Consider the following 144179-nt stretch of genomic DNA (forward strand, 5'->3'; position numbering starts at 1 on the left):
GGCAATCGATTTAATCCTTTTTTTTTCTTTTTTTCTTTTTTCCTTTTCTTTTTTTGGTTTTTTTGAGACAGGGTTTCTCTGTGTAGCCCTGGCTGCCCTGGAACTTGCTCTGTAGACCAGGCTGGCCTTGAACTCAAGAGATTCACCTGCCTCTGCCTCCCGAGTGCTGGGATTAAAGACGGCATCACCACTGCCTGGCTTCTCTCTAATCTTTTTAAGCTTCTGTGTTCTTGTCAGTGAAATGGTTCAGTAATCATGACTGCAGGGCTATTAGGAGGATTCAGATAATGAACACTAGCAATGGTTGTTAGCACAGTAAAGGCTGGGTGTATCTGGAAAGGGGGTAGCAAGTGATTTTTCTTTTAGTTTTTCGAGACAGGGTTTCTCTGTGTAGCTTTGCGCCTTTCCTGGAACTCACTTTGTGGACCAGGCTGGCCTCAAACTAACAAATGATTATTATGATACATTTTTAACTAGTAAGTTTGATGATCACTTAGTAGGTTCTAGGGCACATAAGCACTGAACTAAAGGTTTCAGCTGACACATTTCCTCCTCACACTCTGGTGGCCTCCAAGGCCGTGACTCTGTCCACCTTCAGATTTAGTTCTTAGGCAAGAGAAGCAAGTCCAGCTCCCTGATATCCTTATTGAGAACAACCAGGAGCAAGACGGAGGTGATGTGGGGACATTCCAGCTGAGAGTCAGCCTCGAGGCTTCTGGCGCTCAGTGGCTCCTGTTCAGATGAGGACATGGTTGTCAGGTCAGAGGTCGCAGGTCTGTCCCCAGGCTCTCCTTCCACCGTCCCTCCCGGTAGCTCTCAGACAGCTGGAAATTGCAGAATGGTGCGTCTTGCCTGTGGGACGGACTTGGTGAGAGGTGAAGGGCTGCAGTGTCAACGTGACCGGCAGTGGAGGAAGGAGCAGAGAGGAATGAAGGTGACCCTGGCAATGTTCCTTGGGGCGTCTGTGTTTGTTGGCCTATTTGGCAGTCTGGGATGAGCCAGGTGGCCTTTGCAGCCTGGAACCTGTCTGTGAACAAATACTGTGGGACCTTGTGGGACTGGTTAATGATACAGAGAGACTGTGACTCCCCCTACCTTACTGAGTATGGAGGCACAGTGCTTCCTAGCAGCTAGCCTCTTGTGAGGACTCCTCCTAATAGATCAGGATCACCTAGGCTGAGCTCAGCAGTCTGCAGCGGAGGGCCCTACCACCAGCACCCACTACCTTACCTGCAAGGTCCGAGTCGGAAAGAAGGCAAGCTGTGCCCCAGCGTTCATCTTCTCCGCTTTCAGACTGTTGATGCAGTGTGAGCCAGTGTCTCACGCTCCACCACGCTTACACACCATAACAGATGCTATCCCTCCAAACCACCAACACAAACAAACTTTCCCATCTTAAGTCACCTCTTCAGGTGCTTTGTCACAGAAATATAAAAAGGTGAAAAACAAAACCAAACAAAACCTTCCTGCCCACTTTCTCCCCTTTATAAAAACTATTTGCTTGCCTGATAGAATTGGGCAAATCTTCTTCTACTCTCTTCTTTAACCAACAGGAACAATAAACGCTTGTCTCGTAGGGCTGTTAGAAGAATTAGGGAGAATATATAATATGCAATGCTCTGGACATCCAGCATCCTCAGAGCGAATGGAAGCTATTAGTTTTGATATAGGTCATGTGAGGACTGTGTGAAGCAACTTACCTCACTAGAACTGTGGGTGGAAAACAAGGGCTAAGAGGTAGGAGGAACCAAGACAGAAAAGAACACACAGTGGCCAGAGAAGAACAATAGTAGGTTATTTGAGGACCAACATCTGGGAGGACTCAGGTGCTAAGGGGACTTAGGGGACAATGGCCCCTCGACTGTGCCTGTGTGTTCTCCTGGACTTCTAGGCAGTGATCTGGCTATTTCCTAGTCCATTTGATCTCACCAGGTCAGAGCTCTTGCACTGGGACTGTCTGACCTTCATGAGTGCTGACTTTCCAAGCCTGTCCATCTCTTCCAGCAGCTTCTGAGTCTGCAGGGAGAGCGGGACAAGGGAAGGCCATGATAGCCAGGCTCCAAATGGTGTGGTAACTGTGGCTAAGTTTACAAATCCTTTGGGGATTTCTTCTCTAACTTGCTAAATAAGCAACTACCAATGTTGACCTTGAAGAAAGGGTCAAAAATCTTTGTTTCCATACAGATTGACCTGCACCATTTATTGGGAACGTCTTTCCCCTGTGTTCTTCATCGTGACCTCCATTGTAATCCAGTGTTTATGTTTGGTTCTGTTTGGGAGCTGTCTGCTTCTACTCCAGCAAGCTGAGGTTTTGCCCAAGCCTCCACATATCTGAACTATTGTAGCTGATATTCAGTAGTGCTATTGACTCTGTCCTTTAAGACTCATTGGCTTTTGAAGGCCCTTGGAATTTCTCACTCATTTTAGAACTAGTTACATTCCCATTAAAACAAAGCAAAATAAAACTCTAATTTAAGTTAGGTTAATTTAATCAGAATTTCATCTAATTAAATCAAATTGGAAAGAAAATAAGCATATCTTTCATAGTGAATCTTACAGTTTATGAATTTAATATGTCCCTCATTTTCTTAAGTTTTCCTTACTTGTCATTAATAATATTTTAAAATTATTAGTGTAGAAATTTGAGCTCATATTTTGCTGGGCTTATTCTGAGGTACTTGTCATTAATAGTATTTTAAAATTACCAATGTAGACATTTGAGCTCATATTTTGCTGGGCTTATTCTGAGGTTTATGATGTTTTTGATAGTATAAAAACTAGTATGATAATTTTATGTATGTGTGTGTAGGTGCACATGTGTGTGAAGGGAGTGAGTGCATGCTCAAATGTGTGTGCAAGGATATAGAGGGCAAAGGACAAAGATGGGTGCCATTTTTCTGGCTCTATCCACCTGCTTTTTGGAGAAAGCGTCTCTCACTGCTCTGGAACTTGAGTAGCTAGCTAGTTGACATTATTGTATAATTGTTCTCAAGAACCAATATTTATGTAGGTTGGCAGACCTTTCTGCACTTTCAGAAAAATTTGAGGGTGGTGTGCATGCATGTGTGTGTGTGCGCGTGCGTGCGTGCGTGCGTGCGTGTGTGTGTGTGTGTGTGTGTGTGTGTGTGTGTAGATGTGTGAATTCGTGCATGTGCACAGGGCTAGAGGAGCACATCAGGTGTCCTGTTGTGTAGATCTCCACCCTACTCCCCTGAGACAGGCTCTCTTACTGAATCTAGACTAGCCTAGCAGCTGTGAGACTCAGTGATCCTCCTGTCTCTGCCTTGTACCCGTCGGTGGCACTAGGGCTACAGGAGTGTGTGGTCAAGTCTGGCTTTTTTTTTCTGGTCTCTATGCTTGCACAGCAAGAGCTCTTTCTCACCGAGGACCCCTCCAACTCTTTCCTGCATTTTTATGTCTCTCTTTAGGTTGGGCAGTGGTGGCACACGCATTTAATCCCAGCACTCAGGAGGCAAAAATCTCTAAATTTGAGACCAGACTGGTTTACAGAGCAAGTTCCAGGATGGCCAGGCTACACAGAGAAACCCTCAAACAAACACACAGCAAAACCGGCCAATCAAAAAAGAATTCCCTTTAGTATTTCTAAATTATTATGCACATCCATTATTACAGAGCTGCAATAATTAAACTCCCCCTTCCATTTTAACGTGAATGGTTTTGGCTTGGAGCTCTGATGAGTACTGGAAGTTCATAAGCACATCAAAGCATTTGGAGAGGCAGGCACTTTCTATGCATATTCCCTGGGTGCTTTTGCATCTGTGGGACAGTCCTAATCAGAATCTCTTACCAAAACAAATGGCTGCACTTTGCAAACATGAGCTTATATTTGGTGCCATTTAAGCAAATTGGACTACTTTCCCTGCCAAGTAAGAAGAAAAAGGATTTTTCCCCCCTGTAAATAGTGCAAAGTGACAGAGAGTTGGTATTTCCATTCTCAAATGAATCCCAATGCTTTTGGGGGAAGTGGCAGCCTGTAATACAGACAGGATTCCCTCTTCCACTCACTGTCTCAAGTGCTGGGAAAGCACTCAGGACACACATCTCCTGAGAGGAAGGACTGCCTGTGTTCATGTCAGGGCTGTGTGGAAAGTGCTGTGAAATACTGCACACTGAATAGAGTTGAAAGGACAAATAAACTCCCAGATCCAGTTTTATTATATAAAACTGAGTGAGCTTAAATATTTAGAGTCTCAAGCTACCTGAAAATAAAATTACTGAGTTTGGATTGAATAATCCCTGATACGTTTTGAAATATAAAGATATAATTCTGTGAATACACACAGTTGGGGCCACCATGACTGTGTGACAACTATTCAGAGCTCAGCCTCCTGATAATAGGATCTTGCACTCTAACTATTTGGGTCAAAGTAGGGTGGTCTAGGACTGGGGAACCTGAGTTGCCTGTCAGCACTTCCGGCGAGGCCCGCCAGTAGAAAGCCATCATTAGGACTGGTAAGTATTGGATCCCTGGTTATTGGGTGTCGGCCGCCGCCGATGCAATAGGCCAATCAAGCCAAATTAATGAGTCCAGGTTTAATAAACAGAAAAGCAACTCCTGGGTGACTCTCGGGAAGGTAGGAGAGGAATCACGTGACAGGTCTGGCGACCAAGTCCCAAATACCCTGTAGGTGTGGTCTTGAGCAGCCCCGGGGGAGGGGCTGAGCCTTGGCGGGCTTTCTGAGGGGCGGGGTCTGGAGAGGGCAGGTCGAGGGAGCTGGAGATCCCCAACAAGGATGAGGGCAGGGAAAGGCTGAGACAGAAGACACATACATGATCAAGAAGTGTCCTCAAACTGGTGTGCAGGTAAAACTTGACTGTGGCCTCGACAGGATTAAGAATTACCATGGAAACACAGCTCTGTGAGTCATGAGGCTGCTTCTACAAAGGTTTCGCTAATCATTGAAGCGCCCCCTGAATGAGGGCGGCGCCATTCCATGGGATGGGGGCTGGGCTGAGAATAAACAGAGCTGAGGCCAGTGTTCACCTCTCTCTGTGACCGGCTTCCTCACAGCTGCGCCGTGTCTTCTCTGTCATGATGGACTGTACCCTTGAACTGTGAACCAAAAGAATGCCTTCCTTCCTTCAGTGGCCCTTGTTGGGTGTTCTATCACAGCAAAAAGAAAAGCAGTGAGCTCACCAGGCTTCACAGAAGGGAGGCAAAGCTGGTCTTCCACACAGGACTGCAGTCTTGAATACGCTCACCTGCTCTCTTCAGGCTGTCCCCAGTCTAGAAGGGGAGATGTTTCTTCTTCTGAGCAGGCTACAGTCCGAGCACCTGTGCCAGCTCCCGTACTTGGTGCGAGCCACAGGCCTGACTGACCCATCAGAGCACCTGCATGAATCCCAAGACTCTCTCAGGCCTTTTGGGTGGAATACGGAAGCCTGGACTTTGGAGATAGAGTCCTGTGTCTGGGGCTCTTGACTTCAGCTGAATAGTGATGCCATTCAGGGTATGACCGCCAGAGTTAGAACCACTGATCACACCTGTCATGATCCAAAGCCCCTCTTCCCAGCTAGATCCTGATGCGTTGTGCTGGGGGAAGCGTTGCCGTATGAAGTGACTTTATACTAAGAAGTCGGTCACTTTCCTTGCTTTCGTTCGTTTTTGGTGCTGTGGAACAGGACCGAATGTATTCCAAACTGGCCTGGAACTTGCTAGGTAGCCAAGGATGACCTTGATTCCAGGCTTGCGCCATGAGGCCCAGCTTTAGTAATTGCTGTCTCTTGACAGATTAACTCAAGCAGACCTAACATAAACGTTTTGGGGAGTGAGGTCAGTACATGGGGAGGCCTGAGCTTTTATCTGAACTCTGCTATCATTCTGTATCCACGGACACTGGCCATGAGACATCAGTTTAAGCACTGTGGCTCCGTGAGCGATGCTGACCCCTGTGAACTCTTCTGTCGCAGTGAGTATGTCACTATTCATGGCTCTGCTCTCAGGGGGATGAGAGGTAGACTGGATGTCCCCAAAGGGACTCGGAGCTGTGTGGGAGGGAGTGGCCCTGGGTACCAGAGTGCAGTTCTCTCTCACCGTTCCCTTGATCGCCCCTTTCTCCTTCCTTGGGAGCATGTATGTGCACAGGGGCAATCAGAGGGCACATAATGCAGCCTCAGTGAAGCCGGGCACCCCTGGGCTGAACGTGACCACATCTCTGAGTCAAACTAGCCCTCTGGCTGCTGGAGTTTGGGGTTGTTATGTAAACGAATATTTGGAGAAATAAGCAGAATGAAAAACAGGTGCCTGTGGCTTGATTTCACTACGGGGTTCTCTGAACTTCCTGCCCGTGGCTTGATTTCACTACGGGGTTCTCTGAACTTCCTGCCCGTGGCTTGATTTCACTACGGGGTTCTCTGAACTTCCTGCCCGTGGCTTGATTTCACTACGGGGTTCTCTGAACTTCCTGCCCGTGGCTTGATTTCACTACGGGGTTCTCTGAACTTCCTGCCCGTGGCTTGATTTCACTACGGGGTTCTCTGAATTTCCTCCTGGCCTGCGGGACCCCAGCGCTCACTCACACCTTGGACTTGCTTTCCCACACACAACCATCCCAATGGCAGCTGCCACCAGTGAAGAAGGAAGGCAGGAAGACAGAAAGGAGTTGATCAGGCAGGGCAGAGTGTCTGTGGAAGAAGGCGTTTCGCCCATTAGAGGAGTTTCAAAAAGCTGCACCCTGATGACTTCCTTGGTGCACCTCCCTTTTCCTCTCCTCCCACGGCCATAGAATCTCTTCCCGATTCCGAGTGCATGCTTTCTCTGTAGACGGGGAAGGAGGACCACTGGGCACATGGCTGTGTCAGCAAAGTTTCCTACTGCACCCTGGCTCGGCGGATGCTGCCTCTCGCCCCCTCAGTGCCTTGGGATGTCACCATTCACCGTGTCATTCGGGAAGCTGGGGAGACAGCCCAGTTGGTAAAATGCTGGCTGGGCAAACCCAAGGCCCTGGTGTCTCTCCCCAGCAGCCATATGATGGAGGGCATGGTGGTGGCATGTACTTGTAATCCCAGTGAGGGAGAGGCAGAGACAAGGTGACTCTTAGGCTTCATTGGCTGGGCAGCCCAGCTACTCAGTGAGCTCTAGGCCAATGAAAGACCCCGTCTCCAAACAAACAAACAAACAAACAAGGCCGATGGCTTCTAGGGACTAACACTTAAGGTGGACCAATGGCCTGTAGTATGCATGTGTACACAAATGCACGTACATCCACGTGTTCACACACACACACACACACACACACACACATACACACACACACACACAGTGGGAGGGCACTGGCAGCCTTCCCTCCCAGTGATTCTGATGTTTAGCATCACTATTCTGCGCTAGCTCATCCTTGTTTCCTCTCATCTACACTCTCTCTGTATTTTGGGACGACAATGATGCCATTTTGTCTGCTGGTGGCATCGCCCATGAGCTTTCTTAGTGGAAGGCCACCCTCCATCCCGTCTTTGAGAAGATTCAGGCTGTATTATGTTCAGAGTCCTGCCCTTGACTCATTCTATGCCTTTCGTTCATTTAGTTAGAATCCGCTGGGCATTTGCTTCAGTTTCATGTAGTCCTTGAATGTTTTTGTATGTACACACACATGTGTGTGAACTTGTGCATGTTCATGTATGTGCAGGTGCACAGGTGTAGGGTACACTTGTACATGTGTGCTAGGGTGTGAGGGACAAAGGACAACCTTGGTGTCTTTTTTCAGAAGTCGTTCACCCATTTTTTTTTTTTTTTAAAGACAGGGTTGCTCTTTGGCCTGTAACTGGCCAAATAGGCTAGACTGGCTGGCCGATGGGCCTCAGGGATCTGTCTGTTTCTCCCTCCCCAGCACTGGGATTACAAGCCTGCACCCCATTTTTGTTTTGTTTTTTAAGTGTGGGAACTGGGGATCCGAACTCAGGTCCTCACACCTGTCTGCCCACTTAGTTTTTGAAAGGGCAGCTGTTACCCTCCTTTGCAGAGAAAGTAAGCGGGTCCTCAACTCTCAGTGCTCTGAGGGAGGTGCAAGATCCTTCAAAGGTCAAAGGGTGGCCTTCCCAGGATGTGCTTCTGCGCATACTTGCAGAATGCGTAGAGGAAACTCAGCCAGAGCCTCCGACTGTGCTTCTCAGTGAGCCAGTGGTTGTCAGGGGCCCCCGGGGAGTTGTCCGAGTCCTGGCCAGCACACTGATGGGAGTGGGTCAGATGTGCTAGCTGCAGAGGAGGGCTCTGTGACTAACATGGCTTGTTCTGGCAGAGATGTGGCTTTGGCAGAGTCCTGGGAGGAGGGTTGCCACGAGACTCATGAACCTAAGAGGAAATTACACAGGAAGCGGAAATCAAATCTGTCGGAAACACTTGGTAGCAGGCAGTCTGTGTTGTTAGAGACATTCTCTGTCTTCCAACGACTCTTTTATTCTTGGCTTCCTGAATTGTAAGAAGGAGGAAGAGGAGGAGGGAGAAGAAGGAGAAGGAGAGGAAAATGAAGAAGAAAAGAAAACAAGAAGAGGAGGAAGAGGAGAAAAAGAAGGAGAAGGGGAAGAAAGAAAGAGAGGAAGAAAAACTGCCTGTGGTACCTGCAGAGTCCAGCCTGGAACCACCTTCCTGGTAATATTTCCATCACTCTTGATTCACAGCTCTGTCTCTGCTTCTCCCCAGCTGTCTGCAGCATGAAGGGGTGGGACACTCATCTGTCAATTTTGACCAGAGAAGTAAAACTTCAGCTGGAATGTAGTAAATGTGGGCTTCAAATCCAGTCCCACGGAAGCACCTTTAACTCAACACCACCCCCTGCTGGGAGAGAGTAGAATAGATGCTATGATAGACCGTGGAAGGCCGTACAAAGGACAGAGTGGAGGCCCCTGGTCGGGTCTTCCCTGGGGAAACACCAAGGGCATGTAGCTCAGTTGACGGGGAGCTTGCCTGGCACATGTATGAGACACTGGGGAGGTGGGGGCAGGGGTATCAAAGGTTCAAAGTCATTCTTGGTTGCACACTGCGTAGTCCAAAGCTGAGTTCCCTTTTGAAGAGGGGGTGTGTGTCACACATTGGCACATAAAAGTTGAGTCTCAAAATTGTGTGAAGCTACCAAGAAGGGGCGCCATGGTGAGAACCTGCTGGATCTGCAATTCAAGGAGACATTCTGTTTTTTAAAATAAAAAAGGGGACTTTTCTGGTTGTGCAACCCAAGGCTGGGGCCACTAACTTTGTGCAAGGAAACGGAGTTGGTGGAGATGCTCATCAACCGGAAAACGGATAATCAAGAATTTGTTATGTATACACAACACAATTTTATTCAGGTGTAATGAAAAATGAAATCATGTAATTTTCAGGAAAATGGGTGGAACTGAAAAAGATTAGATTAGGTAGTCCAAACTCAGAAACGTCACATTTGGAGCTTAGCTTCTAGTTCTATGTATGTGTGTTGATGTGACAATAATTATGAACAGAGGCTGGAAACCAGCCAGGGACTTTAAGAGCGGAGGGTGAGGTACACAGTACGACACACAGGATGTAAAAATGGAGGGGACATGCTGGGGTGGAAGGGTGTGAGCCGGGGACAGGGAGGCATGGGCATCCGGAAGAGAAGAGAGCCGCAGGGTGGGGGAAAATCAATGAAACTATTCATGAAAATGACATAAGAAAACCTGTTTCTGTATATTCTGACTAAAAAATAAATACTGTTTTGAAGTGCATTGGCAGACAGCTTACTGGGTAAAGACACTTGCTGCACACACCCTGCAGCCTGAGCAGAGAGAGTTCACTTCTGAAAGTTTTCCCTCAGCCTTCATGGAGATGGCATGTGTGTGCACCCACACTCAAACATACACATCGTATGTACACATACACACATATGAATGTATGCACACACATGCACACATACATATCTAATAAAAACAGAATAAGATTGGAAGTGTGACTTGTAAATATGCACAAATGGGAATAAAGGGTAGATGCTAAATATTTATGAGTGTACTGATATCTGCTTGGATCAATCAGTAGCTACCAGGCTGGATTCAGTTGTGGAGTTGATACCAGAAGAACCGTGGTTTGGGGGAAGATGGGAAGAAATGGTGACGGAGCTCAGTGACTAGAGGCGGGCGGGCTTCATGTCTGATGCTGTCATAAAATATCCTGACAAAAATCAGCTCAGGGGACAAGTGTTTGTTTCAGCTTTATGGGGCAGTCAAGACAGGAGTGTGACATGGCTAGTCACATAACACCCACAGACAAGAGCAGAGAGAGATGAACACACATGTTTGCTTACTTGCCAGTTCAGGTTCTCCATTCTGCACTCCAGAACCCAACCCAGGGGATGGTGCTGCCCACAGTGGGCAGGGTCTTGCCATGTTAATTAAGATAATCCCCCTAGGGTGACCTAGATAGTTACTCATTGAGATTCTCTTCCTGGGTGATTCTGGAGTGTGCCGAGCTGACAAAACCACCACAGTGGACCATAAGCAACCAAGAGGTATTAAGAACAATGCCAGCCAGGTGGTGGTGGCCCACGCCTTTAATCCCAGCACTTGGGAGGCAGAGCCAGGCGGATCTTTGTGAGTTTGAGGCCAGCCTGGGAGTTCCAGGAAAGGTGCAAAGCTACACAGAAAAACCCTGTCTCGAAAAACCAAAAAAAAAAAAAAAAAAAAAAAAAAAAAAAGAACAATGCCTGGCTTCAGATACTAAATGGATATTGATGTTATTAATTAAGCTAAGAAGTAACTGGGAGAAGTATGCTACAGAGGGAAAAAATTTCATGCAGAACAGAGACTTTGTCTCTTTTGTGACATCACAGCTTTTAACAGCTACTGGAACACCAATATCTCTTTTGCACATCTAGAAAAGAGGCAGTTTAGGAGGGAGGCCTGGGCTGAGAGACATTGGAAGTCAGTGATAGACAGATGGAGTTGTAAACATCAGAGAGGGTGAGCTCAGGAGGGCAAGTCCAGAGAAGGGAGACTGAGCAGGTCACATGACACCATCATAGAAAGAGGGACTTACACTGTGGAGGAACACAGCTCGTAGGAGGCACAGGTCTGTGCTCATGGGTGAACACTAGGGGAACCAGGCATGTTAGGCACACAGGGTTGTTCCTTCAGGAGAAAGAATGCAATACCTGTAATCCACCCAGAAGGCTGAAGTGACCTAGTGACCTTTGTGCTGTCTGTGTGGCACCGGATCCTCTCCAGACCGTCACTGGAAGCCTGTTTTCCTCAGTCTACAGAACCCATCTTTATGAACTTTCCAAGAGTTTCAAGGCAGTCACGTCTGATCTGCATTTAGCTTTCTTTGTTCCTCAGGCAGATTTAGGTATGCTTTGCTGTGCACATGGGACTGAGTTCATCATTGCCGGAGTACTTTTCATCAGACTGTGCTGTGCTTAAATATGCCTAAGATAAACTACTTGGGGTCAGACTTCTGAAGCTCGAACCAACTCCAGTTGTTGAGTCGTGTTGAGCCCTGGACTGCCTGCCTTCTTGCTTCCCATGAACGTCACAGAGACCCGGGCAACAGCTGTCTGGGATGAGCACATCTGGAGAGGCCAGCAGGGCAAGGGGTTTCTCAGGTGGTTCTGATGCAGTGAACGTGCTGATAATTCAGCCCTTGGTGTCCAGCCACCGGACCCTCGTCACCCTGCTCACCCTGCCCACCGTACCCTCGTCACCCCACCCACCGGACCCTCGTCACCCTGCCCACCGGACCCTCGTCACCCCGCCCACCGGACCCTCGTCACCCTGCTCACCGGACCCTCGTCACCCTGCTCATTCAGCTGGAGAGCCTCTGGAACACACTTGGAATGCACACTGCATTTCTTTTTGAAATGTCCCTTCCCGAGTCCCTCTGCTGTGATGGACATGTGGGGGTCAGATCTGGATTCTCTCTTGAGGTGTATTTAAACGATCTTTAAAGGTGGGAACACTTCGGGTAATGGGACAATAACCTAAGTCAAACACTGACTCAAAATGATGCATATTGAGCAGCACCGTGATGACGGAATAAGGACCAGACACAGGTCTTTCTGTTCTGACATGTGGAACAAGTATTTTTAATTTTTTATTGTTTTTTAATTGTGTGTATGACATGAGTGCAGGTGTCTACAGAGGCCAGATGAATCAGATCCCCTGGAGCTAGAGTTACAGGCCAGTTAAAAAAATTATTTCTCTTAGACATTATAATCACATCTTTAACCCCTTCCCTTTTCTTACTCCAAATGCTCCCATATAAAACTCTTCATTTTCCCCTTAAATTCAGGGCGCCCCGCATATTGTTTTTACATATATAGACACACACAAACATACATACCCAAGTATGTTCAGTCTGTATGTTACTAGTATGTGTATGGTTTTAGAGTTGACCGTTTGGTATTTGTGGTGGTCTGAATGAAATGGCCCCCATAGACTCATAGGGAGTGGCATATGAGGAGGTGTGGCCTCGTTGGAGGAGGTGTGGCCTCGTTGGAGGAGGTGTGGCCTCGTTGGAGGAAGTGTGGCCTCGTTGGAGGAGGTGTGGCCTCGTTGGAGGGGTGTGGCGTTGGAGGAGGTGTGGCCTCGTTGGAGGAAGTGTGGCACTGGGAGGGGCTTGGGGTTTCAGAAGCTCAAGCCAGGCCTAGCGTCACTCTCTTCCTGCTGCCTGAGGATCCAGATGGAGAACTCGGGGCTTCTCAGCACCATGTCTGCCTGCATGTCACCATGCTTCCTGCCATGATGACAATGGACTGAACCTCTGAACCACAAACCAGCCCAAATTCAATGTTTCCTTTATAACAGTTGTCATGGTGTCTCTTCACAGCAATAGAAACCTTAACTAAAAAAGTATTGTGTAACCAATTCATGTGCTCTTCCCTGGGGAGATTATTTCTCCCACTCTCAGTGTTCCTTAGGTGTCTTGCAGGCTGTGCTGAGCTGCCTGACATGGTGCTGGGAACAGAATTCCGGTCCTCTGGAAGTGCATCAAACACTCTTAACTGCTGAGCCATCTCTCCAGCCCCAAGCATTTTAAATTAGATAACTGGTAACAATGACCTTTCTTTGTTTCAAATATTCTTGAAATCTTGCATTGTATTTCTTTATTGTATTTCTTTTTAAGTCTCTCTCTCTCCCTCTCTCTCTGTGTATGCATATTATGTTTGTATGCGGATGTTTGGGGTGTGTGGTGTTCCTGTGTATGAGCCTACATTTACCACAACTTGCATATGGAAGCCAGAGATAGGATCTCTTTAGTTGTTTTCGCTCGTGGCTGGATGACCCATGCATGTCTGGTGACTCTCCCATCTTCATGTCCCATCTCACCACAGAGCACTAGGATTACAGACGCCCGCCACTACAGCGTGCACTACAGTGTGCTTTAGATGGGTCCTGGGATCCAAGCACAGGTCCGTACCCAAGCACACCAAGCATTTAACCACTGGACCATCTTCTCAGCTCTACACATTTTCTTACCTCAAAATATTCGCCCATAAAATTTTACTGACTTAGTCCAAATAATTGTCTTCTGATAGTTTCCGTACAAAACTGTCAAAGAAACAGCACAGGGTCGCAGGCAGCAACTCGAGCACAAAGACACAATGCCGCATCCGAAGTGTTTTATTTGTTCACATTTATCCTAGCTGAGGCTCATACTACTTCATTTGACAATTTAAAATCATTCTGTAAACAAGATAAAAAAAATCACAGCTGCAACAGCTAAATGAAGGACGTGGTGCGAAATTAAAGAAGGGAGTGTGTGGAAAAGGAAGTCAGAATGAGCAAAGGACATGTGACCACGACTATGAGGCCAGGAGGGGAGGGTCCCAGGGTCTGTAGGGAACAAAGGCATTACGGTAACTCAACAGGAGCAGGAATTCAAAGTGCAGGTGTGCCGGCCTGGATTTCCACATCCCTTCAGGAGACAGGACATTCTCTTCTGTTACATAAAGTGACAAGTTCTGTTTTAAACATCTAGTTACGTTACCTTGCAGACTCTCTTTGCTGCTTACATAACATCTACACCGACATAATGGGAAGCTGGTCATGTGTGATACATGATACAGTCTCTTGACTCTACAGAAAGTATGGAAATGGTAAAGATCATTGGTTTATTTTTTTATTACATTTTTTTTTTGCTGTATTTTCAATGAGTAACAAGAATCTAGAAACCCAGGATGAGAAGCATTAAGACTTCTAGTCCTTCAAAACCAAAATGGAAACAAGAAGCTGATCCTGCATCCTGGGTCCTCGTTGCTTTCACATTCTCAGATGGGTGGGTTTTTCTGGCCAGCTGATATAAATAATCAGAGCAAGTTGTTGCTGTCCAAACTGGTCAAATAGATCATTCTAGCATCATGTAAAAATCGCTTATATTTTCATAACTGCTTGGAACCCAAATGTGTCCCCTTTGAAGGGGGACCAGTGTAGAATATGATTTTTAGATAGAGGGTTTTTATGAAATATATTTCAAATCTTAAAAAATATTTTTAAGACTTACTAAAGTAGTTCAAGATTTACCCCAGCTGACAACGCCCTTTCCTTGTGTTTACAACACTCCATTTTCCTCCCAGATCGAATTTTATTTTGGGGCCTGAATGCACAGAGCACGGCTGTCTTATTAGCATCACACAGCACTGTTTTTACACCATGGATACAGCTGGACAGCAAGAGCACTAAGTTATAATACACATATCACTGACAGTTTGGTTTTTTTGAGGGGGTCACTGAATAAAGTAGATTCTGGTTGCCACACCCACAGGCAGACTGCTAGTGCCTTACTTTGGGGTGTCTATTTCTCACCAGTTTTCATTGTATTACATTATGAAAACACCAGGCTTCAAGCCAGGTACTAATAAATATTTAATTTAAAAGAAAAGAAACCCCCCGACACAGAAGAACATAAAAAACTCCTTTGTCCTTGGTCTCATGTCAGCCGGACAGGGCAGAGATTTCATAGTCACTGGCTGAGGTGAGGGGCTTGCCCAGCATCCGGATGTTCTTCGCACTGGTGACCCTGGCCATCATGCACACTGGCTTGTCAAAGTACTTCACCAGAGCAGGCTCCGTCAGGAGTGAGGCTAGGAACTGCTCAAAGGTAATGGCCCAGTCCCGGTCCAGGCTGCTGCTCCGGGGCAGGGTGGCTGTACCCTGGCTGCTCCGCACCAGGACTGTGTCCTCCCCAATGTCCTCACAGTGCAATTTGTCCTCCTCGTGGGAGCCGGCACTCAGCACCGAGTAGGATGACATGGAGCTGTCATCCTTGGTATCATCATCGGAGATTAGCATGGAGGAGCAGGCCCCATTGTCCCTGGGTGAGGAGTCCTCCAGTTTAATATCCTCCATCTGCCCTCCCAGTGAGTGCTCCTCACTGTCAACTGCCAGGCTGGCTGGGAGTGGTTCTGCGGATTCCATGGTGTAGGGCTGGCTGGGCCCCTTCTTGGGGAAGAGCATGCCTGGGATGGCCTGGCTGCAGGGTGGCCCGGAAACACCATCCTCCTTGGCAGGCTGAGTAATGAAGAACTTGCCCACCTCTCCAATCTCCAACAGGAGGCTGGTCACCGCAGCTGTGGCATGGTACAGCTCCTGCTCATTGGGGTCTTCGCTGAACATGTTGTACATGGTCTTACAGAGCTCGATAAACTGCCCCTGGAGAATGAATGGGGAAGGTGAGGAGCTAAGAGCAAGGACTGAGCAACTATTAAACCACATCCTTAAAGATCCTAGGAAAATGCTCTTGGAGGAGAAATGGACCCACCATTACAATGTCTTTATCAGTCTATTTCTTTTTTAATTAGAAAATTTGAAACATCTACAAAACTAGCAAGAATAAAATGATAAAAGCCTTCATAGACTCATCACCAAGAGTGACTATAGCAGAGGCTGGGGGATGGCTCAGTAGCTAAAGTACTTGCTTGAAGTCTCCTAAGAACCCATATTTTAAGAGGGAGGGGAGGTATGATGACGTGCATTTGCTATCTCAGAACTGGGGGAGACAGAGACAGATGGGTCCTTGGGGCTCACTAGTCAGCTTTGCCTCCTTGGTAAGCTACGGGCCAATAAGAGACTGTCCAAAACACAAGGTGGGTTGCTCCTGAGGGATGGTAGCTGAGGCTGTCCTCTGGCTGCATGTGTGTGCACCTGTGCACATGAAAACACACCCTTCACACACAATGACTGAGCTACACTTTGCTTAATTCCTTCTTCTGCTGCCACTTGGTTGTTCGAGATAGGGCTTCACTATGCACCCCAGGCTGGTTCCAAATTCATTATCCTCTTTCCTCTGGCTCCTCAGTGCCAGGACTACCGGCATGGACCGCCATGTCTGCTCCTCAGTGCCGGGACAACAGACTACTACCATGCTATGCACTATATCCCGTTTTCTTTTTCTTTTCTTTATTATCTTTTTCTCTTTGCTGAAGAATCTTAAGGAGGCAGCAGACTCATCTCATCTTACATCTCTGAAGTTTTAGGTCAGCTATAATAGCCTTTACCGTGACACAGCTCCTCACTTCCCTGTATGGAATGAGAACTTCACTTCTGACCTGCGCCCTGTCTGTTCCGTAGCAGTTAACTCACCATTTCATGATCTTAACCACTATATCCCTCCTCCAACTACGTTTTCACTCTTAGGGAAAATGTGTTAGATGTTTCTACTCTGAACACAGTGACATGGAAGACTATGAACTATCTGAAGGTAATTCTACTGAGAGCAATGGATGTATGTCTCTCGAAACTTAGTACTTCATGTTCAAATTTTCTTCGAGGAGGACATTTTCTCACAGCTGAGCATAATTTTGATGCAAAATTAAATTTTGATGCAAAAATAAATCCAAACAGGACTGGAGATGTAGCTCAGCTGGTAGAGCACTTGCCTGGCATGTATGAAGTCCTGGGTTCAACTCCCAGCACTACATAAACTGGATGTGGTGGGCACAGGCCTGTAATCTTAGCACTTGGGAGGTAGAGGCAGGAGGATTGGAAATTCAAGGTCATCCTCAGCCACACAGTGAGTTGGAGGCCAGCCTGGACCACATGACATCTTGTCTTACAATAACAGCAAAAGCAAAAATCCCCAAGCCCAAGCAGATAATAGTTAAGTACCCCCAAGTCCCCAGTCTTTGGGGTACTCTTTCTACATTACAGAGTCTCTTACCTGATTCAACTTGGGCAAATCCTTTGCATTTTTTGATTTAGACTTATTTTCTGCAGTCCATAGTTTCAGATAATTACGGTTTTCTTGGGAATTTGCCCTCTTCCCTACAATCCAAATGCCAAGAGATGAATGTTCGTAGGTCAAGAAACAAGAAGTCAGGCAGCAAGCAGGCAAAGAGAGAGGAAGATGTCTGTACCTTTGTCCTGCTTCAGACTCACTGTGACGAAACCGTCCTCTGCGCTCGGCTTGCTTCTGCTGTCCAGCCCAACGACTACCAGCGGAGATTCGGAAGAAAGAAGGGTGTTACAGAGGACTACAGGCTTGGCAGTAGAACAGGAAGATTCTACAGGCAGAGTGGCCTGGTTCAGCAAACAGAGATTTCAACGCTGGTGTGGAGACAGCTCAGCTGTTTGGGCTATGATGCTCTCGCAGGGGCCCAGAGTTTCGTCTCAGCACTCACATCAGGTGGCTTAAAACGGCCTGTCACCCCAGCTCCTTCTTCTGGTCCACACACTCACATGGCACACGTATACACACACACACACACACACACACACACACACACACACACATACACACACACACACCAATAAAAATAAATCTTTAGGGTTGAGGATTTAGCTCAGTGGTAGAGTGCTTGCCTAGCAAGTGCAAGGCCCTGGGTTCGATCCTCAGCTCAAAAATTAACAAATAAATAAATAAATAAATAAATCTTTAAACATAAATACATACATAAAATACAAGTATCCCATGTCAGATAATCTGTTGGTCAAAGTGTATTCATGATGTATACTTACACTAAACAAATTATTTTTTAGAAATCTGAATTTCATTGCATGCCACATATTTTATCTGGCAACCCTACCTCTAGGTGAAGGATGGCCCCCCGATTTATTTCTCATAGCTGGGGTTTATTGTACAATGAAAAATGAAAAGGATGATGCCATGCGGTCTGTAGAGTTGTAGAAAATGGCGGTGTTTCCCAGCATTCCACCCTGCCTGTGATCTAGCACTTCTCAAGTGTTCGCCGTGACTTGAAACAGAACCAAGGAGTGTATGTATTCTCTCAGGGACATGGAAAGCCAGTAGAAGCAGGACGACCATTTTCCTCCATAATCCGGCATCTCTAAAATATGGTTTTCAAGGACCCAGTTATAACTGCATTTTCTTCAGAAAATTGGACATTACAGGACACACAGACACACGAAGGACAAGAGGTACAACACCCTCAGATTCTGATGGAGCTGGCTAACTGAGAGTGTGGCTGGTTTCCCAACTCTCCTTGGCAGCTTTTTAGCCAGAGGGGCAGACTCTGTGTGACTGAGAAACTCTGCCCTGCTTCATGAAAAAGCTTCAGGAGACCCATAATATTTAATTCATGGTAAACCCCTGCTGTGGTTGTTATGCAACCATCTAAAAACTATGTTTTCTATGAGACTTTCCCCCCAGACTGCACATGTGTAAGATTTATTACTGAGCATGATTTGGTGGATATAGGATTCAGCACAATAGAAGCCCTTATGGCTTATTCTTATAACACTGTAACACAGGTGTGTGTGTGTGTGTGTGTGTGTGTGTGTGTCCCATAGTGACAAGAGGGCTTTTGGTGGGCATCAGAGGAAAGGAAGACTGTTTTCAGAAATAACCCTATGACATCAACACACTCCCACTGGGCTTTAAGGAAAACGATAATTAACTAAGCACATACATATACACAAACATTTCAGAGACTTCCTCTAAAGAACCGATGAAAACGGGGCCTGGCTAGTCGAGCTCAGCAGGTGACCGTGTCTGCTGTCAAAGCTAATGCCCTGACTTCCATCCCTGGGGCCCACATGGTACAGGGAGAACTGACTCCAGCGAGTTGTCTTCCGACCTCCAAACATGGTCTGTGACACACACATGTGCACACGAATGCGCGTGGACACACACACACACACACACACTAAAGAAATGTAATAATGCCAAAGAACAAAACAAAAACAAAAGCAAGGTCTGGGAACATGGCCCAGTGGGAGCTTTGGTGCCCATGTGCAGGGCCCTGGTTTCCATCCCCAGCATTTCAGCAAAAACAAACCCAAAATTGTCTACGTAGTGTGACCCCAGTTTTAGATGTGTATATTGTGTGTGTGCACAATCACACACAGCATAAGAAAATATGGAAAAGCAGTATTTCAAGATATGAGTAGTTAGTAATTGTATGAGTAAGATTTTCAGCTTATCATGTGTGTGTGTGTGTGTGTGTGTGTGTGTATTTTGTTTGTTTGTTTTTGTTTTTTGAGACAGGGTTTCTCTGTGTAGCCCTGGCTGCCCTAGAACTAGTTCTGTAGACCAAGCTAGCCTCGAACTCAGAATCGTACCTGCTTTCTACCTCCTGAGTGCTAGGATTAAAGGCATGCGCCACTACCACCCGGCCTGTCTTGTATATTTTAATTTATATTTCAAAACATCCGTCACAAAGCAACCACACTGCTGGAATTAGAAAGATACTCTGAAAAAAGCATTGTAAGGACATCCCACAGTGTGCCATAGTACTGTCTCAGAAGCATTTGTGTAAGAGGAGAATCCTCTCTGAAATGAGCATCCCTAAGAAGGTAAGGCCAACATGTTGCAGATGCATGGCGGCTGCCCACATGAAGACCAGTAGTGTGCTCAGGACCACCTGAGAGACGGTAACTACAGACTATGTGATCTCATTAGGTCTCCAACACACACTTTTTGGCAGCTGCCATCTCCATTATCCATAAAGAAACTGAGGCTCAGAGGCAGGATTCTGCCTGTAGTCACCAGGTCACAATATGCAGGGTTAGCGCCTGCGCCCCCCCCCCCCCCCCCACCCCCGGTCTAAGCTCCTATCCTCAACAGTACTGCAAATTCCAAGACAGCAGAGTCTGGTTCCCTGCTCTGGAGCCAGCTCCTTGGCACCCATCTGAGGTTTAGAAGCAGGCCTACACTAGATTTATTCAGATACAGCAAGCGCTAAGAGGCCCAAACCAGCAACCAACCCCAAGAGGCAGCCCATGTTTACTACTGGACCTGGGTGAGGTGCTGCTTAAACTCCCAAGGCAAAAGCCACAATACGGAACGTGTTTGGAGATAGATGCAGTGAGCCACACTGCGTATTTAGGCCAAATGGCATCCATGTAGACCAAACAATCACACAGAAGAGGCTTTTGTAAACTTCTAAAATGGGCCAGATGGTGAACAGTCATCCCGGGAACTCCATGGAGGGTTGGTTCCAGGATCCCCTTGTGGATACCCAAATCCACAGGCACTCAGATCTGCTGTGCACTTGTGTATGTACAATCTATTTACACCGTCCTACATATTTTAAACTGTCTCTAGATTGCAACTAATGTGATGCAAATGCTATGTGAACAGTTGGAATGCCCCAGTGTTTAGGAAAATACGAGAAAAAAAGGGGTGGTGGTGCATATGTTCAATCTAGATGCGCTGTTTTGTCTGAATATTTTTCAGTAAACATTGGCTGAATCCGTGACTGTGCATAGAGTCCGGTGTGTATTTCGGCCTTTGAAGACTATGTAGTTTCTGCCTTAACTGCGTGGTACTGTTACTGCTGCACAAATTAAACCAGTAAGCACGGGGTGTGCTCCTTCAACTTCATCTATCAGTACTAGAGGTCACATTTTACATACTTTTTACAGGGCAAGAAATATGTTCCATTTGATTTAAAAAAATTTTGAATTTAAAACATGAACAGCTTTCTAAGTTCACAGGTTTAAAATAGTCAGTGGGTTGGGTCTAGCCCCTGAGCTGTCCTTTGCTTTGCAGATGTTATATAGGGCATACACAAATTATGACAATGTCTTCTTCAGTTTTTTAAACTACCCCCTTAAGTGCATGCACGCGTGGTGCGTGTCTGTGTGTGTGTGAATGTGTGTGTGTGTGTGTGTGTGTGTGTGTGTGTGTGCACTAAAAAATGTCAGAGGATAAACTTGGGTGTGTTCCTCAGGAATGCTATTACCTTGGTTTTGGCCTGGAGCTTGTCCATTAGGTCAGGCTAGCTAGCCAGGGTGCTTCGCCTCCTCAGAGCTGATTCCAAGTGCATACTGTGCACACCTCACTTGTTTCAAAATGTTCGTTTGGGGTTGAACTCTAGTCCTTTGTGCTTGACGGCAGGCACTTTAAAGCCCAAGCCATCCTCCCAGCCTGAGAATGTCTTCTTAAACCAATACCAGTGGTAATTCTGCACAGCAGCGTGGCAATGCACAATGTTGTGAGGAATCACCCTCATTGGGGAAGGTGAGAAAAGTGTGTGGCATTACAAGCCATAGTCTTACTGAGCCAGCAGGGTGCAGTGGGTGTGGTTTCTGCTGCCCACGGTGCTTACCCTCAAAAATGTGAAGGTCCATGTTAGGCAACCTAACTTACACACTTCTGTCCTCAATTACAGCAGGCTCTACAGGAGAAGAACACAGTCCCCGCGGGGAGAAACGTCACCTACCGTGTGTGCATTCTGGGGTGATATCTTCAAAGAAGTACTGGGTGGCTTCAAAGGCAGAGTCGGGCTCATCTTGATCGGAGGACGGCTCTGTGGGAGAGTGTTGGGACTGTGACTGAACAGTAAGTTCCCTTACTCAGGAAAATGACAGCTGAGGACGAAAATCTGAACTCATTAAAGAGGGATGGAGGGGGGGGCACCTCGAAGGTCTCTGTGGGGTCACTCTGTTTTTAACTCCATCTTAACCCCACACCAGTGTCCCTCTATATTTTCCCTGTTGGGGCAATTTCCCCAAGACTTTGAAATAATACTTCATGGGTCAGTTGTAGGACACTGTCTGCTCTACACACCCACATTTACTCCCGTCTGGGGTGTGAGTGCTTAATCTGCCCTCACTTTTACTTTAATGTTTTAGTATTTGATAGACTGGAGCCCCAGGCCTCAGCAGCATGGCCATTTGTTCCCACCAATGTTAAAACTGCTCCTCAAGACACAACCCTCAGTTCCTCATTTTCCACCTTGGAATGCTTGTACCCTTTCTCTTCAAGAGAGGTGTGGTGCTTTCTACGAGTTCAACTCTCTATGCCACAGGCAAATGACAATCAAATCAAGGACACCCTCATCCAGGAACTCATGTGAAGACCTGGGCCTGGCCTTTGAGGAAGAGTGACAGGCAGACGGGGCCACCAAAGGAAGAGATGTGGTCAGGTCCAGGGCACCTGATGCATGCTGCTCTGTGTGGCCCACTTACCTGGCAAGACATGCATTTTGTACAGGAGTTTGAGTTTCTCTGTGAGGTCCCCATGGCATGCCGCACCTAGAAATCATGGAAGAACTGGTGTGAAATGTGTCTTGTGAGTCAGCGATGCCCCCAGGCGTAGAGAGTGCTCGAACAAGTTGACTTCTATATAGTCCAACCAAGGCATTGTGTGGCGAAAGTTTTGCCTAGGACCTACCTGGGTTAAGACTCTCAAACTAGGAGGCTTGGTTCCAAATGCTCTGTACTTAACTGTGCACTACAGAAGAGCAGCCTTTCTTTGTCCTCAGTTTCCCCTTCCTGATACTAGACAATAACAACAACAAAAATCTACCAGTGATCTTGACACTGGGGCCCCATGACACACATAAAACTTCATATATTAGTACACACAACTATTTTAAACGCATCAGCTAGATGAATGGTTATAGGTATCGTAAGTGACTTATTAATGGGAAATATCATAAACAGGGCCTTAACAGCCTAAACAACAACAAGTTCAGAAATAAATGAAGAACATATTCAAGGTTAACTCCCAATTACTTTGAGAAACCCTTTTTCAGTGTTTTTCTGTTTCCTGAAATATGTTTTAAGTTCGCTCTAACCTTCATTTTAATTTATTCTGACTTTATAAGCTTCAATCAAGAGGATCCTCTACTTTCCCCTTTGAGTTACTCCTGCAACCAGAAGATCTGGAATATTTGCATACGTCTCTGAGGATGAGCCAGTTTGGGAAGAGGGGAGAGACACTCAGATCCGGGTGGGAAGGGATGTTATGTTACCCTGTCCAGCCTCTCATTCCCCTTGGTTCTGATCCACAGGCGGCTTCTGTGTTAACTCAGAACCAATGTCTCTGGGGCATGTTCTAGAGGAAATGTCCTCTGTGTGGGAAGTGAAGGACAGGACTTTTGGGCTGGATGACCCTCATTTACAGCCTGGCTCGGACCTGTGTGAACTACATACTCCTTCCTCTCACTTGGGTTTGCAGCAGGTACTTACAGTGGCCTAAAAAGCCAAGTCAGCAAGTCACCCGACTTCACCGAGTCGTCAACAGCAATATTAACAGTAGGCAGGCAGATAATGCTGTGACTCAACATGTTGGTGTCATCCCACAAGTCCTGTGTTGAACCTTGACCTCCAATGGGATGGAGCCATTGGCTTTGAGGGGTGAGTAGGTCGTGGAGGCGGTGACAGTGGGATTGGTGTCCTTACCCAAGGGACTCACACATAGATGGAACTGTCTACTGTGTAAACTGAACGTGATCAATGCTGTAGTGCTTGAGATTCACGCTACAGGATGCTCCCTTGATCTTGGAGTTCTCACCCTCTCCAACTGTGAGCAATCCATTTCTTTTGTGCAAAAAGTGCTCGGTCTAAAAAGCACTTTGCCAGAGCAGCTGGAGCTGACTGAGACAGGTGACAGTTCTTCTTGCTCAGTGTGGCAGTCACAGCACAAACTTTGCCTATGGGCTGCTGGGACTCAAACCTGCAGTTTCTAACCCGTGCCTTAGGGCGAAGCAAATACGTACGCACAAACCACTGGGTCAGTGCCTGGTGTGAAAATACTGTAAGCATGTCAGCCGCCATCATAGTTCAAAGGGCTGCTTGCCTTATGTATATACTTAAAGCTCCTTCACGTAAGCCTGCTAAGTGTGTGCACAAGGCTTTATATAATTATGATGACAGACTTAACCCAAGAGGACTTCCCCATGTAATACACTTCCAGCTTCCTCTGATCTTTCACCTCCTTGGCATTATCCCTGCAGAGGGCAAGTCGGGAGTGATTTCTGCAGCATCACTGGGAATTTGTCTGGTCTTTCATCTTGGCCTGGATATACCATTTAAAGCATATGGTGCAAGGCACAATTGGTTACTACTGATTGTCAGTTTAATGGGACCCAGCGTCACCTAGGCATCTATGAGGGAGTTTCTAGACTGAGTTCATTGAGGTTGGAAGACACATCCTAGACATGAGTGTCACCATGACATGCGTTGTGTGGGCTCCCAGGCCAGATGAGGGACAATAGAGTGTTGCCCGTACCCCGGACATATCTCACAGAGCACAGCAGGAGTGGGTCTGCTCCCTACTCAAATCAGGCCTGGACCCACTCAACTCCATGGAGACGAAGGCCGCACATCATGTTAGAGTCAGTTAAGCTTCTGTTTCCCCACCAGAGAACTGGCTCATCAAAACCCACGTGACTGGCAGTCTGCTAACCTAACTGCTAGGCTTGGAAAGCCCCTGCCTCGATGCAGTACTTCCTCCCCACACTTCCTCCTGCAAGCTTTGGTATTGAATTGGTGTGTTAAGGTTTGTCTGTCTTCAACCAGGTCCACATGTGCAAATTAGGGGTACTTCCTTGTTTGTCTGTCCTCTCCTCCCCGGCTTGAGCTAGCCCTGATGCTTAATAAACAGCTGACCCCCGCCCGACACAGTCTCCAGAGACCATCCTCATTGCTGCTTGAGACTGCTCCCCAGGCCCCCTCATCCTGGGACTGCTGGTGCACAATGGCTGATTGGGGTCAGGGGACCCTTAGGGTTGGGGTCCCAGACTGAACAGAGCTGAGACCAGGGGCTGAGCTCCTGACTGCAGGTGCAGTGTGACCCGTAGATGTTTCATTAGCCTGCTGCCAGTGCTTTCTTTCCCCACCATGATGAACTCAAGCTGTGAGCCCAAACAAGTCTGCTCTCCCTCCCTAAGTGGCTTAAGTTGCTAGACATCTTGTCCCAGGGGTGAGAAAAGGAATTGATGCAAAGGTAACAGTTGGCACAATTCTCTCAGAAAAACTCACTCTGACAGCCAGACACAAATCTTGCTGCACCCCCATCTCACATTAAGGGGGCCAAGCTCTCTTACCACAAGACATGTTCTTCATCCAATTCTAAGTGGAGTAAGAATCCAACAAGAATACAGGGAAGTGAGCAAGGTGGATAGGTAGCAACTCATGTCCTGCTGGTCAGGTGTACAGTGTGTGTGCATGTGTGTGAATGCTTGTGTGCATGTGTGAGTGCACACACATGTCCTAGCTATGGGTAGTCCTTCAACCAGGAAATGGACAGGGAAGACTTCCATTTAGACAATGAGATGTTTTCCAGTCCTTTATTAAAATAGATTTAGTGTTACTTAGAAATAGTAGGAAATTATATATTAGAAAGGTTTACCTATATGCAATTATTATTATTATTATTTTTTTTTTGGTTTTTCGAGACAGGGTTTCTTTGTGTAGCTTTGTGCCTTTCCTGGAACTCACTTGGTAGCTCAGGCTGGTCTCGAACTCACAGAGATCCGCCTGGCTCTGCCTCCCGAGTGCTGGGATTAAAGGCGTGCGCCACCACCGCCCGGCTGCAATTATTTTTATATAGGATATATTTTTAATTATTATATTTGTTTTGTAAGACAGAAGCAATCCAATTTACTATCTAGAGCAATGGTTCTCAACATTCCTGATGCTGTGACCCTTTAATACCGTTCCTCATATTATACTGACCTCCAACTATAAAAGTATTTTTGTTGCTACTTAACTGCAACTTTGATACTGTTATTAATTGTAATATAAAGATCTGTGTTTTTCAATGCTCTTAGGTGACCCCTGTGAAAGGGCTGTTTGACCTCCAAAGGGGTCACAACCCATAGGTTGAGAACCACTGGTCTAGATATTCCTTTTTCTCTGGGAAACCCATCAAGGTTGTATGATTATGTTAGCATTTTACTGCCATATGCACTCTATTAATGTATTTGTTTAAGCCTACATCAAGTTAGTTACCTATGCCTATGGTGCATGTGTGTGTGCGTGTGTGTGTGTGTGTGTGTGTGTGTGTGTGTGTGTGTACACGCGCACCACAGTTCTTGTGTGAAGATCAGAAGACACTCTTCGGGAGTTGGCCCTTTCTCTCCACCAAGAGGGTCCTGGGGATTGAACTGAGATCGTCAGGATTGGGAGCAGATGCCCTTACCTGCTGAGCCACCTCATAAGCCCTCGGATAATATATTTTGAACTCATGTTGACATCTGTCTCATGTAGATTGTCCCTATAACAGGGCTATTAACTAAATGCAATCTTATAACCAGCATGCAATCCTCGTATGTGTTCCTTCTTCCTCTAGACCCAGTGTGGGGGCCTTGAGGGAAGTAGAGGGGAACCCAGGTTACAGCCCCATTGACCCCAACCAACTCATGCAAGAATACCATGTTCTTACTCAGTCCAGAGACGAACTCTCGGAAGTTAATTAGGGAGTCCCCATTCTCATCTAACAGCTGGAACAAGCGGGAGGCCAGCACATCAGAGTGAGTGCCACACGCCCAGGGAAAGAGAAGCACAAACATGCCCTTGAACTGCTCAAAGTCAATGCGATACTGCTCCAGGTAAGGCAGGCTGGGGTCGTGCCGGTCCAGGGCATTGCTGCTCCCGCCCCAGTAGCAGCTGGTTAGATGCTCAGCCTGAAAAACGATACAGAGTGGTTACTCCAACTTACATAGCCCCAGCTCACACACTATTATCCTAGGCACAGTATTCAATCTGCAAGTGTGTGCTCTTCCTACCACACACAGGCACATCTAACTTGCAGACCCTTAAGTCTAGGAGATATCATGGTGAGAGTGAAGAGCTAGGCTCAGCAATAGCTTCCTGTTGCTGTGCATAGAAATCGGCATCTCATTCCAAGAACGCAGGACCATACTACACTGATCCATTACGTATCAAGTCAACACACATTTGGCCTACCCACCAGGGAGAGAGCACCAAGAAAGAGATAGCGGTGCCCTCTAGTGGCTAAGAGGTAAGTGGGCGCTTTAGGGAGATCCCTCAGTCCCAAACTCTGTTCCCCTAGGAGCTGTCCACAGGATGTGGGTGGTGTCCTTTATGTTTGTTCCTGGACTATTTTTGATCTGCTCCAAAGATCTATTGGTAGCTTTTGCTTTTGAGACATTTCATGCAAGCTAGGCTGGCCTCACATTTGCTATGTAGTCAAGGATGACCTTGAACTCCTGATGTTCCTGCCTCCAGGTACTGGGATGAGAGGCAAGAGCCACCACATCTAGCTGCAGATTTAGTCCAGAGAGTAAATTAGAGATTGTGGCATCATTGTTTCTTGCGTGATGGGAATCTTTTGAACCTTTTCCCCATCAACAGCCACATTCTAATCTGTGACAGATGATAAAACTTTTCTGTAGAAGAAAAGAATTACATTTAAAAAATTATTAGAGTGTTATTTTTCTTATTAAAAATGAGTAGTGGCTTAATGAAAAAGAATGGAAAACACAGAGATTGAACCCATGATGCTCTTCCCTGGGCCTGTAGACAGTTTTTGTTAGGGTTTGGGTATGCTTGGTCCCCAGAAGATGGATCCAATCATTGAGAGGTGACTGGACATGAAAGCCTGACCTTCATCAATTGATCAATCATTTGTTGGCCTTATTGGGACATGATAGAAACTTCTGGAAGTGGAGCCTGGTTGAAGGAAGTGTGTGGTGGTAATCTAATTGTACTGAAATATTATTTTGATTGTATGTTAATAAATAAAGTTGTCTGGGGGTCAGAGCTATTAGAGCCATAGCAAGAGTGTGGCGGTGGTGGCACACGCCTTTAATCCCATAGATATCTGTGTGTTCAGGGATATAGCCAGCATTGGAGACATATGCCTTTAAGACCTAGGGGGCTGTACATTCAGACAGTGACGAGGCAGTCATGTGTTTGGGTTTACAACCAATGAGAAGGCAGAACAACATACTATAAAAAAAAAAAAGAACAGACAGGAAGTAGGTCTCTTTCTTGAAGCTGGGACAGCAGGAGGAAGGGTGAGATTTTAGCTCTGAGCTCTGACCTCTCGGCTTTCTCTTTTACATTGTTTCTGTGTTTCTTATTTAATAAGACGGTTGGTTACATCGACAGAAGTGTGTCATGTCTTGCCTTGGACCCTCTCTTGGTGTAGTTCTGTTCCCTGGCTGCCATGATGTGACGATATTGCTCCTTCATGCCCTTTACCATGATGCTGTGCGCCAGGACAGCCCAGGATGGACGCAGCAGGCCAAGCACGGGTCAGGAGACTTCGGAAACAGTAAATCCAAACTAAGCAGGCCTCTTAACATAGTACGCTTCTTCTTCTAGCTATATATTATTTTTCCTTAGGGCAACTTGGGGCTCAGTAGGGGAGATTAGGAGTTATAAGAACTTCAGGCAGAATTTGAACTTGACCACAACTATTCTGTGGAGTTTTAGAAATCCAGGTTCCATGTTCTAAGGTCCAAGAAAACAACTCCTCTGGTGAGGAAGTGAGCTAAAACATCAACTTAAATTAGTGCTAATCATTGATTTACTTTCCCCACTAAGTACGGCAGCTTTGTCTCCCGACTCTGTCTTTCACCTTGTGCATGTTGGGGACCTGTGGAACCCCTAAACCACCTAATAGAAAGATCAAGAAGTCCCAGAACAATTAAGGAAAGTTCTTTCATCCCTTTGAACGGGCATGAATTTACTTTGAAACTCACCTTGAAGAGAGCATACAGTTCTTCCAGCTCGTCGATGGTAAAGGAGGTCTCTGTCACAATGGTCCGTACCTATAAAGGGGTGAGCACAGTGACTCCCACAGACTCAAAACATTTCACGCTAAGAGAACCTCTAAGTTCTTCTTTCAAGACCTGCCAAGCTGGAGCCGAGGAGCCAGCAGGAGTGTGCGCAATTTGGGGAACGTGAGGTACCCCCCACCCCCCGCTGCCCTTCATTGGACTTACCACATTGCGTTTGGTGGTGTCCTCCAGGGTCTGGATCACTTTCAGCCTCTGTTTGAATCTCATCTGCTCAATCAAATCCGCCCGGATAGTTCCAAATTTCTGGAAAGGAGCAATATTGATGTTTCTGAAAAAATGTGCTAAGGTCGCAGGGACACCTGCAGACTGGTGGAAATGTTCACAACTCAGAATAAACAGCTCTCTCCACAACAGTGACCTGGACTAGATTTTATGTTGGGAAGCCACTCTGGAACTATGAATTACTGATCCAGAGTCTCCCATTTCCAGCGGCAGAACTAAATTTCAGTCACATGTGCTCCCCTTGAGTCGACAGTCTATGCAGAAGAAAGCTTGGATGTGAGGCTGTGTGTGATGGGATGCGTGTGTGGTGGGATGCGTGTGTGATGGGATGCGTGTGTGGTGGGATGCGTGTGTGGTGGGATGTGTGTGTGATGGGAAGGGGAGCACCTGCTCCCAGGTGGAGAGCTGAAGAGGCTGGGAGGCGTGTTTGTTGATCTCCACGCTCCATTAACAGCTTCTGCTGGGATCAGAAGTCCACACGGGCATTCTGTGGGCTGGCCATCTCTCTAAATGCTAACCTGCCCATGGCCTGCATGTTTTCCCAACTCAGACAAGAAAGGAAAACATACAATTTGTTTCCATTAAACAGGCCAGTTCAGGACTTGGTAAGAATAGTCATTGAAACGATTCACTCGGGGGTTCACTGAGAGAGAGAAGCTCCCAGGGGAGGGACGTCTTTGGATCCCAACAGCAGCTCAGTGAGCCTCTTCTCTACCATGACTGTGGGGCTGGGCGATGGCTCAGCCAGTAAAGGGCTTGCCCTCAGGGTTGAGGATCTGAGTTCTAATCCCCAAAGCCTCACAAAAGGGCCTGTGATACCAGTACTGGGAAGACTGAGACAGGAGGACTTATGGGGCTTTCTGGAAAGGTAGCCAAACATAGGGGCTCCGTGTTCAGCAAGAAGATCCTGTCTCAAAAATGTAAGGCAGAAAGCAGTGGAGGAAAACTGATGCCAATCTCTGACCTCCATATGCATGTGTGCGTGAACACACACACACACACACACACACACACCATCGAGGGCCAAATTTAGTGGCACAGGTCTTGCTAATATTTTCTAGGATTCAAGAGGCTGAGCTGGGAGGGCTGACTTCACTTCCGGGACAGGGCAAGGCGGTGCAGAGGTTCCTCCATCTTGGATTCTTGCTGAGGCCATTGCAGGTTTGACTAGAATTTGGGGTCCTTGATGGAGAATCCCGTGGAGAATTACCAGCTCTGTTCCAGAAAGCCAAAGTCAGGATGCCCTGACTAACTCATCTAACTTACTTTAGTCTGCTTGGGCGGAACCCCCGACAGCTAACTGATTATTTCAGCATCTGTTAAACTGTTTGCTTCTGCAAAACTGTCAGGTGAGATACCAGGGCATGGCTTCTGCCTTTAAAAACCCAGTGGTCTGGACACTTGAGCCACACCTAACTCCCTGGATACTGGGTGTGGTCCCAGTCTGCTGGAATAAAGATTTCCAATTGGCTATAAACTGTGTCTGAGTGGTCATCTCTAGTGGGACACTGGTAACACTTGACGGATAGCCCAAGATACATAACAAGACGTTTTCTCAGTAAAAAGAATAAGGAATAAAAATAAATAAATAAAATTGTCATATCTGAAAGTATATACTTCAGGGGAGTTCTAACTACTTAGTGTGGGAATGAGGAATGAGTCATCGATGAAGGTTTCCCACGATGGCTCCTCAACCCACTGAGCGTTGAATCTGACACATTTCTAGATCACGTGTCAGAGGGCCAGAGTTTGCCATACCATTTACAACAAGTTAAGGCCCAAGAGAAATCCCGGGGTCCACTCAGCGTCCATCTCTGAGACCAAAACTTACAGGCAGTCGCCTGCCTCCTACAACTAATTCTCACAATGTAAAAGGGTGGGATTTCTGTCTGTCCCCAAACTCATGTTTAATTCCCACTTGCTGCAGCATGGACTGGAAAGGCCTTATCTTCAGCTGTTTAGGTTAGAAAGAATGCTATAGAAAGGGCTTGCAGAAGCAGTTTATTTCTCCTGAACTTCTGCCCCACGGGGATATGGTTCCTCCCACCTACAGGACACAGATGGTGTCCAAGGAAACAGAAAGACGGGGCTGTATCCCATAAGCACCTGGTCGTAGGCTTCCAAGGCTCTTGAACAGTGAGAAGTCCATCCTTAATCTTTATGAAGCCACGGGACTGCTGTATTCTATGGCGACAGGACTAACTGGATTGAGACAGGTCAGGAGAGGCGGTGTGGGACCCAAGCCCAGCTGAGCTGGGTGGGAACACGGGGGTACTCTTATCACATGGCTGGGATGCAGACCCACCTCGTAGGATGTTCCTATGAGTCTGAAGATGTCCACTGCAGGGTAGGGCCCCACGTCGTCACTGAGCAGGGAGTGGAGATGAGGGATGGGAGGCAACGTGCTGTCTTTGTTGGTCACACTGTCTAAGTACCTTAGGTGAGACATGAACCAGCTGTCATTGGAGGAACTGTGACGCCTCAGTTACAGATCTCTAATTGTACATATTAAGACAAAAACCCAAGCTTTCCTTGTCTCTTTCTGTTTGTGCTTCTCTTTCTTTGGGAAGTTCTGGGGATTGAACCTAGCACCTTATGCATGCTGAGCAACTTGACGGCCCCAGCCCCCCTTTTTACCTTTTATTTCAAGATGGGTTCTCACTAAGTTGGCCAGGTTGGCTTTAATGTGTGATTCCCCTGCCTCAGCCTTCTGAACAGCTGGGATTACAGTGTGCAACATCAGGCCTTACTAAGATCTTCTTAAAAACAGAGAGAAACTCCCTTTATCTTTGAAGAAAAAGACTGTTGTGCTGGGGGGATGGCTAAGGGGTTAAGAGCACTTTCTGTACAACCCTGAGGGCTGGAGTTTGGATCTCAGCACTCACAGAAGCCACGTATCCAAGCACACTGTAACTCCAGCTCTAACGGAGGCAAAGAGGGAGGAGGGGGAGACCTCTGTTCACTGGCTTCCCAGTTAGCCGAGGAAACATGAGTCCTAGGCTTAGGGAGTGACCCCGCCTCAAGAGGATGGTGGAGAGTGATGGACGAAGATACCCAGTGTCCTCTGCATATGAGCACAGGTGCATCTACCCGCATATATATGCACATAAATATCATACACATCCAGAAAATAAATAAACCTTAAAAATGAAAAGAATATGAAAATGTGTCCTGGCCACAGAGAATAATAGGTCTTTTGGTCAATGAAGTCAAACTCATGAGGTGGCCCCAAAGCCAGACACAGCACAGTACCTTCCCAAAACAGTCATGGCCTCTCCATCGTCCTTGCAGTTTAACAGTTTATCCACGTTGGCATCCAGAACAGCGAGGGCCAACTGGAATATCACTTTGATTCCTTCATAGAAGAAACAGTCCACGACCACCACTGCGCTCTCAAACGGCATCACGCTGAGGAAGAGTGTGAGGAACCACGACAGGGAGATGGTAGAAATCACACCCAGGTCCTGCATGCAGTCGTACAGCTGTGGGACGTAGTCTCGTGCCAGCTCCTCGAAGACTCCCTGGTCCACCAGGGCACCTGAGTGGGTGACACAACATGATCGGTTAGCCCTGCACCTCCCTGGAGGACCGAATCAAATGGATGGGCTGCGTTCTGCCTCCATTTCTATTGCTATGACAAAATGCCCTGATGGAAGCAACTCAGGGCAGAAAGGGTTTAATTTATCTCACAGTTCCAGCGTAAAGTCCATGAGCGCAGGGAACTCGAGGCAGCAGGAACCTGGGCAGCTGTTCACACCCACGGGCAAGAGCAGAGAGAAATGGGCACACATTCATACTTCATGCTCAGCTAGCTTTCTCTATGCTTACACAATCCAGGGCCCCAAAACAGGGAATGGTGCTGGGTCTTCTCACGTCAGTTAAGGCAGCCAGGACAGTCCTCCACAGACATTCCCACAGGCTCCCCTGATCTAGACAGTGCCTCACTGAGACTCTCATCCCTGGGGATTCTGGTTATGACAACTGACACTAAGACTGACCATCACACCTGCTTTATGCCCTTATTTACGTAACCGCTCTTTAGCTGTGGGGTCCCAAGGCATGGATTGCTTTTCAAAGCTTTTTTTTTTTTTGAGATTATAGCTGTACACATTTACCACCAGCTTGCTGACATTTTAAGCTGGTACCACACATGTGATGGTCATTTTTGCTGGATTTAGAATCACCCAGCATTCCCAGGAAGGTGTTACTGGAGAAATTTAACTAGGGCTCAAGGGGCCATCCTGAATGTGGGCATCACTGTCCCAAGGGCTGGGGTCCTGGACTAAATAAAAAGGGAGAAAGCAGACTGAGTGCCGACATTTGCTTCTCCGTTTCCTGACTGGGACCCAGTGTGACCAGTTAGTTGCCTTGTGTTCCCTCTGCCGTGACTTCCCTCTACTGCGGACCGTATGGGCAGATTCAGAGCCACAACAAGTGGGCATTTGTCACAGCTGAGGAGAACTAACGATTCCAAGATCCTTCTCCCACTGAGACAGGCTAAGGTGTTTAGCCACAACCACACGTACCTACGACTCTGGTGTTGTAGTAATCGGGAAGCATCCGCTCACACAAGGCTACGAGCAACCAGAACGCCTCCTCCTCTTTGGCATAGAGAAGCAGTACGGAGGTGACAATGTTCATGGCCTGACGGAAGGAGAGAGGACGCCATCAGACAGTCTGCATACAGCAAATGTACGACAGAGCAGCAATCTTGGTAAGTGGTGAGGGGCGATGCCCACTCTAAGTCACTCCCAGCTGGAAGCCAGCAGTGGTTCAGGGCATGCCATTTGACAAGCAGCTTCTGACTCCATTTTGAGGATCAGTCCACAAACACCACCATCTGTCTGGTGCCACCCACACAGACTAAAAATACAACAAAAAAAACAAAAAAAAAAAAACACAAAACAAAAAAAAAAAAAAAAAAAAAAAACAAAAAAGAACTAATAAAAAAAACAATAACACAAAACAAACCCAAAAGATCTATTCCTGCAAGTCTACAAGTGACACAGTCAGGCCGGGTCCCTTGTCAGCACAGGCTCCGTTGACCTTTATGTCAGCCTGTGTCTGAAACCCAAGACTCTCCCACAGCCTCTCTAACCCTCTGGATCCATTCCATAACACAGACAGACAGACAGACAGACAGACAGACAGTATGATGTTTGACATGGGAGTTATAGTAGTAATCAAGACTGGCATTAAAAACTTGTATTAAGCTGGGCCAGACTGCCAAGAAGGTGGAAGGAGCCGGGAAACTGCTGCCACGGAATCCCTAGTACCTTGTGAATTTGTTGTTATTCATGAGATTCTGGCCTTATGGAAAGACACACTGTGCTTGTCTATGTTTTTGATACAGTGGCACTCACAACATTGACTAAAGAAAGAAGGAAAATTAGCCATTCTTGCAGATGCCAATAAACATCCAAGAAAAGCCAGACAAACAAGCTTAGGATTTCAAGGCCACCGAAGCTTGGTGGGTATTCTTCTGCGTTGTTAGCTTATGACCCTTTAGAATGAAAAGCCAAGCCTGGCCCTTTTCAGCCACTGCTCAGGGCCTTTCCTCACTGGCACCGTGGTCTACCTGACTCAAGCATGCACAGACAAGCCCTTACACAGGCCTCTGCCCGAGGCCTGTCTGACAATGCTTTCAGCCTGCTAAATCCCTTCAGTGTTCTTAATCCTTAACTCAGCGGAGGTAAATATTTCCCTTTCAACTCTCATAAATAGTTCCTATAACCAAGCACACAGGGCTCCAGGCTGTCCACAGAGAACAAGGAAACCTTTCAGAGTTGGCGCCCTCCCTCTCATTTCCATCTAGGAAAAGATGCTAAAGATGAATAAAGTTGATTTAAAATCCAAAGTAACCAGGTTTTATTAAAAGATATTATCAGAAAGCCCATAACTGCTAAGCAGCTCAGTGGTAAGTGTTCCTTAATTAAAAAATGAAGATCAAAAGATAAAAATGAATTCTATTCTGTCAGAAGCCAAGCAGTTCCTGAGTTTCTTTTGATCTTCCAGAAACCAGTACCAATTCATCAGACTTGTGCAATATAAATCCCCTAAAAGGTGTTTGACTGAAAAGGTTCTTTCTTGCAAGCCTTGGTGTTTCAAGGGAAGTGGTTATTAAAATTCCACATGAGAATTAGCCTGCGGGTTCTAGTCCATGTCTCAATTAAGGTCAGTTCCTTAGCCATTCAGGCAAGACAGAGTTCCATGGCTGTCATTTCTCATGGGTTCTGTATGAGGCGTGAGAGGACTGGGGGACAAGCTCACTAGCCTTGAATGCTGCCGAGAGAAAGAGAGAGAGAGAAAGAGAGAGAGAGAGAGAGAGAGAGAGAGAGAGAGAGAGAGAGAGAGAGAGAGAACCAACACTATAAAGTTAATGAATCAATCTGGAGATACATTTAAATTAAGTGCTGTCAAAAAGATAAATAATGTGGTATAGGGAAACAGGTGTGTAAACAGGTGTATGTGTGTATGTGTGAGAGAGAGACAAGAAGCATGTGGGTATATGTCCACATGTAGGAGAAAGATGACTGTGTCTAAGAGTTAAGTCTCCTTCAGCTTTTCCATAGACGGTCCAGGAAGACCCACTGATAATGTGGTCTTTGTATCTAGGATCACCTTATTTTGGGGCTTTCTCACTGTCACTTATGCTCAAGGTATCAGTACAAGACACTAAAACATTTACTTCAACCCGTGTTGGCTCCCTTCTCAGGGCAGTAGTTGTCTACAAAGGTGATGGTGCTCCTTGGGAGACCTCGCCAATATCTAGAGGGGATTTTGATTTTTCCCCTTTAAATGGGGGTTTATACTGCTGCCTAGAGATAGGGGCCGGAGATGTTGCTGAACATGCAACACAGCACTAGGTAGCACCCAGGACAAAGAACTCACTTTCTATAGAAATAATACACTCCCGTGATAAATCATTACTAAAAGCATTTTAGTAAAGTGTGTGCACATCGGACTGGAGTTAACACCCGAAAAGGATTGGCTTCCAGTTGGAGGTTTTACTAATTTATATGCACCTCAGGTTGATGTATTTCACACACACCCAGTTGGAGGTTTTACTAACTTATGTGCACCTCAGGGTGATGCATTTCACACACACTGTCATCCTTAAGTCTCCTTCAGGTCTCAGCTGCAGTTCCACTTTGAACAAGGGCTTGTGAGTCTGGCCATTGGGCAGGCGGAGACTTAGCAGGGCCAGCATCACAGTTATTTTTGAAGTACACCAGTGATGCTCTTTTTAAATAGTGCTCACCCGGGGTCATCTGCCCATCTGGGGGCTTATGGCAGGCCAGGACTTAACAGTGGCTGTGACCCTGTGCTGCCCCCTTGAGCTGTCTGTCAGAGGTGTGTTCTTTGGGGAAGGGTCTGATGGCTGGTCAGTCCTGGTGAACAGATATTTACATCTTAGCATCACAATTTAGCTTATCTCTAAAGGTGTGGTTAGCATACTATTTACCTCTGAGGTACTTAGGGGACATCGCCCCCTTAGCCAGTCTACTTAGTGTGATTTAATGTCTCCTAAACAGATCTACTAACAAAACCTTTAAAACATCGGTTCTATCACTTTGACTTTCTCCTACGTCACTCTAACCCACAATGCCCATAGTGCCAAGATTGGGGCACCCTGCTGCACCGACTCCCACTAGCCTAGATAGAGCTTTCCTGTCCATTATCTGCTGGCAAACAAAACCAAGGAAAGGTTCACTTTGTCAGTATAAATGTTAGGCAGGAGGTCAGCTCTGCAGGGGACTGACCAACTAGGCCTGAAAGACTGGACATGATGAACAGTGGTGGGTCAGCCCAGAGTCCCCCAAACAGACGCCAGGATCAATGGCTGACAGTGGAGCAGCCTGGCCAGCTCAGACTCCCCCAGGAGAGGCGTAGAGCGCTGGTGCCATTTCCCCAAGTAAACTTTGGGGTTCTTAAACCCCCACATACGTATTCTTGCTTTGTACGTGTCTATGTGCAACAGACCAAAATCTGTGCGAAACAGTGTTTTGAGAAAAAGCAGCCCCTATAAGTGACCACGTGAGGTAGGCATGAGGGCTGGACAAGCCGCTGCCTCCTGGGTTTGGGGCCATCGCTGCTTGGCTGGGCCAGCTCCGGCTTCCTTGCTTGCTCTAATTAAATTCCTGGCTGGTTAGTCTGGTGCTGAGTCTCATCTGAATGCTCCTCTTTCAGGACTGGAGGACACTTAGAGCCCTCCCCAAACATAAACTCGTGGCAATTACCTGGCAATACCCTATGTTGGGATTGCGAAAAGCGTAAGCCGTTAAGACTCTTCTCAGAGCGGCGATGCCCATTTCGTTCTGGAAAGCGGGGTGTTCTGGAAGGGAGCGGTGTAAGTCTCTCTCAATCTCCTCGGTGGCAAGATTGTACTTCCCCATAGACTTCTCCACTAGGTCCTCATAGTACCCGGGGTGTGTGGCCTTTTCGTTGATGGCCCCTGGGAAGCACACAACAAATAGGACATCAACAAAGCTGAAGTCCTGCCATCCTAGTTATAGAGAGCGCTGCTCAGCTGAAACTCTGCTTGCCCACCCATCAAAGGAAATTGAAAAAAAAAGAAAATCACCCTGAAGAGTGTGTTCACTTATGTCTAGACTGGTAATTTACCCGTGGTCTCCTTCCCTCTCTTGGCCCCACGGCAACATGGCCGCTCCACCTTCCAGCATGAGCTAGAGGTCCACAAAACTGCTTCCCAAGCTTACACGGACAGAGCCGAGGGAAGTCAGACAGACTCGGGACATCAGACAGAGTAAGCCAGGCTGAGTTGTTCTCACTCTTAGTTGCTCTCTTTGCTTTTAATTTATGAGAAGTTTTGTTAAAATTTCACTTGAGAAGGAGGAAAGCCTCTCAGGAATGCCTCGTTTCCTACAGAACACAGCAACAGTGACGGGGGCAGAAGGAAGCCTCGGGAGGGTTAGGGCTCTGTAAGGCAGCAGGCAGGGCGAGGCTGAGGGTCCTCCAGTAATGATGGGTCCCTGCCACCGATGAGGGTTTCTGGGTGATAGGGGTGGGGTTGCAGAATGGGGCAAAGAATTGCTGATGTTAAATATTCATGTTAAGATTCTTGAAGTCAGAAAAGCCCCGGGTATGCACATATCTAAAGCTAATAGCAACATGAATTTACATTACCATTGGGAAAACGGAGAATCCACATGCAGAGAATGGACTGCGCCCTGACCTCACACTACATTCCCAACCAACACAGCACGGATGGAGGACTAGAGCATAAGCCGTAAAGCCAAAAAGCTGCCCGAGGAAAAGAGGGAGGACATTCTTGACAGAGCAGTTCGGTTTGGGTATGATATCAATCACACCCACAGGGCACAGGCAGTAATAGTAGAAATGGGTAAGATCACCTAAGTTCAAAAGCTTGGCTCACAACAGAGAACAATCAACAGAGCGCAAAAGAAACAGACAGGACAGGGAAAACACAAATAAACCATGTATCCGATAAGGAGCAATTATCCAGAATGCAAAACTTTACAAGGAATTTGGGTGTCTCAGTAAAAGCAGTCCCCATGCGAGTCAGATCAACCGAGTTTCATCTCTGGACCCAGAGTGGAAAGAGAGGAGCAACATAAAATACTTCGTTTTCTGACCTCCACATGACATGTGCACTGTGGTGTACACACACACACACACACACACACACACACACACACACACACACCCCATATACGCATTCTAATAATAAATAAAATAAAATAAAATAGGGGCTGGAGAGATGGCTCTTGCCGAGGACCTGAGTTCAGTTCCTGGTAACCAAGTCACGCAGCTCCCAAGTGTCTGCACCTCTTACTCCAGAGGACTGAATGCCCTGTACTGGTCTCCAAGAATACCTACACAAGTGGAAAATACACACACAGAGATATGCTAAAACATAAATAATGCTAATACTAGTCATTTTTAAATATGTAAGAAATTCATATAAAAATAGCAAAAAAGTGCAAAATACTAACAAATTAGCAAAAGTCCAATTAAAAGTAGGCAAAGAAACAGACATGATTCAAAAAGAGGCATACCACTGAGCAACAGGTACATGAGAAGGTACCCTCCCACTACTAATCACTAGTATTGAAAAATGAATATGTTAAAGATGCAGGATACAGGATAAATACACAAAAATAAGCTCCATGTATATATGCTAGCAAAGAACAACTGTCAAACAAAAGAAAACAAATCCATTTATAAAAGATCAAAAACCGAACTATCCAGAAGTAACTGTCAGACTTAACATAAACTACAAGCAGCCCAAAGAAATGAACAAAGATCCAAATAGACAGAAAGAGCTCCTCTGTCCATAGACTGGAACTGCTAAGATAGGAAAACCACCCCTACAGACTTAACACAACACCATCAAAATCACAGGAGCCCGTTCTGTAGAGACGGATTAGCTGACCCTAAACTCTTTGGAAATGTAAGTGACTCTAAATGGCTGAAACAATCTTGAAAGAAAAAACAATTATTGGAGGGTTCACATTCCTTTGCCTCAAACTTACTACAAAGTTAGTAATGGAGGCTCTGTGATACTGCCTTAGACAGACATATAAACCAATGGATTAAAACTTGAAGTCTAGACATAAATCCCCATAGTTATGGTCCTTTTTGAGGTGTTAAGACAACTCAAATCTGGGAAGCAGAGTCTTTTCAACAAATGATTCCAGGACATCAGTACATTCATGTGGAAAGGATGAAGTTAAACCATTCCTTCTAACACACAGAAAGTAACTCAGTTGGATCAGTGATCTAAATCTCAAGTCTCATTAGAAAACACAGGTCCAAGCCAGTGGGTCTCAGTTTTCCTCAGGCTGCAATCCTTTAATACAGTTCCTCATGTTGTGGTGATCCCCAACCACAAGATTATTTTGTTGCTACTTCTTAACTGTAATTTTGTTACTGTTATGAATTGTAATGTAAATATCTGTGTTTTCTGATGGTCTTGGGTGACCCCCATGAAAGGGTGGTTCAACACCAGGGGTCAGGACCCACAGGTTGAGAACCACTGGTCTAAGCTCTCATGCCTTAAAAGTACAGTGACAAAAGAAAGATCATACTCCCTCAAAATCTTAAAAATGGTGCTTCAAAGCACACAGTGAAAACACAGGCAACAGAATGGAATAGTTTGAAAACTCTCATAAGAGATTTGTATCCAAAACTAATTAAAAAACTCATGACTTAGTAATTGATATATTACATAATTTAAAGTGGGCAAAGGACCTCAGTAGATATTTCTACAGAAAAACTATATAAACAGTCAACAAACAATTGAGGAAATTAATTAAAACCATAACTAAAGAACACGTGGCTGTGGAGCCCTCAGCTCCAAATGGGGTGTGTAAATGTCCCTTTACCCCTCCCCCAAGGCTCAGGGGACAGCGCAGAACACAGGATGGAAAGACTGTCCAGTAGTGTCTGCTGGAGTCATGGGCAGAAGCTCACAGGCCACGCCCCTACTAGGCACTACAGACAATTAATGGCTGCTGGGGAAGGAAGAGTCATGTTTCTTCAGGGGTGTGGCCTCTGGGGCTGACTACACACGATGTATGGCTGCACACCCATACGCATATGGGCAACATTAATTGGATTCAGTCGGTTTTACAAAGGAAGGGACGAAGAACAGAAATTTGGAAGCGTGGAACGCCAGTGGTGGTAGGTCCAGAAAGAGTCGGATGGGATGTAAGGGTGAAATGATCAAAATACATTATATACATGTACGAAATACTCAAAGAATGAATTAAAATATTATATTAAGTTAAAAAAAATTACCAAATCAAACCAAAATAAACAACTTCCCCAAGCTGGGCCATTGTGGCTCACGCCTTTAATTCCAGCACTTGGGAGGCAGAGGCAGGCAGATCTCTGTGAGTTCGAGCCCAGCCTGGTCTACAGAGTGAGTTCCAGGACAGCCAGGGCTACACAGAGAGACCGTGTCTCAAACAAACAAACAAACAAACGAACAAACAAATACCCAACCTCCCTTAAACTCAAGTCCCAGGTTAGAAAGCACTGACACCCACTGGGTGAGCAACAACAGACATCAGTGAATGACAGGGGGCATGTGGAGAGACTGGAACCTCAAGCTTCACCGGGGGCCGTGCAAAGATGGGCTGCTCCAGCCAAACTCCTACGGGTTGCTTAAAAGGTAAGGTATGGAGTCATCAGAAGGGCCAGAAGTTCTACACACACACACACACACACACACACACACACACACACACACACACACTCACTCACAAAAGTATCCAAAAGGGTTGATGTCAACCCTCGCAGCACAGCCTAAACTGACTGTCAAGTGATAAACGCATCAAGTGCGGCGCTGGGCTCTAATAAGGAGTGAAATGTTGACACAAGCTGCAACATGCTTGCACCCTGCAAATGCCATCCTAGGTGGAAGTCAGTCAGGAAACACTGAGGGTCCACAGCAGACAATCTACAGCGACAGATTGTAGGTGACCACTCTCTTCCATGGCTGCAGGACGTGAAGACTGACTGGCAAAAGAGTATGGGTAATTTCTTTTGAGAACGGTGACAATGGTCTAAAATTAACTGCGCTGATCAGGACATGAGTCTATGGATATTTCAGATCACTAGGTTGTGTGCACTTTGGTAAATCTTACGTTATAGCTCAAAAGAGGTTTAATTTAAAAACAAACGGTAAAGTACATAGAGAATGACAAAGTAAACATGTACATTTCATTTTAGAAGACAGTGTCACCCAGCCAATGGTTGGCCCTGTCCCAGTGCCTGACAATGGCCGACTGGTTGGCAGCATCCTGACGTTGGCTCTGCTCTCCCTGGGGACAGACTGAACGTGACTTCAGTAGGTCCAGAGAACAAGCAGCAGCCTTAAGGGGCACTGGAAGCAACAGGTCCCAGCATGGGCTTCCCGGCCAGAAGCTGGACGACCTTTATGGGCAGGCTGGTTCCCACGTGTACCCCACTCCTCAGTGTATGGGCATATACATATACACAGCCAAGGGCGGTGTGCAGACATGCCACCTTTCAGTCACATACGCCCCTCTGTTAGACAAAATACTGACTGGATCCCTCTACCTGAATCTGTCTCTGTGAGTGGGATGCGTGCTGCTGCTATAGACTGGCTTCATGGTGAATTCATTTGAATCTAAAATGTAGCTATAAATAAGTTCTAATTTGAAGGAGAGGGAGAGAAACGAACTTTTCCTGTACTCTGTCGGTGCTCTGAATCTGGTTGTCAAGGTGACCACGCTGGATAAGAGAACTCTACAAGATGATGGTCTTCTCTGACGTGTGATTAGAGAGTGCCATGTTCCAATCTGAGCTTCCTTTTGCTTTTTCTGAAACAATGTCTTTTTAAGTAACCCGGGTTGGCAATGAACTAACTATGGATCCCAGGCTGGCCTTGAACTTGAAGAGATTGTCTTGCCTCGGCCTCTACAGTCTTAGGATTGCAAACATTCACCACCATGCCCAGCTCACATTTAACTTCTAAATGAGGACCTGTGTCTGGTCTACTTAAGGAAATAGGGAAAAAACAAAAAAAATCAAGTTTACATAAAATAGATAAAACCATTTTTATCTTTATTTTATTTTTAGAACTTGATCCTCTTATTTCTGAGATATATCCCGTGATAGGGGATATTTTCCATTTTTATCTACCATTGCGTGATAGGCAATTTTCCATTTATATCTACTTCTAGAAAGATCCACAATGTTTGCAAGGCTTTCTTGTAAGTCCAGTCACTTTATTTTTAAGTTTCAATACTATTTTTTTCAAGTAAAAAGATTTAATAATGGTACTTGGATGAGGCCATCTCTAGGTTCAAATAAAAATATTCTCATGGACCTAGTTAGAGTGCTGACATTTCCTATCTTCATCAGCTAAAGCAACTGATGTATGATTAAAGTGAAGGTTGGTGATGGCCAAAAGTATGTTCTGTGGTTGGGGTACAAAGATTTCTGAGGTGCACTGGATGTTTCCAGATGGCAGAAAACAGTGGTAGCTTATCCTAAAAGACTAAAATATTAAAATAAAAATATTGAGTGGAAAAAAAAAACACAGAAAATTAGTTCACTATTTTAGATGACTTTTATTGTGGAATATTATTTTATTACAATGACTTTGTTTTATTATCATTTATTAATATTTTACCCTGCCTCGTTAGTAAGTTAGCCTTTATCATAAATATGCATGTGTGTATAGGAAAATCTATAGTACATACAGGATCGAAGTCTGCTGTGTCTGCAGACATTGACTGAGGGGTCTTGGAAAGCATTCCCTGAGGACAGAGTGTAATGCAAGCAGCCGCCAGTCATTTCTGGAGACCTTCCTCAGTGGTTTCCATGCCAGCAGGTGGCCCGTCCTCCTGTAAGGACCCTCTCACCCACACTCTGATGGGTCAGCCTAATTAATCTCACTGGCTCACTAACCAGACCTCAGCGAATTCTTTCTTTAGTCATCTGTGGGTGCCCTAGTTGGGGTGAGTAGACGTATGCCCACATCTCCCCAGGAAAAGTCCACACAACAGGGTCCACTGAAATGTTCTCAGTGAAGTCAACATTGCCAGGAGAAGGAGCATTTCAACTTACAAAGTGTCACACTCCTACTTCAGATTCTGTTTCTTCCCCCTAAACAGCCTCACTGGAGAAACGGGTGAGGTGAGGGGATTGGACAGCAGGAACTACTGGCCTTGGGTACCCCATGAGGGAACAGTTACTACAGCAGACTTCAGTACCTGGTGAGGAAACCAGACCCAGCTTTGATTTGGGGTCTCTTATCTCAAAGGACTTGGGATGCCTCTGTGGAGGTTGGGAGGAGGCCCCAGTCACCCCACAGCGCTGCTCTTAGCGCCCCCTACCTGAAAGCAGCAGCCAGAGCTCTCCACGCATGCTCTCTGGGATCCCCTTCAGCACCAGCTCCCGAGTCTTCTCTGTGCGGTACATGCAGATCCCCTGCCCATACTCAGCAAAGTGAATCTTCCAGGCTTGCTCTTTCAAAAATTCTTTGGCCTGAAAGACATAATGGAACATGACTGATGTCCCAGAAGTCTCTGGGGGGAAGTGCTGAGGACTGTCATGACAGAGCGGAACGCAATCCCTGTTGACCTGACAGAGCTCTGGAGAATGTAGAACTCAGATGTTAAGAGTTCTTTCCTAATTTTACCCATCAACCACAGCCTGTTCCGTCACCAAGCTTTCTGTTCAGTAGCAGGGTCCTACTTAATGGGCCAGTAGAATGCTAATCATACCTGTGGTTTTATGTGAATGTGAACTGGTGACTTTTAAACCCGCTCTGAGCAAGCATGAACTTACTTGTTGTTTGGCTTACACAGTAGTTAAAACAAGACCAAAGACAAAGAAAAGTAGTCATACCGGTGTTGTGGCTCTCGATGCTTCAGTAACGCACTCTGTTATCCTAACGACAGAGTTAGATAAATACCGCTTTGCTTGTTTATGGGAAAAATATGTTAGAGACATTTCTACAGATGTTTTTGGCCACTTCTGTAGATGTTAATTAGTTTAATTCCATTAAAAATATCTACATGGGGACTAGAGAGATGGCTCAGTGGTCAAGAGTATACAATCAGAATTGAGACCCCGGCATTCCCATAAGTCAGGAATCTTGAAATCGCCTGGAGCTCTAGCTCCAAGGGGTCTGTGCACACACGTGCATTAGTGCGCACATGTGCACAAGTAGCAGATATGAATCTTAACATGTTTTAATGGTTTTGTTTTAATACAGCAAGTTTTGGTGAAATGCAAAAGGTACCTACCAATTTCGGGTTGAATTCTTCTGGAGATCGCCGCCGGTACATGGTCATGAGGGTCTGTGTGGCTGTGGGGACGCTGTTGCCATTGAGGTTAAAGGCGCGCTCTCCATCAGGGTCGGAGCTAGTGCTTCTCTGGGGACTGCAGGAAACGAGGCTGCTGGGCCGGGAGTACACCTGTCAATGGAGAGGGACACGTGGATGGGCCTGGACACAACTGACTCCTTTATGTCTTCTGTACGGATATTAATAGCTAGGTTATGTTTTCTCATATGCTTCTTGCTACGTGAAGAAACAGGAAATGCCAACATGTCAATACTTTTTCAGGAGTTATAATGGGGCAAAAGTCATAAACGACAGCATTTCAGTGCTCAAAATAGATTTCCCGGGACCAGGCATGTAGCTCAGCAGGTATAGGGTGTTTGCTTACTATACACAATGCTCTGGATTTGATCCCAGCAACACATGAACTGGGTGTGGTGCTATATGACTATAAGCCAGAATTGAAAGTTCAAGGCCATCTTCAGCCTCACAGCAAGTTCCAGACCAGGCTGATGTACATGAGATACTGTCTCAAAAAAATGAAACAAAAGAAAAAAATGTACAAAGATTTATATTATCTGCAGAGAAACCAGAGTACTATTGTCAAGTAACGAATTACTACAATAAAGAATTTCCCTTGCATTATTTCAACAAAAGTGTTTGGTTTTCTGTTTCACTGATTTGCCTCTTTGCGAAGCATGACACAGAGGAAGCAAAAGCTTTGGAGACTGCTTGTTCTCCTATTGTCCAGTTTCTGGCATCTCAAAAACGCTACATAAGTGGCCAGGCAGCAGGGAGAAGGACGGTACGTGCAACCTCACCATCTTTAAAATATGGATTAGCTAACAGAAACTTCCTCCATTGCTCTAGCTAGGTGCCTGTCTTCTCTGGGTTCCAGCTTCCCTGGATGGTGGCCTAATGTGTATTTCATTGCAGAAACATCACCATAATGATGCTATATTTCAGGTCTGACTTCACTTAGAGACTTCTGTATTCTTCCCACTGATGTCACCAAATAGAAAAAGTTACTTTCCACGCAATCAGGTCAAACCACTTAAGGACAATGTAAAGAAAAGAGGCTTAAACTGGGCCTGGGGGTGTAAGTCTGTAACCCCAGTCGAGGGTCAAGGCCTACATGGGCTATGAAGTGAGTTCAAGGCCAGCCTGGAGAACCTAGTGAAGGCTGGGGTCGTAGCTCTATAGCAGAGTACTTGCCTCTTATGTGTGAAGCCATAAGGGATGCTGGACCATCCTGAAGTTTTTTTTAGAGCTATGATTAAATACCAGTTCCTAATAACAAGACAATCTTGCTGAAATATTGTACTGGTACTGGGGCAGAGGACTTAGCACAGCTGTTAAATCTGACAGGCAAACAATTTGACAAGGAGGTGCACACTCCAGGCCTGAGCACAGGAGCACCCCACTACGCTCGGGTGTCTCCTACCAACCTCATCATCAGAACTGTTGCAGCTTCCTGAGAACTCTCTGTCTGAGTAGATTCGAGAAGTCGTTTGCTGCAGGAAATCTGAGATCCTCTGCACCAGGAAGTCTCTGTCTTTCAAGTTGGCAAACAGGAAGGTCATTCTGTTCCTGGTGCTGATGGAGAGGGGACTGGGGAGCACACTGCAGCTGTCAGCCTTTTCCACGATGGTCACCTGAGGAAACAGGAAGCAAGGGTGCCTGAATGGGAAGGCTGGAAATGCAGCACGCTGAAGTTCCAATTCCCTGGAGGAGCCATCCATGCCCCCCTTAGACAAATGGCGACGCTCCCAATTCTGCCCCAATGAAACACAATGCCTTATACAAATCAAACCGGGGTCAATACCAGAAACTACAACTATCCTTCGGGGTTTTTCCAAACCAGGGGGTGTTTTTCAGCAACCAGAGGCATATTTGGTTGTCACAAGTGGAGAAGTGACAGTTGCCTAGCAGGGATGCTGCCAGACACCCTGCGGAGGCACAGGTCTGCAGCAATAACTGGCCCCGGATGCCCAGGGTGCCAAGGTTGAGAACTGAAAAAGAATTCCAGTTTTTCATTAAAATTTCATGGGGCGAAAGGAGACAGGACTCCTAGCTGCGGTCTCATCAGCAAGAGAGGAAGCAATTCCAAAGCTGGCTCCTTTTACTAAGTAAAGGCTAGCTTTCGAAACACTACCAGTCCACTGGGTACGTCACGTAGACGCCAGGGCTTGGCTGCTAACGCTTTCAAGGACTTGTTCTGGAGCAGACATGATATAAACAACTCAGCTGGAGCCCTATGCGCACCTGCAGACTCTGTGTGCCTGTGTGTGTGCCTGTGTGTTCACGCAAGTCTCCTACAGTGTGAAAGACAAGGGGAAGAGAAATAGCTGTCTTTGAACTGAAGTGTTTTTTGTTAGCGTTGTGTTTGTGAATATGTGTTTTCTGTGTATGCATGTGGGAATGTGCATGTGTGTGCACAGGCATGGGCAAGTCAGGAGGAAATTCTGAGTGTCTTCCTCAATCACTTTCCTACCTCACTTTTTGCTCCTGAACTGGGGGTTCACCAGTTCAGCTAGGCTGGCTGGCCAGGGAGCGTCAGGGACCCTTCAGCCTTTGCTGCCAAAACAGGAGCATACTGTCATGCTTGAATTTAAACACGGGTCCTGAGGATGCAAACTCAGGCCATCTCCAAAGTCCAATGCTGATGGTTTTAACAGGGCTGTCATCAAGCCCAAACAGACCCAAACACACTCAGACTATTTGCTTTGGTACATCAGGGGAGATCTTAAGGCAAACAGGACGTGGTGTGCCCATCACCACAGCTCCGACTTTCTGTCTAAGGCGGCATTTCCTCCACTCTGCAGTCTGAAGTCTGAAGAGTTGAGTTTCCTCTGCACATTGGGTCACTATGCCTGTCCTGATCCCAAAGCGCATTTGGGTAACTTGCCGCTCTGGGTAACTGCTATACCATGTCCAGGAGGGATCTGATGAAGGAAATTGTGCTAAGGCGTCAGCAAGATGGCTCATCAGGTAAGGGGCTTGCTGTCCAAGCCTGGAACCAACGTCAAGTTAGAAGAGAATCACCAACACAACACTGTCCTCAGACCTCCACGCTGTGCTGCGGCTTTCATGCCATCACATACACATCACACACATCACACACATGCACACACACACATCGTACACACATCGTACACACATATATACACACACCACACACTCTCACACACACATTTACACACATCACACACATACACTCACACACACACCACATACACACACACCATATACACTCACACACATCACACACACATCATACACATATATACTCACACACACCACACACACTCTCACATACACATCACACATATACACTCACACACACCACACACATCATATACACTCACATCACAAACACACTCACACATATCATACACACACAGATACACACACACACACACACACACACACACACACGAAAAATTTGAAAATTATGCTTAGAACTAAATGAAAAACTTATCAACCAAGGTGAATTTGCAGGAAAAAATTATGAAGCCCGTTAACTACTAAATGTAAATGTAACTGATCTCCCCACCTCTGAATTCACCCCCAGTAAATTATCCTGGCCTCAAAATATGTTATAATACCAACGAGCAAAACCTGTGACAAACTGAAGTGAATCCATCAACTGTTTGATAGTTTTGTGTGTTTTTTTTTTTTTTTTTTGATTGACCAATTCAGCTTCAGGAAATCCGTAATTGTAACTTAAGGAAATTTATACATGTGACGGGAAAAACAGCAAGAGTGAAAGTGTATAGCCATAGATAAATAGGTGAACACATTATGTATGTACATTTAATGGAGTAATATGTAGTCATTAAAAATTGACTTTGGAACTGATTTATACTCACTGTTAGATGAAATAAAACTAAAAACTCCCCTACATTTATGTCTAAATTATATGACATATGCATAGCAATGCACAGGAAAAGCTGGAGCAGGAAGGAAATTGTCTTTTTATGATCTGTTCTTTTGCAAATGAGCTATGGCAGTAATGCATTACTCCTAAAATACAGGGAAAGAGGGAAATGTGATGACTCAGGCAACACTTTAAAAACAGAGAAGAGCAGCCGAGTGAAACCTGACATCTACCACGAGGCTCCTAACACAGTGAGTCCAAAAGCTCTGCTCCCCTAACTTCTGACTGGAAAACACAGGGCTCCCAACTCTGTGCTGCCCATCACAGGCATCATCAGTAATCACCGATGGCAAAAAAACCTGAATGATGTCTTGTTAAAAAAAGAACAAGAAGGGGGAGGGGGAGGAGGAGGAAGAGAAAGAAGGGGAGGAGGAGGAGGAGGAAGAAAGAAGCCCTGGAGCAATGGTGTGCTGTGGATAAGAGCACTCAATGTGTATTGGACTGGAGTTTGAATGCCACGGAATCCACAGCTCAGCATGGCTGCATCTGTCCAGCCTGAGCACTGGGGGTGGAGACAAGTGAATCACTGACCATCAGCCAGCTAAGCTAGACCAGTGAGCTTCTGGTTCAGCAAGAAGTCTGCTCAAAGCAGAGATGATGGAGGAAGGCCACCGACAACTTCTTCTGACCTCCACCGGCGGGCGTGGGTGAACACACTGGCACACTCTTCCGCATGCAAAACATACATACACACACACACACACACACACAGTAAATAAAGAAAAGAAATCCCTGGTTCACACAGAAAAGCATTACAAATGGACGTCCTAAAATATGGATTTCCATTCAACACTTACTTCTCGGAGTGGAATTATGAGGCTGCAGAGGTTTTCCTCCTTGCTGGTAAAGCAGATGTAATTTGTGGAGACAAACATCTGGCCCAAGATGTGCATTTTGTTAAATGGAGTCCACAGGGTGCAGTCAGTGTGACCATCGAGCTTTTCATCTTTGGGCAGCCGGAAGAGGGCACGGTACCGCTCACTCTTCGCCCTGGCATCCAGATCCCTGCGAAACAACTACAGTTCAGACCACCAGGAAAGAAGCACTAACGCTCTTTAACTATGGCCATGTAGGTCCCCGGCCCTTGCCTCTCAGCCTTCCCAGACCCATTTCTCCCATCCTCAGCTGTATATTGCTGGGACTCCAACCTCGGGATCTCAAAGTACAGCATTGTTTTACTATATCCAGCCATTTTACAATTAGTATCTGTAAGTGTTAAAAAATCTTGGGCAAAGTAGGACTAAGAAAGGAAGTTCACTCTCTTTCTAAATAACTCAGGAATTCTTAAAGAGGTCTTTAAACTTTTATCCGAAGTCTTGTCTTTTCTTTTTCCTTTTTTAGTTTTTTGAGACAGGTTTCTCTGGGTAGCCCTGAAAGACCTAATGACATCCTGAACAGCAAAGCGAGTCTGCTGGATGTCACTCTCCACACTGAACTACAGGACAGTGTGAAGAGACCTGGGGACAATTATAGAGACAAAGGCTCCAGATCTCACCTGAGGCCTCAGCTGACCCCAGTACTGCCCTGCTGATACCCTTTCTCCCGTTTAGAACTCTCCCCTCAGGCTTCCAGCCCACCATGCCTCACAGAAGGTCTAGTCTGCCGCTTGGCTTCCCCCAGCAGAGAGGGTGAATGCAGAAGAATCCTCCACCCTCCCTGCTCTCTGTAAAATCACCTGGGTCCTTATCAGCTCTGGAGCTGCACACATCAGCATCCTTTTCACTCCTACAGAGATCTCATTTTAAGACTGTTTTCTTAAGCTTTATTCTTAGGCTTCAATAGGGTATCTCCCCTCACCAATAAAGTATTCCCAGCAGTCTTGCATCCAGCCTGTTTGGTTGCGTAGCCATTTTTCCCTGAATGGCACCACCCACTCCTGGAGGGAGCAGGGAGACTCCTAGACTCCCCAGGCCACACAGCATTCACCAGGCCCCTCCGAGGGCTTTGGGGGAGGTGAACACTGCTGGGAGAAGGCACTCTCCATCAGGCTGAATGGCCTGTACCACAGTGGTGGTGATGCCATGTCTCCAGGAGTGAATGCCCATGCTAGGGTGGGTTTCTCAGTGACAAACTCGGGCTCACTGGTTCACTAAGCCAGATTCAGGGGATCATTTCTCTGGTCTGTTACAGGGGTCATATCTGGGATGGACAGCCACTTGTTCCTGTCTCTGCAGAAAAAGTCACACAGCATCCAATAGTTCCCAAACTTAAAAAAATTCCCATCCCTTCTCTGTCAATTGCCTTTGACTTTTACCAGCTTTATCATCCATCAAGGTAATTAATAAATCTGTTGTTCACTAGGATGTCAAACCCCACACAGAACCCCAAAGACATCTTAACCAGTTCCTCTCAGGCTCCCACTGCCATTTGCGTACAACTGCTTCCACCCTCAGGTCCCTTACAGGAATGACCCCCCTCCTGATGTCCTGCAGACAACTCCATGCAACATAATCAAAGCTGGCCTTTCAAATGCCCTGGATACTCTCTTCCTCGACTCATTTTAAGGGACTCTAGTTGGCCCGAGCATGGCAAGCTTGGCTCTGGCAGGCCTTGCCCTACTCCCCGTTACCTCTGTCTTGCTAAAAAAAACCACTAGATTGCATTCCTAAAGCTAGCCACCAAGGTCTGTTCCCTTCTTTGGACACTTTCTTATGCCAGACTCACTCCCGAGGCTGACTACCAAGGTCCAGCTATCAAAGTATTATCAAAAGTCCCCTTTGGCTCATCTAATTAACATGCCCAATTAAAACTAAACACGTCATCCTCACACAGGGTTTCCCCTTTACCTTTATAAACTGCCTTTTTCCTATGTACCACATCTGCCTCCTCTATCCAGAGGCAGTCCTTTGTTCCAGCCCCTACACTAACCCCTGCACCAGACAAATCCCCCTGCCCCCTCTCCCTTGTTCCCTTCCCCTTCTCCCTCATCATCTATCTGCTGTCTTTGTCTCATTCTCTGCCCTCTGTCCCTCTGGGACAAATATGTCTCCTCTGTGCTGAGAACTTGGCCTTGGGGGTTCCGAGCTGATCCTTTCTTTTCAGCTTCCACACCTAACCTTCCAGGCTTCCCTGCAGCTTCTCATCCCGTGCCCTGACCTCTGACCTACTGCTCCTGGTGTTTCTTGGGCTTCCTCCACATGTCCATCCTTCTGCACAAAGTGTTCCCCTTTCTGTCACCCATGAGCCCGGCTCAGGGCAGCTCCACTGAGAGGTCACGTGAGGTCATTGTGGGCCCACTGCATTCTGTACTTAAGGCTGGCAGAGACCCCACCACGTGATGGAGGAACCGGTCATTCCTGCCTCTCTCACCAACCGCAGTGGCTCAGGCAGTCTTTCCCCATTGTGCTATGCTCAGGAAAGTGCTCATAAGCTGGAGTCGGTCAGAACTCAGTGTCCGCACGAATGGAAAGGCTTTCCATTCCTGAGTTCCGCGGTTTCTCTCACCCACCGTTTCAGAGCAGACACTTTTTTGGGAGATTTCTTCTTGAGTTTCGGCAGGGACCGGTCTTGTTCAAATCCTTCATTGTCCAAGAGCTGCCTCATGGCTATGTTGGCAAGCTGCTCCATCAGCTTGAACGTCTCGTTGATGTTGAGGAACACGGAGAAGAAATGCTCGCTGGATCGTGTGCTCACTTTGATCACATCTGGCAAAAGCAGCGTGGCGTTCTTCTCAAGTTGAGTGATGTCCACCCACCGGATCACCAGCTTGGCTGAGCACAGGCAACAAGGTCGAGTCAACACTTACTTTAGTGTCTTTCCAGATAGGGTAACCTCACGGCCTTGCTCCCAACCTGCCCAGCTCTTTTGAGCTCCTGACCCTATCTTTATTGCCTCATTTGTTTGTTATAACTTGTATTACTTGTATAAACTCTGGGATCAGAATTATTACAGACTGAAATCATGTCTACTAAATCAACTATACCTTTAGTGAACCCCAAGTACTCAATGGATAATTTGTTTGCAACTTTGAATTGAAAATAATTGAATTCACTTGTTAAATGGTCAGGAAAAGATCTCGACTCAAGTCTACAGACATGCTTTTGATATTCTGACTTGGTTTAGGAGTTAGGGAAAGCCTCAGTGAACTTCCCAAAGGCTCCCACTGAAACACTGAGCACTCACTCACCTTCCCTGCCCATCAGGAAGGAGGAAAAGCACAGGTGGTTAATGCTGAGGTACATCCAGCCCTGCCGGGGCACCTTCCCCTTCCAGTAGCTGCAAGAGTAATAGTTGACAAGTTTCTCCTCTTCGGGCATCCCAAACAGCCTGTGGAACTTCACGATGGCCTCTTTGAACTTCTCTGTGTCGTCATCTTCTTTCACATCATTGATTTTGTTATATTCTGCAATGATGCCCTGATGGGGAGAGAGCATACAGATGGAATTATGACTGCAGCTGAGCAGATTGGAACGAAACACTTCCTAAGCCCAGATTTGTTTTAACAATTAATTCTCTTCAGAGGCAACCCGCCAAATTCTAAGCTTCTGGTTAGTTCTGGGTTGTCCTGGAACTTACTATGTTCAGCCTGGCCTTAGGATTCACTGTGCTCTTCCTGTTTCAGCTTCTCAAGAGCCTTCATGCTTAGCCAATTAACACATAGCATTTGTGCACTGAAAGATTGCCCAAGGATTTTATTACATGTCCATTGGTGTTCATTAGTTTCTTATGCTTCCTAGAAATGAAGCTGCTTTATCTCAAAATAAGAAAACATAAGCACCTTGCTAGATTAATTTTTACTAAGCATGTTATGACAGTGTTATCATAAAGGTCAGCTTCTGCCTGTCTCAAAAAAAAAAAAAAAAATCGCCATAGAAGGCCAAGGAAGGAAGGATTGACTGTATGTCACTAACAGACATCCAATCAGAGACCCCACACCTTGGGAGTCATCCAAGATGAAAACAAGTGTATACAAGAAGGGAACTCAATTAGACACAGGATTCTTTGACAGCTGGGCAGTAGATAAAATGTTTGTATAGCAAGACACTGGTCTAATCTAAACCTGCCACGGAATCACTCTGGCAGCCTGAGAAGCCATTTAGTTGCTAGCCAATTCCTCTGTAACTCCCTGAAGACTGTGTCTGTGCATCTCTTTAGAGAAGAAAGCTACTTTGGGCTGGAGAGATGGCTCGGTGGCTAAAGACACTTGCTGCCAAGTCTGATGACCCGAGTTCAATCCCCAGGACCCAAATGGTGAAAGGAGAGAACCAACTCCTGCAAGATGTCCTCTTAACTTCCACACGGACACTCTGGCACACACACCAACATACGTGTGTGAGAGCATGCATATACATACACACAAAAATAAATATTCTTTAAAAGAGAAGGCTCCCTCGAATTCCATGACTGACTTTGTAATCATCAAATCGGCCCCTACTTCATCTCCATTTCTCTCTCATCCCATCCTCCCTGGAAAAGCCTGCGCTTCAGAGCACAGCAGCTGTGGATTCAGGGCCCAGTGTGTCACCTGGGTCTGTGTGAACTTGTGACAACTCTGGGATTTTCTTAGAACTGACTCAGTCCTCTGGCATCCCTGGGATAAAAACTTACAACAGGCTCACGATATGTACAATTCCTGGCCCTTGGGCTATCTACTGGGCTCTCATCCTTCCAGGATAGCTTTAATATTCCCCCGCAAACATCCTCTTAAAACAAAATTTGAGGGAGGACTAGCTACCTGGATCAGTTAGTAAGGGGGTCGCTATGCAAGTGTGAGGACCTGAATTCGGCTGTCCAGAATGACACGGAAATCAGCTGTGGAGACCAATCCTCTAATGCTGGCTCTGGTGACGCAGAGACGGGAAGACCCCGGGTACTTTGGGGTCAACCTGTCTAGCTGAATGAGAGACTTCTAGATTCTATGAAAGATATTGTCTCATAAAATAAGGTGGGGAACAATTGAGGAGAATCCCAAACATTGCCCTCTGGCCTCCACACATGTGTTCATTCATGCACATGCACCCATCTCACAAACACACATACACACACACACACACTCATATATTTACACACACAATACATACACACTCATACACACTCATACACACACACACACACACACACACACACACACACACACACACACACACGCTCCGCTCCAAAAAGCTAATTTTGGAAACTGGAGCAATGGCTCAGCGGTTAAGAGCGTTTATATTGCAGGGGCCTGGGGTTCACTTCCCAGTACTCCCACGGTGGTTCACAACGGTCCATAACTCAAGTTTCAGGGGATCCAGCTGCCCCTCTGGCCTCCACAGGCACCAGGCACATATGTGATGCACAGGACATACGTGCATATGCAAAAGGAGTAAAACTAATCAAAAACAATAATTTTGACTACGTAATTCTTACTACCAGTAACCTAAGCAGTTCACCACTTCTGTTCATTTTGAGTCAAACCAGCACTGTAACTTTTTCCTTCACTGTACAGTGTCTGAAGAGCTCTGCAGGTGCCCTCTGGGCGTACAGTGTCATTTACAACTCTCTCACCTTCTCGAGTCTCGTGCTGTCACTCTGAGAGTCCCTGATCGGCCTCAGTCAGTCACACCAACCCTCAGAGCCAGGCTTGTTAATTCCCACCTCCCTGAGAACCCTCTAGCTCTGAGTCTCTCCCCTTGCACAGCACTGGTGACTCTCTGAGTCACAGACTGGAACTATTTCCTGAATTTAATGTCCCTTGCCACACCTTCTCCCTTGTGGCCTGCAGTGGTGGCAATGAGGAACAGTGGCAGAAGGGAGGCCTCCGTCTTCCAAAAATCCTCTCACCATTCATGGGACTGAAATCTTGGACACAGAGTTAAGATCAAAGAGTGGAATCCCTACGTGAACACAACCCCACACCCCAACTTCCATCTATTCCACCTTCAGAGCCACCCCTAGATCCTCAGCACAAGCCAGAATTATCACAGTGGCTTCCTGTCAAGATTCCCTCCCCGCTCAGGTTTTGTACAGCCGTGTTCTGAAACAGAGACTCGCCAACAACATTCTTACCGAAGCCTATGCTGAATTCACATCGTAAGATCGCCCCCTGACCATTCCCATCCGTCAACTAAGCAACACATAATTCCATCTAAGCGTTCTCAATTCTATACGCTTTCAGTTTACGCTGGATTCTGTTTATATTTTCCTCAACTAGTAAATATGAGTTCCAACACTAACAACCGTGTCTTGAACATTTACCATACCTAACATCTAAAAGGTATCCAGTGCAGTATTCTTAGAAGAAAATATGCTGTGCTCCCAAATGAGAACAGATCTTAAGGAGTCATATTTTGGTTTTTATTGTATAATGTCAATTATGGATTGTGGAATCTACATTGTTTCACAGTGAGCCATGTTTAGGAAGCTAAGTTTCTAGTTGTGGACTCCGTCTTTCATCACCCAGGGTAGCACGAGAAACACAACATTCTTCCCTGGGAGAACATCTAAGAGAAGACTGTTTTCCTCTAACTAGTTCTGCTACAAAGCCTGAGAGAACAGAGATGTTGATGTCTGTGGAGGCCAAGAAGTTGGACCCAGGTTATTCTAGGCATGAGCAGGCTTCAGTAGAGATACATGAGGACTGTCAGACAACCAGAGGTGGTGTGAGGGCATTAGATTACTGGGTGGGAAGAGTTTAGAAGGATCTTGATGAGTTTGAGGCCAGCCTGGGCTACATAATAACTTCTAGGTAAACCTGGGCTACAAAATGACACTGTTTCCAACAAAAAAAAAAAAAAAAAAAAGAAAAGAAAGAATGAATGAATGAAAAAGCACATACACACAATTAAGAGGAGAATCCAGTACTAGGAAGCAGCATCAGCGTTTCCTAGGCAACCCCAGCAACCTAGAATTAGCCTGGAAACCTCAAGTGGGCTTATATTTATTGTTCTGGACCACTGTGGCAGATCTCTTGCCAAAGTCAGAACAGGGAGGACATTAAAACCAAGTGATACACAGCAGACCACAGGTAAGGCCCAGTATTTTTTTGGTACAAAAACACTACGCTAAATACCAACTCTAGAATGTTCATTAAACTTAAAGAGTGTTCTTAAGCATGAGTAGATTTATGAAAGTATGAAACTAAGAAACGATAGCTTGAGACGATCTGGGGCCTAATGTACATTCATCAATAGATCAGTCAATAGCCCCCCACTTCCACCTTTCCCACCTTTCGGAAAAGACAGTCTGGAATGCCCAAGCCAAGTTCCTTGGCTTTTCTGGGAGTGTTAAGCCAGAAGGCCAGGTTGATGGAACACAGGAATGGAATGTTTCTTTCCTCTAAGTTCTATGGGCTCTACTTACTCTACAATAAACCACTCTGGTCCTAGGTAACAGCCCCTCATAACGTCAGAAATTCAACATATCTAACACAGTGCATGCCTAATGTTAATTTAAATATGCAAAGATATCTTCAAAGAGTAAAATAAACTTGGTAAGCCAGAGGCTGTCCACTGTGGTGTATGCTTTAATTGCTTGAGAGGAAGAGTTCTCTGTGAGTTCTACACAAGCCTAGTCTACACAATAAGTTCCAGATACGCCAGGACTACACAGTAAGACCCTGTCCCAAAACAAAACAAAAACCCCAACCAACCAAACAAATGAAAACCCAAAAACTTGGTAAACACAAAAAAATGTTTAGCCTTATAATTGTGGGCAGAAAAATAAAACATAGAGACATTAAACTTCAAAGTCATTTCAACAACAGGCTGAAAACATGGCTCAGGTTAAGGGCAAGTACTGCTCTTCCAGAGAACCCAAGTCCGTTTCTCAGGACACTCATCAGGTGACTCACAACCGTCTGTAACTCCAGCTCTGCAGAGACCTGCACTATTGTGCACATACCTTACACAGACACAAGCACATACACCTAGTTAAAATAATAAAATAAGCCTTTAAAATTCTGAGTGTGAAAGCAAGCACACAAGATTCTGATATAACAACATATACTTAAGGTCCATTAAAATATTTTGGTTCATTAAAATGTTTTAATAACTTCATCTATTAATCTCTATCCTAAAGGAGAGTGGAGAAATGTAATTTGTGTCAAAAGTCACGGGAACTAAAGTGGTAACTCTATTTTTATTTGTGCCTGCCTATCACTTGCTAATTTAGAAGCAAAGGTAACTTCTAGAAAGACAAGAAAGTAAAGTCAATTATGGAGAGTTATATTCTTTTATTAAAACAAGCATAATTAGCCAGGTGGTAGTGGTGCATGCCTTTAATCCCAGAGCTTGGGAGGCAGAGACAGACAGATCTCTGTGTGTTCAAGGTCAGCCTGGTCTACAGAGTGAATTCCAGGACAGCCTGTCTCAAAAAAAACAAAACAAAAAATTTAAAAAACCCAACAACTATAATTATGTAAATGTAGTAGATACTAGTCAGGGCTACATAGGAAAACAGAATACTAGAAATAAGTATACAAACTGTTATGCATGGCACTTGAATTCCTGTTGTCTATATAGTTAACTATTACATTAACCATTTACAAAAGTTAATTAGATATTATAACAAATAAGCCTGCTATTTCCCTTAATTAATTATTGGACAATCTGTGAACCAGCAATCTATTCATTTGCACATGAATGACATTCTTTCACACATTATTACATTAATGGGGATTCCCTCCTCATAAATGGTTTCAGGGGAAATAAGCCTGACATATTTAATGTAGTGAGAAGAAAAACTATTTGACATAATTTGTCCTCCCATCGGACGGAAGCTTTTGTTTCTTCCTCTACATCTTTCTTACTTTATACAGAGATGGCAGTATGAGAGGTCGGACTGTGGTTACAACGTAGGTGGCCCCTGGTTATCTATGCTGTCACATGTCTGTGTCTTCCCCACTCCAGCTGGCCGCCATCTTTCCTCCAGCCCCTCGTACATGAAACAATTAGTAGCTCTCCTCATCTCTATATTCACACACATGAATTATTCACAGAGTCTGTTTCACCACAGAGCTCTCCATTACTACACACACACACACACACACACACACACACACACACACACACACTCAAAAGTTGTCTGTATCTGGCCCTTCCCAATGTGCCCATTCATTCTGAGGGAAGGCTGGGCATAAGAATCATGCTGGGGTCACTGTATGAGCTTTTTCTACAGTTCATTTTCAGAGATGGATATGGCCCACTTCAAATTCAGCTCCCTACTTCAAACACATCAGAGCCTAACGGGTAATGAACTTCTATTTGTTATTAACTTTCCTGTTTCAATTATTACATGCTCGTGGGAAAGTTTAGTCATGTAGAAAGAGGAAAGAGAGCACTGGTTTTTCTATGGGATTTTACAGCAGCACTCCACCAGACTACTTAGAATTCCCCTTATTTGGGTTCTAAAAAGGGTTTTTTAACCATGTCTAAAAACCCAGTCGCTACAGAAAGAATTGATCATTTTGAGCAATCCCCAAACACACAAAAGTCATTTACAACTTTGTGTGGCAAAAATTGTCATGAGCCAAGTCTGATGACCAACGAGAAACAGTAACAGCTACAGCACATGTGTGTCCCCAGCAAAAGGCAACGGCCTTTCTATGTAATCAACTTCTCAAAATGGAAGAAAAGGAGGCCAGGAAGACAGCACAGCCCGTAAAGTGCTTGCCCTGAAGGAGCGAGGGGCTAGATTCAACCCCTGGGACCCAGTAAAACAAAGCCGGGCAGGGTGCAGCATCCTAGTGTGGCGGAGACAGAGACAGACAGGGGGGTCTCGGGGGCTGGCGGCCAGCCAGCTTAGTGACCTTGCCAGTCCCAGGCCAGAGAGAGATTCTGTCTTTAAAAAACAAAAGAAGAGGAACTTGAGGAACGACACCCCGATTGTCCTCTGGTCTTCACACACACACACACACACACACACACACACACACACACACACACACACGAAACATTCAAGAAAAATAAGACCCCCAAATCCTATGAAAGACAAACAGAAGATACATGCAGCAGTGTATAAAGAGATACAGAATGTGGCCCTTCAACATAGGAAATGCTACCTAAGTTCTCACACAAACACAAGTCGGGCACTAGTGATGCAGTCTCCCTGGCCATAAGGCTGGCAGAAGCTGGAAAGCTGGAGAATCTACACTATTGGAGAAGCTGTTCCCACACATGCCAGTGGGAATATACAACAGGACAGCACCCTGGAGGGGAGCTGAAAATAGTTAGCAGAGCAGCATACACATTGACCCCTCAGTCTGGCAGTTCTACTGTAGCTCAGCCTACAGGTACAGCCTCGATCACATGCAAGCACAGATGACGCGATTTTAAACGTAGCAGAATTTATAGTTGCAAAATGTTGGATGGCACCTAAATATCAGAGCACAGGGAGTGACTGAACTAATTACAACACACACACCCAACACAGGACCGAAGAAAGAACAAGGGGACAAAGGAAGTCTATGATTCTGGACTGGATTGTGAAATGAAAAAAGACATGGACTTTTCAAAATGATAACATTGAAGTAAAGTCTAAGTTATATTAGTCTGTCAGTGTCAATTTTATATTTTAATAAAACCATCATTTGCAAACTTCCACACTGAAGAACTATTCAGATTTTTAAAAACCATTGATGGATACTACACCAATAGGGACATTTTGACGCCCCCCCCCAAAAAAAATGGGGTATCTGTGGTTTAAAATATTTTTCTATAGAAATATCATTATTTATAAATATAAAAGTGTGAATGCTACAATGGAAAAATGAATAGGTTTGAACGGGTTCATGACACCAGTGTGGCAGATGAGTATCGTGTGCCTCGGGACACAGTAGATTGAGGAGGACACAAGACGCCAACTTAGCACTCCATCCCAGGAAGGCACAACTTGAATTCAATCACAGAGAGACATCTGACAGAACCTCAAACAAAACATCCTTTTATAAAAACCAGAAGTGCACAATTTAACAACATTAATGTCACAAGACATAAGGGAGGCTGTGGAAATGCTCCAGACCGAAGGAGACTGAAGAGGTGGAAACCAACTCGGTTCCCTCACAGGCTGAACAACACAGCCATCGAGGCTACAATCAACCCTGTTTAGATCAGACTGTGTGGGACTGGGGAGATGGCTCAGCGGTTAAGAGCACTGGCTGCTCTTCCAGAGGATCCGGGTTTGGTTCCCAGCACCACATGAAAGCTCCCAAGCATCTTTAAATCTAGTTCCAGAGGCTCCAATGACCTTTTCTGACCTTGGAGGGCACCAGGTACATACATGGTGCACAGATACACATGTGTGCAAAACACTAAAACACATAAATAAATGTAATTTTTTAAAAAATTAGAATATATGCTAAATATTTAAGGGCTATAATAATGATGCATCTATATACATTGTTAAATAATGTTTAGGGTTTGTTTTTTTCATCAAAAATCACTAATGGAAAACACACACTGGAGGGTGTGTTAGTTAGCCTTAAGAATCCTAAGTAAGTGGGGTGGGATGTTATGAGGTAAGTCTGAGTGAATTGCACAAGGTCGGGTTATATACAGTCCTTATTTTTGCAATATTTCTGTAAATGTTAGGTTTTTTCCAATTAAAAGGCTTTGGTGTGTTTAAAATATTTTTTCATTATTTGAGAATTTTATACAAGCATGATGCATATTTCAGTAACATTCAGCCAAAATAAAGTGAAAAGGCTACTACCTGTATTTTTCCCCTTACGAACGTGGTGATGTCATTCTCATTCTCGAAGATGGAGAGTGTCTGCAATAGATTCTGCTCCAGCCATTCCCAGTGCTCAGTAACCTCCTTCCTGGAGCCGCCTGCGTGGAAGCAGAGTGGGCAGCAACAGATGTCAAGTTTCACGCCAAAGACATGTTAAGAACCAAACTTACTCCTCCAGCACTTGACGCCGGCAGGAGACTGCTTCCTAGCCCTGGAGTTCTGACTTCAGCCCCCCAGAGAAGAGACACACAGGACAACAGCTAGAAGGACAACCAAGAGCAAGTACTGTGTTCTAGATTATTCGAACGAGGTCATTCCAGAAACAGACTGGTTCAGTTGACGTAGCCACACATACTGGAAAGGCGCATGAACTGGGATGTAGCTCTTTTCTTCTCCCTTCCAGAATGTGTCATTTCCAGGGTGCCATAGATCTTGTCAGGATGTGAGCTTTCTGTGGTTAAGCTGCAACACTGGGTGAGCAATGCTCATGGAGATAGTACAGAACCATCTCATAATGGGCAAAAAATGAGCCTTGTTCAATTATGAATGAGATATGAAAGTAGCCCATCACTAGAGGACAGCAGTCACCCTCCCTGGTGCCACTCGCTGCCTTGAAACACAGATGAGCTCATCCCTGCAGCTTCCAACCAAGTCACTGCATTTCTGCCAGTTGCTAAGAAACACATAACCTCACTTGGAAACCTACAAATTAAACCATCCCAGCCTTGTAATATATGTAGCTACCCTGCTGGGCATAACAGGATGAGAGTCAGGATGAAGTTAGACAATGCTAGAATGAATTCCCTTTATCATGATCCTACAGGGAAAAAGGCTTTAGAGATAAAATATCTGCAGTTACACATCTTGATTGCATGTGCTTCTTATCTCCACATTGAGGAATGAGCTCTGGTGTCATTGGTTCTTAGGATGTTGCCTAAGATTCCCAAGTTATCTTCTAATTGAGATCTCAAGAATGCCCATTTTCTACATTCTTTGTCACTAGAAATTCAGAATTCCCAGCAAAGGAAGAAAGGTGAGAGATGTGGGTGTTATCTGCAAATATACTCAGATCTCTGGATTCTGAACTAAAGCATCTTTAAGACTGACAGGAATGCTCCAGGCACCTCCGGACCACTCTTGGAGGGAAGACAAAAAGAAAAAGGAAACCCAAGCTCTTTCCCTTTAGGACCAGACACTGATAAGGGATACTTCTGTTAGACTAGCAGGTGCTCAGCTAACATGTGCAAGGCGGGCCTCACTTCATTCCCAAGGACTGCAATAAAAAGATAACACTGTAAAAATGATGCTCTCATAAAGGGTAATGAAAAGATTTCTCAGCAGAGCAGTCGTGTGAGGCCCTAAAGAAGAGATCTTCTGCATTGTAGGTGCTTTCCATGGCTCTGGGCCCGGGGCAGGCGCACGTGAGAGTAATATGATGCCAGTATCAAACAGTGTGGCGATACCTGGAACTCGTGAACCTGGCCCCTCCCTCCATCTGGCCACCATGAGTTAGGCAGCTATCTTTAGATAGTTTTTAATACCCATCTCAAATTCTCTACAGGAGGAATGAATACATGAACAATGGCATCTCCTCCCCCTCAGGCTAGCCCTGGAGACCCCGAGGGAGCGTGTCTATTGGCACAGCTGAGAAAGGGGGGATTCTTTCAAATGCAAAATGCATTTATATTATTTGGAGTATTTAGGGAACTAATGAATTTGTGGAGTTTGACACAGAATTTTTGACCCTTTACAGTAAAAAATTCAAATAATAATTAGAATTATTTAAAAAAAAATTCAAAATAAAACTTTGGGCCTCCCATACTCTGGTTATCTCTTCAAACTGAATTTCTCACCCCAAACCCAAACCCTTCTTTGTCGAGGTCACTGACCCCATGAGATCTGAGATGCTACTGATCTCAAGGGCACCTTGCAGAGTGAGTGCCAACCAAGTACCCGCCATCCCGCAGTTCCATCTGTGCTTGTTGGCATGACCAGATGCACTGAGCCTTAGAAAAGAGGCACACGGAGAGATGCACAGGACTGCAGAGCCTCTGCACGTCCGCTCTGCACAGCTCCCAGCCTCTGCTTTTGCCTCTTACGTGCTTCGTCTTACTCTCACGGCTGTGCCAGGAGCTGGGTGCGGCTCGGCAATAGAGAGCTGCTTCTTGAATGGCATCTTACTACACTCTGCCAGTTACAAGAAATCACACTATGATGTGTGTGTGTGTGTGTGTGTGTGTGTGTGTGTGTGTGGTATGTATGTGTGTGGGGTGTGTGGGGGGGGTAGGGGAGAAGTCAGCCTTGGGCAGCACTCATCTGACACCCTCTCTGTTAGTTTTGAGATAGGGTCTCCTGTTGGCCTGGAAGAGGCTTTCCCAGTTTCTCTTCCTGTTGCTGTGATAAAACACTCTGATAAAATCACCTTAAGGGAGGAAGGGTTTATTGTACCCCACAGGGCAAGGGTACAGAAGCATGGCAGAGAAGTCAAGGCCACAGGAACTTGTAGCACCTGGTGCGTCCCATCAACGGTCTGAAACGCAGGGGAGGAGTGCAGTACTGTGGCTCAGTTCCTGCTCTCTATTTACACAGTCCAGAGTCTCAGCGAGGGAATGGTGCCACCCACAGGAGTGGGTCCTCCCATCTCAGTTCACACAAGCATACCTAGAGGCCATCTCCTTGATAGGTACTTCTAGAGCCTACCTTGTCAAGCTGAAGGTAAACACTACCTGTCGTGGGACTCAACAATGATGACAGGCCAGGGTTCTCCTGACTGTCTTCCTGACACCAGGATTACAGGTACTTGCTACCACACCTAGTTTTTTTCACATGGATGCTGGGGATTAAATCCACGTCATCAGACTTCTACAGTGAGCATTTTATTGAACTATCTCTGCAGTCCAACGTCTAGATTCCCTGTTTCACTTACATGATCCAACCCACTGGCTCGGCTCAACCTCAGTATTCTTTGGTTTTCATGGATTAAGACTTAGGGCAGAGCAGATTTGTCTTCGCCTTGCACAGCTTAGGACTGCTTTCAGTATTTTCTTTATCCACAGAGCCATGTATGTACATCTCTACCACACGCACACCCACTGTAGGAATAGTGTGCACACACATGTTAACTTGACAAGTATCTACCCATGCCCCCATGATCCCTGTTTAAAGCCAGATGTAGAGTATGGTAGCATGTGCCTATAGTCCCAACACTTAGGAGGTTCAGGCAGGAGGACCGTTGTGAGTTTGAGGCCAGCCGGGACTATACAGTAAGACCATCTCAATAAGAACTGTGGGCGTGCGAGTGAGATGGCTCAGCAGGCAAAGCCACGTGCTGCCAAGCCTGATGACCTGAACCCAACCCCTAGGACCCACAAGGTGAAAGAAAACACCCACTCCCACAAGGTGACCTCTGATCTCCACACACACCCATGACACGGTCATAGGTTTCACACATGTGCCTGGGCAAATTTTCAATGCTGTGTGTGATGATGATGGAAAACACTGAACTATTGTGGTCTGATAACTCAATCAGTTTAAAATGTATCTGCAGCTCTGTGGAGTGTTCTTGAAACTAGAAGAAAGAAATGCTAAGAGAGTCTCACAGCCTGACCTCTGAGGGTTCAGAACAAAGGTTTAAAACCCTGGGGATTGATACTTGGTGGCTAGCACTTGTGTGGTACTGACAAATATACATGTTGGGCTTTGGTCCTGAGACCACAGCACTGCCCTGAAATTTTCTCACTGTTAGGGTGGAGAGGAAGAGACTGAGAGAGAATATGTTTGCCTATAAATTAAAACAAACAAACAAAATTTAACACACCAGAAAACAAAGTCCACTAAAATTTCTAAGGGTTAAAAACAATGTAGTATTTTCAGATGTGAAACAAGCTGAATGGATCTCTGACATGTTTAGTCTTCAAATACACAATGTTGAGAATAAATCAAATAAAAGGAAATCAACAAAGGCATCTGTGGTGGTTTGAATAGGAATGGCCCCCATGGATTCTGAATGCTTGGCCTATAGGGAGTGGCACTATTAGGAGGTGTGACCTGGTTGGAGGATGTGTGGCCTTGTTGGAGGAAGTGTGTCACTGTGGAGACCGGCTTTGAGGTCTTACATATTCAAGCTAGGTCTAGTGTCACAGTCTTCTGCTGCTGCCTTGGGATCAAGGAGAACTCTCAGCTCCTTCTCCAGCACCACGTCTGCCTATACGCCACCATGATGATAATGGACTAAACCTTTGAAACTGTAAGCCAGCCCATAATTAAATGTTTTCCTTTATAAGAGTTGTCATGGTCTGTAGCAGGCTTTCTTGTGGGCCACCACCAGCTCCCAAATCATGACACGGAGACTTATTATTAGTTATGAGTGCTCGGCCTTATCTTATGCTTCTCCCACTATGCTCAGCCTTGTCTTAGGCTTGTCCCACTAGCTCTCATAACTTATTTTAACCTGTTTCTCTTCACCCTGTTTTGCCTCGGGGCTTTTTACCTTTCTTTCATTCTGTATGTCCTACTCTGTGTCTGTCTGTCTGGTGGCTGCCTGGCTGTCTGTCCCTGGGCATCTCCCTTTCTTTCTTCCTCATTCTCTCCTCCTGCCAGCCATGCTTATCCCTCTCCTGCCTATTTATTGGCTTTTAAGCTTTTTATTAGACCAATCAGGTATCTTAGGAAGGCAAGGTGAAACAGCAACACATCTTTACCTGATTAAAGGAATGCAGCATAAACAAATGTAACACATCTTTACATAGTTAAAGCAATATTCCACAGCAACAATTTGCATTGTCTTCTAGCCCTCACATTCATGCCTACATATGTATACACACCCTCACACACATGAAAATTCACATACATATGCATATGCACACATGAAAGAATAGTCTTTGAACCACACAGACTGAAACCATGATTCTAAAGATGCCTATCAACTCCCACATTGTCTATCTCATGTGGAAGGGAAAATCAAGCTGACTTTTTTTGTCTACTGTAGCAAAAAGCAGGAGCAGAATCATTAGCAATGTTGAATTACTCTCTGGGTCTTACAGCTACTGACTGAAAGAATGTTGAATCACGAAGCCAGCACAGTGCCCTTTACATGGTGCCGGAACAGAGCACAGGACGTGAGAATGAGAGCTCTACATGGCCAGCTTTGAGTGGGAATGAGAACACTGCCCCTCCTCACCTCCTAAATACGATGGTTGACAAGGTGATGCCAGTGGACCTGTCAGTTCTGAAGCCAAATGGTTCATGAGATTCCGGGTGGGCAAAGAAGTGTCAGACTGAACACTGGGCAGCCAATCCAAGGCTCTGTTCAGGGTTGTGAGAGGTGGGGTGTCCATCAAACAATGCAGCTGACACTGATCCAGGACTCGTCGTTATTACCACTTTATCAGTAAGTTACACTCATCCACAGGCCCAGAAAGCTCCTCTTGCCTGGTTTTCCATGTCTCAAATCTAAGGCAAATTGTACACCTGGGATTCACAGTTCAGAGTCCCGTTGATCTACAGAGTGGTCCATGTCAAAGACATAAATGGCAGATATGGATGCTCAATGCTCTCAGTTCAGTTCACTCTCATGGATAACTTACAACATCATGTAGGACAAGGCTTTGCTATCTTATGGCTTCCAAGGAAGTGAATCCAATTTTCTCTTGAAGTTTTGCTTACAAAAATGTGTAAAATACACATACTCTTAAAAGCCTGGGACATATTTTTCCTACCAATTACCAACTTTGCAGTTTAACATTAAAATCATAAGCAGAAAGGTCAGCATATTGAAGAAATGCTTGTGTGGTAGGAGCTTCTGTTTTAAATATTAGTAAGTTGGGTTTCAAACACAAGTTGGAACAAAGTGAAAATAGTTAAGAAAAGTAATTAATGAGTGGATGGGGCTTTGTAATGGCTGTCACTTCCTTGGAGTCTTCTGTGAGGAAATTCTGGGCTTTCTCTATGGGTAATCAATACACATAAAAGATGAAGCCATCCTGGGTTTACTACAATGAGGTCACGAGTTCTGACAGGCACTATTTAAAAGAAAAATGAAGGTGCATCTTTTTGGGGGTATAAATTATGCCGCCAGCAATTATAGCCGGCTGTTCGTTCACCTTGGTTCAGGAGGTAAATAGTGAACAACTAAGCTTTGTGGAACCAGGTTCCACCCCACGTTGAGTGTTCATGAAGAGCTGCTCTGTGGAACGGCCATGGCCCAGAAGCCAACTGAAGAGCACTGATGTCAGACAATGAGCAGGAAAGGGTACGACTGACACACAGAAGAGTCAGAGGCACAAGGCAGTGCTCACGTCACTGAAACCTGACCTAGGAGCCTGCAGGCCGCCGTGAGATCTAAGCCCTGAGCACTCCTGACTCCACGGGATCCCTAAAGCATCCAGGACCCAAGAAACGAACTGCTGCAGGTGAGTGAGGAGGCTGGGTTCCACTAAAGTCAAGGGTCACAATGGCTCTCCGTGATCTTTACTGTCTTCCGTGTGTGTGCGCGTGCTCAAGTGTGTGCACATATTCATGTATAAGGAAGTGCGTGTGTGCATGCCTGTGAAAGCCAGGGGACAAACCCAAGTGTTGTTACTTGGGGACTGTTCACCAGGGCCTCTCACTTGTCTTCAGCAGCCAAAAAGGAAGTGACCCTCAGAGGTCTGCCTGCCTGTCCGTCCCCAAGTGCTGTCATTACAAGTGTGCACATCACAGCAGATTTCTTATGGGGATTCTGGGGTGAATTTCGGGTCCTAAGAAGCATTTTACCTGTCAAGCTATCTCCTCAGCCCTGTCTTTTGTTTCGAAGTGTACCCTTCAGGCTTCGGTGTCAGATTTAACATTATTCTAGACTGTTTTCCAACCTTACCAAGCAGAGACCAGCACAACCCACAAGACACTCCCCCTGGCTTCCTGTTGAAGTGTTGGTATGTGTTGGTGTGAAGCTCTGGGTTCAATCCCCAGTACCCAATAGATAAGAAACAAACAATCCAATAGAGGAGCAATCCTACAATGCACCATGAACCTATCCTTCAGAACTGCCAAGGCCATTCCAAGCAAGGCTTCCTGGGAAACTTCCACAGCTGAAAGAAACCTAAGAGGCTACGACAAGATAATATGGTTTACTGGTAGGATCTCAGAACAGAAAACAAAACAAAACAAAACAAAACTCTGGGAAGATTTAGGGAATTCTGAGCAAGCTGTGGCCTTTTATTAGTCTGTCAATACCAGTTCACTGACTGTAGGAAGATGTTAATAATAGTGGGACTGTGAGTGGGAGGTGTATGGAGTAGAAGGTCTTTGAGCTACCTGTTCAATTTTCCTATAAACTTAAATGTGTTTCAAAAAAAGAGTCTATTAATGAAAAAAAAAAATTAAAAGGGACAAAACAAGGTAATAAAACCAAACAGTAAACTGGCACTCCGGCTTTTTTTACTTGCCACAAGTGAACAGTGACTGTAAATGTCTTGGCCATTCTGTGAGCATCAACAATAGCAGGGTTGCTTGCTACTGTTCTAAGCACAGCACATCATAGACACTATCATGAAGAGATAAAAAAAATCACACTCACAGGAGCTACTGGGCTGATACATGAAGGATCACCGGGTAAGCACTGCTAAGTACCCGCCATGTTCCTCTCTTTCCCAGCTTCCCTTGCAGCTAGTGAGGCCCATTTGAGAAGTTCCAGCCGGAGTGTGAGTAGATGTGATGTGTACACTTGTGGCTGAGGAAGTGAAACTCAGCTGGGCTGCACTTTTTACTCCTTCCTTGTGGGCTGGCCCTCAAACCGTGTGTTCCTTCTACAGAGCGTCACTCTAGATCGAGGCTGCATGATCCCAGCAAGACTTCAGAGTGAGAAATTTGACCATGGTAAGCCACCACCACTTTGGTCCTGAAGTGACCAAGGTTCACTACCCCAAACCCACAAGATTGCATTCAGCAATCACATTCCTTTCAAAGCTGCTACTTGGAAGCTTTTTTTTTTTTTTTTCTGTAAACATGTGCATCATGGAATCCTGGGACTTACCACAGGCGATGGTCCAATAGACTAGGGAGTCTGGAGTCTGGTACAGGATTCGGTAAGGTGCGACGCGGGCGCTGGAGTCCAATACTACATCCAGGGTACCCACCAGGAGGCCTGAAGATGGAGAAGTGGGAAACAGGTCAGGATTTCCATGCCAGAACCCCAAATCACCAGTGTGAGCTTGGCCCTCCAGCTGGATCTCCTGAGGGCCACTCTTCCCATTGCAGGACACCTTGACAACACTTTTGTCATACAGGATGCTGGCCCCATGTTACTTGTTTCAAAAATCTCCAGGAGGAGCTGAAGCTGACAAATGGAAGGCTTTATAACCACATGAAGCTCGTGTCCTAGCACAGTCCCTGGCATATGGTGCTTTTCACGGGTGCTGTTAATAATAGGAAAGGCCATAAATACTCACACTCTGGAGTCTTTCCTCTCACCATCTTTATGCCTGGTACATGCTATGCCCCGCCCCCTCGGGCTTTGAAAGACACCTCTGACTGAGTAACTGGACAAAGCCACAGGAACCAGGTATAATTATCTAACTGACTTGTGTGTCAGGATGCTCTGCCTGTATTTTAATCTGCCAAACTTTTCTTTTGTCTTGAAAAAACTCAGCTCAAACTACTAACTTTCTACTATGTAGACAAATCCTGAGGGTGCAAGAGTCCCCAGGGCACCTGCAGAGGAAGACAGAAAGTCACTGTTTCAGAGTGGGCAGGTGTGAGCAGAGTCTCCTATGTAGTAGTTCTTGGCCATCTGTGACATCCTCACTACAGCTAGAGGTCATGGGAGCCTGCTCAGAACTCTGAATGATCATTAATAAGGCTGAGGGCCAGGTCATACATTCCTGGTAGCACAAGGCTAACTTTTGGGGTGTATATCCTCAATGAGCCTCAGTGTAGATGGGATCGTCTTTTTTGGCCACCAGTTCACAAAAGATGACATGGAGACTATTAATTATGAAAGGTTGGCCTTAGCTTAGGCTTGTTTTTAACTAGCTCTTATAACTTAAATTAACTCATGGCTTTTAATCTACATTCTTTTATGTGGCTCGGTTACCTTTACCATGTATTTCCCATCTTGCTTCCTCCCTGGCTGTCTAGTGACTCCACCTTTCTTCTTCCCACAGCTCTCTCTGTCCAGAAGTCCTGCCTATTCCTCCTGCCTAGCTATCAGCTGTTTAGCTTTTTATTAAACCAATCACAGTGATATATCTTTATACAGTAAAGGTCCAAGCTTAGGGGCGCCCCCGGTAAGCCTCCCTGAAGTTCTGTTGAGGCAGAGCTTATGTGTTCAGCAGAAAACATCACTAGGCTCTCATGATGTGACACTTTCCCACAATGTCTTGGGTTTGTTTCTGACCAGAAGCACCTTGGCACACACGATACTCCACAGACCACCTCCACTTGGCTCTGCCAGCCTGCACACTAGAAAGAGCTATGGACTCATCAGCTTGTGCTGCAAAGCTCAGTGCCTGCCGGGTCTGCATGGGTTCCAGCCACATTGACGGAGCTGGGCAGGCCACTTAGCTTTATATGGCTCTGGTTTCCTCAGTTGTAAACTGCTGTAGCACTGTCTTCCTGAACTAGAATTATTAATCAAGAAGCCTAAGTAATGTGGACCACAGGGAAGTCCTATGCCTGTCCTTGGTCACTGTCCAAGGGTAAAGCATCTACTTAGACTCCTTGCAAACCACACTGATCATCAGCTGACCCAAACAGATCAGAGAACAACAACAGTAAAAAAAAAACCAATGTTTTCTAAAGTGGAAATTCATTTTCTCTGAACTAGATAAAATGTGATAAAACTCTTTAAAAAATGAAATTAAAATTCATGCACCCTGCTGAGGTTGGGTTAGGTTTCTACACAACACCACTGACGAATGCATTTTTGTTCACTTTATTGTGACCCAGATTTTCTGAAGATCTAATTATTTCCATTACCCACACATGGGAAAGTGTAGCAACAGGAGAGGCAGAAAGTAAGGCTGGCTGAAAAGAGTGGTGTTCCTCCAGCGCCAACCAGAATCACGTACACGGCCAGGAGACGCCCACTGGGAGTCTGGATGGATGGTTAACAACTGTGTGTTGCTAACACAACTTTCTTCTTAGGTCCAAAGAAGATATAATGCCCGGCCTCCTGCAACTCGAGAGTGTCTGTTCTCAGGGATGTAGACCAGGTGAAGTTAGGGAGCTGGAGGCAAGGGTCAGCATTGTGTCTGATGCCTACTGAGTGCCTAATGCCTACTGAGTGTCTAATGCCTACTGAGCATCTCTATCGACAGACACCCTCCCGCGGGCAGGCCAAGAGCAGTGCGCGCTGGCAGCCCGAGTCTGGAGTGCTTCACTCCTCACTTCCCAGATCCTGCCTCCCTGACTCAGTTTCTCCATCCTTGTTGGGTCCCTAAAATTTTGTATTCTGTAAAACAAAAAGAAAACTTCTGAGCCGGGCGGTGGTGGCGCATGCCTTTAATCCCAGCACTTGGGAGACAGAGCCAGGCAGATCGCTGTGAGTTCGAGGCCAGCCTGGGCTACCAAGTGAGCTCTAGGAAAGGCGCAAAACTACGCAGAGAAACCCTGTCTCGAAAAACCAAAAGAAAAAAAGAAAGAAAACTTCTGGAAAAGCTCAACTCAATCCACATATCTCAGTCACTTCAATGGCACCAACTAAAATCATCTCGAATGTCACAAGTTTAATTAGAGTGCCAGGTGTCAATCAGAGACACAGAAAATGCAACTGCTTAAAGTAGAACCCCAGAGTGGTAGACTAGAACTTCCAGCTCACATACTCTCAGTCTGTAGAACCCAGAGCAGGGGTTCTAGACTGGAACTTCCAGCTCATCTACTCTCAGTCTGTAGAACCCAGGATGGGGTTCTAGACTAGAACCTCCAGCTCACATACTCTCAGTCTGTAGAACCCAGAGTGGGGTTCTAGACTAGAACTTCCAGCTCACATACTCTCAGTCTGTAGAACCCAGAGTGGGGTTCTAGACTAAAACTTCCAGCTCATATACTCTCAGTCTGTAGAACCTCAGAGCCAGGGTTCTAGACTAGAACTGCCAGCTCATATACTCTCAGTCTGCCTGCACACCAGCACCACCAACTTCCACCATGAATTAGAAAAAAAAAAAACTAATAAATAGATAACATAAAAATACATGGATACAAATTCGTATCACAGGGTCCATGTTGAAATAGTTTATAAAAGCAGTATAATATCGGGATATCCTATTACATTAGAAATTTAAATCCTTTTTTTTTGTATGAAAATTCAAAGGAGTAGATATTCGAACAGAATATTATGGTGATATTTTATTTGTACTAAAATGTGATTTGTATGTTAATAAATAAAGTTGCCCGGGGGTCAGTGCTATTAGCAATCTATAGCAGAAACTGGGCGGTGGTGGTGCATGCCTTTAATCCCAGCACTTGGTAGGCAGAGCTAGGTAGATCTCTGTGTGTTCAAGGATACAGCCAGCATTGGAGACACACGCCTTTAATCTCAATACCAACCACAGAAGACTTGGAAGTCTGTACAGACAGGCAGTGACTAGGAGGTCATGTGGTTTACAACCAATGAGAAGGCAGAACAGAAACACTATAAAAAGACAGACATACAGGAAGTAGCTCTTTTTCGGAGAGATAGGACCACCGCGACAGTGAAGGGTAAGGTTTTTAGCTCTTAGCTATTGCTCTGACCTCTTGGCAACTTTATTTATTAACATACAAATCACATTTTAGTACAAATAAAATATCACCATAGAATATTGCAAACTGAGCTATGCTGTTGGCCACTCAAGTCAATAAATCCATACTTTCAGTATTAACCAGATTCCCAGGCATTTTTATACTTTGGTCACAGGGACCAGATTTTAAAAAATCATATTTATTATGTGTATGTGTCTGTGTGTGCATTAGAGTGCAGATGTCTACAGGTCAGAAGAAAGTGTCAGCTTTCCTGGAGCTGGAGTTACAGGAGGTTGTGAGCCACATGATGTGGGTGCTGGGACCTGAACTCAGGTCCTCTGTAAGAGTAGTGTGTGATGGTAACCACTGAGCCATCTCTCCAGAACCAACACGGACCAGGTTTTCATCCTATTTGGAACATTGCTGTCCACTTTTGACTCACCATCTTGAATTATAGACCCCTAATTATTTAATGATCCCTCTTTCTAACTTGACTCTCAGTCCTGTTCCCACAGCACTGACTGCATTTATTTGAAATATCTCTACATCTTGCCTTGCATCTCTCTTGCCCTCCTCACGGGGAGTTCCTTGACAGCCAGGAAAAACTGATTTTGCAGCGACCACAGGTTTTGCACTTTGATTGGAAGCCAGTAAATCCTCAGCATGTGTTTGATAGAGAAATAAGCTATGTATTTTTTAAGTCTAGATAAATTATTCTAGTGCTGTCTAAGCCTGATTGATACAAGTCAAGGCTCCTGTATCTACCCTCTGTTCATTTAGAATGTTAAAAGATGATCTGATCTGAGCAGAGGAGTGACAGAGGCAGGAGTGGGAAAGAGGAAGAGAAGGATGGAGGAACCGATAGCGAGGGAAACGAAGCAACAATCGGGTTTTCTTAGAAGCCTTCTCGCCAAGCTCTGGAGTAGCTGTCACAACACTGCTCCGTCATCATCTCCCACACAAAGCAGTGTTGGAACAGCTGCCCTAGCCAGCTATTTCTGGTGTTAAACAATCTTTGATCGCCTGAGATAAGGAAACCAAATTATGGCCCTCAAAATAACTATTGTCTGATCTTCCTTCTACTTCGGCTCAGGAACATCTTACCAAGCAGAACGTCTATTTTCAAGGAGACTCAGAAAACTCTGGGAAAGTGATGTGCCGAAGCTTTCCCCTTGGTTGAGGTGACAGGGGAGGGGGGTGTAGTACACGGTCACCCTCTGCATCTGGAACACTGGTCTACATCTGGAACACATAGTGCATTGTGGTGGTATTGTGTTCACCAAAATATTGTGTACTCTAATAAATTTATCTTGGGTCAGAGAACAGACAGCCACTAGGATACAAAGGCTAGAAAATGGTGGCACTCACACCTTTAATCTTAGCATTCCAGAGATAGAAATCCCTGTGAGTTCAAGGCCACATTGGAAATAGCCAAGCATGGTGACACACGCCTTTAATCCCAGAAAGCCAGCCTTTAATCCCAGGGAGTGGTGGTAGAAAGCAAAAAGATATATAAGGCGTGAGGACCAGAAACTAGAGGCATTTTGGCTGGTTAAGCATGTGGCTGGTTAAGCTTCAGGCTTTTGAGCAGTAATTCAGCTGAGACCCATTCTGGATGAGGACTCAGAGGCCTCCAGTCTGAGGAAACAGGACCAGCTGAGGAATTGGCAAGAACTTTGAAGATTCCTGCTACAGTGCATGGTCTATAGTGTGGGGAACGGCAGGGATGTATCAGGAGGGTGTGCGGATCATAGGAAGGTGCTCACGACATCCATCCATGTATTTGTGAATGGCCTCAGGTGACCTCACACAAAGCTGGAAAGGATCTGATGCCCTCCCCCCCCCCATGCTCCCCCCGTCTCTTTCTTCTGAGATGAGCCTGTGACAATTGGAAGGGAAGTGGTCTCAGTCTTGGCTCATGTCCTGGCCATGTATTTCCTTCATGTGCCTACTTCCAAGCACAGAAAGTAAAATAGCGCCCACCCTAAAGGGTGGCTGAAGGTGTGACAGACTATTGTTTAATGAAATATGAAGAGTCGTAGGAAAGTATTAAGAACTTGGAAACTACATGGACCATTCCAGGTGCTTTTGACATTCTTTCTCATCTGCTTTGGGTTTGTGTCTTCAAAGGAAGGCGATGGAGCACACACAAGGTGCTTTTCTGGGCCTATATCCCCAGCTCTTTCTCCAGACCCTTATATAACTTGGATTGACCCATGTGTGTGTACATGTGTTAACACAGATGTGCTTTGTAATTTACATCCATGATTAAAAAAAAAGTAGATACCCTGGGGCTGGGGATGCTGCTCAGCTGATAAGTGTGCCCTCATGGATTCACTCCTCACAACGGCAGAAACCAGGATGGTGTCACACGTCTGAATCCCAGGCCTCAGGAGGTGGAGGTAAGAGGATGGGAAGTTCATCCTTGGATATGTGGTGAGTTCAAGGCTAAAGAACCAACAACAGGGAAGGTAGGCAACGCTAACAATTTACTTGGTACAAAAATTTGTAAATCTGCTAATAATGTTGACTAATTTACTTTATACACGCAATATTTCACTACATAACCGTGCTGTTACATTCATTTTCCTAGTAAAGGGCATTTGATTTTACTCCTCCCTTTTTTGTTTTTTACAATAATACCCATGCAATTATACTTTGGATAATAAATCCTTAGGCACATGAGCACATTTCTTTAGAATGGATTTGCTGGGTACTAGAGTCAGTGCAACCCAGAACCTTAGTAGACAGTACAGAACTACTCTTAAAGCTGCTCTGCAGTCTATCCAAGAACCTGATAGTGTCTGTTTCCCCATGAAACTTCCAACATTTAGTTCTACAAGACATCCAGAGGGTAAAAAATGGCATCTTCACGCTGTGTGTTTCAATTTGTATTTCTCTGGTTATTCAGCAGCCAAGTCGGCTGGCCTGTTCCTTCAGTGTGTAATCTGCATTCCTCCTGTGCTGACATTGCGGAAGTGATCAGGGGTACCAGACTTTTTCTTTTGGGCCACAGCTCCCAAATCATGACATGGAGACTTCTTAGCTATGAACACTCAGCCTTAGCTTAGGCTCGTTTCTTGCCAGCTTTTATAACTTAACCTGTTTCTCTTTATCTATGTTTTGCCTCATGGCCTTTCTTTCATTCTGTATGTCTGACTTTCCTGCTGTCTCCATGGCTGGCTGGCAGCTGCCTGGCTTCTGGTCCCGGGTGTGCTTCGCTCTTTCTCCTTTGTTCTCTTTGTTCTTCTTCTCTCTCAAGCCTAGATTTCACTTCCTACTTATTCTCTCTGCCCACCAGCCCCATCTATCCCTCTCCTGCTGAGCTATTGGCCATTCAGCTCTTTATTAGACCAATCAGGTGCCTTAGGCAGGCAAGGTAAACAAATGCAAAAATCTTTACATAATTAACCAAATGCAGCAGAAACGAATGTAACACATCTTTACATAGTTAAAATAATATTCTGCAACATGCAGGCTTCCTTCTTCGTGTATCTTGCATGTAAATACAACATTTTGGATTGGTGTATACAGCCCCAAGAATCACTCCATGTCTGTCTTCTTATCTGGGGTAGTGGAAGGTTTCTGGAGGTCACCAGCTTGTACCTTATTCTGGCTGTTGCTCCCTAGATGTAAATGAACACCCCCAGAACATCTTAGCACTTATGCTGGCAACATGATATGGCACAGGAAGTAATTAAGCAAAGACAGGAAGCCTGCTCCTGACAGATATCCCACGTGGTCAGTTTTCCATTCCTTTCAGCAAGGTTCCCATGCTTGCGATTGTTTTTATGTCTTCAAGGTGGTGCCCAGTTTGTCATGTGATCTGAAATGTCCTTTCTTTGATTTGTTGCCTCCTTCCTGGTCTATTTCTCTACCTCCCACTATCTACAAGGTTACCCAGCTTATGGGTACTACTTTATTCCAGTACTCTTCCTAGGTCAACACCCAGTGACCCACCCCCAAGTCTCCTGGCAACTGATTAATCCCTTTTCTGGGCTCTGCCAACTACCTTTCACTTTACACTACTACAGGAATTAGCACATTGTTTGCCAATTAAAAAAACACTTTAAATATTGTTTTCTTCTGAGATGCCGTGAGTTCTTTTGAAATTCCCAAATCATGTTCAGAACATGACACTGGCTAATAGGTTGGTGTCCAAAACTAAAGAAGAACTATCAAGCTTTCTCATGGGCATTAGCAGGAGCCAAGAGCTGCTTCCAAACTTCCTCATCCTCATACCAGTTCTTAGCAGAATGGGCTTTAACAAGTCTGCCTTAAATAATTAAAAACCAAAGATCACACAGTCAAAGGAGACTGGGACATAGGAAGGCCAGAAACTCCTTTGGCCTTCAAAGAGGGGGTATTCAAACATCTGAAGAAATCAATTTCTCTAATGTCAGCATTAATTGGAGATTTATCAAAAGCAGAGAATCTCAGGGAGAAGACGAGCCTTCCTTGTCTGATTTGGCAGTTTAGCCTGGTGGCGAGAGCAGTTGGTGCCAAAATAAAACAGCAGCAGAAGCCTTCAGACTTCAACTAGCTTGCTGACAGGCTTGCCCTCAACACACAGACACTGTATGTTGCACGGCTTCCTGGCCTCGGGTGCCATCGGGGCAACGGTGAAGTGTTCAGCTGCCAGGACACTGCGCTTGCCAGGTGAGGGTCGACAGCCCTGACTATGCTTGCACGTGGGGTTGTGGAGTCACCATGAATGACAGGGAGGCGCTGTAGGTCAAAGTGACCAGCAACAGTGTACACCACATAAAAGGGGCGCAGGCAATGGCTGTCCTCTGTGTAGAGGTGATAAGACAGACTCAGAGGAGGTCTTGTTGTGGGGTGGCTGAGGCAAGAAATGGGGGCACTCTGTTTTTCTCTGCTTCATAACCTACAAGCATCATTAGTTCTTCTCAAGTTTGGGTATTACTCACCACAAAGGAAAGAATGAAAAGATTATGGGAAAGTGTGAAGCCAGCCTCAAAACTAGGGTTCTACCTTCAGTACAGGAAAGTCTGAGCAGTTTTATTGCCCTAGATACCATGTATAGTCCCACTCCTCCAAGATCTCCTGAGAAAAGCAACATGCCAGTGTACAGGAACCCTCTACAGCTCTTCTCACTTCAACAGCTGCTTCCCATGACATCACCCTAGCTGTGGCTCTAACATGATGGTCTTAAGGGAAAGAGGTGGTTGTACCACACACGCACACAGGGACCAATCTGCTCTTGGTGGAGAGAAGTACTCCAAAGTTTAGTGGCATTATAAACACCTTACTGACTCTGTTAGGTATACCAGTGCTCTCCAAACTGGTTGTGGCTACGAATCAGTGTGTGTGTGTGTGTGTGTGTGTGTGTGTGTGTGTGTGTGCGTGTGTGTGTGTGTGTGTGTGAGTGTGTGTGTGTGTGTGTGATTTTTAGTTTCTGTGGTGGTCTAAATGAAAATGGCCCCATAGGCTTGTATGTTTGAATACCTGGTCCCCGGTTGGCTGAACTCTTTGGGCAGGATTCGGAGGTGTGGCCTTGTTGGAGGAGGTGTGTCACTGGGGGCAGGCTTAGAGGTTTCAAAAGCCCACGCCATTCCCCGCCATTCCCAGCTAGCTCTCTCGACCTTGTGCTTGTATCTCAGGATATGAGAGCCACTGCTCCAGCACCCTGCCTGCCCGCCTGCTGCCATGTTCCTTGTTATGACAACGGTCGCTCACAGACTCACTTACTGAAATGGAAGTTCCCGGTCACCTCTCTCTTCTACAGGTTGTCTTGGTCATGGTGTTTTGTCACAGCAATAGAAAAGTAACTAAGGCAGTTTCCAATCTACTGTAGACTTTTACAAAATGCAACAGTAAAAAAAGGACATAAAAGCAAGCAACCATGCTTTATTGTCAAATTCAACAGATAAATTGCTCTAAATTTCTAGATGTTTAATCTCAAGTGTCTATTCACAACTGGGGGCAAGATAGTAAGACACAGTTCAAAGACCTGTCTTTTGAATAGCACTAGCCTAGCCAAGTGTGGTGGTGCATGCCTGCATCCTGCACACAGAAGGACCCTGCAAGAGGATCCTCAGCTTGAGGTAAGCCTGGACTACATAGTGGGATACTGTCTCAAAAGTAGTCATAATAATAGGCAGACAGGTGGCACCAAATGAAGGAAAGAAGGTTGTAGGGCAGTCCTTTTCTCAGGAGTCTGCTTAATAGAATCACACGTATAGTTTTTAGAAATTGCCTTCAGTTCTGTAACAGCTTTCAGTTTGAGAAAATATCTTCTCACAATGCAAATGAAAATAAGAGCCAAAACAATCTCTCAGATGAAGGCAAGAACACATGAATGGAGGAGAAAGGAGGCTTTTTTTTCCACTGGGCATTGATTCCCACGGGGCACGTTTTTCAGAGAGGTGAGAACCTGATCTAGTGTATCAGGTGGTCCCCAGGGTCCCTTACCTCATCTTGCAAAGAGGGAAGCAGACGTAAAGAGGCAGAAGACAGAGCCAGAGCAGGTGGAGTACCTGCTCCGCCAGGCTGCGTCTCAGCGTCTGTGACCCTTGTGCTTCTGGAAGCACACAGCAAACGAACTTGCAGGAGAGAAGGCAGAAGGTCTGTTCCCTGCCTCCAAAGAGAAAGCACTTCTGACTAAACAAACAGAGCAGGAGGCTGCTCTCTGAGAGGGTTTTATCTGCAGAGCCTTTGGGAGACAGCCAATTAGTGTGTGCTGCTCTAGGCTCCCAGGAACAAGACCTGAAGGCCAAGTCTTCCAAGAGCTGTTCCAGTTTGCCCAGAAGGGCGTCCTTTTAAAGTCACACATGCCTCACTCTCTTGCATAAAGGGAGAGCAGCTGGAATGACTTTTTGCCTTCCCTCTGGGGCAGTGGCTTAGAGATACCACTGAAATACATATCAGTGCAAACCCACTCAGGACTAGTGAGGCCTGCCCAGCCTTCATCCTGAATGCAGCTGAGGATAGCTATGGGAGTGGCCCAACATAAAACCATAAGCTTACTTACGATATTACTAGAGTTTCCCTTCTCTCTTGTTGTAACATACCGTATTCTTCACGAACTTCATAGATGACAATGTTGTCCCATTGTCAAATGGTTGGATGTGCCTGACTGCTGTATCATTTGCAGGGCCCAGCACACAAACCACAGTGTGGGTGCTGCAGCCAGAGAGACGGCTCAGTCAATAAGGTATTTGGTGCTAGCAAGAGGCCCCTTGCTAGACCTGAAGCGCCTGTGTGAAAAGCCAGCCAGTGCCTATAATGTCAGAGCTGGGGAAGCAGAGATGGAAAGATCCAGAGGGCTTGCTGGCCAGACAGTCTAGCCAAACCAGCTAGTTCCAGTAAGAGACCTTGTGTTGTAGAATATTATTTTAAGATGTGTTACATTTGTTTATGTTCTGGAACATTTGTTTAATGATGCAAAGACATGTTGCATTCTTTTATGTTGCACTTGTTTAACTCTGTGAAGCTGTGTTACTTTGCCTGTCTAAAACACCTGATGGTCTAATAAAGAGCTGAACGGCCAATAGCAAGGCAGGAGAAAGGATAGACAGGGCTGGCAGGCAGAGAGAATAAGTAGAAGGAGAAATCTGGGAGGAAAAAGAAGAAAGAACAAGAGAGCAGGAGAGGAGGATGGTAGGGGCCAACCACCCAGTCACCCAGCCACCCAGCCACCCAGCCGCAGAGCCAGCCATGGAGTAAGAGTGAAAGTAAGATTACAGAAGTAAGAAACAGGAAAAGGCCCAGAGACAAAAGGTAGATGGGATAATTTAAGGTTAATAAAAGCTGGCAAGAAATAAGCCAAGCTAAGGCCGAGTATTTATAATTAAGAATAAGCCTCCGTGTCATGATTTGGGAGTTGGGTAGCAGCCCCCCAAGAGCAAAAACAACCAACAACAACCTTGTCTCAAAAACTAGAGAGGAGAGCCATGGTGGAAGATGCTGGACATCAATTCCTGGCAACATACACCACATGTGTGTGCTCGAGAACACACACACACACACACACACACACACACACACACACACACACACAGAGAGAGAGAGAGAGAGAGAGAGAGAGAGAGAGAGAGAGAGAGAGAGAGAGAGAGTGATTTTCAAGATGGCACCATCAGGACATTAAAACAGCGTACAAGTGCCTCTGACCAGACAGTTCACCCAGGAAGCAGCCCTGACCCCAGTTGGTGATCTCATCCCACACACTAGCTAGCTAGCCTCTGATTTTCAGCTGGGATCAATTCTGCTGCCACCCAGACCTATGGGATGATGGGACTGAAGTCAGATAAAAGGCACCACAGGCACAAGCTGGTGGCAGTGAGGGCCAGCTGCCCTTCAGTTAAATTTACAGCTGCTTCCCTCTGCACAGCAGGAAAGCACTCTAATTCTAATCTTGTTTACAGGTAGATCTGGAAACCTGACACTGACCACTGGGCCAGCCAAGGTCAGCTCTGAAACAGGGAGGAGGGGAGCTCCTGGTGCTGAGCATCACCCTCCTTTTAAGGGGGGAGGCCAATTCTTCCTGGATGCTCATGGAGCTCCTGCTCCCCGACCCTGACTCTCACAGGCTTGACATTTATAAGAGCCACGGCTCCAAACTTTCTCCTAATTCAATTCAACTTCCATCTCTGAATGTATGACAGTGTCTATCTAGAGAACAACACCTCCACAGTGAAATGTTATGATTATTATTATCATTGGTGTTTGGAGACAGGGTTTCTCTGTGTAGCTCTGGATGTCCTAGAACTTGCTCTGTAGACCAGATCCACCTGCCTCTGCCTCCTGAGTGCTGGGACTAAATGTGTGCACCACCACTGCTTCGCATAATGAACTGTTATGAAGCAGAGTAGTGCTGAACTGGAATTTACACTTCTATGACAACTCCTAGTGTCTAAATAAATCATAGTGTATCTAGATATCAATACCGAGACATTTAAAATCACAGCTCCAAACAGCTGGTTAACGGCATGGTGAAATGCACCTACTATGTTATTTGAAAAAAAAAAAAAAAAAAGCAAAAATAAAAACCTAAAACTAACATGTTTTGTATGACCTAATTTGTCAAAAAATGATCCCTTATGTTGAAAAGTACATATCAGTTAAAGATTACAAAAGCAGATATAAATATTAACATTAGGGAGTGAGATAAAAATTTTAAAGTTTTCTTGAATCTGAATTTCTAAAGATTTCTCAGGGGCCAGAGACATGACAGAGGACCCAAATTCTGTCCCAGCACCCACACTGGAAAGCTCAGAACTGTCCGTGACTCAAACTTCAGGGGATCCAATTTCTTCTTCTGCCCTTCACAGGGAACTGCACACACACACACACACACACACACACACACACACACACACTAAATTGAAAAAAGTCTCAAATGTTCATTCAGTACTTTTATAGTGGGAAAACTGAATAATTAAAAAAATTATTTCCAATCGAATAGTAACACTGTCCCTCAAAGAGAGATCATGCCACATCATGGCTGCTGTGTTTAGAATGACTGCCACTGCCTAGCTGATAACCATCCATTGGCAATCATGTCTCCAGGAAGCTGGAGATGCATCTAGATAATGGAGTTTTGCCTAGCATCCAGGGAACCCTGAATTCAGTGCCAGCATCTCATAAACTGGGCACCCGACAGTGTGTGCAGCACATGCCCGTAATCCTAGCATGTGGGGAAGCAGGGCAGGAGGGGAGCAAAGGTCAGGGTTATCCTCAGCTACACAGTTTGAACCTATCCTGGGCTCTATATTACATGAAAACGCCGGTGAGTATTTGATACCAACCCGGAAAGCACACAGTGGAAAAGGAGCTGACCTTGCATTCTAGAACTGCTTCTCTTCTCTTTCCCTGTTGTGTGCAGGTCCAAGTGCAGATCCATCCGCACAGCCCTGTGCTGCTTCCCAGTCATGGGAGCTGGTGTTTTCTGCTTTGTTCATCTAAGCCTTACAAGCTATAAAACTTGAATGAGTCACCTGGATTGCAGCATTCCCACCACTGTGTAGTCAGTCACTCACGTGAGGTCTTTGGACTTCTATACATAAGAAAGAGAGAGTTGTCTGTGCTTACATCAGCTTCGGAAACGTCAGAAGGGTGCACAGTAAACTGTGGCTGATGGCTGCCTTCACTGATGCGGAAGAAACAAGTCTTCCAGGTGTGTGTGTGTGTGTGTGTGTGTGTGTGTGTGTGTGTGTGTGTGTGTGCGCGCCTGCGTCTGTGTGCCTGTGTCTGTGTGTGCACTTGTGTGCATGGCCATGCATTCAAATGTGGCGTCCAGAAGGTGTCTTCTATCACCCTCAACCTCACTTTTTGAGACTGAGTCCTTCACTGTGTTTGGAGTCCATGGTTCCTGACAGATGGGATGGCAAGCCCCAGGGGACCTCCTGTCTCTGCCTCCCGACACTGAGGTTGCAGACATGCACTTCTCTGCCCAGCTTTTCATGTGGTGCTCGGGATCTGAACTCAGGTCCTCACTTTGCCAACTGAGTAATCTCCTCACCCCCAAAGCACATCCTTTCTTGACATTGGGGTGATGCATATTTTTATTCATATGTGTGTGAATATCAGTTTGGGGTGTGTATGCACATATGTGTATGCATGTTTGTGGGAGGCAGAGGACAACCTCATGTGTCATCCTCAAGGGCATCACCCACCTCCTTTGAGACAGGGTCTCTCCCTGGCCTGGGGCTCACCAATGAGACACACTGGCTGTGCAGTGAGGCCCAGGGATCCTGTGGTCTCTCCTCCCCGGTGCTGGGTACATGCCCCACTCCTGGCACTTTATGTGGGGACTGAGGATTAACTTGGTCCTCATGGGTTATTTGTGAGGTAAGCACTTCACCCACTAAGTTATCTACCCTGCTATAGTTTAAAGATTGTTACAGTGTTAGAATTCTCATAAATATCCTTACTTATGATTATAAAGCGTGTACATAATAACAAGGTAATAGAGAAATAATCTAGACTATCAAACACTGTAATGAAGAAGCCCCTGTAAGAGTTTGTCAACAGTGACATTGACATTGGTTTCTACTATTTTCTATGTAGGCCATGGGCTACTCCAAGAACTGACAACCCCTAGAATACTGTATGGAGACGGACCTGGGAAGGCAGAGTGTCATATCATACAGAAAAGGCCACTTCAGCCTGCCGCAGACCAGGATACAACTGGAGTAAACCCAGGACTAGTGTGTAGCCTCGAGGGAAGAGATAAGGCACCCATCACACCCCCTCAGGGATGCGAGCTGAGAAACCAGAAGAGAAAAGCCATGTTGCTATAGGAAGTAGATGTAGAAAGGACTGCATGAAACAGAATGCTGCAAGGCAGGTCACATAGAGCAGATGCTGAAGACAGGAAGCAGGCACTGAGGATGCCAGCCATCAGGGGATCATATGGCGTCCTGGAGAACCAGAGGGCGAGATTAGATAGCCACTTCCGCCCAGCTGGCTCCCTTGGTCGCTTTGGTGTTCCAGGTCTGGCTCCCAGTCCAGGTATCCTAGCAACCAAACCCAGGTAATTGGATTCAAGATAACTTGAATGAGTTTCTCTTTAGTGCTACTCAGAGACCAAATAAACCCCGACTAACCCCTGTGGTTCCAGGAGCTTTTGAGTACACGCCCCTTTTACAGTACAACAGCCAAGTGTTGCTCAAGGTGCCCAGCATTAACCACAATTTAGTAGTATGCTTTTCAGCTTTGCATTAAAATATTCTACACAAGTGTAATTAAACTAAGCATACTATTTACAGGGAGGGAGACAGAAGCAGCTTGCCCTGATGAGGAGGAGTCATGCCGCACCTGAGTTCCCTCCCAGGAAAAATCCCAGCTCTGGGTAGCCTCAAGTGGAGGGATGTTTCACAGAGAAGTCTCATTTTGTGATGGTTGTGGAAGGAATCTCTAAGGTCCACACTGAGCTTCAACACAGAAAGTGGAGCTGGAAGAAGACCGCGGCACCAACCAACGTGGTAAACCCAGCAAGAAAACCCGCAGAGGTGCAGAGCTGGGAGCGCCTCCACCCTCATCTGACAAGGGTGTCCAGGGCACCATCGCTGCTCTTCGGCATCTGAAAGTGACCTGTACATGCACTTGGGTTCCTCGGGGAACATGTCGGACCCAAGTGAGATTTCCTAAGAAGTCGCCCAGCTTGGCCTAGAAACACCATGTCAGTTATTCTGGAACACACACACCGTTTCTAACTCAGGGTCACTGGTTACAGTGAAAGGGATGGGCTAGGGAGGAGAAGCATTTCTTTTCAAAATCACTTCCAAGAGAATGTTGTTTGCCCATGCTGCTTGCTGTAAACCTGCCACACAGACACACAGAAATTTTTCAGCAATGGTTGTGACGGTGGCAACTGTCACCCACTGTGTGTCTCCTTGGCTGGGGGAGGGTGAGCAAAAGGAAAGGTGGAGCAATTAACGAGGAATTTAAAATTTAATAAATTTTACTTTACTACTGTTTTCAGACCTCAAATTACATCTTCAACCCTAAACTTTTTGATCTCATGGAGAAAACTGCACACAAACATCCACACAAATAACCTAGAGCACACCAAAGGTCCCCAAAGCCACCGGTGCAGCAGTGTGACCTCACTGTGGACCTCCTCCCTCACGGTGCAGTGCTGACCTCACTGTGGACCTCCTCCCTCACGGTGCAGCACTGTGACCTCACTGTGGACCTCTTCCCTCACGGTGCAGCACTGACCTCACTGTGGACCTCCTCCCTCACGGTGCAGCACTGTGACCTCACTGTGGACCTCCTCCCTCACGGTGCAGCACTGTGACCTCACTGTGGACCTCTTCCCTCACGGTGCAGTGCTGACCTCACTGTGGACCTCTTCCCTCACGGTGCAGTGCTGACCTCACTGTGGACCTCCTCCCTCACAGTGCAGCACTGTGACCTCACTGTGGACCTCCTCCCTCACGGTGCAGCACTGACCTCACTGTGGACCTCCTCCCTCACGGTGCAGCACTGACCTCACTGTGGACCTCCTCCCTCACGGTGTCCCTCATGGTGCAGCACTGTGACCTCACTGTGGACCTCTTCCCTCACGGTGCAGCACTGTGACCTCACTGTGGACCTCCTCCCTCACGGTGCAGCACTGTGACCTCACTGTGGACCTCCTCCCTCATGGTGCAGTGCTGACCTCACTGTGGACCTCTTCCCTCACGGTGCAGCACTGACCTCACTGTGGACCTCTTTCCTCATGGTGCAGTGCTGACCTCACTGTGGACCTCCTCCCTCACGGTGCAGCACTGTGACCTCACTGTGGACCTCTTCCCTCACGGTGCAGCACTGACCTCACTGTGGACCTCTTCCCTCACGGTGCAGCGCTGACCTCACTGTGGACCTCTTCCCTCACGGTGCAGCACTGTGACCTCACTGTGGACCTCTTCCCTCACGGTGCAGTGCTGACCTCACTGTGGACCTCTTCCCTCATGGTGCAGTGCTGACCTCACTGTGGACCTCTTTCCACAGGGTGCTTTAAAACATGTTTTTCCAGTACCGAATATGGTTCAATGCTACATAAGTAGCTGTTCTACATCATCGTTTAGGTAACACTTCTAAGAGGAAATGTATGCCATGTTTAGTACAGAAATGTTCTTTTCCTCAACATTTTCCATGTGAAGTCCCATGGTTGACTGCAGCCCGTGGATGGCAAGGGCGGGCTGTACTATATACAGTACACTTTGATCTTTGAAAGCATTTTCACATGAACTAGGTCTAGAGAAGAATGGGCATTCAACACTTGGTCTCAGTCTACTCTGGGATTTAATGAAACATAGCAATGCAAACAGAGATGGGATCATATAAAAATAAATACTGTACCACATTTTTTTTTTTTTTTTTTTTTTTTTTTTGGTTTTTCGAGACAGGGTTTCTCTGTGTAGCTTTGCGCCTTTCCTGGAACTCTCTTTGGAGACCAGGCTGGCCTCGAACTCACAGAGATCCGCCTGCCTCTGCCTCCCAAGTGCTAGGATTAAAGGCGTGTGCCACCACTGCCCGGCCTGTACCACATTTTTAAAAAGATAATTGTATGCTAGGCAATGGTGGCACATGCCTTTAATCCCAGCACTCAGGAGGCAGAGAAGCTGGTGAATCTCTGTGAGTTCGAGGCCAACCTGATCTACAGAGCAAGTTCCAGGACAGTCAAGGCCACACAAAGAAACTCTGTCCTAAAAAAACCAACCAAACAATAAAACCATACATCATCATTGTCGTCATCATCATCATCATCATCATCATTTTCATCCTCATCATCATCACCGTCATCATTTTCATCCTCATCATCATCATTGTCGTCATCATCATCATAAACGATTGTATTCAAGAATTCCTTCTATGCCATTGTTTTTCAACCGATGTCCTCACTGGATAAGCAGAAGGGTCTCTGTTCTTCCTCGGGTGATTACAGCACCCTGAATAAAGGCTCTGACTCTGCAGAGGATCAAAAATGTCCCCTGATGCAGATGATGCAGGCAGAAGCGTGAGCCCAACTTTCTGTCTTTTAGTGTTGAAAGGGAAAGTGATAGAGACAGAGATGAAAAGGGAAAACACAAACCAAATGGATGCCTTGGCGGTTTCGCTTTGCTTCTTTGAGAGATGGTCTCCCTGTGCAGCCCAGGCTGACCTTGGCCTCTCCAGGCTGCTGCCTCCCTATTCTCGGTACCAGGATTACAGGCATGTGCCACCACACATTGTTTTTTGTTTTTGTTTCGAATTCAAGATGCTTCTTCAAACAGACTGTGTGGGCTGCTTATTCGTCAGCTACTACACAAATGACTAAGGCAGACCACTGAGCTATCATCTGTCCTTTTAAACATGACTCTCCTTTGCCCCTGTGATCATATCCCACTTAGGTCTAGCAGGTTAGAGCATAGAGTGGTCACAACAAGCATTCGCCTTCGGCTGAGCATGGGCAAGAGCATTAGGCACCATACCCTAGCACTTGCTCACTCCCAAACTCCCCCTCGGCCTGGTGAGGGACAAAGCCTCTACATCTAGACAGATCAGAAGTCAGGTTCTTTCCATCGCTCATGGTGGCCTGAAGATGTGTGACTGGGAGACAGGTGTCTGCCCTCTCGGGAATTCCCCTGGCTGCAGCAAAATATGGCTCTGACGGGCCAGACAGGCAAGCCATTGTACTCCACGTTCACCTACCCCTTCATTTTCTAAGTCCTTTGCCACAGCTGCCCAGTGATGCTCTGGGAAACACTGACAAGGAGTCTGACCCTCAACCTCATGGCAGCTTCAGGGAGCCTTGGGGTGCGCTTAAATCCTTTCACTTCCTAGGTGTGCTCTGACGTGACGCAGGTGTCCGGGCTCTGCTGAGGACTCTACTGCATATGAAAGCTGTTTAGTCCCTGTTGCTTTAGATGCCATTTTTACACCTTTTAACTTCAGTGCATGTGACAAATTCTAGGGAATTGACAGTATGTTACTTCCCAACGTTAGCCTGCATACATGCTTTGCTTGTATATACTTAAGTACAGCATTTTTTTCATCAGCATGAGCATCAAGCAGTGACTCAAAGACATCTGCCTGATCTTTGCTTTTCATGGTGCAAGTTCCTGGAAAGTTTACACAAGGGTGGACGGTTCCCTTTTTGTGAAGGTCTGAGGCTGCCTAGTCTTCTTTGCTGGCCCTTTGAAAGAACCCGAGGAAAATGGGCCAGAGTCCCACATACGGTCTATCCCCAGGTCTCAAGCCTCCTTAGCATCCCTCAGGGTGGTTCAGAGAGTAAGCACCAACAATCGTGATTGAACACTTTCACAATGAACAAACCAAACAATTAGAAATTTACCAAAAAATAATTAGAAATAACTTCCAAGATCACTAGGGAACTCCCTCAAATAACTAACTTGTTTATCTTGAATTTGGGAGAGTACCCAACAATCCAAAGAAGACATTTATAGAGTTGTATTATTGTATTTCCTTGTGGAAAATCATGTACACTGTGACTATAAAGGGCCCTCCAGAGGGGCAAAGAAATCAGAGGATGTCAAGTCTCACTTTTCTGCTCACTACTGGTGCTCCAGAATGTCATGTAGCCTGAGCCATAGGTTTCTGTTGCTAGATGAGGGAAATCCATCTTCCCTACCTATCTCCCAAGGCTGTGGGGAGATCAGATAACCTTCTACACAGAGGGATTTCATACGCTGTAGACCAGTGGTTCTCAGCCTTCCTAATGCTGTGACTCTGTAATACAGGTCCTCACGTTGTGCTGACTCCAACCATAAAATTATTTCATTGCTACTTCATAACTGTAATTTTGCTACAGTTATGAATCACAATGTAAATCTCTGTGTTTTCAATGGTCTTAGGTGGCTCTTGTGAAAGGGTCATTTCACCCCCATGGTCATGACCCACAGGTTGAGAACCTCTGTTCTAGATTATCTTTCTTGGGGGGTAAAATTAGAGCAGATTTTTAAAAACAGCATTTACTTTTAGAGTAAGGAGAGAGAAAGGTTCTGGTTACCTCTCTGTCGCTGTGACAAACATCAGAAGCAACTCTAGATTTCACTTACAGGTTTCAGTCTATCATCAAGGGAAGCCGAGACAGGAGCCTGGAGGCAAGAACTGAAGCAGAAGCCATAGAAGAGCTGCTAGCTGGCTTGCTTCCAGCACCTCCAACTGCCACCCCGCAGCCCCCCTCCATTCAGCTACCGATCATAAAAAATCCAAAGCCCACCTGCACAGGGATGGTACCATCAACAGTGGGCTGGGCCCTCCCACCTCAGTGAGCGTCAGAACACGCTCGAAGGAATGAGGCATGGTGAACAATGGCCTTGGGAACTGTGAGAAGGCTCCAGGAAAAAAGGCAGAGGACTTTACCTCTGTGCATTTTGTTCCCTGGATTATTTTTGAACATGATTTGTGCCTCCTGTGACAAACATTTACATTCAATTTGAAAGACATGTTCATTCTTGTTGGACGTCAGAACACGGCTATAGAACCCAATCTGGTCAGCGTGCCCTGGATCTGGATAAGGCCTTCTGCCTTGCTTTTGTGCTTTCACGGATATGATCTATATAGTGCCTGTCAGGCAACTGTGTTTAAACTGGTCCGTCCTGAGAAAGTTCTGGCAAAGGGCTGCTCTGTTAACATTTAGTTTGTGCCTACTGACCTTGATCTACATGGTTTTCTCATCATGTTGATCATGTTTGTTTGTTTGTTTTTCCTGAGTGCAAACAACCTTCCTTGGATCGCTGCTTTCTTTGTTACGTTTGGGTATAAAAGTCCACGAAAACTGAAGTAAAGCTGTCTGCAGTGTTACACTGTAGTTCTCCCCCTTCTGTCAGGTCCTCAGATCCCAGGTCCAGGGGACATGATCTGCATAGGTCAGCCACAAAGTTGTCAAGAAAAATGCTCCATGAACACGTCCCTGGGCTGATCTGATGAAGGCCATTCCTCAGTTGAGGTTCCCTCTTTCCAGGTGTGTGATGTGACAACTGTAGCTCACTGTGACAGGGACTGGGTATGAGATGAGAAAGTACTTGTAAGACTGTGTTCTGAAGGTTAGTACTTGGTCACCACAGTTAATAGCACCGAAAAGGAAGGAGGAAGCCTAGAGTTCCTGTCTGGGAGGCACGGATTCCATCACGTCATGCATTCCATCACGTCATGCAGCATCACGTGTGTGGAGACAACACACGGATGGACATGGAAAACACATTTCTACCCCTGTCGTCTCTGACGATATGAGAAGGGAAGACGGAGGAAACAGGTACTGAGTCAACACAAGAAGGCAGAGACCCGAGCTAGCTCTCCTGGCCTGTGTCGCCACGTGACTGTCTTCAGCCCTATCATGATGCAGTAAGAAGGCCTCATCGAATGAGAGTCAAGCTGTTCCACCTCCCAGCCTCCGGAACCACAGCCTCTGAGTTATAACAAACCTGAGTCAGCTTCCCATTTCCACCCGGAAATGGATGCGATATCAATTCCTAGGTGAAAAGGTTTATCCTGGATCACAGAGATTACAGTTCAAAACCGGGCAGACCCACTGCCTGGGGCCTCTGGCTGGGCACCCGCCCGGTGACAGCGGCGGGAGGCACATGGCAGGGCAAATTGTCATCGCAATGTCAGGGGAAAAAGTTCCCAGGATCCCTTGCAAGAGCACATCCTTCTGCCCAGGACCACTCGCCAAGCCTCGCCTCCTGGTGGAGGTTCCACTATCTCCCAAGAGTGCTACCCTGGAGACCAGACCTTCAAGAAGTGGGCTTTCAGGGACACTTGTCCAGACACTGAACCCACATTCGCTATAAATTACCTATTGTCGTGCAACAGACAATACACTAAGCTACCCAGGGTTTTGGTTAGTCTGTCTCAAACCCTGGTTTAGCTACCCAGATAGAAGGAATGGCCTACTAGACTCCATCTCCCTTTCTACCTCTTCCCAAGCCCCACAGTATAAAATTCTGGCTTGTGACTATGGGCTCACTTTGTGAGGGATTCTCTGAGGAGTGCTCATGTTTTTTATGATCTTACAGCAGGATCATCTTGTAAGATGGTGTCTAGAACTATTCCAGTGCGTGAATGTCTATTCTGGTATCTGCCCAACAGCCCTTGTCTCCCGACTCAGGGTCCTTTGGTTGGCAGTAACTGTCTCCACTTAGATCTTTACCAAACCCTATGAGACCCTGTGCGTCCATTCTAGCTTTGTTCTCCTGGTCCATTCTCCTATCCCCAGCCTGACCTGTCACTCTTGTCTCCTCAGGAACATGCCTGACTGTTCTCCCTCCTTTCCTCTTCGGGACACCGAATTCTACCCACAATTCTCCCCCATGCTCGGTGAGTGATGTCTCATTACTTACTCTTCAGGGCTTATAACCCCAATATAATAGTTTATAAACTATATATAATACAAAACCATATACAATAAACCATAACAATACAACCATTATGAACTCCTTATTTTTCTCACTCCCTTCCTTTTATGACTTTCAACCTTCTTGTTAGAGGTTGAACTTTTCTCAGACCACGCAATTACACCGTATTTTGTGGATCATCACAGTGGTTCCCACTGACAAAGGCCTCACTGTGTCTGCAGGTTATGACATATAAACACCAGTAATTCCTAGAAATTACCCCTGTGTGCCGTGCACTCTTTCATGAGTAAAGGAATCTCTCTCTCCCACAGCTTCTCATCACACTGGCCTTGCCTTGGATTACCGAACTGCCACCGTCCTGAGAGTTTAAAAGGGGACAACGTCCCCGACAGAACTGACATATTTTCTTTTGTTTCCCAGTCTCAATCGTAGCTTCCTTTCAAACTGGGTAGACTCTTAGAATTACCTTAATAAGAAAACTTGAGTGTATGAATGGCACGAAAGTGCATTTTAAAAAGCAAAGTGCTGTTTCTCCGTTATCAAGATGGTTATGCTTTCTGAATACATTTAAAATACTCAAAGTCACAAAACCAAACAACCTCTTTGTGAAATGGGACCAAACAGGCTGTGTTAACTCAAGGCCTATCGTGTCCACCCTCCTCTCACGATATGCCGACCTCACAGCTGCCAAGACAAAGGAACTGGCGCAGGCTGAGTGGAAAGTTCATCCGTGAGCAGTTTAGGAACCGCTGACTGAAAGACGCTGTCTGGTGTTAGCTCCCTAGCTCTGCTGTAGACGCAAGGACAGTACGTCCAGCCCCAGTGCTGAGACGCGGAGTAGATGGTTGCCATTTTCCAGTGGTGGCTTCATCAGCAACCGGCAGGCAATGTCAGAACATTTTTCAAAACCTTTCCATGGTTGGGGTGCATGGCGGCAGGAGTTTGAGGCAGCTGGTCCCCTTGCATCATCGTTCAGGAGGGAAGGGGTAGTGGGGCTGCACTTGCTTTCTCCATTCTATTCAGTCTGGAACCTCAGCCCGTGCAGTGGTGATGCCATGTTTAGGGAGGGCCTTCCCACTTCAGTTAACCAGACCTAGAAATCCCTGAGACGTGCCCCGAGACCTTCTCCTGCGTGACTCTAGGGCAGTGGTTCTCAACCTCCCGGATGCTGTGACCTGTTAATGCAGTTCCTCATGCTGTGGTGACCCCAACCATAAAATTATTTCGTTGCTACTTCATAACTGTAATTTTGCTACTGTTATGAATGATAAAGTAAAGATCTGATGTGCAGGATATCTGATATATGACCCCACAAGGGTTCACAACCCACAGGTTGAGAACTGTTGCCTCAGGGCAACTGGGGGAGACACAGGAGAATGAGCAGGCCAACAGTTGAGCCCCAACTTCACTGAGAGACCCTGTCTCAATGGAATAAGAGAGTGACAGGGTGGAACAATGATGTCCTCTTGACTCCGTGTGCACACACATAAGCATGTCCATGTGCACACAAACACATGCATATTCGCCACACACAGACCCATTCAATTGTATAAAATATATACAAATATAAGGTATAGAATGATAAAGGAAGACACTGGTATAATCTCTGAGCTCTGCATGTGTACACACAGGTATGCACACAAGCATGCATCACACACACACACACACACACACACACACACACACACACACACACCACAAACACCCTGAAGAGACAGATTCCTGGGAGATTTTTAGACTGATCTGTGTGCAATCCACTAGTGATGAAGGACTGTGAAACTGGCTTCTAGCAGCTGGCTATAACTGGTTTAAAAGGACGTGAGCACCTCCATTCACTCCAAAGGAGGCTTTTACCACGGACCTGACTTTTGAATCCCGAGAGCTCAGGCACTTGGGCTCCTGAGTTGACCTTCACCTTCACACTGCAAACAGCTGGAAGGCGGGGTGGGGCAGGCAGTGTTCCTGTGCCTGCTCCTCACTCAGATCCTTGCCTGGGACAATCTCAAACTACCTATGACGGGAGGGCCTGTAGACAATCTGTGATGACATCATCTCAATTTGGAACAAATAACAATCTTTCCACGGGCACATATATTCAATGTGCACTTTAAGGCCTTTCTCATCAAGCCTTAACAAATCCCAAGAAACTGCTCCTGGTACCTAACATCTGCACAGCTGTGTTGAATCGCATCTCTCCAGCATAGAAGAGGCATGTAATTGTGGATCCTCAGTGAATACATGTGACAAGCATCCAACATCTGTCTGTCTATGGATGAATGAGGACATGAACAGTTGAGTGAATGAATGAGTGATGAATTGGTCAAAATGCAAAATTAGCACCCATTGAAGTAATCTGTGGTGGCCAGTTCTATCTGAGAACTCGGCCTATTTATCTCCAATACCACTCTTTAATTGCAGTGAAGCAAGATTTCCTTTTGCTAGTTAAAATCTTTCTTCATAGAAAATAATTTTTTAGCCGGGCGGTGGTGGCGCACGCCTTTAATCCCAGCACTCGGGAGGCAGAGCCAGGCGGATCTCTGTGAGTTCGAGGCCAGCCTGGCCTACCAAGTGAGTTCCAGGAGAGGCGCAAAGCTACACAGAGAAACCCTGTCTCGAAAAACCAAAAATAGAAAAAAGAAAAAGAAAAGAAAATGATTTTTTAAATCCCCTTGTCTAAGCTAGGTGTGGTGGTACACATCTATAATCCCAGCACTTGGGGAGGCTACAGCGGTAAGATGGGAATTCAAGGACAGTCTAGAACATAAGGCTAGACCTTGTCACAATAAAAGATTAAATTAAATTAGAAACAACTTTAGAGGGGGGCGGGTTCAGAATCTGCATTAGTCACAAAGCGCTGGCCTAGCCCACATAAGCCCCTGGGTCTCAATCCTCAGCAAAAAAGACAAAAGTAACAACGAAACACTACTCTACCAGGAAAATGAGAATTTAGTTTCTGGACTGAGAGATGGCTCGGCAGCTAAGAGCACATACTACTCATGCAGAGGACCCGAGTTCAGTTCCCAGCACCCAGGTGGCTCAAAGCCGTGTGTTAATGCCATGTCCAGGAAACTGAGATTTCTGGCTTCCTTGGGAACTTGCCCTCATGTGAACACACCCATACAAGATATAATAAAATAATTTTTCTAAAGTTTGGTTTCCATGCAATTACTTTAAATCTTTTTTTTTTTTTTAATTTTTTTATTGTAAAGCACTTGGAAGTTTGACACAGACTTATTCTGATTATCTGGCCTATTGCCAAGGCCAAACTAAAGCAAGGAGTTCCCACTAGCCAGAAGTCAACAGGAATGTAACATTGCAAACACTGTTCCGGCAAAGGCTGTGTGGACAGTAAAGGTCACGCGCCGCAGACTTCACACACATTCTTCAGAGCCGGTGCTCAGCATCAGACAGGAATGTTGGTCACAGTCCAACAGAATGAAGAAATGCCGTTCCCCCTAGTTCCAGCAATGCTCCAGCTGTATAGAGAATTATTTAAGCTTTAAATGGGGAGGATGAGAGCAAATAAGTTAACTTCCAACAGACATTTGAGAAAATATAGAAATGTACTTCCTGTTATGAAAATTACATGGAATGTAAAAACATTTTTGGTGTTTCTGGGGCACATGGGAGACGTTTCAGTTCCTTTTCTAGCCTTAATTCTTCCTGTTTGGGGATATTATCTACTGTGTAAATTTCATCACCATGGCTACACAATCGCCATTAATTGGTTAATCTCTCTCACAGTTGACATTTAAAATTTCAACTAAAAACAGAAAAGCCAACTCACTGTACTTCATAATGCAATGCTCTCAGGAAAACAGTGTGGGAAAGAGGTGTGCTAGATAACGTGGCTTGAGAGATGAGCTCCCTCGACAGGCTGAGCGCTCCTTCCTCTTGGTGGTCAAACTAGAATGAAAAATAACGAGACAACAGGAATGCCTCCCTCTACAGAGTTCCCCTGGAGCTCTGATTTCTCTTGGGTCTGAGCAAGCACTCTGCTTTGAAGGGTTATCACAACCAGTTGGCAAGATACTTCGCTGCAGTCTCCATGGGCCTGAGACTAAAAGTATCAGGAAATGATAGCGGTATAATCCAGCGCCTGGATTACAGCTAATTAGGCAGAAAAAAGCTTAACCCACGTGTTAGTTAGTTTTCCATCTCTATGACAAAATACCTGGAAAAATCAGCAGCTTATACAGAGGAAAGATTCATTTTGGGTCACAGTTGTAGACACTTCAGTTTGTGTTTGGTCAGGCTGGCTGCCTTAGGACTTGAGCTGACCCAGCCTGTCAAGATAGGAGATGTGGGGAGATGGAGACTACTCCCTTCACAGAGTCAGATGAGGAAAGAAAGGCAGAGAGAGAGAGAGACAGAGACAGAGAGAGAGGGGGGGAGGAAGGGAGGGAGGGAGGGGGAGAGAGAGACAGAGACAGACAGAGAGACAGAGAGACAGAGCACCCATGAGTACCAGTACCAGGTCCCAGTACGCCCTGTCAAGGCAAGCCTCCAATGACCTCCCTTCCTTCCACCAGGCCCTGCTTCTTTTCTAAAGGTCTTTATTAACACATTATTGGCACGTATGTAACGTATTTGATCATATCAACCCTTTATTCATGTCTCTTGCCTTCACCTGCTGACCTTTCCCAAATACTCCTCCTCCTCCTTTTATGTCTGTCGGGGTTTCTGTTGTTTTGTTTTGTTTTTGGTCTCTCTGTGTGTGAACCAATGATATTAATTTGGACTACTTATGAAAGCAAGAGAGGGGTCTTCACAGGACCCAGTGGGTCCCACTTGTTTAGTGTCTACAGTAGCCCCCAGCACCACTGGCTAGCTAGGAAGCCTTCCGTACACAGGCCTTTGGGGAACAATTAAGGGCACTTACGGACAAGCCCTAACAACCCACTTTATTTCTCTCCAGAATGTCACAGAGCTTTTGCCCAAGTCCCGCCCTCACCATCCCACCCTCACTTAAGGTACTGAAAAGCTTTTGTTTACTAAGCCAGTGGTTCTCAACCTGTGGGTCGCAACCCCCTTGGCAAACCTTGCTCTTCAAAAATATTTACACTACAATTCATAACAGTAGCAAAATTACCGTTATGAAGCAGCAATGAAAATAATGTTATGGTTGGAGTGACCACAGCATGAACTGTATTAAAGGGCACAGCATTGGGAAGGCTGAGAACCACTCACTGCACTAAGAATCCATCCTGAGTAGCTATTTCTCACTGGTCTACACTAAGTCCTCTGCTATATACAGCCTGATGAGTTTAGATGGGACTCTTGAGATCAGGGTACCTACCTGGTCAAGAGAGAGTCACCACACTCAAGCAGGACAAATCGGTTATCATTTAACACTTCGAAAGGCAGCCTGACAGATAATGAGTCTGGTGGCAATGCTTAAGAGATATCAAGAGAAGGACATGTATCTGTTTGTACACCAAAACCATAGTACACCAAACAAGGCATGGGGATCTCTGAACACCATAGGTAACAGATATGAGAAACAGATTCACCTGCCCCAAACATGACCAGTGCAGACAGACCTTCCTGTGACTGGAAAAACTGATGAGGACTCTGGACAGACTACCTAGGTTTGCAGAGGCACCATGGGCTTGGTCCCATCGTGTACCATTCAGGGAGAGCGGGCAATGTTACTCATTTGGAATCGCTGTGTCAATCAAATGACAGCATGCGTCATAAGGCCCTGGGCACAGGGCTGGCCGTTCAGAAAGTCCCAGCCAGTTACTAATATCACTAAGACATGACATTATTATTACAAATTGTTATGGGGAATCTCAGCCAAAATCCTGAAACGTCTGATTATTTACTACAAAAATAAAAGGGTTCTGAAACCACCAAGATGACTGACTCACAAGGGGCAAATGCTTTGCAAGCTGCTGCCTCTCTTGTTGAATGAACATTTGGGCTAAAGTCCCGCATAGTGATGAGAACACGTATACCACCAAAGCACAAAGTCCCTCTGGAGTCCTGAGTCCTCTGATTCACGACTCGGGGGGCATCATCAAAACCCCAAGGAACAGAGAATTACATTTTATCACCCTCTCCCTGTAGCAAACAGCTGTGGCTCGTGGAGTCTGGTCTCAAAGCCAGACTCTTCCCTGTACCACCCCAGGCAAATGTTCCTTACGTGGCACACACCCCTCCAGGGGATCCACCAGCGCTCCTTCAAGCTCTCCCTTCTAAGCGACAAGGGACAAAACAGAAGGACCATCTGAACCGAGCTTTGCTTTCCCACTCACTCTTCATTCTCTTTAGCTCACAGGAAGGAGACTGTTTGGTTCAGAGCATTTTGCCTTTGTAAATATAAATAGCTCCAGATGAGACCGAGCTGGGAAACAATTTGTCTCAGATCACACTTGTTTGGGAGTGAGAAGTGGGTTTCTCCTCCAGCACTGAGCAATCCCACGCCCCTGAGCACTGTGTGCACTCACAGTGCTCCCTAGACTAGAGGCTTTAGCAGTGATCTCTACCTCCAGAGCCGCTTGGCAGTCTGTACTTCCTGGTGGTACAATTCAGTAAGGATGCCTTTCTCTAAGCTCACTGCCAGACTTGCTCAGGTTGCGACTCCAAAGCCATAATCGCCAGACGGCTGTCCCTTGAGGCAATGCCAGCAGAAACTATAACTCCGGTACAGCACTGATAAGCACATGAATAATGTATCTGATGTAATGGGTTTTGAGTTATTAGAGGGACATGGGGTTGGGACGGGTAGATCAGACCTCAATATTTGCAGCTGACTTCCAGGACACAAGTCTCCAGGGCAGATGCCCATCCTTGTCAAAGACCTGTCATAGGCTTTCTTTGGAAAGAAAGCCAAACACTAATAGCTATCTTGGTAGCGTGGCAGACATGTTTGCATTGGAAGATAGACCATCCCTGAATAGTCACACAATGAGGTATCCCAGCCTCCTATAAGACTTTTGAGAAATCAGGACACCTTTCCCAATTAGGACACTAACTGTCGAGTCACCCCTGCTCCTCCAGTCCTAAATAAAGCCTGCTCTGTTCCCATTAAGTCCTTTCTTAATTAGCTGAAATACAAATCAGGATGTGGTGCAGTACTGTCAGTTACACTATAGCAGTTAAGTCTCATCCAACCAGCAGCCCTCTGAAAATTATGACCACATGCATCATGGTGGCACTGTACCTTTGCCAGTGTGAGTGACAGCCACCTCCACTGGACACAGACTCCCCCACTTACCCTGATCAATCCTCATTATCTCCCCAGTGATAGAGCTGTATGCACATCAGTTTTCACTCGTCACCTCATAGTCATAGAAAGGCTAAAGGCAGTGTCATGATGCAAAAGCAGAGTTCTGTAATCAAAGCTGCATTCACCTAAGGTGGGCTAATTAAAGCTCATGTGGTCATTCAAACTATCTGCGGAGAGGAGTTTCTCTGTGCAATAAAAAGTCTTTCTAAGCATTTAACATTTTAGGAAGCTGACCTTTAACTTTTACATGCATCCCTCCCATACCCCCACCTTGTCCTCCTTTGAACAATGATTTGATTTTTAAATACCAGGAGTTAATAATACCCAGGTACTAATCCTTCCTTTACTTATCTGCTGTCAAGACCAAACCTGCCCAAGAGAAAACAAGTCTTTCCAGAAAATCTCTATGGGAGATATTATCTGGGGAAGACTGAACTAATCTGATGCCTATTAATTTCAGAAACTACCTTACGGCACGAACCTAAGCAAACGAAATTCTCACCGCCTGTGTCCACACACTCATCTCTCTGAAGCCATATCCTCCGCCTGCGCCTATGCTCCTAGAAAAAGGGCCTCCAGATAGCGGCTAATGGCTCCCTCACCACTTCCTGCCTTGACAGGCTACTCAGAATCTAAAAGAGTATCTCGAGGTGCATGGAACCGCCTGTGCCTTCTGTCTAGTTCTATGTGTGACATAAAAATCATGCTTTATACTCTCTACAAAGACAGACAATAGTTATTCTGCTTCCTGGAGATGAAGAACAAAGGCCAGGCTATTTACATCCCAGATGGTTACCATGACCAATGCTTTTCTGTCTCCTTTTTTCTCCCTTCTGGTCTCTCCCTTCCTGCTGAACCTGAGGAGAATCTGCCACTGATGAGCAAGGCCACTTCATTTGCACACCGATCACACTGGCTCCATGCTGCCAGAGCTGCTGGCGGCGGTTTCCTGTTTGTGGAAGATGGAAGAGAGAAGATGGAAGGGTGTGGAATGAGGAAACAGAAGACGCTACAAGAAGAAAGAAGCTTGTAAGAGAACGCAGGATTCTGACATCATTTCCAACGTGACTGGCGCTTTTGCTCCAAAGACATTCCCAGGGTCCTTTCAAAGATGAGTGTCCTCTAAGCAACTGTCTACTTCCCTAAGGGTTTTTGTGTGTGTGTGTGTGTGTGTGTGTGTGTGTGTGTGTGTGTGTGCATGTGTTGCAGGGGCATGTGTGTGCTGCTGTATGGGCAGGCATGTGCCTGTGTGGGTGTGTATGCTGCTGTATGGGCAGGCATGTATGTGGGTACATGTGCCTGTGTGCATCCAGAGGTCGGAGGAAAATATTCTCTCCCCCTCTGTGTAAGCATTGTGGGACTTCTAAAACAAAGATCTAGCTCCTAAGAGTGAGGGGTAATAAAGACACCCCCAAGGACACCCCCAAACCAGTCCTCAAAATACTGTATTGAAAGTGGATCATACACACGAGCAGTAAAGATCTTCAAGTGGCCTTTACAAGCATGCATGCTCCAATGTATTACAGTCCCTAAAACATGGGACTGCATACGGTCCTGCGGCAAAACCAAAGGACCACACAGATAAGGGTGTGAGATGTGTTCTGTGTTGGTCGCCAAAGGTTTTCATTTGTTTTTTAATTTACTTTAAATTGTGTGTGTGTGTGTGTGTGCGCGCGCGCGCGCGCGCGCATGCGCGCGCGCAGGTGCTCTTGCTGGTTGTGTGTGTGTGTGTGTGTGTGTGTGTGTGTGTGTGTATGCACACGCACGCAGGTGCTCTTGCAGGCCAGAAGAGGATGTTGGAGGTGGAGTTAGAGGAGGTTGTCGGCCCTCTGATGTGGGAGCTAGGAGCTGAACTTGAGTCTACAAAGTACAGCAAGTGCTTTAACTGCTGAACCGTCTCTCCAGAACCTGCAACCAAGTTTTTACGGGCACCTAGAAAGGGATCATGAGCCATTATAAATATGTCCACGAAGCATGCACACCAGGGTCCTGAAACGGTGACAGTGTCCGTGGAGAAGTCGTGTGGGCAAACATCCACTCTGCAGCCGGGATGATAAGGACTGGATCACAGGGCTCTGGAAGGAAGGGTCCCTAGATTTACTGCTCTGTAAAAACCAAACAGCAGGACGGGAACACCACAGGCTTTGCTGTCAGGTGGGCTGAGGGAGGAGGGAAACTGCGCTTACCTGGGGAGTAGGGGCCAGTCTTTCTAAGGTGACAGCCTTCCTGAGGTGACAGGTCACATCCCATCCCTACCGAGAAGCTGAGGGGGTCTCGTTGCAAGCCAGAATCACAGGAGAGCTTTGCCATTCTTGCCCCAGAGGACTGAACTCCACAAAGTTTAAGTGGGGAATGTGGGCTTGAACCACAGGCTGCCCCATCCAGCTACAGAAGTCACAGAGAAGTAACTCGTGACAGTCACTGGCCAATGACAGCACCCACGTGGAAGGCACAGCCTCACTTACCCAGCCTCCTAATTTGCTCCATTTCTGAGGCCGGAGTTTCCCTCACTTCCTTTCCCGGTTCCTCTCTCTTTTTCTCCCTGTTTAGTCTCTTCCCTCCTCTAATCTCAGTCAAAACGAAGCACAAATCCAGTGACCGCCTGCAGGGTCTCCTCAGCAAAGAAACATACTTTCTCTGAGCACTTAGCTTCCTTCCTGGTCACAGACTATCAAAAGTCAACTCCCTGAGTTGTTACAAAAACGCAATCAGTGAGCCAGACGGTGGTAGCACACGCCTCTAATCCCAGCACTCGGGAGGCAGAGGCAGGTGGTTCTCTGAGTTTGAGGCTAGCCTGGTCTACAGAGAGTTCCAGGACAGCTAGGCCTATACAGAGAAACCCTGTCTGGAAAGAGAAAAAAACAAAACAAAACCCCAAAACAATCAAACAAACAAAAACCTCAAACCAAACCAACCAACCAAACAACCAAACAAACAAACAAAATTAGTGTCTCTAGACGCCTCAGAAGGCCTGGAGCACAACACTTCTATAAACCTTATAGCCTCTGCTGACAAGCTTCCTGCATGACAACTGTGAAGTTCAGCTAAAAACAATAACACAATCGTGTACTAACGAAGAAAAGAGCCACAACAGCAGAGCATTCATTTAGCTTTAGACAACTCAGACTTGAAGATTCATTACAAAGACGCTTCTAGAATTAATGTGTTCTACATTTTTCATTGTAGCAATTGACAGGTCAATGGGTTAACATGCAGAGTGTGAGAGAGCAGTGACCTCAGGATTTTTTTAGTCAGAGAGCCCACATTAAGTCTAAGACCCTTTGTTTTTGTTTTTGTTTTTGTTTTTTTTTTAATTAAAGATCACCTTAGCTAATAGATTAATAGAGGTTCAAAATGCATTCGGGTGATTGAAATGCATGTGGTTTCCTTCACTAGGAAGTGTTAAGGCCAGGCATGGTAATGCTTCCCTGCAATTCTAGTGCTCAGAGGCTGAGGCAGGAAGATCATGAGTCCAGGACCAGGTGAGGCTCAGTAGTAAAGGCACCGGCCAAAGCCTGCCAGCCTGAGTTCAGTACCGGGTTCGACACGGTGGACGGAGAGAACAGACTTCCTTCAAACTGTCCTCTGATTGCCACACGTGCATGACGGCAGTCATACACACACGTACACATGTACGCACACTCACACACACAAACACACACACACATCTATTACATATATCAAACGCAATAAAAATGTTAAAGAGTTCAGAAGAAGCCAGGACTTAAGTTTCATTGTCTTTAATCATCGTATAACCTGGTGGTGGGGGTGGAGAAGAGAACCAGAGAAGCAGGGTTCACCTTTCTGGGCTGAAGTGTAAACAGAGATCACATCCTTAATGCTGTATTTGACCTTCAGTCAAGCAAACACCTGCCCAGAGAGTCTCAGAATAATGAGACTGAGAAAGCGAGCGTGTTCCGGTTCACATTTCCCAGGCTGGCGCCACTCCAAGGACTAGTCACCTGACTTTGTGCTCCTTGCTCCCAAATCAAAAGAGTCGATTTCACCCAGATGGCAGTTTCTCGTCACAGTCTGTGGTGGGGATTTAGGAGGGTCTTGTGCCTCTGAGAATTACTGCAGCTTTAAACAAACCAGATCACACAGGACAGAGACAAAGAAACATAAAGCAGCTCAAAGCTGTCTTCAAAAGCTGTGTGGTCACCAAGACCGCCAGGAAAGAGGACACAGAGAAAAGCAAAGAGAAAGGCACAAAACCAAGTCATGGTCCCAGCAGACGATTAATCTGACGATGACTTTGAAGTTGGTCAGCTTCTCTGCAAATTTACTATGACATTACGTTACCTCAGCCTGCTCTGAAGCAGGTTTCTCCACAGTGAGAGTATATGCACGCATAGCCCATCTCTAAGACACACTGGGCTAGCCACTACCTCATCGTAATTATAAGGCTCACACCACAGGTAGACGATGTACCATCACAATGAGGCATGCTATGCATGAAGAGCCATGACAGAGGGGACAAGGCTCGGTGACCTGAACCCCATTATTTCCATGTGACGACGTTGGAAACCAGGCCCCTGCCCACCTGGGAAACTGTCCGTTTTCTCTCATTTGAATCGGCCTTCCCACATGCTGGCACCCATGTGCTCTAACAGGATGGAGGGTCTTGTCCCTGTGAGCTGTGCTTAACCAATCAAGAGAGCAGAGGGACCCACTGGGCCACTAACAGATCTCCTGAATGGATCCCACAGCTCAGAAACGCAGCAATTGAATGCTCACGGAAAAGCTGTGTAAATAACCTACGGCGAACCTGAAATGCCATTTACAGCAAGCTAGAGGTTGGGGTGATGGCAGGCCCCTGCAGAAAGTGACAGGGCTGTCCTCAGAGCTGGGCAGGACACACACCTGAAGGGCAGGGGTGGAGGCGGGGAGGAGGACAGGAAAGCAGGCTAACAACTTCCGGAGCCCCCATTTCAGCACTAGGGAGGTCTGGAAATCTCAAATTTCTGCAACCTAACTATACAGTGTGTGTTGGGAGGGGGGCGGTGAGATTGATCTGAGATCCTGTCGCCCACCCAGTCCTCTCCCTGGTCATCAGTGTCAGAGGGAATCTTTTGTGTGAAAAGGAGAGAGGATAGAAAAGAGGCGAGGGACGGCAGAGAGAAGGATGTCTAAGTACTGTTTCCCAGCAGGGCTGTTAGAATGTCCACAGCAGGAAGATGGAGAGAACAGAGAAGGGGAGGGAGACATAAAAAGGAGTTCTGCTGTGGGATGTTCTGTATGTCCTGTGGGAGCCCGTTCTCGGGTTCCTCGTGGCATTACCTAGCAGGTCCGCATAGAGGATGATCAGGACCACAAGCCTGAGTGCAGGTGTCTGAGATGGTCTGCACTTGGCTGTGCTGGAGGATGGTCTGTATGTCAAGTTGCTCTGATTGGTCAATAAATAAAACCTGATTGGCCGAGGCTAGGCAGGAAGTATAGGCGGGACTAACAGAGAGGAGAAAAGAAAGAACAGGAAGGCAGAAGGAGCCACAGCCAGCCGCCGCCAGGACAAGCAGCATGTAAAGATGCCGGTAAGCCACAAGCTACGTGGCAAGGTATAGATTTGTAGAAATGGGTTAATTTAAGCTATAAGAACAGCTAGTAAGAAGCCTGCCATGGCCATACAGTTTGTAAGCAATATAAGTCTCTGTGTTTACTTGGTTGGGTCTGAGCGGCTGTTGGACTGGCGGGTGACAAAGATTTGTCCTGACTGCGGGCAAGGCAGGAAAACTCTAGCTACAGAATTATGTAGAAACAATGAAGTTGTGCTTCAGAATCATCTTCCCTGCAAAGCCTGCGCCCGACATAACCATGAACCATGCCACACAGAGAGCCGTTCACCTTAATGTCACACGGGAAGCCTTACTTTAACAGGTTGTTTTAAGAATGTGCGCTCTCTCTCTTTCTCCCTCCCTTCCTCTCCCTCTCTGTCTCTGCTCCCACCCCCAACCACAGAGCTCTTCAGTCACACACACTGGTGTGAGTGAATTACAGCAGCCGCTCTGAAGTATCTACCTAAGAACCCGGGGCCACGGGAGGAGGACAATGGGCTGACAGCCATAAAGGCTCTTTTTACAAATTTATTGCTACGCCTAATTCATATCAGCTGTGCCTATCAGTGGGTTTTGCTGAAGCATGCCCACCTTGGGCAGCCTTCCCACGGCTCCTCCACCTCCCATCTGCCTGGTCCCCTCACCATCCCTAGCTGTGTCTCTATTACTTTCAGGGCATCTTTTTTGTAATTATCATTCTGATTTCCCACATGACACATGAGAGAAAACTCACAGTACTTGACTTCCTGTATCTGAGGTTAACACGGCGACCTATAACTTGATTCATTTTTCTTGCAAATGACAAGACTCCATTCTTCTCTGTACTAGGTAATATTCCATTTTTTTCTAAGAACCATGTTTTCTTTATCCATTCATCTGCCGATTCTCTTGGCTATTCTGAGTAGGTCCACAATAAGCATAGGTGGGTGGGTCTCTTCTGCATCCTGACGTCATTGCTTGCAAACACACTCAGCTGTGTACATACAGCTGGGCCACTTGACCAGGGTTGCATTTTATGCTTCCTTATAATGTTTGGGAGATTTTTCAAAGCAGGAGCTAAAAGGCTAGTTAGCTGCATGGTAGACAAACAAACAAACAAACAAACAAAATCCAAACGCAAAAGGAAGAGAAACTTTGCAAAGCATATTGGCCACAGCAGGGGCAGCAAGCTGTCTGCTTTGTAAAGAGTGTGGCAGAAAAACAGAGCGTGGAAAGCTATGCCAAGATGAACATCCGAAAAAAGGCAGCGGAGAGAAAGACTGGAAGGCTTCGGGAAACAAACGGCGCATGCTCAGACCAGGGCCTGCGGAGAAAGACAGCATGCCCGTCCATCTCTGGGCTTCATGTGACAGATGGAGCTTGCTAAAGGAATGTGGAAGCTGGTGCTGTGTAAATGTACTGTAAAGGACTAGACACCTCCTGGCCCAGTGCTTTGGGGTTCTCTCAGCTCATCAGTCCATTCTCATTCTTGCTGGTGTTTTCCTTTTTATTAATAAACTGTTTATTTCTGAGCGTGCGTCAGCGGTCCAGTTCTTTGCCATAGATACAAGAACCTAACTACTTCAGCAGAGACTCAGACCTGCTCATATAGCAAAAGTACTGGAGACAGGTAGAGCCCAGAGACAGAGAACATGAGGAGCTGAAGAGCTACCAGGAGCTTCTCTGCTTTGCCTCCAGCATGCTCTGTGCTGTGGCAATGCATGGCTTCAGCCTCCAGATCAGGGTGGTACCCACCACAGCTGAGAGGATAAACTACCCAAATCCCTGATGTAAACAGCTTTCAACAGACGTCGTGGGACCCCGACCTCCTTAGTCTGGCTCCTCTCTGTACAACCAGCCTGGACAGTGCATGCGACATTCTGGGGCCTGCAGTCTGTCAGCCTCTCAAATTCCTCACACATCCGAGGAGGAGCTTCCAGCTGTTTGCCTCTTGACTAATTTCTTAGGTGAGTTTGCAAGCACCTACGTGATGTCAAAGATCCTTTCAAATCCTCTGTGAAGTATACACGTTTGTTCATGAGGACTTTGAGAGCAAATTCTCACGGCAGATTGCTATGGGTGACCAAGCTGAGACCAAGCAGAGGGAGAGGGAGCAGACTAAGCAAAGATCCGCTTGAGGCAAAGAATGCTCCTCACACTTACTCATATGAAATTTTTACGAGGCAAGTGTCACATCACCATGGACTACTACATACAGAAATTATGAAATTATTAAGTTCCATTAGGAGCTAGAACAAAATTTAACTGATATACACATGTATAAATGTATGTATATAAATAAATATATAATGTATAATATATACTATATATGTATACAATGTGTATACACAATATGTATATATGTGTATAATATATACACTATATAAAGGTCTGTATGTTAACAAACAATGAATTGCTGTGTTTCTTAAAGTGGCAACTTTGATAACACTTAAGTTGCAAGATGAAAGCATCTACTTAGGCAGCTAAGAACCAATCAAGGCTTTAAGAACCTCACTAATGCCAGGCAGTGGTGGCGCACTTCTTTAGTCCCAGCACTCAGGAGGCAGAGCCAGGTGGATCTCTGTGAGTTCGAGGCCAGCCTGGTCTACAGAGTGAGTTCCAGGACAGGCACCAAAGCTACACAGAGAAACCCTGTCTCAAAAAACAAAACAGAAAGAAAGGAGAGAGAGAGAGAGAGAGAGAGAGAGAGAGAGAGAGAGAGAGAGAGAGAGAGAAAGAAAGGAAAGAAAAGAACCTTGCTGCTGCTTCTCCCCCAGCCCTGGGACATCTTTGATCGACAACAGTTCATCAAATGAAGACTTTCCCTTCATTTGGTGCAAACAGAGACATTTCCAGGTAAGCCAGCAAATGCTCTGGCTGGGGTGAAGCCGTCTGAAACAGCCTCAATCTTCTTCAGTCAAGTGGTCTTACTGTTCTCATCTTTTCTTGAGTTCTTCACCCGGCTGTGACACCCTGCAGCAGAAGCCAGCCTTGTCCTTGTGTTATATGTCTGTGAAGTTCGAATTCAGCCTAGCTGGCCCTCAAGCACATTTCTTACCGAACAGGTTTTACACTCTGATTTGGGCCAACGAAAACCTGCCACCCTCTCTGGTGACATCCACTAGGCTGAAGTTCCTAAGTCCTAATTCACCTGCCATCCAAGAAGCCCCTAAAGCTACAAATGGAGTTTTAGAATCTCTCATTTTGGTAGAAAACCATGGCTGTCCTTAGAGTCTCAAACATGGTGGCTATAACATGGAACTTAGAATAACACAAACCATTTCTATTCGTCTTATAATAAGTGTAACACAATGTAGTCTCAATTAGACTCCACTATTAGCTGTGGGGCTGAGAACAAGCCCTTCATACTCTCTGAACCTTAGTGTGCTTTTCTAGAACATGATGGTCATAGTATCTGCTGCCCGTGTGACATATGTACCCACGTCCAATCTCGAGAGTAACTACACACACTGGACAAGATGTACCTAAAAGTGCAAAAAAAAAAAAAATCAGAGACAAATAACCTCACCCTAGGAAAAGAAAGGCTGGCAGGAAAGAGTTGGGCACTGGGGAAAGGAAAAATCAAAACAAAACAAAAAACAACTCACTTGGTGAGGCAAAAGCCAGGTGTGCTGTTGACCATGAGCTCCCACAGAACTATGAGCGGATGGACAGGACAGATGTCACTATCAAAACGGGAGGGGGGCTGATGATGCCTGCTCACTCTGAGGAGTTTAAGATGTACAACCCAATGACAGCAGCAGTCAGCAAAACCACCCGGGTTGGAGCTCAGCTTCTAATTGTTACAAGTATCTAAATTTAAAGCAACTTTAATTTGTAACTTAAAAAAAAAGTTCTTTTAGAGACAACAAAACCACCTTCTCCTGGCACTGGAGAGAGAGCTCAGAGGTTAAGCTCACTGACTGTGCAAAGGACCAGGATTCTCTTTCCAGCACCCTGAACCCATGTAACTCCAGTTTCATGGGATCTGACGCCCTCTTCTGGCCTCTGTGAGCACTGCATGCATGTAGTGCACATACAGACAGACAACTCTCAGATACATGAAATACGTGGTAGAAGTATAATCACCAAAATAATGGAACGGCCCAGAAGCACCAGTGAAAGGGAGGAGAGACAGCAGGAGAGCGGACATGGAAGCCCAGGAAAGCTGAAGTGGAAGGGACTCTCAGAAGAGCAGCATGGACTCAAAAACCAAGACCGAGAACTGCGGTATTCGGAAATTATAAAAACAAACCAAATGGAATTTTCAGAATTGAAAAAGTAATTATATACTTAGGTTAATCTCCTTAAGAGGAGATTAAATACAGCAAGAGAAACTATGAACTGAAACAGATCAGAATAAATGAAATATATTTTAAAAAATCAGTATGTGATATAAGAAGGCCAAGAGGAGAGATGGAGAAATGGGAGACACGCACGCACGCACGCACGCACGCACGCACGCACGCACGCACACAGTGGTGGCAGGGACATGGGGCAGCATCGGGGGTGGGAGAGTATATAGAGAATTTATAAAACCCAGTAAGGAGCCACACCTTTAATCCCAGCACTCTGGAGGCAGAGCCAGGCAGATCTCTGTGAGTTCAAGGCCAGCCTGGTCTACAGAATGAGATCCAGAAAAAAAAAAAAAAACCCTGTCTCAAAAAACCAACCAACCAACCAACCAACCAACTAGCCAACTAACCAACCAACCAACCAACCAAACAAACAAACAAACAAAAAACCCGTAATGATTAAAGGAACTATACTGTCCCCAAATGGGAGTTGTTTTTAAAAAAAAAAAAAAAAATAAGAAAACCACCAATTTTGATTATAGCAAAAAACTAGAAAACCAAAGTCAAAGAAAAAACCATAAAAGCAGGTAGAGAAAACATGACCCAGGGACAACAAAGTGACAGATTCTGAGGGACAGTCTGCTTTTCGAGAGAAACAATCAATTCAGAAGACAACGGACAATGTCTAGACCACACTTAAAAAGTCTGCAGGTGTGAAAACTAAGACTGTCCAGCTAACATATTCCCAGAGAGGAAAGGATACTTTGGGGGCAATAGAAGATGATTCTAGAATAAAGATCAAAGTCGGAAGATGTAGGTGAAATTCTAAACAGTCTTAGTAAATAAGAAACACAGAGCCAAATACAAGGAAATAGCCAAAGAGATCAGAGCAATAGCCACGACTAACTTTAGCTTATCACCAGCAGTAGCTTCCCCAGAGAGAGTTTTATCCTGTTTGACTTGTGTTTTCATTGCCTTTCTGTACTGCCTTCTCATTGGCTCTTCCTTATCACTGCCCGTCTATATAGACCTCCAGGTCTCTATGGTTGGTACTGGGATTAAAGGCTCGTGTCACCACGCTTGCCTGTGTCCTTGACCACACAGAGACTCTGCCTGCCATGTGATCGGGTTAAGGGTGTGGGCTAACACTGCTGGACTTCTGCTTAATGACTATTTGACCTCTGATCTGCAGGCAACTTTACTTATTAACATACAAATAAAACATCACATTTCATCACAAATAAAATATCACCACAGAAGAACATTAAAGAAAGAACGGTAACTGTGGGTAAATACACTGAATATTTCTAAAAGCAGCCGTGGCGGGCTGCTGAGGCGCCTCACAGGCTGAGAGCATGGGCTGCTCTTACAGACGGCCTGGCCTTTGGATCCCAGTGCCCACATGGTGGCTCCCAACTATCCTCAACTCCAGTTCCGGGGATCCAGTGCCTTCTTCTGACCTGTGGGTACCAGGCACATGTATGGTGCACATACATACATGCAGACAAAACAGTCATACAGATAAAATAAATCAAAAAAAAAAAATTAAGTAACAATAAGTGTATACTCTTGGGTTGAAAATATACTAAGAAATTAAGATGTGTTGTAACAATTTGAGGGCTGGGGGCAAAAGAGTTAAAGTATTCTAGGATATTATTTATTTATTTATTTATTTATTTATTTATTTATTTATTTTGGTTTTTCGAGACAGGGTTTCTCTGTGTAGCTTTGCGCCTTTCCTTGAATTTGTTTTGTAGACCAGGCCTGCCTCTACCTCCCAAGTGCTGGGATTAAAGGCGTGCGCCACCACTGCCCGGAGGATATTTATTATTTAAAAAAAAAAAAAAAAAAGATGGCTCCGTGCAGAAAAGCACTTGCCAGACAGGCCAGACAGCCTGAGTTCCATCTCCAGACGCCACAAGGTGGAAGGAGAAATGACTTCTCATGGTTGTCCTCTGACCTCCACACGTGCACTGTGGCCTGTGTTCTCCACCCCCACCCCAGACACACACACACACACACACACACAGAAGCACACACATATGGTGATGATGATGATAATAATAATAAATAACATTGGGAAAAATTATTAAAGTTAAAAAACAAAACCAGGCAGTGGTGGCGCACATCTTTAATCCCAGCACTGAAGAGGCAGAGGCAGATGGATCTCTGTGAGTTCTTCCAGGACAGTCAGGGCTACATAGTGAGACCCTGCCTCAAAAAACAAACAAACAAAACTGACAATATACATTACTAAGTCAAAATTCTTTTGTAATTTCCCTTTGTTTTTGCACTAAAAGAATACTGGAGTACATCCAAAACTTTCAGCTAAAAGAGCCTTTAGCAAACATAACATTAAAAAATAATAGCTCTCACATCCCACTTCAAAGCAAGCAAGATGAATAAAAACAACACAGAGCAGGTAGAAAAAACAAGAAAGCATTTGCTTAAACATATCACGGTATGCTTAAGCTCGAGTCCCGTATGCATTGACTAACCAAGCGTGCTGGAGGCCGGGCTTCAGAATGGACCGGGGAAGGGAACATCCTAAGCTACTGAGGGAGATGTGCTCAACTCACAAGGTGATAAAAGCTGAAGCCAAAGCTCAGAGTTTGGTGTTGACTCCTGCAGTCCCAGGATTGGGAGGCTGATGCAGAAGGATCACCCCAAGTTCAAGGTCAGCCTGGGCTACATCGTGAAAACCAGGCCAGGCCAGCCAGAGTCACATAGCAAAATCTCAAAAAATTAGATTTTAAAAAGGTGCTCACTCTGCAAGCCTGACAACCTGAATGCCATCTAGTTGACTGAGTCCCCCGAGCCCACATGAAAGACCCTGCAACTGCACAGTTCCACACATGCATGCACATTCATTCTCTCTGTATATAATAATAAAACTTAGGAAAGTAAAACTTCAAAAGAGAACATATCACCACTAACCAAAGAAATCCTTGTAACTGTAAAAATGGAAAGTTAAGCAAGTCAGAAGACACAGTTCTTCCGTGTGAGTAAAGAATTCAACTTGTTAGGAACATGCTGCAGTTATGACTACATAAATTTGTCTACTGAGACCGCCTGCCTCAAAGAGCACAAAATAAAAAGTTGAGGAAGAAGGAGAATAGTCAAAATGGTAACTATGATGGGGACTCAAATAAACTCTCTGTAATTACAGAGTTCATTTTCATTTTATTTATTTATTTATCTATCTATCTATCTATCTATCTATCTATCTATCTATCTATTTATTTATTTATTTATTTTGGGGGGGGGTTCAAGACAGTCTTTCCCTCTGTAGCCCTGGCTGTCCTGGAACTCACTCTGTAGACCAGGCTGGACTCAAACTCACAGAGATCCTCCTGCCTCTGCTTCCCGAGTGCTGGATTAAAGACATGTGCCACCATGCCGGGCCAGACTTGATCACTGAAGATGCTAAACGTGACCAAATGACAAGGAGGAAGCGCTGTAGCGTGTTCTCAACCACAGCATGCTAGCTAACGCACAGAGCATCCCCCAGCAGCAGGAGGGCATCACACGGAACCTAGCGCCTGCAAAGCACTGGGATCTCATGACTACCATCCCGACTTCATTAAAGCGAAGCCCAGGATGACTGAAAATTAGGAACGACACATCTAAGAAACTTGAGATTTTACAAAATGAGAATGGAAAAGAAAATTATTTTGAATGAACTACCAAGATCCACCCAATAAAAACACAGCTGTGGAATGCAGGTGTGTATAACCACCATACCTGAAAATCACAAGTATTGAAAAAATAAAACTTTCAGTATTATCAGATGCTGTGATTGTGTGTATAGGAGCCACGAAAGATTGTTCAGAAAAATTTCTATTTATTTATGCCGACTACTTCTAGATATAAGGTCATAAAGCTACTGAATACTTCTAGGTCCCAGTCCAAAACAAATGAGAAATGAATTTTTAAAGACATGATATCCAAAATAACTAAAATATTTCCCACTTAGGAATAAATCTAATAAGATTTATTCTTATAAATCTTATGAACACAGAAATCTATGTTTTATCAGGAGAAAAGTGTGTGTTACCTGTTCAGAGGTCAGGCTCAAGTGTTTTTCAACATCGCTTTCCTAGCACAGTGTTTTGAGGCAAGGTCTCACTTATTGGCTAGACTGGCTGTCAGGTAGGTCTCAGGGATCCTCCTCAGTCCTGGGATTAAAGGTGAGCAGAACTCCTCTTGATCTCTACATGGGTGCTGGGGAGCAATTACCCACTGAGCCCTCTCCAAGATACTCAAAGAAATCTCACCAAAGCTAAATAAATAAATAGAGAATACAATTCCCTGGCTTGGAAGGCTTGACATGTAGATGCAATAGAAACTCATCAAAATCCCAAGTTTTCGTCTTTGTTGCTGCAGTTGTTTTCTTGGGTAAAATTTAAGAAACGGATTCTAAAATATTGTAAGTATGAAAGCCAAAGAACGGGCAGCAAATTCCTAAAGAATAAAGAACAAGGTATGAGATGCGTTCTACTCGATCTACTGATTCTAAACCCCAATAAAAGTACAGTGTGGTTGGTAGAAATTTTACTAACGGGGAACCAACAAGGCCCCACAGAGACCAGGCACATTTGGGCTCTTGCTTTAAAATAAAAACAGACCTGTGTTGCAGTAAGAACACAAGGGAGTCTCTGCTAAATTATGCCAGAGTAAACATGTCCACTCCCCCATAAATTCTCAAGTGAAAACTTGGCTTCTACTTTACATGATAAGCAAAAAATAAATTCTAGTGAGTATTAGACATGAACTTGGAAGTTAAAACTGAAGTTTCTGGGAGATAATAGAGATTTGTATCTTCTAGGTGGAAAGAACTAAGTTACCAATGCAGAAGAAAGGACTAAGTTACCAATGCGGAAGAAAGGACTAAGTTACCAATGCAGAAGAAAGGACTAAGTTACCAATGTAGAAGAAAGGACTAAGTTACCAATGCTAAAGCCCCCACATAGAGGAAAGGGATCTGTAAAAGATTCAGATGCCAAAATGAAAAACCTACTCTCATTAAGGAACTGAAAAAGCAAAAAGGAAAATCAGGATTCTACCACACTTTAAACAATGAACTTATCTCTAGAACATTTAAAAATTCCTGCAAGTCAGTAAGAAAAGGACAACTCGGTTGAAAATGGCGGAAAGTTGTGCCGCCATGTCACAAAGCATCTTGAAATGGCCAGTGAGTATGTGAGAACGTAATCGACGTCATCAGTTAGAAAATACATTAACTCCAGCACTCCGTACTACTACAAACCAAGATAAAGCATGGGGCCACTGGTACCACAAAACAGTGACAAGCTGTTGACCTGGCACCCATAAGACCCAAGGAGCTGCCAAGGTTTCCCCAGCAGCACAACAGACAAGCAGTGGATAAGTCAGTTATAGTAATTCATAAGTGGTTTTTACACAGTACCAAAAGTGAACAGTGAGAGCCACAAGCAACAGTGTTTATGAATATCACCAACAAACAGAGAAGAATCCATGGTCCCGAATCCTTTTCTCAAAAAAACAAGAACGAACACACTTAGAGAACCCAAGTACCATGGTTTAGGGGTGTGTTCTTTGTTGGAAAACAGAAGAAAAGCAAAGTCCCGTTTAGCAAAAGGCGTGAGACAGCTCTTGGGGTTAAGGGAGGGTGGGAGCCGAGTGCGGCAAACCTGGGTGTTGTAATAGTCCCCTTTCTGTCCTGGGGTGTTTGCCAACCAATCACTTTGTGGTAAATTCTTATATTCTGCACCTCATTTTGTCTAACTTTCTTTATACTTAAAAACTTTCAGTTAAAAGTGCTTAAATAGTTGGGCTGTGGATCCCAGGACTTGGGAGGCAGAGGTAAGTGCATTTCTGTGAGTTCAAGGTCAGCCTGGTCTACAGAATGAGTTCCAGGGCAGCCACAGAGAAACCCTGTCTCGAAAAACCAAAAAAAAAAAAAAAAAAAAAAAAAAAAAAAAAAAAAAAAAAAAAAAAAGAAAAACCCAAAAGAAAAAAAAAGTGTTAAAAATAAATAATTCAAATTCATGTACACCAGAAATCTTCATCAATAACTGTGCATAGCATCTTTAATGGAGTAGCTTCTTTTCTTTCCTTTTAAATTGGCAAATGTCCCCACTTTAGTCCACTATTTTTTTTTAAAGATTTACTTATTTATATATATGAGCACTCCATCTTCCTGTACATAAGCAGGACAGAAGAGGACATCAGATCCCATTATAGATGGTTCTGATCCATCATGTGGTTGCTGGGAATTGAATTCAGGCCCTCAGGAAGAGCAACCAGTGTTCTTAACCACCGAGTCATCTCTCCAACCCTAGCCCATTTTTTTTTTTTTTTTATAGTTTTCTGTGCTTTTTGTTTTGTTTTCTGTTTTTAAGAGTCTGTGTAGCCTAGGCTGGACCTATGTAACCAAGGATGACATCAGAACTGTTTTAAAGACTTTACTTTTTTTTAGTTTTGTGTATGTTGTCTATGCTGAGTATATGCTATGTGTGTTTGAGTGCCTAGGAGGCCAGACCAGGCATCAGATCCTCTAGATCTGCCTGGAGTCACAGGCAGTTGTAAGCTGTATAACATGGATGCTGGGAACTGAACTCGGGTCCTCAGGAAATGCAGTACTTGCTGGGCTCATTTGTGTGTAGGGGGAGGGTCCTGGGAACCAAGTCGGGCTCCAGGCTGGGCAGCAAGCAGCTTTGTCCACAGGGCCATCTCAGCCTGACTCCGAACTCTTGGTCTCTATTTCCTGTGCTGGGATGATAGAGTCTACCACCACAGGCAGCTTTCTGTGGTGCCGGGGATCAAACCCAGGGCTTTATGCTTGCTAGGCAAGCATCTACCAACTGAGCTGATCCCCAGCCCTAACTTCCTACAGGTTACCATGAGGACCACCCATGGAGCATTTCTGGCCAGTTCAAAGTGGACAGTTTCCCTTCTGTCTCAATGCTCGTCATATAAGTCCTAAGATCGTCCAGAGAATCTCTCACAGCCGACAACACAGACCCTCTTCCGTCTTCACACACCCGCCCTTTGCTTTTCCCAGGTCTCTCAGGGCCACTAACCCGGATGGCCAAGACTAACAGTGCGTTTCTCTCCTTACGAAGGCTATGCCGGCCATTTTCAGTCAGCTTCTTCCTTCCCTATTCCATCCCTGGGAGGCTGATCTCAAGGACCACATCACTAGGCCTCCCTGCCAGCTGGCTTCTGTTGGACTTTCACAATGATAGAAGTTGGATGGCAGGGAGTGGAACAAGGGCATGTCACCTTCTTGTGTGATCTGTGTTTTGGCCAGGAGGAGGCTTCCTCCAGGATGGACTTCCTCCTCCCTGGCTCCAGCATTAATTTCTCTGGTCCAATCATTGCTTTGTGTCTCTTAGGCCTCCCTTGCTTTCTCTGACTCAGACACCAGGCCAGCCTCTGTCTACATAAGTGCTCCATAAACCCTCCTCATTTGGTCAAAGTTGGACTCTGCTTTTAGGCTGGGACCCTGCACACTGGTAACATTAAATGGATTTATGTGGTTGTCTTATCATTTGTCATCCACTAGGCTGCAAGCATCATGACATTGGCACTTCTGAAGTTGCCAACAAACACTTGTTAATGATTTAGCAATTCAATGAATGAACTCACATGATTACATTCGAGACATAGTACAACTATTTTAAAGATGTTCCTGCTATGTTTGAGAGAGTACCAGCGTATCAGACCAAACATTCTAGCATCACTGGTTGAAAACAGCTTTTGTTGGCAGTGGGATCTGTACTCTCCAAGATAATTTCAATTGTTGCAGAAACAGCCTCTGCAAAAGCAGCAAGTTCTCAACTTAAAAACATAGAATTCTATCTTCGTAGACTACATCATCAACGACAGATTCTAAGTGGACAAGATGAAATACACAAATGGACTCCCAACTGGAGTTCTAAATATTAGAAAACAACAAAGTTTAAGTAAAAAAGAAGACAACCCCCTGGCCCCGCCACCTAATTTTTCATACCCTAGTGCAAATGACTGGGAAAGATGAATATTAGTATACGATGATAAAGAAAGTCAAATTCAACAGCAAGTGCTTTGTCAGCAAGGAGCTTCCTCACATTTTGTTGTTCCAGGTTTAAATGAAGGTAATCTAGGCACGTCCCAAAATTACAGTGCAAGAGACACATTAAAACATACGGTTCAGGACCTTCTACAAAATGACCTGGAGCATTCCAAGTCCAGTTCACTAGTCAGAATCTCCATAACAAGGTCTGAAAACCCACAGATTTTCTTTATTGTGGTTTTTTAAAAAAGGGCAAAACCCGTCAGGTTACCTACAAGCCATTGCCTGCATAGCCAAGTATTTCAGACATAAATATTCTCTACCAGAAAACATGTGAACTTTCATGTGAAGAAACCCAGTTTGTAAACATCACATCTGTGTGCACACTGCAACAGGAATTGTCGTGTCACAGCAGGCCCTTGTAAGAGCAGTTTACCTAACACTGAGACTCTGGTAAGGTGCAGTCTCAACTCCCGAAGATTTCAGCAGTTCGTCCCGTTTCTGAGGCCTCCTTCCTAGACAGCCGTCTAGCTGTTTCTCTAATTTTTTAGTGATATTGGAATATTTACCAATATTGTAGTCATAAGAAGGGAAGGTCCAGTATCTCTAGCACTGTAGGAGTTCAGTATGATCTGTAACCTCTCATCATGCAAGCCAACTGGTTAATAAAGCAAGATCTTTCCAATATGGAGATACCCAGATTATGAGTGATTGCTAACTATCTTGATAACTCCTTGTTGAAGGAGTTTAAGAAGTAACTAACTCGTTAAATGTAGTTATATGGCCAGAGCCAGATAACTTGCTTTGTTTTCTGTCTAATCCCATGCAACAAAAGAATCCATTTTCCTTATTCATCCTCATAGGTCATATGAATATAGGAAGTGACCACATCACCCTGTTATCAGATTGCTTCCCTGGTAACAAACGAACGGGTATTTTACACCTGATGGCAGTGATTGCCCGTAAAGCCAGCTGAGTCCAAACTAACCATCTTCCGTCTCTCTTCTCAATACATTCAGCAATATGTTAATGGGGGGAGGTGTGCAATATGACATTCGATTCTTCAATGATAATGCTACATTCACTCATTGCTATTCTCATCTTATCCCACTTATGGGTCACCCAGTACGCAAAGACCCCATCTCCTGACAGGGTCAGGAAAGAGATATTTCTCTGCTAGTTTGAAAAAAAAAAAAAAAAATCACAACTCGAGATGCCTTCCGGGCATCCAGGCTGGGCAGGCGGGAGGCCCAGCCCTGGGGACCGGGCGGCGTCTGGGGTGTTCGCAGCCAGGGCCCGGGCGTAGCCTCCCCGCAGTGCCCCGTCCTTACCTGCCAATCCACCGCCGCCGCCCCCGTCGCCCCCGTGGCCCTTCCTCCGTTGCAGGATGAAGTAGGGGTTGGCCCGCTCGGTGATCCACAGCGCGTTGGCCAGCAGTACCTCCTCCGGATTCACCCACATGGTCCCGGTGGCCGCGGGCAGTCGCACAAAGGGGCCCGCACACCGGCGCGCACTCCCGGGCACACGCGCGCCCGCCCGGCCGTGGGTGCGGCGGCCGCGATGGCCTTCAGCAGGCGGCGGCCCGCGGCGCCTGGCCCGCGACAAAGACCCAGCGGGCGGCCGGGAACAACGACGGGGATCGGGACCGAGCAAGCAGCATCCTCCCCGCGGCGTCGCACTCGCCGGGCGCGCAGCCTCGAAGCCGGCCCGGCCCACCGCGGCGCGAGCGAGCGGCTGGGCTCGGTCTCGGGGTGCGGCGGCGTTCAAGGGCGAGCTGGTGCGGGGACCCGAGCTCCCAGGCTGCCGGTCTCCAGCTGCCGCCGAGCCCGAGTTCACCGTTCGTGGACACCGCGCGTCGGGGCAGCGAGCTGGAAGGACGCTCCGGACACTGCGAATGAATGACGACAGCGCGGCTCACTCGCCGCGAGCCCGGGTGACCGCGGGTGGCTTCGTGCGAGCCCGGTGGGGACGGTGTGCGGAGCTCTGGGCCCCACGCCCATCCCAGCGGGGAGGACGCTGCCCGCCCGCGAGAGCCTGCGTGTAAGCGTGAGTGTTCAAGGCTGACGCTCGGCGGGACAGCGCCACCCCTGCCCCGGAAACGTGTGCTCCCAGGTTCCAGATCTGGCGCTAGAGACCCGAGTCCGAGGTGGACGCAACCAATGATTGGTAATGTTTTTGTTTCCTGCATCCCTGGACCAAGTCACGCGCTAAACTTGTCACCGCCAGTGGCCCCGCCCCCTCCATTCCATTGTAATTAAAGTGGCCCAGCTCAATGCATTACATCACTTCTTTCCTTGACCTACAGGGCGTGAGCTATAGCGAAGTTGGAAGCGGTCCAAAAGCTTAGAACAACTAATTCTTGCCACAGCTGTTCCTATATCGGGCATTAAGAGCTTTGAGGGGAACTAGCATGGCAGAATTCAGATGTTTATCCAAACTTAATATATATATTAAGAAAATTAAACCAGAGGAACACAGACCAGACACCTTCATCCTTAACGGGTTCTCCTTCATGCATGGAACCCCTTGTTGCCTCAGCTCATCTACCTGCATATCTGATGCGACTAAACGCATTCACCCAAGAGATCAGAGAAGTGTTTTCAGCAAAAGAGGCTTCCCTTCTCAGATGATAGGAGTTTCGTAGACTGCGATGGCCCAAAGGTTGGCCAATCATGGAACTTCCCTTTTTTCAAATAACTAAACCATTCAAACACATTTTGTGTAGCAATGGTTTAAATGTGTCCCTCCACCCCCAAATTCAGCCACTGGGACAGCATCCATCTGTGGGGCCATTAGAGGCAATCAGGCCAAGAGGGCGCCCTCCTCAGGGATTGGGTTAAGACACACAAAAAGAGCAGCATGCAGGGGGTGGGTTAGTTTGACCATCAGCTCGACCTCTGAGGAAACAGCCATAGAACCCGCAGCAGGTGTGGCCCGTTTGCCGTAGCCTTACTGGTGTTGACAACCGTGAGAAGTGAATGTCCGTCCATTACAATTACCCAGGCTCAAGTATTTCATTATGGCAGCACAGGTTTGGGTGTCTCTGACTTTCTGTTGAGGAGTCTTTCAGGAAGCCGTGAGCACAGTGCTGGCCATCCCAGTAAGTCTGTGTTCCCGCCCTGAGGGCGCTGAAAGAATGCAAGGCTCTCTTCCCCTGACCACACCGGCCTCAACTGCCCTGCATTGGTTTGTTTACATATCTATCCATTGGCAAGTTCCCACTTGTAGCCCAGAATGGCCTTGAACTCAAGATCCTCCTGCCTCAGCCTCTCAGGAAGCAAAAATGATGGTTTTGCTGCTTGGTCTGCACTGTGTTGGGTTGTTTGGCTCCTCACCTCCAGTCTCTTCAGGAAACATGGCCCTTCAGGCCTTTGAAGATGCTTAACATGTCTAACACAGACTCAAATACGTCACTCTGTAGAAGTATAGTTTTAAAAATGTAATAACCCATTCAGGTTGAGGATGGAGACATCAGGGGCAGCCTCGGATCAAGTCTCCCTACCCTGAGAAAAAGATGCGTTAAACTGTCTCACAGTTAAATCTACTGATTTTCTCCTCTGTTTCTTGGTTTCCTATAAATGTAGATACTTCTGTGGGCCCAGTGGAGAGAAATTCAGTTTTTTCTCTCTTGTTTAGCTAAGCCACAATAAAGATACTTTCCTCTATCAATTTCTGTCTCCTACAGAGAAACTAAAGGTGTTGGGTTGTGGACCTGAATAATTTGGCATTTCCGTCATAAAACCAGCAAAACAAAAACAAAAACAAAACAAAACATGTTCGTAAAAACTGCCTGCTTCTGCCTCCCAAGTGATGGGATTGAAGGCATGTGCCACCTCTAACTGACTTGTAACTATAATTTTCAAACACTCTATAAAGCCCTTGATAGCATCATTTGTAGCATCCTTATCCTGATCAAACATATGACTTGACACCCAAACCTCTACATGCCCTAAACTGCAAATTTAGCTTAGCTTTCTTTAGTCTCTTGGAACCAAATTACTATTTTCTTGTGCAATACATGAATTTAGTCATCCACTCATTCATTTAACAGAATGTCTTCTATACCTGTGGCCTAGGGGCAGAAATTGAACAAAACATAGAAAAATCTCTGCTTTTGTGAAGGTTAAAACATAAAATTGTTATTATTAATAATAAAACATTTGTTAAAAAAAGAAAGAAAGAAAGAAAAAGGAAAAAAGAAAAATGCTTGGAGAACAAAATTGGACCTTGAGCAGAATGAACACACACACACACACACACACACACACACACACACACTCCCACACACAAACCTTAGTTATTTTCAAGTTTCTTGCAAGAATTGGTATATTATACAGACTATCAGATAACCTGCAATAGAAAGACATTTTCCAAAATACAGAAATTACAAGGAGTTTTGGTGATCTGCTGGCACCAGGCATTTAGCAGATTTGTTAGGATCAGAGCCTGGGCCCTGGCGGCCCTAACAAGCTGGACTTGACCACCCCTTTACAGCTGGCGATTTAACAGACAAGAGACAGTGAAAAGAAGAGAGAGGCGATTTCTCAATATGACCACATTAGGAACTGGAACAGATGTTTGTTGGCTTGTCCTCCTGTCCCCCAGTCTGTAACACAAATTGCTAAAGGTCTTATTAATAAAAACCCAGAGCCAGATATTAGGGTGAAAGCTGAAAGATCAGAGAAACAGAACAAGCCACAGCCACCAGTTATTACCTTACCAACTCCACAAATCCTGACTGAAACTCTCAGCCTCAAGAGCATGAGTTCCTGTTTCCTCACACCTTATGTGCTTTTCTGCATGCTACCATATTACTTTCTGGGATTAAAGGCATGTGTCCTTCCCAAGCAAAGACAAGATATCTCAAATGCTGGGATTAAAGGTGTGTGCCACCACGCCTGGCTCTGTTCCCAGAGTGGCCTTGAACTCACAGAGATCCAGACGGACTCTGCCTCCCAAGTGACAGGATTAAAGGTGTGTGCCACCAGGCCTGACCTCTATGTCTAATTTGGTGACTGGCTCTGTTCCCTGATCCCCAGATAAGTTTCACTGGGATGCTGGGTGGTGGCGCACGCCTTTAATCCCAGCACTCGAGAGGCAGAGCCAGGTGAATCTCTGTGAGTTCGAGGCCAGCCTGGGCTACCAAGTGAGTTCCAGGAAAGGCGCAAAGCTACACAGAGAAACCCTGTCTTGAAAAACCAAAAACAAACAAAAAAAAAAATTTAAAAAAAGTTTCATTGGGGTGCACAAATAAAATATCACCACACAAGTCCATCTTCAGAGTCCTGATATGCTATGAGATTCAGGTTTGGATGAAGGACAGGACATATGCATAACTAAGCATCTCCAGTCAGGGTATGGTCCTACCAATCACTGCTCTGCTTCTGTCTGTCCTGGAGGAGGTCTGGTAAGTATTAAACTGTATGAAATCTATTTCTGGGGCACAAGTGCCTTTTCTGGCTGCCACCAGACTAAATTCAGCCTGTTCCTTCCAGCATGAGATTTTGGGGGGCGGGGATTCTAATTTCTTGGGAGCCATTATTTCAAAAGTATGACATTTCTGGGGAGCACATGTCTGGGGAGCACTTATCTGGGGAGCACAAATGTCTCTTTAGACTACCTTCATTCTGGCCAGGATGTTTATAATTCTCCTATCTGTATCTTTATTGAAATGTGGCTTTATAACAAAGAAATAATCAAATATATCTCAGTTAGAAATGATCCATGGAGACCCTAACTTTTTTAACAGTTCTGTGAGATAAATAATATCTTTAGTTTCCTATTCATTCTTTTTTTTTTTAAGCCCAAACATGTCTTCATTTCACATGCAAAGAAAAACAGGGAACAGATGTTTAGATAGGGGTCAATGATGTAACTGTCTGTACTGCCCTGAGCTTTCCTACTTCTCCTCAGATGGGAAGAAGCAACACACTAAGACCTGGCCCCTGAACAATTAAATAGTTTACTCCTCAGTACCAAGTTTGACCCAGGTGACTTTGTGGGGTAGTGAGCTTGTCTTTGACGGTTCTTACCTCATCCCTGCAATCTGTGGTAGTATATTTTTCTCTTAATCCCCTCTTTTCCCACTAAGTTCTCTGCATTATCTTCTTGGGATGTCCCCACTCTTGGAAATATCACAGACACATAGGCATTATCTTATTTGTACCTATACATCTCCAAACATACTCATCCTTCATGACCTAGGTCTCCCGGGGGCAAAGGGAATGTGAATGTAGAAAACTAGTCTTCCTTCATCCCCGCGGCCCCCCCCCCCCGTCCTGGTGTGCTTCATCAGTAGAGAATTCGGTTCCAGTTACTCAGAGGTAATTCACCAGACAGTGATAAAGGGCTACTACTTCCCAGAAGAAGCCCCCTGCTGTCCACCAAAGACAACATCTTCTTAAGGACCACATGCTTTAAATGGCCCCATCTTCTTGCCAATCTGGAAGGATGGTAGTTCTGGAAGGCTCCTTGGGATTTCTCCTGTCTAGAGATAGAAGTGTGGCCACTTGGTACAGACAAGGCTGGTGTAGTGGAGATCTGAGCCTTGGCAGTAGCTTTGATGTTGAACATAGGATTCCTAACAGTGGGTCCAAGATGCAAAACCATCTGGAAAAACTAGATCGACCAGTCACCACAATGTCAGTTCTGCAATTAATACAACTCATTCATGACACAGAAGCCACTTTTTTCTTCCAGTTCTAAATGGCTGAACAGACAGATCTACAGCCAGGACCATCCTCACAGACAGGACTGAAGGAGCAAGAAAGCCCTCAAAAGCCAACACTCTAGTGTGTAACTGTGGTGCCTCCCTCCCTTCCTTTCATTCATTCATTCATTCATTCATTCATTCGTTCATTCTATTTTTGAATCCTGAGATGCTCCAGGAATAAAAAAGTCGACGAAACATCATTTCTTTCCACAAGAGTCACTTGGGGCAGGAAGATTGCCTTGATTAGAGGCATCTGTATTCATGGAAAGAGGGAAAGAAGTTTCTTTATGGGGAACATGAAGTGCAGAATGAACAGAGACATAAGTGGAAGTTTCTGTCTTGTAAGCAACTCCCAAGTGACCACACAGAGGCTTAATAATAATTATAAATGCTCGGCCAATAGCTCAGGCTTGTTACTAGCCAACTCTTACATTAAATTAACCCATATTTCTTATCTATGCTTTGCCACATGGCTTGGTACCTTTTTTCAGTACAACATGCCCATCTTGCTTCTCTCTACATCTGCTTGTGACTCTTCCAACTCTACCCTTCTTCATCCAGTATTCTCAGTTTGGCTCTCCTGCCTAATCTTATCCTGTTCAGTTATTGGCCAGTCAGTTTCTTTGTTAAACCAATCACAGTGACATACACATATTCACACAGTGTAAAGGAATATTATACACAGAGATACATTAATTATTTGTTGCTAAAGAGAGCAAGCATTAATGGTTGGAGAAGAGTGAGAAGGTGGTGCATTTATATCACAGTAGAATGAGGGAATAGTCCACTTCAAAATTATTATTGGTATTCTAAAATCAGATAGCAAATGTTTTCCCAAGGCTTAGCATTTGTGAGTCTGTAGGTGGCCAACAAAGATGTATTTACATAACTACTAGATTTCTAAACTTCATCTAGTTTCCTGGCTTTAGAGAGAAAAAGACCCCAGGACCTTGGTTACTGTTACACTGGGTGTCCCAGTTAGCTTTTATCATCAACCAGAACATACAGAGGGAGCTTCAGTTGAAGAATTGCCCAGATTGGGTTCGCCTGTGGTCATGTCTATAAGAGATTGTCTCTATTGATGACTGAGGTGGGAGGGCCTGGCTCACTGTGGGCGGGAACATTCCTAGGCAGGCGGGTCTGCACTGTATAAGAAAACCGAGAGCAAGCCAGAAAGCAGCTCTCCTCTATGGTGTGTGCGTGCATTCCTGTGTGACTTCTGCCCTGGCTTCCCTCGCTGACTGACTGTTGCCTAGAAGCATAACCTGAAATCAACCCTTTCCTCCCCATGTTGCTTTTGGTCATCATGTTTATCACAGCAATAGAAAGTAAACTAGAACACGGAACCCTTCATTTTATATAGGAGGGAATTAAGGCCCCAGAAGCAGAGAGACTTACCTGGGGTCTCTGATAACTTCTACTGGTTACTTTTACCTTACTATGACAGAATGCCAGACACAAACAGCTTAGAGAAATGACTTCTCTTGGCCTGAGGTTTCAGTCTGTGGTTGCTTGGCTCCATGTACCTGTATACATCATGGCAGGAGAAGCCTGTGGCAAAGGACAGATATCCACTTTATGGTTGATCAGGAAGCACAAGGATATGGTGGTATTTTATTTGTACTGAAATGTGATTTTAATTGTATGTTAATAAATAAAGTTGCTGGGGGTCAGAGCTATTAGAGCCATAGCAAGAGCGCGGTGGTGGTGGCGCACACCTTTAATCCCAGCACTTGATAGAAGAGCTAGGTAGATCTCTGTGTGTTCAGGGATACAGCCAGCACTGGAGACACACGCTTTTAAGACCTGGGGGGCTGTGCATACAGGCAGTGACAAGACAGTCACATGTTTGGGTTTACAACCAATGAGAAGGCAGAACAGAAAGACTATGTAAAGACATACACACAGGAAGTAGCTCTCTTTTGGGGAGGTAGAAGCACCGCAGGAGCAAGGGTAAGGTTTTAGCTTTGAGCTCTGACCTCTTGGCTTTCTCTTTTGCATTGGTTCTGTGCTTCTTATTTAATAAGATGGTTGGTTACATCTACACAAAAAGCCAGATAGGAAATGGCCAAGGATGTGTCCTTAAAGAGCTGTGACATGTGTCCCAGTGACATACTTCCCCTAAATGGTTCCTGCTTCTCGTTTCTAGACTCTCACAAAATGACACCACCAACTTGAGTCATTAAGAGCCTGAACCACCCCCCCCTTCACCTCACCCTACTAACCATGTTTCTCTTAAAAACCAAGTATGTCCTAAGTACATACTTTCATGGCCTTGACCCATCATTGGGGTCTAAATGTTAAGATTCATCTATTGATTGATCATAGCTGATTCACATGCCTGCCCAAGCGAGGATGGTGGCAGAGGATTGGGGTCAGTGTGTGGAGGACAGTTTTTAATCCCAAAGATTGGAGGAGAAAGATCATTGAGCCTAATTGTGGCCAAATTAATTAAAATTCATGTACATGGGATGTCTCCCCCTAAAGGTGGCTTCAAGAGATCAGCATTGGATGTGAGGAAGACAAGGTTTTTTTTTGTTGTTGTTGTTTTGTTTTGTTTTTAAAGATTTATTTATTTATATGTATACAGTGTTCTGTCTGCACATATCCCTGCAAGCCAGAAGAGGGCACCAGATCTCATTACAGATGGTTGTGAGCCACCCTGTGGTTGCTGGGAATTGAACTCAGGACCTTTGGAAGAACAAGCAGTGCTCTTAACCTCTGAGCTATCTCTCCAGCCCCCAAGACAAGGTTTTTATGGTAGAGAGTTTCCAAATGGTGGATTTGGTGAGCAAAATAGGCGGGGTTGCAGGAGCAGAACCTAAGGTAACAAGTTAGTCCCTCCTGAAACAAAGACATGGTTGTAACAAAGTAGCCATAACAAGCTTTTGAAATAAAGGTAGGGTTGCAAGGTGTTATAATAACCTTTTGAAGCAAAGACAGAGTTGCTGTTTCCTGGAGCAGGCAGTAGAGAACCATTGGTAGTTAAGGTTACAGGTGGGACATAGCCCAATCCTTGAGAAACAGAGATTTAATCATAAACAGGGATGAGCCTGGTTTGTCTTTACTACAAGAGGGACTTTAAACCTAAGATGGAGGCAGGCTGGCTAATCACAGTTCCCCAAGGTCAAAAGAGGACTCAGGTTTGGTTTGTGCCGAGGTCCTCAGCACTGTTGCTAAGCCCCCGCAATGAGTTTCCTTTTGAGGATGTCCAGCATTGAAGATGTCTTCTGCGTCTGTAAAATATAGACCTAAATAGACATTTTCATCATAAATTTGGGCTAGTGAGGATGCTACTTTTCTTGCACTTGCAGTCTCTTTATAGGCTATGAAACGTAATCTTCCATAAAAAGGGGATGTGTAAAATCACACTGATTTCTCTTTCAACGAAAATTACAGTTCACTTTCAATGCCAGTGACTCAGTCAGAGTGACATTCCATCTCTGAATCAAACGTCTTTAAACATATTTTCCTCTTTCTCTCCTTACACAGAGGCAAACCCCACTCATCTATGTCAGCCCCCCAAATTCCTTTTCCCAGAGTCGGGCATTTAGACAAAGCCAGCATCCCCTCCAGGGCTTGAAGACAGTTCCTGTTTGCTGACGGGAGTCACTCTTCTTACTGCGGCAAAAGGGACACACCACTCTTCATTAACATATGCCTGTGATGTGTTAGTATGTCTCGGGCTCCTCAGTCCCTACTCACAGACCCCCGCTCTGGCTGGAAGGCTGCCTTCCTCCCAAGTACTCATTCCCACATAATCCAGGAGATTTTTCTTCCCTGCTTCTCTCTGATAGCCTTGACAGTTTGGAAGCTTTCCCCTTTTCACCCACGGAATGCTTATTTTGGTTTCTTTACTGCCCCTGTTTTTCATTCAATCTAGAGAACACTGAAGAGGGAGCCACATACAGAGCCTGGAAATAAATATCCACTGACTGAAGTATTGCCACAAACTGTGGCCCTCGGGTTTTCACCTGAAGTCTCAATGAAGAAGTGGACTGAGGGAAATGAGGAAATAAGGTGTTCCAACGGACAGATGAGGTGCTCCAATGGACCAGGTGATCCAACGGACCAGGTGCCTCAGTGGATCAGATGCCCCAATGAATCAGATTCTCCAATGGGTCAGGTGCTCCAATGGTTCAGGTGCTCCAGTGAATCAGATACTCCAATGGACCAGATGCTCCAATGGATCACAGAGTTCTAGATGGAAGTGTGGAGTCAGATAGGGCTGCAATCTTCTAGAAACGACATTTATTAAATAAACAATACACAGTATTTTGGGGTCTTGAATTCACAGAGATCCACCAGCCTCTGCCTTCTGAGTGCTGGGATTAAAGGCATGCGCTGCCACCGCCTGGCTGTGCAGACTTTTTTTTAAGGCTGTGCTAGAACCATGTGAGATTGTGTCAGATCATTTTTAGATCTTACTGGTACCTGGAACAATCAATCCCCAGCATTGTAAAAAGTGTGTGTGTGTGTGTGTGTGTGTGTGTGTGTGTGTGTGTGTGTGTGTGTATACCTTATACGAACTATTTTATAAATTATGCACCTCTAATTGATATTTGAATTTATGTTAAATTTTAAATCCCACAAAAAAGCCATGCTAATTCTACAAAGGTCAAAATTACAGATAAGCCAAAAGAAAAGATTTTAAAGATGTATTTGCATGATGTTTTTCTTTTCAAACAGAAATGAAAAGAGTCCAAGGCAGAGGATTGCTATAACTTCAAGGTCAGCTTAGGATACAGTGCCCTGTCCAAAAAAATTAAATTAAATTAAATATTTTATACAAAACTGTAACTAGTCTTTCTTCCATAGCACTCTTGGGAACATATTCCAAGACTTTAAAGTATAATTACATGCACATACTCACATTGTTGTTCATACTAATTCTATATTATTTAATCATATGATGTTGTACCTTTGTAGCAGGCTACTGGAGTGCTGTTATGCCATCTCATGAAAGTATTCCTGAACACTTTAAGTACTTAAAGTATCTTGAGTGAGACTTGTCTCTGGACCAGCCCTAAATTCCTATACCATGTAACCCTGAGCTCCAGGTGAACTGCCTGACCATTTAACTGTTATCTCCCCATTTCTGTAAACAATGTTGCTTGCTGTCTCTCTCCAGAGACGCCTTCCTGTATATGCCATAATGGTGAATTTTTTTCCCTTAAAAACTCAAACCAGTGGGCTGGAGAGATGGCTCAGAGGTTAAGAGCACTGGCTCTTCTTCCAGAGGTCCTGAGTTCAATTCCCAGCACCCACACGATGGCTCACAATCATCTGTAATGAGATCTGGTGCCCTCTTCTGGCCTGCAGGGATACATGCAAACAGAACCCTGTACACATAATAAATAAGTCTTTAGAAAAAAAAAAAAAAAAACTCAAACCAACTGGAGGTCCAGCTGCTTCCCACTGGTCTGCTGGGACAGACCTGCTGGTGGTTACTAAAGACTGCCCTCTACTTAGTCAGGCCTCTTGGGGGTTTTCTCTCTCCAGATACCCCATCTCACCTTCTTTTATTTACCTCCTCCATCATTCCGTCATACTTCCTTGCAACTTTACAATATTACAGAGAAAAATAAGATGAATACGTTAAAATGTAGATCTTTGCATATTTACTTCTTTTCTTTGTACACACTTACAAAAAGCCAAACTTCTAGGCCATTTAGAGTGGACCTTTTCAACATTCCTGATACACACTGACAAAGAGAAAGAGCGCGTGCTGTCCTTTCCAGACAGAGGCCTGGGCACCTAATCCCCTCAGCCTGGAGTGTTTCTGTCCTCTGAGCTGACATCATGTGACTCAGCACTTTTATTACATTTTCTAACTTTCGATGGACAGCCTGCTTTTTCTAAGACTGGTTTTATTTTTCAGATTATAAAAATGCGTTTACATTGGTGCATGGTAGAAGAGTATAGGAGAAAGCAACGTCCCAAAATACCACACAAAATATTGACACTTACAGATAACACATGCTGCTCTGAAGGGTAACCTCTCAAATAGCAGCCTGGGCTTTTTAAGAGAGATAGATGCCTCATTCCTGCGCCAAGTGTCGTTCCGAGGTAGCACAGCTTTCCATCTGTTTTCCAAAGATGTTTCTGGTGCATATTCCAGAGAGTTAAACTAGAGATTGAGACCGCAGTTTTGGACACGGATGAATCCGTGGGTTCTGGAGAAGGGAGACACACATACTCCACTTTCTTAGCGTTGTGTAGATTAGACCCTAAAAAGATTCATGATAACAAACGAAAATGCCAGGCGGCCTCCTCGGTACCTTGCTGCAACTGGAAAGGGCATCAGGGAAGGATGCACAGGACTTTAGTTTCCTTCTTAAAATCTGTGTAAATTGTTCTCTGCAGCTGTCAAGCAGACTCAGCAGGGAATGGAGCTTCCTTCTGCAGAAGGTTGGAGGATGGAAACTGAAAGAAAAAAAGAAATAAAAAAGGAAGGACATGACTGCTCCTAGGTATGGTGGAGGAGGAGGTTTGTTGTAGATAAAGGGGGGAGCATGAACCAGAGGCAGGAACATCTATCTGGGAGAGTCCAGAGTGAACGTGACCCTGAGCCTGGCCATGTGAGGAGAGGAAGCCAGGGCCAGACCAAGAGGCCAGGGGGGTGAAGGGTAGACCAAAGGGGCTGGATAACCAAAATAGCTGGGTTATATAGGGAAGGGCAGCGCAGACCCTGGCCTGGAGAGTTCAGGGTAGGGAAGCAGTACAGCAGCCACATCCTGTAACAGGTAGGGACTGAGGGATGCTGGGAAAACCTGGGGGCCAGGTTTGATTTGATGTGTTAAATGGGCAGCTCAGTTAGCTGTTTGTCCTGGGTTTGAGATCTAACAAAAACATCTCTGCTGAAAGATATTCCATATATTGATCTCAAGTGTTAATGCAACAGCAGGCTAAAAGGACAATTTTAGTAAGAGTAGAAATGCCTTGGTACATTACCAGAATCCCAGGAAGGCCCTGCGGATTGCCGAAAAGACGAGACTGTATGCCATTTGAACCCCTTTATGCCTTTATACTCTGGATTCCCAAATCAAATTGCTAATAGCTTCAAATGCATATCATCAATGAGAACTGACCCAGGCTATTGATAATTCATCTAGTGACTACTCTTTTGTTAGAAAAAAATGTACACTGTAGACAATCTTTACACACTAGTGTCCTTAGTGTTCCTAAGTTCAAAGACTTTGTGTTATATACCTTCAGTACTGAGGGGGTAAGAAAAATTGAGCATTAAGATAATGAACAAGTCTGATGGCATTCTATGAAGAGGCCCAACCTTGTTCAAGTGTAGATAAGACACTGGCCTTTTCTTAAATATGTAGCCTCCTCAGAGGCTTTAGCAAAGACATCTAAGCACGTTTGCTGGCAGGCTGCTAGTAAAACAGTCTTTTTCTTTGGCTTGGAAGAAACTAAGAAGAATCTGGAGAGTTGAGTCAAAATTCCTAGGGCCCCATATAATAGCAGAGGGAGGCGTTTGATCACAGTGTGAGATGACCTCTTTCGTGCACTAGCTCTGGAGGATCACTCCTCTGTCAGGTGAGCATGACTCTCAGGGTGTGTGGCATGAGGCATATGCAGGTTGTTTGGAAAAGACCTCTGATAATGACATCATAGAGAGCTGTGGTCACTCAGTCAACTCACTGCTTCCCGGTGTTCTGAGTGTCGGAGGAATGACAGGTTTGGCAATACTTAGACAATGTCGAAACATGAAAGTATCTTGCTTCTAAGAATTTATCTTACACAGTAGTGCCAAAAATGAGTGTATATACATTTCACTGTTGAATCAGTCAGACTGGAGCGCAAATACCCTTCCCAGAGAAGTGGGTTGTAGAGAGTGTGCTATACCCTTGGAGGTGACATAAGTCACAACTTTTAAAATACGAGGCTGCTGTCTCCTGTGACCAGATTGGTGCCTGGCCTAGCTGTCATCGGAGAGGTGTCAACCAGCGACTGATGGAGGCAGATGCAGATCCACAGCCAAACGTCAGGCAAACAGAATTCAGAAATCCTGTGGAGGAGGAGGAGAAAGGAGTGTAGAAGCCATCGGGGTCAGGACACCACAAGAAATCTCATGGAATCAACTAACCTGGGCTCATAGGAACTCACATAGACTGAACTGACAACCAGGGAGCCCACGTGGGACTGACCTAGGCACTCTGCATATATGTTAACGGTTGTGTAGCTTGGTCCTTTTATAGGACTTCCAAAAGTGGGAACAGGGGCTGTCTCTGACTCTTTTACTGGCTTTTGGGACCCTGCTTCTCATACTGGGTTGCCTTGCCCAGTCTTAATGGAGGTGTTTAGTCTTATAACAGCTTGATGCCATGTTTTGTTGATACTCATGGGAGACCTGCCCTTTCCTAGATAGAGACAAAAGAGGAGGGGATTGGGGGCATGAGGGGAGATGGGGGAGAGGGGCTGAGAGGGGAGAATGGGGGGAGACTGCGGGTGGGTTGTAAAATAAATAGATGAATGAAAAAAACATGAAGCTGCTCCTCATGAACATTGACTATGAGATGAGCTTATATATAAAGCTAACAAATAAGAAGGCAATGTTAATGAGATTGTTCTCAGTCACAAAGACAGTGGTTGTCTCACCTTGTCCTTTCAGAATGTCTCTGGTCCAGCTCACCAACTGTACTGTTTTCCATCTGAGACTCCAGTGCACCAGCCACACATGACACCGTTGTTCATTGGGAGTTAGGCGTTCCCAAGCCGCCAGCTGAACTGTCAGCTGCCTTCTGGAAATAAAAGCAGAGGCCGATCTCTCAATAGGAGCAGTAGAGAACAGGTAGGAAGGAAAACCAAGCATTCTTACCCCAGGATTTGAGTAAACACACTTGTTTGTTCATCCATTCCATCCATCCATCCATCCATCCATCCATCCATCCATCCATCCATCCATTCAGCTACCCACTCATTCACTCATTCATATATCCAATTATTCATTCATTCATTCCTCTATCCACTCATCCTTTTATCCATCCATCTATCCACTCCCTCATTTCATTCATTCATTTATCCATCCATCATCCACTCACTCACTAACTTCATTCATTCATTTATCAATCATCCACTCACTCACTCACTCACTCACTCACTCACTCACTCATTCATTCCTTTATCTGGAAGCAGACCTTGGCTAGGTACATGAACAGAGACCCAGCCTGCTCCCCTGGAACTTACAGCCTTTTCAGCTGGGAATGCAATGGAACCCAGATGATGCTTCTGGTAGATCAGTTAAAGTTTGCTGTTCTGCCGAAGGCCTTGACAAAGAGTGACTCCAAGACTGAGAGAATTGACTCCAAGCTGATAAATGAATAAGCCTGAGCAACAATCCAACGTTTAGTGTAATTGGCTTTAATCTCGCTAATCTTCTTCTCAAGGTGCAGATTTCAGAAACTTTTAATCTGTTTCTGAGAGAAGCAAATTAAAATTCCTACCACATTGTATTTTGTAAGTAAAATGTATGCCACAGTAATTTTTAAGGATTTGGACAGGTGGGAAGATTTGCAACATGTTTCTGTAATTGCTGGGTACCGTAGTGTGTTTAAATATATATGTTATTTACCAGTTGAGATTTTTATGCATCTATACAATATATTTTGATTCTATACACCTTGCACACTGGCCTCCCACTCCTCCCAGACTTCTCCAGTTTGCTCTGAATGTCATGCTCTCTGTTTTGAACTCACCGAGTCTAATTAGAGCCACTTATACGTGCACGGATACAGCCTCCCACTGGGGCATGGGCAGCCGACCAGGGGCCATATCCCCGAAGAACCCGACTCTCCACCCCTGCAGCCACTGACTGCCCAAAGCTCCTCAGCTGGGGTAAGGCAGTACAACGTTTTAATAGCTTAAAGTAGTTCCCAGGAAAGGCTGGACTGGAAGGAAGGCTACAGGAATGAGCAAAGCCCTTGTTTTTTACATACAAAGCACCTGCTGTTTTAACCCAAAGTTCAAATTCCTAACAAGACTTAAAAAAATACAAATTCTGGCTCCAAATAGGAAGCTTCTCCCTGCAAAAGTGCATTTTGAGCTGAAATCTAGGGCTCTCTTTTTCCCAGAAACACGTGTTTTGAGTCTAGAGAATAGGCAAATGTAACCCAGTCTGACTGTTAGAGCAGGCTTTGGTCTCTGGAAACCTGTGCTTCTGAAGAAGAACATGGGTTAGCTGGCAGTCAGACTGCCAGGGTGGACCTGGAGACACCTGGCTCAAGAGTCCCGGGCCATCCCTCTGTTCAGACTGGCTCCTCATGGCAAAGCAGGGCTCTGCTTCGGTGGCATGCCTCGCTCAAACAGCCATTATGAGAATGTTAGCAGTTGAGTAAATAAAGTTGAGAACAGTGCTTTCCTCTGCAATGCATGTGTTTTGACCTACTGCTTTAGAGGAACTTAATACACTTATAAAAGTACTGTGTTTCAGAGGTCTTCCACTGGAAGCTTATGAACGCATAGCACAGATTAGTGTCTATCATATATAAGCAGCACATTAAATGTTGAATTTGAGTTGTGCAAATTTGGAAAATCTTACACAAGTTGTGTGAGTTAGATTTCTTTCACTTGATGAATGTGATTTGCATGTGGCGGGAATTTTTCACGGCCCATAAGATTTTGAGAATATGGGAACTGGTCCCCGGGCACACTTGATTATAGAATAAGAAAGGACAGTTCTGACAGGTTTTCTATAATTAAGTCAGTTGCATCTGGTTTTGTTCTAGACGATCCCACAAGCTTGAATAGTATGGAGGTCATGCTATCGTGATCTTTGTGCTTAAAAAACAAAGCAAAGCAAAGCAAAACAAAACAAAACGCCTCTTCAATAGTGAACTCAACAAAGTTCAAGGGTTAGGGTGGCCAAAGAAAAGGAAGCCGGGGTAGTTAGAGGTCAGGAATAACTAAAACAGTAAGCCTGGCTTCTTTTTTATTTACTTATTTAAATTTATTTTTGTATTTTTGTTTATTCTTCTCTCATTCGATATATCCTGACCACAGCCCCGTCTCCCTCCAGCCTGAGTTCTTTGAATAGGCTAACACTTCACAAGACAAAAGTTTGTTCTGTAACAAGGTGAAGTCAATGTCATACCTTTTAGTGACGCTTAATATGTGCAGGCTAGTGACCCCATATTCCACTCCAAGTATGCTAACAGCTTTTCTTTTAATGAGATTGTCTCTTTGAAACACTTTTGTGTATGTGTGTGTGTGTGTGTGTGTGTGTGTGTGTGTGTGTGTGATACATTTGTACACACATTCCTGGGGAGGGTAGCATGCATGTGTGTGCGCGTGGGGGGTCAGCCAGGGGTCAGCCTCCGTTGTCCTCCTCAGTTGTTCTCTACATTTTTCCGTTTTTGAGACAAGGCCTCACACACTGAACCTGGAACTCACTGGTTTGTCTGGACTGGCTGGTCAGCAAGCCCAAGGGATTCCATCTCCTCAGCCTGGGGCTACAGGTATGCACATGTCCACAGGATTTTACTTGGCTGCCGGGGGTTAGAACTTGGGTCTTCATGCTTGCACAACACATAAGCTATCTCCCCAACTCTCCAATACTTTAGACGCTTATTGTGGACGAGCGATTCTAACTGATAAACTAATTTTTTTTTTTTTTTTTTGCCAGTCTACCAGCAAACTGTCCTCGATAAGTAACTGTCAAGTGACATTTTTCATTGAGTTGACTGATAGCTTAATGCATTTGGACAACCTGACTTCCTTTATAAAAAGTAAAATTTAGTCATCACAAGTAAAGTAGCTCATCAAAGAAGCCACACTTTTAAAACTGTATGCTGACTTTCAGTAGCTTTCTAACCAGAGTCAGTTCTTATCAGTTGGTTCGGTTGATTTAACTAAGGAAGAAAGGGCTTATTTGGACTTAAGTTCCAGAGGGATAAGAGGCCTTCATGGTGGGGAGGCATGGCAGTAAGTGGCGGCCATTGCAGCGGGAACCAGAGGCTGAGAGCTCACATCTGAAAACTTAAGCACACAGCAAAGAGGGCAAACTGGATGAGGCAGAGGCTATGAACTCTCAAACTACCTCTTCCACTTCCAGCAAGGCCACATCTCCTAACCCTCACCTGCCAGCACCACCAATGGAGCGGGGTGGGGGTGTTCACCTATCTGAACCTATGGCGGGCATTCTCATTTAAATCACTACATACGATCTCTCCCATTCCCAACACTGTAATTCTGATCAAAGTGGTGATAATTCATGTTGGAATGAATTAAACAAGAAAAGAGTACCTACCCAGTGTTTAGGAGAGTGAGTACACCTTCTGTTAGGGTAGGTATGGTGTCCCACAGCATAAAAACATGGAGGGATAACTCCAGCTAAGAATTAAATAAATGTTTATTGATCATTGAGTATAATAGACACGAAGAGAAGACCCAGTCTATGACTATAGTTTCCATTCATCAGAGAGGGTTAAAACTAACTGACCAATGAGTAACCAGAAAGCCATAAACTAGAATGGACATTTGTATCAAGACTATGATTTTGAAAGTGTTAGCTTAAACTCTTTGTTTCTTTGTATCTAAAATTTGACAATAATACCAAACTTACAAAGTAAAAAAAAAAAAGCATACATGCTTTTTGCAGTGCTGAAGATGGAACCCAGAGCTTCAGGCATGCTAGACAAGCACTCTGTCAGTGACTTACACTTCAGGCCCTATATGAAAAAACTCAATATACAGTAAAGACCTACCAAAAGTTTCTGTCACAACACTACATGTTTGCTGCATAAATACAAAACCAGCATATGGTTTATGCATGTGTCATATATACATACTGTAAGACATATAAGTATTGGTTTCAAGAGAAGTAGAATGTGATGGGGTTTTAAAGGAGAAAGACTACGTGATTCTGGCAATGTGGCAAGTGTCAGGTATGTTATGAGATGGGACTTGGAAATCAGACTTCTGAAGATGAAGGTGAAGGGCTGAGGAGCGAGGAGATGCTTGAGTTAGGAGGAAAGGTGTGTCCATGGGGGAAGTGTGTGTGCTGCCCAGGTGTCTGATGCTTATAACCACACTATGCTGATGAAGAACAGACTCTTGAGTTAGTTTATGTCTCATCATCCCTTCAAAATGGACAAAGGCAATGACAGGAAGGGATGACCACCAAAGAGTCCATCAAGGATGACCAAAGAGTCCATCAAGGGATGACCATCAAGGAGTCCACTAAGGATGACCATCATGGAGTCCACCAAGGATGACCATCAAGGATGACCATCAAGGAGTTTCATGGAACATTAGATTCACACAGATGTTTAAGACTTAAACGTCAGGACCTGCGAACATGTTATCTCACATGGTAGAAGGGACTTTGCAAGTGTGACTAATTTAAATATCTCCACACGGGGTAGTTGTCTTGGGTTACCTGGGTGAGACTAGTCCAGTGAATGACCTTATAAAGTAAGAGGAAGTCATGGTCCTCGGCATCAGAGAGAGATTTGAAAAGTTCTGCTTTCTGCCTCTAGAGGTGGAGGAAAGGACCATAAGCTAAGGATGTGGGGACTGCCTCCAGAAACTGGAAAATACTTTCACATCATAAATTTGTCTCACTTTGAACTCCTCACTCCAAACCTTGCCAGTTCCCTCAGTACGAGTACATCTCATTTTCTCCTGATCCAAACAGAGACAAAATAAATACCTCCTCTTCCTTCTCTTCTAGTGCAGTTGAAGTGATGTGGGGATTTTCAGGTGCAAGCCTGATAAACTCTCACAGAATCAAACAGCGTGGAGGTAGTCACACTCTTCACACCTGACACTCTAAGTGATGGTGTAGACTGATACCTGGGTAGAAAGAAAGGTTTATTTCAGATCAAACGGCCAAGACCATTTCTCAGTGGTGGTGGTGGTGAGCTCAGACAGAAGAGCAAAATGTCAGAAAAGCAAGAAGATTTTATATGACAGTCAGTGGGGGTGGGGATCTGAGCTGACATACTGACCCAGATCTAGGTGCTCTTACCCAAGGTAGTTGACCTTTAGGGGAAGGTTAATTCCCAGACGATTATAGGTGGTTCCTGGTAAACAGGAGACTAGATCTCCTCTTAAGAGACCTGCTTTTCTGGTAAGCAGAAGCCCACTGTTAGGTTTGTTCACCTGGGGAGAACCTTCTGTGTAGGACTGCGTCAGCAGCACTGGCATTTGGTGGTGGTGGTGGTGGTGGGGGCTTTGGGCCCAACAGACATGACTTTATACGCCATTACAGACCAAATCTCAGACATAAAGATAGGACATGGCCTATCCTTAACTAATACCAGAGCCAAAGGTTATTTCCAGAGTCTTAGGGTATCCTTAGCCCTTGTCCCATCCCAGTTGAAAGACACATCTAATGTGAACATGATCCAGGTTAAAGAACTACTCTGAGTGGAATGAACAAGTAGGGGCAATGATGAGGACGGTCCTTTTACCCCAGAACAAAAGAAGCTTCTTCTTTTTGTGTGGGCTTTGATGGTAAGCTTTCTGTTATTGCAGTGAATATCAGAAAATCAAGATACAAGGAAAGGAGGTGTATTTCGGGCCCCAGTTTTGAAACTGTAGACAGTGGTTTGTTAGCCTTACAACTTTGGGCCCTTCTGCAAGGCAGAACATTACTATGTAGCATTTAGGGCAGAACAAAGCTGCAAACTTCTGTGACTAGGATCCGGAAAAGAAGACAAAGGAGCTGTGTCCCCAGATCTCCTTCAAGGACACAATGACCAAAAGATCTTCCACTTTAAGGTCCCCACACCTTAAAGATCCCACCATCTCCCAATAGTGCCATGTTCTGGGTCTTTGAGGGGGGCACAAGTTCCAGCAATCTGCCTCTCTCCACCTCAGTGTGCTGGGGTTACAAGCATGCACCCCCATGGCTGGCTTTCTTTGTCTTCTTCTCTTCTCTTCTCTTCTCTTCTCTTCTCTTCTCTTCTCTTCTCTTCTCTTCTCTTCTCTTCTCTCCTCTCCTCTCCTCTCCTCTCCTCTCCTCTCCTCTCCTCCCTCCCCTCCCCTCCCCTCCCTCCCTCCCCTCCCTCCATTCTTCCTTCCTTCCTCCCTTCCTTTCTTCCTTTCTTTCTCTTTTTCTTTCTTTCTTTGAGACAGGGTTTGTCTGTGTAGCTCTGGCTGTCCTAGAAATCACTTTGCAGACCAGGCTGCCTTCAAACTCAAAGATCTGCTGACCTCTGTGCTGGGATTAAAGGTGTATACCACCACTGCCCAGCGGCCCATGGCTGGATTTTTAATGTATGTACTGTGAATTAAACTCATGACCTAAGTAAGCACTTCAGTAAGAAATTAAACCATGCTTTTAAAATATAGCAGAAGGCATGTTCATAGCTGCTTGGAATGCTGGGTACCAGGGAGTTCATTAGGCTCCAGACAAGTTTTCTGACCTTCTGGGAAGACAGAAGAGGAAAGGGTGGAAAGATAAGAAATCACTGAGGAAGTGAATCACACTCTCTTTCCTACTAGAAAAATTGTAATTTGTTATGATTTTTCTGTGAATATAGTTAAGGTTTGATTTGTGATCCAAACTAAGGCCAAAGGGATTTTCTTATGATTGTAAAGATGGTTCCAAGAGCAGAGAACAAGTCAGGTGTCTTTCATGATGTGTACACTAAAAGTTTTCACGGAGAAAGAGCTAAAAACAATATGTCTCAAAACAGCAGGTGACTGCCAACTTTCATCAGAACTGAAACTAGAAAACTGGAACTGGGCAACTTCGTTTCCAGCAAATGTGAACTTGACAACAAAATGTGCCCGATGTGTCTGCCTATATGTGAGTGGTGAAACCTTGTCCTTGTCACAGGCAGATGATGCACCACAATGAACTAGGGGCACCTTCCAGCCTGAGGGCGTTAGAGTGGAACAAGCCGTCAACGAGGAAGGAGGAGGACAATGACGTGAAGTACACTGTATCTTGAGTGTAGGACTGGGAAAGGAAGAATGGGGTGGAGCTGAGTCCTGCCTCTCCTTCCCAAGTTGGACACTACATTAAAGAGGTAGGCATTTTTGTGCCTGGATGTGTTCCTTAGTGACAGAAAGGATTGAAAGGGGTATTCCCTGAGTGCTAATTCTGTGCTGGTAAGATTCCGTGTGGGGCCTGTGGTACTCACCATGGCTCAGACTGACAGGAGAGACTGCCGTCAGTCAAGAAGTAAGGGGCAGGCGCTGTTGGGAGCCCTGGTTCAGCCACTCACGACAGTGGCCTCCTGCAAATTATCAGTCATTTACAGCAACAGACAGATCCTAGGCTGGCTTCAAACTTGGGGTGTAGCTGAAGATGACCTTGAACTTCTGGTCCTTCTGCCTCCACCTACTGAGTGCTGAGATTACACTAGACACACGACTCTCCCAAACATCTTATTGCTTCTTTTCTCCCCACAATATCCTTATAAACAAAGCACTATTATTACTTGTATTTTAAAGGAACAGAGGCAAAGATAAATCAAGGCAGAAAGAACTGTACAAATACTGGGACATCTAGATTTTTGAGGGATGTTTTGTCCAATCCAGCTGGACTTCCTAGCTGTGTGTACCTTAGGCAAGTGACTAAACTTCTCTTGGACACTTACAGTACACCAATTCTTGGCATACAAGGACGATATTGGTTGATGGCAGTTTTAGTGTAAGTCAGAAATAAGGCTTGTGAAGGATGTCAACTGCTCTCTGTGAAATGACCAAGGCAAGAGCAGAGGTTGAGCCTCAGGACACTGAGGTGAGGCTGGTGTGTGCATCCCCCAGTGGTTTCTGGAGGTGAGGCTGGTGTGTGCATCCTCCAGTGGTTTCTGGAGGTGACAGGCTGGTGTGTGCATCCCCCAGTGGTTTCTGGAGGTGACAGGCTGGTGTGTGCATCCCCCAGTGGTTTCTGGAGGTGACAGGCTGGTGTGTGCATCCCCCAGTGGTTTCTGGAGGTGACAGGCTGGTGTGTGCATCCCCCAGTGGTTTCTGGAGGTGACAGGCTGGTGTGTGCATCCCCCAGTGGTTTCTGGAGGTGATGTTTGTGACTGTGCGTGTGCTCACTGGCCACCTTCACCTCACCAAGGTTGTGTCTTCCTCTTTTGGTTCCTCTTGGGGGCAGGGTGAGACTGAATTCAAAACAGAGTGGTGACATGCCTTTCTGATCTCCCTGAAAGCAAATAAGGCTGCCAGCTTAGAGGGCTGGGACAGACTCACATCAAAACACCAAGCTGATGAGGATGCTATCTGTGGCATGCAGCACATGTAGCAGAAATGTATTACTAACTTAGACTCTGTTTGGAGATTCTGCTTGCATGCTAGAGCATTGAATCCCAGTGGTTAAACCAAGTTCTGTTATAACGCTTTGTGGATTTTGAAATCAAGTTTTATTAACATAGCAAAACTCCAAATCGGATGATGAGACTCATGAAAGTGATGAAAAGATGAAGAATTCACTAATCCCAATTCAGTGACAAACTGGTGTGTGTGTGTTGGGGGGTGGGTTGTGCTGACCTTAAATACTGTTTCAATAACTGTCTAACCACATAGAAGAGAGAGCTGGTAATAAAATCCAGTTGCCTGCTTTTTGGAAGGGACAATGAGTGCAGCGATATCCTCTGGCACTCCTTCCAGGAAGGAGGAAGGAGAGAGAGAGGCTCAGGACACGCAAGAAGCAAATAAGCCTCTCAAATCCTGGGAGAGTTGAAACCAACAAGATTCACGAGGCCCCTCCAAGGGTACAGAGCCTGTAAAGAACTGGCGGGAGAGGGAAGACAGAGGTGCATGGAGGAGTCTTTCTGACTAGTCCAGCAGTTCTTGCAGAGTTCCAAGGGCTGCAGCTGTGATGTGGGCTTCTCTGTGATGAAGCCCCTTAGGGTTGTATCTACTCCTGTGAGCAACCTCCCATCTGTACTCTTGTGGGCAACTTCGCATCCATACTCCTGGGAGCAACCTCCCATCCATACTCCTGGGAGCAACCTCCCATCCATACTCCTGGGAGCAACCTCCCATCCATACTCCTGGGAGCAACCTCCCATCCATACTCTTGGGATCAACCTCTCATCCATACTCCTGGGAGCAACCTCCCATCCATACTCCTGGGAGCAACCTCCCATCCATACTCCTGGGAGCAACATCTCATTCATACTCTTGTGGGCAACCTCTCATCTATAATCCTATGAGCAACCTCCCATCCATATTCCTGGGAGCAACCAACTCCAATAAGCTGGTTGTCCAAGTAGAACTTGGGTGGCATCTTTCTTTGGTCTCCTGTTGGCCCTGTGCCCTTTAGAGTGAGTGGGCATTTGTGCCACATCCCCACAGGAAAAGGATCACACAACAGACATAAAGAAATGTATTCATGCTTCTCCTTCTTAAAGCTTTTTGCTTCGAATGGCGGGTGTCTAAGCTCTGCCAGCCTTCCTTTCTTCTCTCTCTCTCTCTCTCTCTCTCTCTCTTTCTCTCTCTCTCTCTCTCTCTCTCTCTCTCTCTCTCTCTCTCTCTCTCTCTCTTTGAGACAGACTCTCATGTATCCTTGGCTGGCTTCAAGCTTAGTATGGAGCTGAAGATGACCTTGAATTTCTGATCCTTCTGTCTCCACTTCTGAATGCTGAGTTTTGTGCCATGCTGGGGATTGAACTCAACACTTCATGAACCCTAGACCAGAGCTCTACCAACTGAGCTACATTCCCAGCTCACTATGATGATTCAAAGGCTCTTTATTTTTAAGGTCTGCAAAAAACATTGTCATGAAAGGCCCTGGATGCTAGAGGCTTCTTCTAGAACCAACCCTCAGGAGGTGGGTGATGGAGAGGCTTTGCTAATTCGACAAGCTGAGAAATAAAGTCTTTGGCTTGGCAGCCCCAAAGGCTGATAAGCTGCATGAGTGGGAGATATCTGTTTTTGAGAAAGGATACCCCATTTTTCTTTCAACACTTGCTCACTCTCCCTCCCCTCATCCTGCCCAGTCTCTGAGTCTGTCCTGGCACGGATTATCCACTCGATTTGATCATAGTAAATAATCTTCAAAAGAGTCCTAGTGATCTGGGACCAAAACAGCACCATGGGGCAGCTTTCTATGTATTTTCCTCCGGGATATTTGATCTCAGTATCTCCTGAGTAACCTGAGTAGTTGAGATGTAGCATTCGATGCTTCAGACCTGACTACAGCGAGGTCTTAATTGAGATCACCGTGGTAATTGGCTCTGAAATCTTGAAAGGGCTCCGTTGAAGGTCCAGCAGCACAGCAATAGCACAGCCTCAGGGGTGGAGCACATGACGGTGTCTGCTCCTACCGGAAGCCAGCTCGTTCTGTTTCCAGTGTGAAAACAAGTGAGCCCAAATTACAAAGGAGCTGATAGGGACGGTCAAACAAGACATGCAGAAATTAAAGAATGGCTGTTACCCAACAAATTACACTCTAAATAACACAGTCATTAATGCTTTCCGAAAAACACATCCTGAACATTGTATAAATACAAAATAATAAAACAAAGTTTATAAAATAAGATTGGATTATCCCCTAATGATAAGAACTGCATACATTTATATGAACATTAGAAATAGGTGCTCTCTTTATAAATGTATACTTAATAGGTAGATGATTATAGATAGATGGATGGGTAGATAGACAGATGATAGATTTTATATATGGATAGAGGTAGACAATTAAATGAGATGACTTCTGGGTACTGCTGCCAAAACCTAGTTTCTTTTTAGTATGTAGACATGATTGTCCTGGGAAATGTTGGAATCCCAGTCTCAGGATGTCACCAGACCTCCTCATTACCCCCTCTGGCACAGATAGAAAGGACTGGAGACTGAGAGGAAGAGCTGGAGCAGGAGGGCTTTTCCCTTCCCAGGAGAGTGAAGTATTGTTCTCCCATGATGCTCTGCTCCTTCTCATACCCTTCCCTCTGTGTCCAGCTGGCTAGCAGGACCTGAAGGAAGTCAAGTTCTGCTCCAGGGGCTCAGCACTTGTGGAAACTCTGTGACCCTTGCATCAAGGCAACTGCCGTCCAGTCCTAGAAAACATAGATTATCAAAATGTTGAGGTGGAAAAAGAAATTAGAAGGCTTCTGTAATTCACTTCCTCAGCTGCTCTAATCTACTGAAGGTCTTCGGCTTGGCAGGCTGAAGGGCCCAAAGGTTCCACTCTTCAAATAAAAGGCCCAGAATGAAATAGGAAGGAAAGAAAGAAAATGATTCTCACCGAAGTTGAGAGTTGAGTGGTGACTGCCTACCTGGTGTGGAGGACCAGGCAGGAGGTAAGGACAGGGGGCGGGGGTCAGTGGGTACCAGTTAGATAGGGAGTAAATGCTGGGGCACTGGTTCACAGCAGAATGACCACAGATGGTGATAAAGTCTGTACATTCAAAAACATCT

General features: G+C 45.6%; 1 protein-coding gene across 3 annotated transcripts; it reads right to left on the bottom strand.

The window, feature by feature from the left end:
- Positions 1-13557: 13557 nt before the first annotated feature.
- Positions 13558-119314, bottom strand: Tbc1d9 (TBC1 domain family member 9). 3 transcript variants are annotated; one of them, XM_028881789.2, is made up of 21 exons: positions 118465-119314; positions 69538-69648; positions 61506-61624; positions 53008-53236; positions 52330-52591; positions 49679-49886; positions 46390-46596; positions 44906-45076; positions 43991-44141; positions 37376-37590; positions 33662-33779; positions 32388-32673; positions 31441-31570; positions 29058-29156; positions 28815-28883; positions 26528-26768; positions 22324-22389; positions 21576-21662; positions 17307-17381; positions 17111-17214; positions 13558-15603 (listed from the first exon to the last, which is right to left on the bottom strand). In XM_028881789.2, the coding sequence occupies exons 1-21, from the start codon at positions 118592-118594 to the stop codon at positions 14887-14889; spliced, it is 3795 nt and encodes a 1264-aa protein (XP_028737622.1). In that variant the 5' UTR covers positions 118595-119314; the 3' UTR covers positions 13558-14886. The 3 variants fall into 3 exon arrangements, with proteins under 3 accessions (XP_028737622.1, XP_028737621.1, XP_037062022.1); XM_028881788.2 differs by lacking the exon at positions 118465-119314 and adding an exon at positions 75511-75741; XM_037206127.1 differs by lacking the exons at positions 61506-61624; positions 69538-69648; positions 118465-119314 and adding an exon at positions 57025-57236.
- Positions 119315-144179: the final 24865 nt, after the last annotated feature.

Source organism: Peromyscus leucopus, chromosome 5 (genome assembly GCF_004664715.2).
Source record: "Peromyscus leucopus breed LL Stock chromosome 5, UCI_PerLeu_2.1, whole genome shotgun sequence".
Lineage (NCBI taxonomy): Eukaryota > Metazoa > Chordata > Mammalia > Rodentia > Cricetidae > Peromyscus > Peromyscus leucopus.

Bases quoted from the DNA above. Each gene is read 5' to 3' on its own strand.
- Tbc1d9 (XM_028881788.2), bottom strand. From the start codon at position 75,646: ATGAACTTCCCATCCTCTTACCTCCACCTCCTGAGGCCTGGGATTCAG. The intron at 53,237-61,505 runs GTAGTAGCCTTT...TCTCCCCATCAG, and splicing joins TCGTAAGGGGAAAAATACAG to GGCATCATTGCAGAATATAA. The intron at 31,571-32,387 runs GTACTGTGCTGT...GTCTCACCTAAG, and splicing joins GCCATGACTGTTTTGGGAAG to GTACTTAGACAGTGTGACCA.